The sequence below is a fragment of the Trachurus trachurus genome, assembly GCF_905171665.1.
Source record: "Trachurus trachurus genome assembly, chromosome: 8".
In the NCBI taxonomy this organism is placed as follows: domain Eukaryota; kingdom Metazoa; phylum Chordata; class Actinopteri; order Carangiformes; family Carangidae; genus Trachurus; species Trachurus trachurus.
In genome coordinates, this window is record NC_139905.1 from 9,561,562 (window position 1) to 9,705,740 (window position 144,179).

General features: G+C 41.0%; 7 protein-coding genes across 7 annotated transcripts in view; 3 read left to right on the forward strand and 4 right to left on the reverse strand.

The window, feature by feature from the left end:
- Positions 1-5,436: 5,436 nt before the first annotated feature.
- nog1 (noggin 1) lies at positions 5,437-6,105 on the reverse strand (the record flags this gene model as incomplete). The annotated part of the gene is made up of 1 exon (XM_083977029.1): positions 5,437-6,105. The coding sequence occupies one exon, from the start codon at positions 6,103-6,105 to the stop codon at positions 5,437-5,439; it is 669 nt and encodes a 222-aa protein (XP_083833155.1).
- Positions 6,106-38,713: 32,608 nt separating this feature from the next.
- On the reverse strand, positions 38,714-43,364 carry pctp (phosphatidylcholine transfer protein). Its single transcript, XM_083976710.1, has 6 exons — positions 43,205-43,364; positions 41,976-42,093; positions 41,019-41,098; positions 40,757-40,928; positions 40,244-40,311; positions 38,714-39,483 (listed from the first exon to the last, which is right to left on the reverse strand). The coding sequence occupies exons 1-6, from the start codon at positions 43,331-43,333 to the stop codon at positions 39,409-39,411; spliced, it is 642 nt and encodes a 213-aa protein (XP_083832836.1). The 5' UTR covers positions 43,334-43,364; the 3' UTR covers positions 38,714-39,408.
- An 828-nt stretch (positions 43,365-44,192) lies between these two features.
- tmem100a (transmembrane protein 100a) lies at positions 44,193-48,214 on the forward strand. Its single transcript, XM_083976708.1, has 2 exons — positions 44,193-44,436; positions 46,927-48,214. The coding sequence occupies exon 2, from the start codon at positions 47,016-47,018 to the stop codon at positions 47,418-47,420; it is 405 nt and encodes a 134-aa protein (XP_083832834.1). The 5' UTR covers positions 44,193-44,436; positions 46,927-47,015; the 3' UTR covers positions 47,421-48,214.
- A 16,947-nt stretch (positions 48,215-65,161) lies between these two features.
- LOC310990059 (small integral membrane protein 36-like) lies at positions 65,162-65,464 on the forward strand (the record flags this gene model as incomplete). Its single annotated transcript, XM_083977285.1, has 1 exon — positions 65,162-65,464. The coding sequence occupies one exon, from the start codon at positions 65,162-65,164 to the stop codon at positions 65,462-65,464; it is 303 nt and encodes a 100-aa protein (XP_083833411.1).
- An 8,389-nt stretch (positions 65,465-73,853) lies between these two features.
- Positions 73,854-82,559, forward strand: mmd (monocyte to macrophage differentiation-associated). Its single transcript, XM_083977926.1, has 7 exons — positions 73,854-74,304; positions 75,195-75,276; positions 75,382-75,542; positions 76,562-76,636; positions 76,750-76,851; positions 78,474-78,543; positions 80,629-82,559. The coding sequence occupies exons 1-7, from the start codon at positions 74,279-74,281 to the stop codon at positions 80,830-80,832; spliced, it is 720 nt and encodes a 239-aa protein (XP_083834052.1). The 5' UTR covers positions 73,854-74,278; the 3' UTR covers positions 80,833-82,559.
- Positions 82,560-83,491: 932 nt separating this feature from the next.
- Positions 83,492-98,959, reverse strand: hlfa (HLF transcription factor, PAR bZIP family member a). Its single transcript, XM_083977330.1, has 4 exons — positions 98,616-98,959; positions 97,337-97,699; positions 89,268-89,482; positions 83,492-87,880 (listed from the first exon to the last, which is right to left on the reverse strand). The coding sequence occupies exons 1-4, from the start codon at positions 98,728-98,730 to the stop codon at positions 87,665-87,667; spliced, it is 909 nt and encodes a 302-aa protein (XP_083833456.1). The 5' UTR covers positions 98,731-98,959; the 3' UTR covers positions 83,492-87,664.
- A 38,801-nt stretch (positions 98,960-137,760) lies between these two features.
- Positions 137,761-144,179, reverse strand: part of foxk2b (forkhead box K2b) — an 18,615-nt gene continuing 12,196 nt past the window's right edge. The window contains exons 7-9 of the mRNA XM_083976722.1: positions 143,039-143,284; positions 141,682-141,882; positions 137,761-139,612 (exon numbers count right to left, since the gene is read on the reverse strand). Of these exons, the coding sequence (XP_083832848.1) occupies positions 139,398-139,612; positions 141,682-141,882; positions 143,039-143,284 (662 nt within the window). The 3' untranslated portion in view covers positions 137,761-139,397. The remainder of the gene's footprint in view (positions 139,613-141,681; positions 141,883-143,038; positions 143,285-144,179) is intronic.

Genomic DNA, 144,179 nt, shown 5'->3' on the forward strand with positions numbered 1-144,179 from the left:
AAAAATGCTGGAAAAATCAACATCAACCTTGCCACGCATCTCAGTTTGAACATCGTGACCAGGACGGGGAGCAGCAGCAGCAGAGAGGATATTTCAAAAGCCTCCAATTATCTGATGTGTGGGAGAGCACAATGAACTGGGCCGCATGCCAAACAGCATCCTTTACCAAACAAATAAAACTTATGACAGGACGTGTCTGCCTTTCAGAGGACTGCACACCAACAAACTGCTCCTCAACGATGCTGATATTTAGTGCTCACTGATTAACTGAATTTATACTTTTATACAAAAAGAAAAGATGCTTTTCTATGGTGAAAATACAAGATAAGCCGAATATCATTTGAAATATGAATGTTTTTCCCAAAAAGATAAAAAAAAAAAAATACTGAGACACTGAGATCAAAACTGCTCACCTTAAATCACAGTTCCTGAAAGAATTAAACCGACACCAGTGAGATTAGGTTTAAAGTCAGGCCATGAACTGTGAGACAAGTGATGAGCTTTTTTGTTTCAGATTTAGAAATGTAAGGATATCTAATAAAAGTAGTGCTCAATCGATGTGTAGTATACTGCGTAGGCGAATGTGAAGGTAAAAAGTGTTTTGCACTGTTTGGAAAATTCAAACTCAAAGGTGGGAGTAAAAGCCTGCAATCATACAGAGAGAGGTGAAATGTCACGGTGTGGGAAAACGTCCAAGGGCCCAAATAAGAAATAACTAACGGCAAATTAACTCACTGCTTCAAACTATTCAAAGCTCCGAGTCATGTGTCCTGTTATGCGTTTGACCTCTCACTCTCTAGTCTAAAGGCCTCTGGTCATTCTCAGGCATAATAAGCCTCTATATGGGAACAAACCAAAAATGGAGGAATAAAAAATGAGAGCCTAACCTAGCAACAGGTTCATATCTGAGCCGTGTGAACAACAGAAACAGCTGTTCCCTGCTCCACTGGGGAGGGAACACCTGGCTTCATTCAGGGACGTTTCCCCGAGGCCTCTGTCGCAGCCACAGCTGGACATCTGGACAGTGGATGAATGAAACCTCTTTATATTTAATCATAGTGACAGATGTACGCAGACACGTCCCTCAGGTCATTAAAGCAGTGCCTGTCCACACCGACAAGCTGTGAAACACTAATGAACTGTAAGTTAAAAATAGGTCAGACAGGTTCAATTCTCAGATTTAGACCTAAATGAAAAGTCACAAAATGTGTTCATATTTGGCTGAATTTCTGTCATATTTTTGATTAATCTTGTTAAAGTGTACTATTTTTTAAAACAACAGTATTACCTAACAGTATGTACCTGTGTATACATTGGGCAGCTGTTTTTATTGTAGATCTCCAACATGAAATACACAAATTAAATATTAAAGTTCACTTTTGATCATAGAAACTCAAGGTCAACTCAGAGTTTTCACCTGCATCTCATTCAGAGGGATCTGTTTCTGTACCAAAGTCAAATGATGTCAACTTGACAACTGAGGTATCACCAAGACAACTAAGCAAACACCATCTGTAGAGGAAGACCATGAAATGCAGATGAAAGCTCTGGAATAAGCTTGAAACGCCGACCTTAAAATACTCTTCGGGACAAAGTAAACCATTTATAGTATGCCATCATAAGTTTTCGTTTTTCCTATCAGTTGTTGATTTGAATAATGAATCGTTTTACTTCCAATATAAAGACTCTATTAAAGGATGTAAAACAGAAGAAAAAAATTAAGAAATAGTTTTATAGCTTGAGGTCATAGCAGGCAAAAATACACTACATAGACATTACAACTGTTGCAATTATGGGTAGATGAATGATAGCAGCAGTTCATTGTCAAACTTTCCAAATTATTAAAAAAAACAAAAACATCTAAGCCAGTTAAAGTTTAAACAACTCCTTGATTTTTTACATTTAAATTTTATTTTATATGAAATGTGTCTTATGACAGAAAGTATCTAGTGCAAGAGTCAAAACTGTCTCTAAGCTACCAAAGATCAAAAGATATTTCTCAGCTTTCATCACTGCATAAAACTTTGTGTATCATTTTATTACAGAGCTGTGATCCAAGTACAGTGGTGGATGTGTATTCATGGTTTTCAAACCTCATCATTACAGCACATCCTTTCATGTGTTCAACTGTTTAACAGCATTATTTGAAATTTGTCATTTTCGCTACATAAACATCACTAAGCAGTCTGACTTTTACAAACTCGACTGGCACGCTCAGCTTGTTATTGTATTCGTAATGAAGGTGCCACAGAGGCTACCTTTGGCCTATTAATGAGCCAGTGAAGGTTATTAAAACTAATTTTATCATCTGTAATGAAAAATGAATGACTTGTGTTTGATATTGTTGGCAAAACTAACAAGGAGAAGTTTGCTTTGATCAGGGAAATATCTGAACCCTGTAGGAGAATTTAATCAGTAACAATGTTTTGGCTTCAGAATATCTGCATAGAGAAAAAAAATAAAGTTGATTAGGTTAAAGGGGGAGGGAGTAAAGAAAAAAAGAGCAATAAAGCGAGGCCATACCCAAAGAGATCATTAAGTTAATGGATTGCTGTTGGCTAAAAGCATTACAGCTTTGGGTAAAAGATCTGTGGACGGTCGAGGCTGAGGAGCGCCACGCTGAGCGACGATGCCGGGAGCCCGGAGCCGGCTCAGAAGTGACGAAGGGCATTAGCAGCCCTGCATCCTCCAGTCTGCAGCTGGTATTAGCAGGCACCGAGCGCTCTGTCAACACGCATTACTCCACACACAAATCATCTGACTGGCGTCAACGCTTTGCCTGTGCTACAGCAGAAGAAAAAAAAAAAGCAGAGGGGAAAGAAAGATAGAAACTTTGAGAGGAATAACTCATGTTCCTCAGATGTGATAAGAACCATTAAGGGTGGTCATAAAAAAATAATGACAGAAGAAACGGAGAAGGTTTGTTCATCACAAAAACCTCAAGAAACACTCAGGCCCTGACACCTGTTCTTTAAAATAGACAAAATCAAGGTGAAAATAATAGAAAGTAGATGTCAGAATAAAAATCCAACATATCTTCCAGGGCAGCTGTTAACCGACTATACTTTAATCCTCCTGTGAGCTATAACACCCGACTATGACACACAAAACCTGAAATAGGTGGATATCCACTGAGCTTGTCAACTATGAGGCCCGACTATCGCAAGCTTTATGCAGCAGAACAAACGGTATCATGTAAAAGACGAAAGGATCACCGCCAAACACCGAGGATCCAACGCATACATACATCAAAGGCTATTTATTGTGTTTGTTTAAGCTGTATTGTGCAGATCTTCGCCCCCTTATGTCGCTATCTGGTGACAAGCACGGGGATTTGTCTGCTGCATGTGTACGTGCAGAGCTGGCTCTGAGGCTAAGGAGCATCATTATGGACTAAACACAACTAAAACAAAACACAGGCTTTCTGGTGCCCCACAGTCTACCCAACTGAGGCTCTGGAAGAACAGAGAGGGGGTGGGGGTGGAGGTAGGGGGTGGTTGTCTCAGTCAGTATGAGAGAGAAGCAGCTACGTAAAACTTAGATGATTACAGAAAGTAATTCATTGAATACTATAGTTGTAAATTCCCAGACCCACCGGTGGCTCCGTCTTTACAGACTCGTGTTATTTGGCCAACTCACAGAACTTCACTTCAGATTGCGCAGGGAAGATCTCACCGTTTCCAAAAGTATTAAAATGTCCGTTTGAATTTTGGGGAAATTCTAATAACAGTACGTCTGTGTGATTTGGTGGTGCAGGCAGCCATTAAAAATACAGCATCAGATAGTTTTAATCAAGAGCTGGAACGAGCTGATACGGGTGTTAAGTATATGAGATTTTTAAAGAAACCTGAGGGGAGGGGTTCAAAGGTTTAAGGGATTTATCAGCTTCATCATCAGATTCAGTAGAAATGGTGAATAAGTGGTGGTAAAGTGAGAAGAGGGAGCCTGACACCAAGAGATGTGAAGCAGTCACCGATGCCTGAGGGAGGCCAAAAGATGCACGTCACACTTGTACTAAGGAAATGTTATTATTGCAGACACAGATGTATAGATTTATATGAAGCTGCAACATTATCAATGATGCATTAAGCAACATTTGTGGTTTCTATTGTAGCTGGAGGAGGAGCTGTTATTAACAACTGTACATGTTGATTAGTTCAGTCAGTGGTGGAAGTAACTAAGTATACTATGTGAGTATTTCTACTTTATGCCTCTACTAAACTATTTAACAGTTTTCGTCAATTACAACTTTACACATTACTCAACAGTATGCGTGTTATTTCATAACCTCATATCACTAACAGGGATCTTAAATTGATTAAAAGCAATAAAACTTCATATTTTGATGTTGTTTGATAAAATACAGCCAACATCACTGCACAAGTTTCAGTCTTGTGTTTCTGGACTTCACTTCAAAGGGTGAAGTATGTAATTTTCTATATCTGCAGTGGACACCAGGGATCTAAGCTTTAATGAACATCCTACAGGTTGTTTTTTCCTGGCGCCAACGTGTAAAAGAAGAGATATACAGTATTTTAAAGGTGTCACAGATTCAGTGGGTCAGATACGTGGAGCATCAGCCTCTGTTTCCTCCACTGGCGTAGTAATCTAGCTCCTCTGCTCATCTCAGCTCCTGCTGGGCTGCAAATGGAGAGGAGGAGGAGGGTTTGCGAAAGAGTGAGAACTGTTTGCAGCTGCTGATTACTTCAATTACTTTCAATTCTTGGCTGCTTCCTTTATCAGATTACAATGGGCCTGATGTATGACTGACAGCTTAACAGTGATAAGATAGGACTTCTCAAGTGGGGTTAACCTGTGTGCATCTGAAATATCTACTTCCAAAGACTTCTTAGATAGAGAGCAATCCTTCCTCCAATAAATATATATATCACTTATGATAGTAAATGTGATTGTAAGAGCAAGCAGGATGCATATGATGGTGTTATGTGAGAATCACACTTTGTGCGCACTGGGGCAGGTGACTGAAAGGTGTCCAGACGCTCAGCCTGGGTGTGTGTGATGAAAAGAAGGAAGGGGAGAAAGCATTTCCATTGATTTCAGTGTCGTTTTATTGCAGAATATAAAGAATAAATAGTAAATTTCCTTAATTTACAAGATAAAACAAGTCACTGATAGACAGCTGTATCAATAACCCACGTTTAACTCTGAGGTTGATCTGCTTCATCCAAATATGGAAAACAGCAAGTCCTTACGTGGCTCTATGCGCCATATCTCCATAAATACAAAATATATAACCAATATTCTCCACAAATAAAGTAGACTCTGGTTACTAATAATACTGACTTTGTACAGGGAGTTTATATATAACTGCATGGCACCGCATATACAGAAAATACATTCCTACACTCGGTAGTGCATGTGAGAGAAAAATCACAAACATGTTGAGCTTATAATTTATTTTTGCTGCTGAGACTTTTAACTGGAGCAGGAGCATTTGCAGTCTGTGATGACCGGGTACTGCACCGGTATCCACGCGCATTTCAGTCCCCCTTTCCTCTGCACGCATCTCCATCTCAGTATCGTCAGGTGGGTCGAGTTCGCGGGTTTACACACCATCCCCTCCGGGACCGAACACGACCTTTTGCTGAGACAGCTGCCCACCCGGACGAACCGCGGCCAGAACCTGTTCCCCAGGTCGGTCCAGGTGTACACGACCGGACAGAACGAGTACGCCCACAGCCACTGCTGCAGCCGCCGCTTCAGTTTCTTACTGGGCTTGTGCTTCTTGCCGAACTGGACGTCGAAGTCCATCGCTCTAATCTCCTTCGGCAGTACGCCGCTGGGCTTTTGGATCTCAAAGTCATCGAACTCATCGTTCCCGGTGAATTTGTCCTCCACGGGCGGTAAAACGGACAAAAAGCGGCTGTCAAAGTCTCCCAGGAGACTCTTCAGCTCCGTCTCGTTAAGGTCCCTCTCCTTGGGGTCGAAGACGGGATCTGGGTCCTCTATTAATTCCACAAGCGGCAGACTGTCGCTCGGGATGGGGCGGAGAAGGTAGTAGTGCTGACAAACCCCCCTGCCCATGAGAAGTCCGAGAGACAGCACCAGGAGATACATGGCGACACACTGCTGAGACTGATCCATGTCAGACGGCTCCAGCGGTGAGTTCAGTGCGCACAGGGAGCTGCTACTTTCTCGTGCGCAATTACGCGTGAGCCGTATCCAAATCCTCGTCTTCAGAGTCCGTTCAAACTTCACAAACTCCCATGATGAAAATCCGTGACAGGAGCGAAAAACAGCAGCATCAGGGAGACCTGTTTTTAATAATGAACTGCGTGACAAAGCTCAGATGTCTCCTCGGGCTCCGTGCGCGCGGGCTTGGCATGATGCCCCTGTTGTCTCCTCTGCAGAAAAGCGCTGAGCGTAACCCGCGACCTCCGTTATATCCTCTGCACGGACCGTGATGCAATTCGTGTGCCCCTCTTTGAATGTGGGTTTGTTGTCTAGGAGGAGATCCCCAATACCTCCTTCTTCCATCGCACTGGAGAGAGAGAGGGGAGGGCGGGTGGTGGTGGGGGGGGGGGGGGGGGGATGCGGGGAGAGGAGACGCCCCCTGTCGGTTTTCCAGACTTCCTTAAATCAGTCTCACAGTAGGAATGACTGCTGAAGTCGTTCATTCTTCAGGGGTGTGGGTCATCTGATGAATCCTTCTGCTGGGAGTCTCCGCAGCCTCCAGAACACCCAAAACCTCTTCAGAGTGGTCACGAGGAAATGCACTTAAGCAAGTATCGACGAACCTAAGGCACTTAAACTCAATTTAAGTGTATATATTCATGTTGTGAAACTTTATACCTGAATACACCAGAGGCTTCATCACAACAACTCTGCAGATTAAGAATTAACTTACAAAATATTGTTCATAAAATGTATTCATTGCTGTTAAATGAGCTCTTCCAACTAGCTTCCAACAGCATTCAAATGTAGCTTAATGCAGCACTAATGATAATCAAGTTAATTACCATAGTAACTCATGTGCTTATTCACTTTCCACACTTACAGTGCATTTTGCCATTAGTCTCACCTTTAGGAAACAGGGCTCTCATTTGTGATGGATTGTTTAAACATTAGAATTGATATTTTTTACCTGACGTAAACGATCTGAATATTTTTGTTCGCCACATGTAAAACCATAATGTGGTTTCACACGTCATTTAGTCCAGAGACGCTCTTTCAGGATTTCACAGTTTCTGCTTCAGCTCAGACGGATCTGAACCCTCCTCTCTGTATCTGGGGAAAGTTCCAGTCATTTATTGTCTGATTAAAGTTTGACAGTGTTAATCAAAGGCACATGCAAGTCAGCGGATTCATGGACATATAATGTGATTTTTTTAATGTTTTGATTTATCTTGCAAATAAAAAATCTGTGCACCATCACAAAAGGCACCATCTGAATTTGGACATGGTGTGCATTCATGCTGCAGTCCATTTCCATCCGAACGAAACAGCACTGCAATATGCTTCAAATTTTCAGTCAAAATTTGACAATATTACTGTAGTTTGAGCTTCCATCCCTGTCATCAGCACTTCTCAGTCAGAGTCACGTCTATGCAGATGTCCAAATAGCAGAACCTGCAGAAATACCTTAATCATTTAGTTTATTGTCAGAATGTGTCTTTAGGCTCTTCATCAGCAGCATCGTTATCATTAACTCACATTCATCAGGCTGAATTTGTTAGGAAACGTATATAAGAAGACTCAGTTAGACAGCTGCATTACAACAACAACCTGAAAGGTCTGTCCACATTTATGCATTTATTAAAGATGAAACTGCACAGTAAACAAGCAAAATCAGCAGGGAGAGAAAATATGCAATGTGAAAGATGAAATGTCCTGTTAAGTTCACTTTTTGCAGTGTATTTACTGCTTGTGTCCAGCTCAAGTGGGACAATATTTCTGCCTGTAACGGTGCCACGGCGAGCCTCTCAATAAAGCCGGCCAAATTAGCTCCCAAATAAACAACGCTCACTAAGCAGCAGCCATGGAAAGTATCACAATTTGCAAACCTGTCTAAACTCATGCTCAGAGAATCATTCTTTGAAAAATAATTTAGTGGAAGAACTTAGCCAGCTGCTACATCAGCCATAAACCATCCGCTTTAGATAAATGCATCTCTGTTTCATTTTGAATGAGCTAATTCACACAAGCACTTGAGCACACGACTCATTTAGTTTACGGTCGAATGATGGTGAAAAGTCTGGAAAATGTCACCCTTATATTTTTCATCTGACCAGCACGTATCATAAACTATCGCTCCTTGACAGATAGGCTCAATCCAGCGCATTCACACATGAGACGGTGCAGAGTTAACGACACATGCATACAGACACATACAAGCCTAATGTATGTGTCCATTAAATCCTCTAGAACGCACTGATTTTTAAAAGGCTCAATACAGATAAAGATTGAAAGCAATTACTTATTCTGTTCCTGACAACTTAAAATGAAGTAGCTGAATTCAGCTGCAGTGCTCAATCACACACTTGAGGAAGTTTCAAAATGAAATTGGCATGTTTTTTCCCCCTTAAGAAATCATATTTCACACACTGGAATATTTCATTTCTAATGTGGCTGCATGGGTGAAGTCCAAATATGGTTCTCATTAAGTGTCATCAGGATTGCCAGGCTCATTTAACGCCGAGTTGTTTTTGTTTCTTCTAATCCCTTCCTACTGTTTTACCACAGGAACATTTTGATAGTGAAATATTCCTCCTTAAAAAGACAGGCTACTTGAGACAGACGCCTGCTTAATTGAGAGGTTTTTTTCATTCTTAAGTTAACTAAACACAATTCCCTTTGGCTAATAATCTGGCCCACATAATGACCTTTCTTTTTTCTTTTTTTTTTGGCGGGGTCTGGTTCTTGAAGACTTTAAAACCTGCGCTTAAGGATATGCGTTCAAAATGAATCTCCGTGTTTGAGCCGTGCACAGGACATTGTGGCCTTCCCTGCTGATTTCTCATTTCGTGAGGAAAAGCAGACTTCTCTCTTGGCAGACACCTTCGCTGCCGGTACCAAGAAAAGGCACGCTCAGGTAGAAACACACACCGCAGAGAGGACTCTGATAGCTTTCATCCACACAAAAGGACCTGGCGTATGTAGTGAAGTCTCTTTTGGTCCTCATTTTATTGAACTAAATCACCTGAGCGGCCATGTGAGGCCCGATGTCCCCTCTGCTGTGGCTCTGTGCAGGAGGTTATCAATGACATAAAGCAGTCACAGTGTCACTTAGAAAACACAAAGCACCTTTCACCGTGCTTTATCTCCATCAGTACGTTGCTTCTCACCTCGTGCTAATTGAGGCCGTGCTGCCAAGCTGAATACACACAGACATGAAGTGGGTGCTATTCTGTTTACTCTGGCACTTGGGAGGTGTGCAATTTGCTAGTTTGTTTAGCACTTTTTTCCATTCCTCTGCAATCCAAAAGCACACAATCACAATAATCACTCCTGCTGTGAGCTTAATTAAAATTAATTGCTGCTTCTGACCACTGACCATGAGTCGCGGGGCAGATTTGCATTCTCGCATGTCACGCCGTTCCTGTTTGAGAATATAAGGACCTATTGTCAATACTGTTAACAGTCATTTTCACTCAGTCATGTGTCAACCTGAGACAGGAGGATTTGGTCTGTTATTTCAGTTCACAAAAATCCTTTGTTAGCCACGTGATTTATTATTCAAATGAAACCTTTATTCTAAATCCATACAGAGTCGTCCTCAGGTTGTAGACAGCGCTCATAAATATCTGTGGCTTTTAACAGGGACTATTATTAGTTCATTTAACTAATTTTTCCCACAGGTTGCAGAGTGGATTCCCAAAGCTGCACCCAAATCTCAGTGTGAGTGTATGTTCCTTCCATTCCTCCATAAACTTTAACAGACAGAAACTCTGCATCCAAACAAAGTCATTAAACCAAAACTGAGAACAAAGTGCTCAGTCATCCTCAGGAAACTGAATTTGTGCTTCCACACAGAAGTGACATGAGTTTATCTTAAATATGAAAATGGAGGAAACCAGCGTGATATTTCTCTTTTGTTGGTTCAGAAAAAGCTGTTGGAGAAATATAATTAACTCCTCTAATTTTCAAAATAAAAGGCCTGAAGCGATCACATGATTCGTAAGATTCAAAACTCAAGTATTACACAATGTAAAGTAAAAGTACTGAAATTGGTCAACTGGTGGCACTGTAACAAGTATTTTTATGTTTTGGCTCGCACTCCTGAACTATGAACTATTTTTTAACTTTTTCCCCCTCAGAGCCTTTGGCTCATTGTGTGAACCCATTTTCCTCTCTGCTATAATAATTTTTCCAGTATTTTGAATTTTATTGAAAAAACATTTTTTTTGTCAAGGTCGATCTGAATTAAATTTTACACACAGTATATAAACTTCCAAGATCACAAATAATGGCAGAGATTTCTCCCATTATGTGACTGCGGGAAAAAAGCAAAAAAATCAAGTAAACAGGAAGTTACGCTTACGGCCACGGTCAGGCTGAGATTAGCTAAAGGTTTACCAGAAAGCAACATGCTACCACCTGGAAGGATAGTCCAGCAAATACATTCAAGTGAAAACTCGTGGTACGTAGGTCTGTAATGTAAACGCTGAAGTTCTACCGTTTACCTCTCAGTGATATACAACATTATCACCGTCTCCAATAACTTATGCCTTTGCCAATGGTAAGACTATATTCAGCTTGCTTTATCACTGAAGTATTGAATTATTATTATTTGCAGCATTAAGTTAAAATCAAATTAAAGATACTTAATAGCTTCACATGAATATAACCAACGCTTGTATCACCGAAGCACACATACATGGTTTCTTAGACCCTTTGTTTTTCATGGTTGTAAATAATACTTGAAAGCAGGGAGACACTCAATGTCAACTCCGCCAATCATAGTGATTATTGGCAATTTCACAGGGTGATGATAGGACGATGGATAAGATCTAGGAACCTCTGTGGCTTCTTCTTCCAAACACATTTTCTACAGCTTCTAACACAGAAAAACAAACTCAGTAATGATGATTCAGAAGTTACACCAGCACATTGCTGCGCTCATTTAGTGAACAGTCACCAACAAATGACTAAGTCAAATGTAAATCCAATACCAACACTAATAAAATCAACACAACTCGGTGTACAGGAGCTGAAATAAACTGCAAAAAGCAGCCAATCCAGGGCGTTTATACCAGGGGATTCCACAAGATAACCTTGATGGAAAACCGCTTTGAAATAATACATAAGCAGCACTCCCAAATCTTGATAGATATATTATCATTCCTGCTCAAACAGGAGATGAGGTGTTTTTCTTGAACTTTTGACAGAAAAATCTCCACATCACCACGAGGGACAATTCACACAACAATACCAGAGGCTATATTTCACCTGCAACCACATCTGTAACCATCTTTAGCTACTTTTTTCTCTCCCAAAGTGATTTAAGTGCATTGTCACTGTTAAATTATTTTCCCATAGACAAGACATTAACCCTATCAAAGGCCACTTGTGTGTATTTGCAGTAGAGACTATAATTCAACGGGAGTTTCATCAGCTTGGTCAAATCTTGATATAAAGCAACACCTTCACACATCCCCTCTTATTTAACCATGGTGGCCAAGTCAGCAGTTTTAGGTCAGCCTTTATTTTACTGGAATCAAAGTAAATACTTGGACCCTTGATGGATGATTCAGCACTCCATCAACCCGCCGTGTGATATAAATGAAGCCTGACGAGCAGCGCAGTCACACAGCAGGCGTCCCCTGCAGCCAAGCGAGGCATTTCGCGCATTTCAACGTCCTGCCGAAGCCGAGGCGTTGATCCCCACATGGCGATCTGGCTGCATTTCTACAGATCATCAGGAGCCAAGGCTGCAGCCGTGCCAGATGCTCCTGTGAATGAGCGAACAGGCCAGGAGTGAGAGCGTAGTGGTGGTGGGTGGGTGGGTGTGTGGTGGTGGGGAAGGGGAAGGGGAAGGAGGAGGGGGAGGGGATGACGGGAGGTCGCGGTGTCTCTAGCTCCCCTACAACACAGACGGCTGTTTGTGCCATGCAACACCCCCACCGACCCCACCTTGGTCTCAAACTCTCAGCTCCTAATTCACACTTCATAAATCAAGATGGCCTGTCCTCATGTGAATTCATCTCTCTCTGTGCTGGATAATAGTGGCACTATTGTTCCACCACAAGGATTCATTTCAGAGACATAAACTATCCTGGAGGCCGATGTATAGGCTTGATAGCTCTAGCAGCTCCTGGATGTCCATACAGAGACGTCGAGGACTGAAATTGCAGTCCTCCGTGTCAGGCCATGTCTGGTTGGTTATATTTTCAACTCCTCTGGCAGCTAAAATAGTTCCAAAAATAAGAACACTAATTGGCCAGTGTTTATTTCTGTATGGGAGAAATACTCTAAGTGTTTTTAGCAGGTTGTTTGTGGCACGATGGTTTAACAGTCAGGGCTCTCTGGGAGGTACGGCTCAGTCCACTGCATGGAAAAAGAGCCGACTCTCCCCTTTTTTTAATAAATAAGGTCTTTTATACGAAAATTGGTAATACAGTATAGTTGTGTGTGAGGCTGGCAAGGCAGCGTGTGACATCATGAGTGTTGACTCATGAGCAGATGAGTGATGCACACTGAGCTTTTTGCCTCCTCTCAAACTTATGTTTAGTGCCACAGAAAAGTAGTAAAGCCTCTCACCCCTTCTGTCTGTCTCCCTGTCTCTTGCTCCACAGCTAAGAGTTGTGGGGGGAGGGAGGGGAGGGGGAGGTGGAGGTGGAGGTGGAGGGGGTCTGGTAATGAAGCAAGTGTTTCTATGCGTTGTGAGGGGGCTGTCAGCTCTACACACAGCAGACCTCTGTCACCTGTTGCCACCAGCGGGAGTCCTGGGGCGACGGGCGCGGAGCCAAGCGTGGAAGCCAGTAGCAGGGCCCTGGCTCCACCTATAGACAGCTCGACAGGGTGATTTACTCTGCCTCCATGCAGAGGTGTCTACGGACACTCGCTTAAGCAGCAGCAGCGGCGGCACGCAGCCAGGCCGACGTCTGAGTTTTTCTCTTAAGACATGAAACAAGCTGCAGTTCTCACATTTGGATTATTTGACACAGTGATAAAAATCAAATGGACAGCTCAGCTAATTGGTTCTCTCTTCACTGAATTAGCAGGGGATAAGAACGTTTGCAGGCAGCCTCGCATTGGAAACACTGAAACGAGACCGTTAGGATTGAGTCTGCTAAAGGCTATGATGTTTATAACTGTACCAAACTGGATAGAAAGCCTGCTATCATATCCTCCTCCTGGTTGCATCCTATTGCCATGATCTGTCTTACGCATTTGCAAAATGGTGAGAGTGCTTAAAGGTCCAGTGTGTAATATTTGTCAATGTGTATTGGCAAAATCTGAATATTCTACCAATGAACATATTTGTATAAATGTATAATCGCTATAAAATATAATCTGTTTGGTTTTCATAGCCTTATAATTCTTCATTTATATATACACACATATAGCAAGGGTCTTGCTTAGAGAGTGTCGCCATCTTGCGCCGCCATGTTTGTACGTAATGGAAAATCCAGCAAATCAGAGAGCATGTTTCGAGAGTTTCACATTCATAAATAAACAATATAATTATTCAATAGATAAATAATAGATGTCACCGTTTTCCCCTCATTTTACACACTGGACCTTTAATAGACAGGAGTATCTTGTATACTTTATCATCTCCACACCCAGGAGGCCACACCACCATGGTTAGATGTTGATATTTGGTTAAATGTAGGTTGTTGCATCAGGTAATCAAACTCAACATCTAATGCCAACGTCAGTGTGACATAGAATACTGATATAGCTGACATCAGTGTTTTGTCGGTTTTTAAGTCGTTCAGTTGTTAAAGTTACTAAAATCCATCGTCCTCCAAAATGGCTCATTCCAACACAACCTTGACATATTGCAAATACCAATGGAATAACTGGGATATATGGTGTCAAGATACTCATCATGAGGTATAGCGACCAAAACGTGTAAAACAGTGTCTTCGATGCCTTTCAAAGATCCAACAAGAACTTAGGCGAAGCAAACTAATGTCAGTGTGGTGCTTTTTGATCATTCAACTGCATGATATAATCTACTTTGAGTGTGCGTAACAACAAATGGTGAAGCGTTTAAGTAAGCTGCAGTGCAGCTGATGGTAAGTAAGGTAGAAGAGTGTGTCTTTGCAGCGCCGGCAGTCTTCAGTGGCTTTCCAGAGGGTAAACACCATGAAGATCCTTGTCAGTTTACATGGACGTCAAGGAAAGGAAAAGAAAAAAAAAAAAACAAGGAGAAAAGATTTCAAAGATTCAAATGCCCACAAGGTCCAGCAGCTATTCTGGCACGTCAATACACAAAAAGCTTTTCAGGTGGGCTGGCTGACTGTCTATGAGGCTGGAGAAAGAAGCAGCGCAGCACAAGATGAGACAGAGAAATGAAGACTGACAGCAAGAGGAATGGGACTTGAGTTGAGCGGAGGGGGTTTGGGGGTTTGAGCCTGGCTAGCCACTACGGCAGCAGTCAGTGCTGCAGTGGAAAGGGTTAACACGAGACAGTAAAGTGAATCCAGATGTGCTGTTATTATTAATATCTCTGGCTGATGAATGGGAAGGTAAAATTACAGGCGCCAGCCAGGGAGGCCCCGTGTGTTGCCCTGCCACCCAGGCGCTTCCCAGCTCACCTCCACAGCTCCGGCAGCAGCAAATCGGGGTGAGGCCGTCGGCGGGCCTCCACGTGGCTTCAGCGTGTCAAACAACCAGGAGGCAAAGCAGGCAATTAGACAGACAGGCAGTCACTTTCACTGGCCTGCGGTCCAACAGTGGCCAGAGCAGCGGGTGACAGACACATGACTTCATACCTCACTTTCATCTCAGCCACTGCTCTGCGTCAAGTTAAAATGAAGGAATGATTCCATGCTAGCATCCAACCAAAAACAGCTTTCTGACGGACAATCACTGTGACGACATAGTGACATTTCTACTACTTTCACGCCACATTAAAATAATATTCCACACACACACCAGCAACCGGGTTAAGACAGCAGAACCAACAGTCCATTAATCTAAGAGTCTGTCCACAAAAATTAACTACGGACTGCTTAATCAGATTCATTGTTTGATAATTTTTGCTTTAAAACAAAGATTAAAACTTTTTAATGCTGCATCTTCTCATACACGCTGTTTTTTTCTGCATACACGCCAACAAGCTGAACATCTTTGGCTTTTTGTCGTTTCCTATCACAATCACCATTTTTGAACATACAAACGTGGAATCAATAAGCATGGAAAATCATTAGCTGCAGCCTCAGCTGGAACAAATTTTGAAACAGTGACTGAATTAATGAATTAGAATAAGGGAAATAATCGTGTTAATACGTAATGAATTAATGAGAAAGCAATCAGGAGGGTTTCATGGAGCAGGATAAAATCAACATGTTTGTTTAACTGAACTGTCAGGCTGCTCTGTGAGCTTGATAGGAAGGAACCTATAATCACTTTATTGGCTCTATAAGCTCCTCACACTTCCTCCAATTCACACCTCAGCCTCTAGTGTTGGTTCAACATGTGACTGTGTCGGTGCTGTGAACTCAAACAGACGTGGAGACAGACGGGATTTCACACCGTTTCTGGGAGGCAAGTTTTTTTTTCTCCTCCTTTTTCCCCCCTCTTTTTTTCCCTGTTATTTAACAGAAGCTCTGCTGGTTTAGATTAAGCGTTTCTGAAAGATTAAAAAAAAAAACTGACACATCAGAGCTCTGCAACAGATAGACGATAATATAATGATACTTTTTTTTAAACATTTAGTGTTCAGTATAGCCGCATTTTTATTTTCAGACTTGTTAACCTTCCTTGTGTTTTAGGGTGACATGTTTGTGAACTGTAAATCATGCTGAGTGCTATTCAACTGCACAGAAGAAGAAAAGAGGAAAAGTAACTCATCTTTCTTCTTTTACATGTTTTTTTTTTTAGGACTGGTCGTGTTTTATGATGATCACTTTACACTTTCATGGCTGGAGTTTATTCGTCACTGCATCTCCAGCAAGGTGGGATATTTTACTGCATTTGTGTGTTATTGCAAGTTAAACACTGAATTTCAATAGCTGAGATTCCGTCTTCAGAGATTTCCAAAAACGTACCCATTTCCCACAGGAGCATTTTTACATCCCTGCCCATTTCCAGTCCTTTTGCTTTTCATTTGGGGGCTTTTAGCTGCACCACATCGCCGCTCTCCATCCACAAAAGAGAGCGTTTCAAGTGTAATGCTCTCTGCAGTGGATGCATTTGAAAACTGTAGTGTCATTTTCCCATGTGGACAGGGAAAAAACATTTACTGGATGACCGTGACTCATGCATGAAAGTGATTTCATTGTGGCTCAGGAATTACCTTTGGCCTTCCTTTACAGCTACCGTTTATGACCTATAATCAAATCTGAATTTATAAGCATTCAATCGAATTGTAATGTGTTGAACTATATTGTAATAATCATCACAAAGAGTCAGTTTTACCCGACAGACAATCAAAGACATTTTTTTTAAAGCACCTACCAGATGATGTCAGTTCATCCATTAAGCCTCTTTCTACAGTTGCTTATTCTGTTCAGGATCAGGGGAGGTTGGTGCTTTTCCCAGCATGCACTATGGGAGAGGCTTGGAAATGTCCGATGATGGAGGTAGTGAGAACTGAAAAGGAGTGGGGGAGAAGAGACACACATGTTTTTGTTTATTCTGCATTTCAATATAGACGTTAACCTTTAAGAAGACAATAGAAAACTGGAGAATGTCATCTTCAGAGCTACAAAACATTATTATTTGTTTGAACAACGTAAATCTGTGTTAAGTTCAGTGTCAAAGCTGGAAGTAGTTGAATGTTAAAATGGGCTGGTGGAAAGAGTTTTCAGTGTATATGCAAATTTGGACTTTGTGTTTTGTCCCCTACCAGTCAACACTGGCTTCTTTAAACCCTGAGAGTGAATAATACAGCTGTAGATACTTAAATTTCAAGAAAACAAGTCGTTTTTGTTGTTTAGATGTGATGATTTATTGCAAAATAACAATGTGGATGAAACAGAATTTTATGCAAATATTGTTTTCTGACATTATGATTGATATGTGCATCTAATCCTATGGTGACAAATGGAGACAAATGCTTCAAAAAAGCTCAAGAAGAGTATCATTGACTGAAAATTACAAACATACTTTGGTTATTGGCATCTTTGTCTTTGTAAAACTAAAGCCATTTTAACTTTTATTCAAAGCTGTATCTAAGACCATGGAAGGCCTGGTTCAAATTATATTGGGTCCAATTGGTTCAGGTGAGCTGTTTGTTGATATATGTTCGATAAGCGAGCGGATCCAGACAGATTTTGTGCTGGGATTGTGTGATTTGTTATACAGTAATCATCACAGTATGATGCTGAAACTGTCCAACTTTTCAGACAGTCGGCGTCTCGACTTAAGTGACTTAAACTTGTCTGTTGCAAAACCTAATGTCAGTGTCCTGAAGATATTGTTTACAAGAGCAGCAGACGAGGCAAAGAGTCAGGAAGAGGAGAAGGTTTGTGGCCGACGGAGGATGAAGCCGGAGCTGGAGACACAGGGGAGGGTCTGCCGAGGGTGGTGGGAACTGAGAAACGAGCGTAAATCCAGTAGGGGAGATGGAGCCTGGCTGGCCACAGGGGCTGTTGTTTTAACCGTCACAGACGCACAACTGCAGGGAGGGGGGTGGTGCAGTGGTTGTAGGTGGGATTTGGAGGGGAAGGAGGGGGAGGTGGTGTCCCTCTCGGGTTGCTGTTGTCCCCAAGAAGTCCTGTGGGAGCTGCCCCAGCCAGCCTCTCTGTCGCTGTCTGCCCTTCACCACCACCGCCACCGCCCGGCATGGGGCCCCTACCATTCCTCCACATGACAGCTCAGAAGACAACCTCACGCTGGCTTTACTCACCCTCCTTTGTGCATTTTCAACACAGGGATACCAGACAAATTATGCTTAATGACCGGCGGTGGTTGCCAGAGGAATGGCTGCTTTGTTGCCAGTGCCAAGTGTGTAAATGTTAGGGTGCAACCTTATACAGTCACCCTCAGTCCCACTGAGCAGATGCCCTTTCTGTTGCTGGAATAAACAGCCCGGACCAGGTCTGGGTCTTCAGGCTACATGCTGGAGCCTCTAAGTTGATTTCCTAATCCAAATGATGGAGACACCACAACAAAAGTCTCTCAGGTTTAATCAGAGGCTGCTGGATGTTCCCAGAGCCGGGATTAGCACCTGAACTTTGAAACAGTTTGAGCAGCCTGGATGGTGGTTGGTGGCTGATGAGAAACTGTTTGCAGATCAGAAATCAAAGGATTTAAAAGGTCTAAAACACAGCAGAGCTGGTAGACCGGGTTTGCTTTCCTTGAATGCATATTCATTACAAATGCACTGGGAACAGAGTGAAATTTTTCCAAACCACAAGTTTTATTTTAAAGTCATTACTTCTACAACATCATAGATAATTGCTATTTATAGCCATTTGCTCCTTGACAAATCATATGGAAAACTGCTTTTAGTGAATATGCACAATTAGATGAAGTAGGTGATTTTCTGTAATTTTCTTATTTTCAACAAAACCCATAAAAACACCCAAAGGAACAACACCAGTATCGTGTGTGTTCAAGCCTGATATATCGTATAATCTGTGTCATTGAGGTTCTTTATTGCCCAGAATCTATTAAAAACACATCTCTGGATACCATGAACACACCAGTTTGTTTATTTAGTCTCAATCACACACTCACGAAAGCATCACATGTAGATTAATCTGCCACTGGAATAAATAGTCCTCCACAAATGCTTTTTCCTTCAGTTGGAGTAACATTAACTGAAGGAAACAACAACAAATTACTGCGCAAGAAGGTATTGTGAAATGGACCAAACTGTATTATATAATAATGTCAGCCTTCTGGTGAGAGACACGTGTTTTCAGAAGTTTGAATTTTCACAGAGAAAAGTTTGATCATATCCATTAATCAAACAAAATCAAAAACTTAATTTTATCTTACTCCTATCATTTGCTGCAGTTCTTTAATCACAAGGACTGCTTACTGTATTTTGCATTGTATGCCCTTATTCACAAGGACTGCTTACTGTATTTTGCATTGTATGCCCTTATTGCACAATTATTCATTGTGCTTTTATTGGTTTTACTTGCTGCCAAAAGAATTTCTTGCTGACAATAAAAATGATGATGAATGTTATTCTGGTTTCATTTGTAGATCAGTTTTTCCCAAACAGGTTTTAAAAAGTAAAAATGTGCAGCACAGTCTTTGCTCCAACCTCTGATTTATCTCCAGTGGAGTTGAATTACAAAGTGACTTTCAAAACAGGAAAATGTTAATTGATTTCTAATCAATGTAACTGAGCTGTGTGGGGAAGGCAAATACTACGAGGTAGAATTTCGACTAATTTCAGAAGCCTGAAAAATGAGGAGTGGCAGAGAGAGGAGACTTTTTAAAAAGCTGGAGTCAGTCTGATTGCTCCCCAGGGAGACATTTCCACCCAAGTGTCCCACAAATGACATGTTTGTATGTAACGTAATATGCTTTCTTTAAGAGGTGACGCTTTAATGGGAGACACATTCTTCCCAAGGGCCCCGCAGACAAACACTGGGAATGTGTTGGTCGTTCTCCCCCATCTTTCTTTTGTCAGGCATAAAACTACTAGAGAGAGATCATACCTGCTCAGGTGCCTAATTAAGTTTGATTTATATGCCCTGCTGATTCACAGAATTCCTGGATCGCCCGCAGGGCCAGAGAGAAGACGCATAATTTAACACGGATTCATACATGCTGCATGTGTAATGTGAAGAGGCGAATTAACTATTTTCAAAGTGGAATTTAATCCGATTTTTTAGAGGGATTCTTGTGGGCAAATTTATTGGACTATGAAATCACACATCTGTGCTGCACACAAGCAAATTAACGGGCAATTTGTACCAATGAGATCTGTTTTAGTTTAAATTAGACCATCACATAAACACAGAAACAAAGACATTTTCCACTGCTTCAGGCTGTGTGCTGTTTGTTTTCTGAAGAATTTTTCTCACGCAGAACGTGATGTAAAGATGTCCACAGAGCTGCATAACAGACAACAGCTACATCTGTGTATCCAGAAAAAAAAACATTATGATATTTTGATCACATCCATGTTAAGTTTTGGGGCCGATGTGGGTCTTTTATTGTTAAAGGCCCAGACGCAGGCAGATCAGAAGGAGCTGGTCTTTGCAAATTGTTGTTTCCCAAAACTTAATGTGTGAAAATCTGAGGAGAATAAAAAGAAAGCCTAACTGTGGAAGAGTAGTTTCTGGTAAAGGCTTTAATTACATAGATAAACAGACAAACAGTTGATCTAGTTGTTGTTTTTTTGACGTCTGTCATTAATTTAATATTGAACAGTATAGTCCTCTTTCCTACTTGTACACAAGAGGGATAAAAATGTATAATGGTAAATCAAAAATGATTCTCATGTTGAATTCCACATCTAGAACCACTTCTACACAACTACACTAATCTCACTGGCGACATCATGTTGTATTATGCTGTTCTGGTCTGAGTCCTGAATGACTACATAACAAATGATATATTTATAAATAAAAGTTAATTCTGACAAGATGTCATGGTATTATAGTGGATATTTCCTGAGCCTATACCACAGTTACAATCCTTTCAGTGCTAGATTCCTGTTTTCTTTTCTTTGCTGCTGCTGAGCAAGACACCCAATCTAAAAGTATAAATTACTAGAAAGGAACTACAAAGAAAGCTTTTTGGTGAAAAAAAAACCATGTGATTCATCTAACTCAGACTCCAGACTTCACATTCCACAGAAACAGAACTGTGGATTTTGTCCCCATCACAAATTGGATGGAAATTGCTCAGGAAATGGATCACTTCAGAGGAATGATCAAAAACTCTTTCAACATATGTACGAGCATTTAAGATTTGTTTTAAGTAACTCTGGAAACATTGAGAACGTCTTTGAATTGCTTGTTCCGCATTTGATCTTATTGCGTGTCCTCAACGTACAACAATATAAAACAAAGAATCACAGTTTAGCAGCTAGACTCTCAAATCTTGTTACCAATTAATAATCTGTCCGTCAATTAATTAAAGGAGTCACAAATGCACGAGATGCAGCAGCGTTCTCCATGCGGTCGCTGCCTCCTTGAAGCTTTTCAGATCTGCGGCAGATAAATGTTGTTTCTTTGGGGAAAATCTAGATTGATAGATGGTCTGCTGTGTTGTGACATGGCAATTTGGCATGGAATGGTGCACTGTCACCAAGGTCCAGTGATCAAAGGAGTCCCAGGGGTCAGCAGGACAGTTCACAGTCTTCACACCCATACCAGCCCTCCTTCTGAATCACTGCATATTTTTCCATCTTATCCCCTGCAGTGTGAACTCAGGAGGTCTGACTTTTGGCTGCAGACTAAACTATTTCTGATGCCCAATCTGCATTTTTGCTGAATTCCACCTCCAATTAGTGCTAAATGACAATTTCAGATGTGACCTCCTTGAGATCGTTTGTTAAATTACACAGAAGGCACCAAAATGTCATCTTTGGATTGTGTTTTGCAGGGTTTGGGTTGGTGTAGGCAGTGCTGTTTTCTTGGCAAATATCACTTCTCAGTTGAGAGTATTTTTCCCAGGAAGACCTACCTGACACCTGGTATTTACAGCTGCAATAAAAACTTTAATGAACTGGATGCTCATCAAATTGCTATTGTTTGCCATTGTAGTGGCAAAACAGATATTTGCCTATTCTAAACTATTAATGACTCCCTTAATTGTGTTAGTTTTAAGTGTCGTGGACCTGGTGGAGGTACTGAATCCAGTAGCTCTGACAGACACAAGCTCTTTAGGGATCAAAGAAATTCTCAGCCAGCATGGGTGCTGTTTGACTGTGAAAACTCAACGTTGTGGCCCTGACTAGAAGGGATTCACTGTGAGATAGAGACACAGGGGATCAGTGGCCGGCCCAGCTGAGGGCAGAGAGGGAGGACGTAAGGAGGGGGTGGTTGAAAGCAAACAGCCTACTGCCAGTGTGATATATGTTTAAACCCACTGGGTGCAGAGCAGAGACACCCAGCTTAAGATCTTTAACTCGTCTCAGCAACTAGAATGGTCGATCCCTGCCGACTCCGTGACTCAAGCTGGTGCTTTATTAAAGAAAAACAGAAGCTGTGCTTAAATGCCCATATGAAGACAAAGACCGGCGTAGTCTCTGCTGAAAAATCGCTTTAGTTATATCAAATAATCACTTTCAGGTCTAAAATATAAGCATGTGCAACCTGTAACTGTACTCTTTGGGCTCATTTTGACACGCTGTGAATCAATAACAGAAATATTACCAGGTACCTGCCATATTCTGGCACATTCCTCACCAACCTTTGAAAGGGTTAAATTACGCAACCCTCAACATCTGCTTAGGGTTTTTATTGCTAAAATGTACCAGTAATACATCTAAGGTAAAAGCTATTTTAGGGGAAAAAAAAAAAAAAAAGAGACAGTGTTGAACAAGTTAAAGGGTTAAAAGGCCATATTACTTTAATGGAAGTTTCTAGTAGATGTTGAATTTGTGGACCAACACGATGAATCATTCAGGACAGCAGTGGGTGATAATGTTTAGCTAAAATCCTCTGTCTTGGTGTATGTACGTTTATATTTCAATATCAGTAAAAGCCATAATGTAAAATCAAATGTCTTTTGTCTGATCCAGTGAATTTAATACCTGACAAATCAAGAAATATTATCGTATTAATCACATCACAATTACTACATGCAATTCAAAGGAACAATGGTTGGGTTGCATGTGGCTAAAATGTATAATGTAAGAGGAAAATAACCGCATTCTCCAAAATGTGAAAATAGTTCAAGTTTTGTATTTGTAAGGAATGTATTAGACTGTTTGTACTGCTGCACTCGATATCATCAGCCTTTATGTTGTTTGTGTTCACAAAGTAGCAGTGACATTAATCACAACATAAATTTTCTTTGTACTAAATCTAGAAAACTTTGCCTTAAAGAAATGTTTGTTGATTTAAAACCAGCCCACTCTAGTTTAATATGTTACCATATCATCACTTGATATATCCCACTGTGAAATAGTAATCTGTGGTCTCTAAATCACAGAAAATAATTTGTTTATGTGGATGATTTATGCATACAGATGGATTCAGTTGACCAGCCTCACTAGCCCACAATGATTTGCAACATTGGCCACAATGGCCCTATACACCCTGTATTATTCAAAGTTATATGAAGGTATTTAGCATGGAAACTCACTGGGGTCTTGTTCAGTACATTAATAATTTGTGGGTTTACATAATAAGTCATGTATGATATTGTGTATATGGGGTGCAGTGACATTTCATCTAACTTTGAGGAAATGCTAAATAAAATACTTTTCACAAGACAAAATATGCAATAGAGTGGAGGTTTCATTAAACGTATAAGTCATGGGCTGGCATGACAAATCATATGTATAGTGATACTTAATCTGATTAATAGGTTTGTATGGTTACATAAGAGAAACTGAGAAACTGCCGTGATGTCCAAAATATAATAAAGGCCCAATTTGCCTTCAAGGAGGAAAAACATTTTGAACTTTACTCCTCCAGAAATTTATTTCACAATAGGCTGATGCAGTTTTAATGTCCTCTAGTCAATCAGTGGAAAGTGATGCAGAAACTGGAGAGTTTAAATTGACTGGAACGATGATGCGTCTTTATGATAAATATGACATGCGTCCACCACCATCAGCTTCATCTGTTTCTTGCATTTAGCCCGACACGGCTCTGCTCTGTCCAGCTGCTCGGACCGATTCTTAACAGTGCCGTGAAAATCCATCATACCGTCTATGAACATTTATTGCTCCAATTCAGCTTCCCAGACACTGAAGTATGAAAATAGTGGCTGAGAGACAGGGGCCTGGTACCTGACCCTGAAACTGACTCACTGTTACAATTTTCTTTTTTTTCTCTTCCTTCTTTAAATGACGGTTTGACGCCAACTGAAGTCTGCGAGTAAAGACAGAAAAGTAGGTGGGTGGGGTGGAGGGGGGGCTGCTATTTGCCATGCTGCAACAATTAATTAGGAGTCACTCAAATTACCTGAGTGGTTCAGAGACAGTCAACCGAGAAGCTCCCACAAAGAAAAAGTACAGACCACCCAGGTCCCTCAGAGAGCTGCTGCTGTTTGTGTAAATCACTATGAAAATAAAAGCAAATAAAATTTGTATTGTTTCAACTAAAGCAACATACACACGCAGATTAAAAAAAAGGGGTTTCAGATCATTTCAACAATCATACAAGTAATTTCTGAGCACCGTTACGGACAAAATGTTTGAACAAAGTCGTATGTTTGAGGCCTTGTACAAACTACCTTTCCTTTCCTTGTGGAGCCCTTTAAAATAACAATGGCAGTGGCATCCAATCCTCCCGCGTCTGCAGCCATGTAGGCCGGGTTATGACACGGCTTGACAGGCAGTAGTTCGACATCCTGTGCTTCGACGTGGCTGATTTATTTAATATTGTAACCCATTTCACAGAAATCTCTACAGCAACAAACAGCCTGAGCTGGTGAGAACAGACGAGGAGATGTTGATGGTGAAAGCTGAGGAGTCTGTGGTCAGGTTGTTTTTATTGTCTTTCTGAATCTGCCTGGTGGGGAGCCTGACTTTGTCCAGACTGATACGGTTTCTGCGGTGTTTCCCGTACCCTGACGAGGTAGACTACAACAACTATCAACCAGTGTGGGACTTGGAGAGTCGATATTGTATTGCCGTACTGTATATATAATCTAAATATTTGTGGTTCGGTTCTTAAACAGAAAGTAACTTACAACCCTAACTGTTGTTCCAGGAGTTATTTTATGATAATGTATCCTTTTCCTGTGTCGTGCCATTCACCCGCCTCTAGTCCAGCACTTTCCTACATTTCCCAGAGTGAAGTGGGACACATACACAAAACAGAGGTTGTTATTTACCGTGCTTTGTTTATGTGAGGACTGCGGTAGAGGTTTTATTCATCTTCAGAAAGACACTGAAGAGATGTTTTTTTTTCCTTTCTGTGCTGTAGCCAGATGTTTGGAAGGAAAGAATTGGATTTCACAAGATGCTGATGAAAACATCTCCAAAGATGTGGATCTGAAACGAAATAAATAACTCCATAATAATTTGAAAATTTCCATTTATACCTTTCGACCACTAGGCCTACATTAGTGTACATCGATCTGACAGCTGTAGTTACAAGTGGGTTTGACCATTTAAACTTATCGGTGCAGAGCAAAATAGGATGAATAAACTACCTTTCTGAACTTCTGGCAATATATGTTTAACATTGTGGTATAACAACTAACTAAAGCGCAGGATCTACATACTTCTATTACCACAGATTTTAACATACAAGATGTGCTATTTGGCTGCTTTAGAAAGAGAAACTCCCCGACTTCTGACTCATCTTAGACAAAGATAACGAACTCAACGCCATCAGGATATCATCACTGACATCTAAACATAATGGAAAATCATCTAAATTGGTATTGTAATCCAACGCATGACAATTAAGCTAAGGTAATTTCCCTATGAAAGGGGTGTGTTGGGATGTCTGTCTATTAAAAGGACAGTGGCATTAGCTGAGAAGCTGAAGTGTGGTAGTAGATGAAGCACTGGGGAGCTGAGAGTGAATGATGTCCTGCCGGTCATTCAAACACTCTGAGATTGGCATCTCCAAAGGCTTTAGGAGCAGCAGAAACACACTAAGGTCAGACTAAACAAAGCCCTGTCCACCCCAACCCCTCTGGGGACTACAAAGGCCAAAGCTGCTTCTCTCAATCCGCTCTGAATCCAGACCAGTGCTCAGAGCAGGCGGCAGGTAAACCACTTAAAGGGTTCAGATGATACGGTAACGCGAATAATCAGTGTCGTATATTCTTCGAGCCAATGATGAACACCCCATCACTTCAAAGATGTACTTATCTGTCAGGACAACGCTCAATTACAAAACACTATATACACACACAGGCCATTATAGTAATGGAGGCAGAAAAAGGATGGTGGGTTAGAATAACAAAAGGAAATGGACCAGATAGAAAAACACCAAATTAATTTTTGTCAGGCCAGAAGATCAACACGAGAGGTGATCATCTTGCCGATTCTTCTTTCCTGACTCTGTTTTTAGAAAACAGACATTACTCAATTAAGTCCTTTTAGGATCACTGACGGGCCACGGAAGGATTTGGAGAAGAAACATGGTCTCACTTACAGTTTGAACGATGTCCTCAATTATGGTTGAAATTATTAGGTCATTAGTCAACAGAGACTTAGATCTTCCATCATTTTGTCAATTATTCTACATGGTAATTGTTCTATGACTCTTTAAACCCACTTTAAACTGTTATTGAAGTAAGGGTGTTGTAAGTTGAAGATTTTACACTAATTTCTACCATTTAACAATAAACTGGACAGAAAATGATCAACATCATGGAAATAAGCTTTTGTTCTAGAGTCTAGATCATCCATATAACCTGTCAGTGTCTATAGATTAGAGTAACCAAAAGCCCAGTTAATTAAGACCCGACTTTTATTTAGGCACAGCTTTTGTTCAGACATTTGAAAATTTTGCCTCTTTTTGTTAATTGAAAAAGGGTCTGTGGAAAAAAAAAAGTTAGGTGAAAGGTGTCAAAAAAAGAAACTACAACTTTTTCTACCAGTACCAAAACTCTTATCTTATTGGCGTTGGTATCAAAAATGTGCTTGATGGAGTGCATCTCATACAAGAAGTAATTTAATATTTCTAAAGTATGAAAAACATAATTATTGTCTAGAAAAGGAGCCAGAGAGGTATCAGTTAATCACAATTAAATAGAGGGAAGAAATATGCCAGTGGAGATAAAGGGGCTGGTTTTGATCTATGGTACAGGATGCAAGAGTGAACACAGAAGAGGACTCAACTACAGTCGCCATCTAAAGTCTAGATAAATTTTCTTTAAACAAGCTCAGATTTTAGATCAACTGACCCCGGACTACTGGTATTCAAGGGTCAAGCCTTTTCCTCTCACAATATTTGTACAGTTCAGCCTGCTAGTGATTGTGTATACTGTAGATCTAAATTTTGAGGAGCATGTGTGCCACTGATGGTTCAGATCAGCAGAGCTAAAACAAACTACAACATGTGGAATCATCCCATGTAAAGAACTGTGGCACCAGACTCATCCAGACGAGCCTGAATGGCAAGCTCTGTGAGAATCCAGCCTGCCGCTTGAATTCCTTCCAGTATTTGTGAGACGGCTTAATAACTGTAGAATTAAACTAATTACAAACACAAAGTTAATGGCGGCAGAGCTGATACGTGCCAAGCTCAGGAAACCCTGAGAGTCTGGACCTTGGCCTATCTCCCGATTCCAAAAACATGCTAACAAAATAACTAGATTAAATTGAGGTAGATTGAATAATTTATGTACACAAGTCTCATTTTATTAACTCTGTTTTGTTTGTGGATGCAGTAGGTTACGGTACACTGCTGAGCCAACGTGAAATCAGCAAGAAAAAAAAGCGGAGATATGGTTCTGGTCTTTAACTGACACTAAAACCAAACACAAGTCTGCAGTGCAGCTGATTAAGATGCATTTTTCCAGGAAAAAGAGAAAGAGGAAGAATTTCTGTTGCCATGGCTGCAGCCATTAAACACTTTCGATTCCTCCTGGTATGTGTGGATTCAAGGGCAAAGCCGTAATGAGCAGTGGCATTAATGATACTGCAAGATGTGCTCCTGCCACAGCCCGGATTACTGCAGTTAACTGGGTTTGTAATGGGGTAGTTTTTCAGGCACGTGTTTGAAAAGAGCCGGCGAGGAGCAGGATTCAATCATATCTGAGTGCATTACTGGACGGCAGAGGAGAGGATGTGCAGTCATTACTGCTCGTTACTGCCGTCGTTATAGCGAGATCAGGTCAGGCAAGATGGAAGAGAGCTTCACCTTTCATTCCTGACGATTTTAAAAACACAAATATGAAGCCTCAGGTTGAGAGTTACACATTTCCCTAGTGCTTTAATGCATGAAGCATCTCATTATGTGCAGACTAATTAAACAGGGATTTCAACAACACTCTTTGCAGTAACAATTATATCCATTACCAGTGATTTGATAGTGTGGAGTGAGCAACAGCGGAATGATAATAACAGTAATACTGTCACAGCCATTGTGCATCCTCCCCCAACTCCCACTTTGTTTGTGAAACGCAACGGCATGAGGGTGACTGGCCTTTGATTCTGGGAATCAGTAAATCAGTCTGCAGCCTACAATGAGACATCTCATTTGAGGCATTTGTGTACTTTGGGTTTATTGGTCCCAAAATGCCCCCTATCCATCTCTGACCAACACAGCATTTTTTTTTACTAGGGAATACACTGTTAGGAAGTTTATAGAAGAGCACTTAAGTTCACAGACGGGTTTACTGCTGGCTCCGTGCGCTTGGTGTGAAATAACAAACATTTCTCTTAAAAACTCTTTCACTGCTCAATAGAAAGTGCGTGGTTAATGGAATCCAAATAGCAGTGGAGACACAAAGATTCATATCTACACATAACTTTTTCTTCTTTGCCATCAACACATACTTCAGTGCAGTGTCATTCTTGGTTAATGTGATAATTATGGTGTGAAATGCAGCATGCAACAAAACAATGTGCTCCCCAAGGCTGAATAATATATTTAAAGAAAAACTGGAACAAAAAATTCTAGCAGGATTATATAAAAACGGTAAGAGCTCATAAATATACAGATTGTAAAAAGATGTCACTCCGCTGATCAGATGTTTGCCATTTGCACTGATCCTGCTGAGTTCTGGACTCTGATCTGATTTTTTTTTCTTCTTTTCAGCAATTTAAATGGGTCTGGTCTTGTACTTATTGACGGCTGTTTCCCAGGATCGAAGCCAACCGAGCTGATCGTAGCATTTTAGGCAGGATTAAGAAATGGGGACACCATTTCCATGTGCCAAAGAAATGGCAGGAAGCATGGCCGATCAGGTCGTTTTGAGTCGACCTAGAGGCAGGACAGCCCTTCAATATATTTCATGACAAACGCCAAGTTAACTGCTCCTATAGCAACAGCTACTGCAGCTGTTGACAGACGGGGCAGATACACAAGGCACTACTGACTGATCGGGGCAAAATTAACTGTTCCAGGAGAAAACTGCTAATATGCCTATAAACGTCTGACTAAAGTGAAAACAAAATGACACTGATCGTCAGGCTACTTTTTAATGCCACCTCTGGCTTCTCCAGTGGCTGTGTTTGACACTGTGGCAGAGCGCCAGGAAGATTTAAGAGCTGACAGCTCCATGTGATTGGCTCATTTGACCCAGAATAATTTGAAGTTGCTATAAATCACTATAAATATTTTCCTATAGTCGCCTGCCAACTAAATCATTCAAAAGCAGTTTCTGAAAATCCCAACCAGACTGACATAATACTACTCACAACACTACACCAGTCCACCAGGCAGAGGTCAAAAGCTTGTTTCATTTTTCAAAGACAAGAACTTCACCTTGGTTTCCTGCAGCTCTAGCATTTCTCTGCTCTTTCTTGACTGGCATTACTATGATTTAGTCTAATCCAAATAATCCCTGAAGGTGAAGCACCGCTCCAAGAAAAGCACTTGGATGGTGCCAGAGCAGAATCATGCTGTTTATCATTCCTCGGTAAACATGTCTCTGCATTACAAGCATTTTTAACCAACACCCTTATTTTCTAGGTGCTTTACACCTTCTGCCATTTAAATAAGACATTTAGCTTATCAGCACATACTTTGGTTTTATGTGGATGGTTACGGTTAATGACATAATTTGAGGTGTGGGATCCTGAGAGTTATATTTAGACAGAGGGATGAATCTGCTCTGTAGCCAGTCAAAAAAATCTAATTTAATTAGGAACCAATGGCACAAACAGATCATGGAGAAGATGTGCTGACATTTTCAAGAGAATTATAATACATTGTAGGACATGTCATGCTGCTGCGAGTTCCGCTTCTGAGGAGGAAACTGAGCGTACTGCACTTTGGCTTATCACGAAAGAGAAGAACTGTCCTCCAATGACAAAGAGCGGAAAACTGACGAAGCTGAGAGAGAAAACAGATTCTTCTTCTCAGTATCCAGAAAGAAACGCTTCACCTACTTTATGTTCAGCCGTTCATGCTGCTTTGTTTCAAGCCGCTTGGCTGACTCTGGGTCTGGCCTGCTGATTGCAGTGATAGACATGGAGGAATCTGGCGCAGGCTGCCAGAAACCACAGAAGAAAAAGGAGAGGACCCTCAGTCTGCCGTCGGTCTGTGCCGGTAGGGTGAGGTAAACACAAGTCGTCCCTCCTTGGTATGCAAGGCTTATGTTGGCCCAGAGAGGAGCTGTGACTGAGAGGAGGTGCCAGTCTGTGGTCTGCTCAGCAGAAAACACAATTATTTTTAATGAATGCAAGAAAAAAAAACACAGAAGAAAACAAATAGCTGGCATTAGCCGTGCAGTCTGCAGCACACGAGCGTTACTGTTATGCAATCAAACCCAAACCAGCACAGACAAGCAGAAGAGTTCAGCCTTTTAAATTTAGACATGCATTTACTGTAAGGTTACTGTAAAGAGGAGGAGGTCTAAACTGCGCCGTAGCTGCCTCTCACCACTAACAGAAGCCGGTGTACCACTCGCTTGGCTCGTGATAATATGCACGATTAAAAGCCTCTTATGAAAAGTACGGACTGACCCAACTTCAGTAGCACGTCCACACTAAGCCAGACTAATGTGAATCTTTGTCTCTCAACTTTCCACATAAAACCACTGTTTTTCACACCTGAGGCATGAGCTTCCTGAACATTATGTCCAGAGTAAATCAAATCTGAAAACTTGTCTTTAACAGGGATGAGGAAAACAGAGGAGCTGGAAAACAATGACCCGAAGCTGCTCAGGGGCTGCGTAAAGAAACCCTATTTTGCAGGTAACTTTCACTGAGATTTTACATAAATGTTAATTGATCTGATTTCCAGACAGTTTTCGGATCAGAAAAAAAGGATTTGATTGGATCGCTGTTAAAACGTTTATGACCTGAGATTGTTCAGATGTCAGACACCAGGAGCTAAACATATTTGAATGTGAAGAACTACTGGTTCAGAGAGGAAACTGGGTGACAATCACCAGCATATTCAATCTGCTTCTGTTCATACAGATCACATGTTGCCTGTCATGCACAGTTTGTTGTTGCTGAGCTTTAGCCACTTTCCTGTTGGAGCTCATAAAAAAAACAACCTCAGAAAAGGTAGTTCAGATAATTGTCATTTGAATTTGTTCAAGGGTGTCACCATGATTCAAAATGTAAAGTACAAATTCTGGTAATTTCTGTAACAGGAGACAGGAAAAGCCATTTATTAACCATGTTTAAAATACTGGCATTTTAGAAAGCCTGTTTTTCCATCCTCAATTTCGGCAGAGACAAATTTAAAACAAGTTTGAAATCCAATTCACCAAAATCGTTTCTGATATGTAAAAGACATCAGGATGGATAAATTAGAAGCTGGATGTAATGTAGTTATTGGCTAAACATTTCTCCTCTCAAACAAAGTGGAAGAGTAGAAATAAAGTAAAATGCACAGATGTGTTTAAGTGCAAGTTTTTTGTTTTTTTAAGCGGGACTTTGTTGTAGGTTCCTAAATGCACACATAGATCATATCTAAATTACACAGCCTGAAGACAACTCCCTCTTTTTTTTTTTTAGGAAACCAGTCATCTGAATAAGCACTTAAGCTTTGTACAGTTTGATGAATTATCATTTGCCGAGGTTGAATTACCTCAAAATGTCCAGTGTTTGATTTACTCCATTGAAGACTGGCAGGAGAAATACAGCTGTGCTAAAGTTACTGGTGTTGACTGCAATGAAAACTATATTGTGTAACTTATGTAGCCTGAAGGTGAAAGTTAGGGAGGCATCAGAACATTATCAGCTGGTACCTATCCAAGGTTTTCAATTGGTTAAAATTACTTCATTACGCTCATGTATCTACAGACAGGCCGTACTGTATGTTGTACTTGGTTTTTTCAAGAGGCTGCAGTGAAGCAAGGGAGGTTCAAAGTTCTGTGTAAGAAAAAGAAAAAACAGAGCCAAAGTGGTGACACTACATCTCGTAACTGTGATAACGACTGAAATCAAAATGTTGAGGAAGAGTTCATTCAGTCAAAAGGTCAAAAGACAGTCACGACTACTGAAAATGTACTATTTCATATAGTGAACCCCTGAACGTGTCCATGACTGTCCAAAGGAATTCAGAATTCAATACGCAGCAGCGCTACTGATTTTCTTTGGACAATGAGCCAGAGGTTTTAGAAAGTGGAGACCTTCTGCTGAATTAGGGAAAGTATCATCAGATGTTTCACTGGATAGTTTAGTCATCTTTTTCTTGACATCACCAGAAAAGAACCAGAATATTTAAATTAGCACGATGCAAAACAGCGTGGCTGCCAGCCTGCCACCACGTCAGAGTTGCACGTTGGCATTGGGTGGATTATTCATACCAAATGCCACAATAATGTCACAGCCCTGATAGATATCATCATGTCAGGTCAGTGTGCTAGTAACGGAAGGCTTGTTAGCTCATCTGAGTCTGAAACCTCCTCCTTTCACATCTTTCCAATGTCAGAACCGCAGGGGCTGCGTCCAAAAATGTCTGTTTCTAGTTCAATCGAAGCCGACAGTCGATCTAGCACGCTCACTTTACGTGATTGGCCAGGTGCGAGGGACTGAGAGAGAAGGCAGGGTTTGAACTTCAAGTTCTTTTCTTCATTCCCGGTACAACTACCTCCACTGGTTTCATGAGAACAACAGGCTCAGATTTGACTTCATCCTGCCTTTGAGTGTAGCCATTCTGAACAGCAACAAACATTAATAACCTTCAATTTGTGGTTTCATGAACTAGTTAGTTCAAAATAAACCGCTACAATGCAAAGGATCAACAATATATTAAAAGAAAAAGTCATTTCAAATGCACCCCATCACAAAAAATGTTAAACTGTTGCTCTTACAGCATGACACTTCTTTAGATGCAGGAATGTCAGACATCACAGAAAATAAGGAGGATTTTCTTTCATTCTGTTACAGAGAAGGAAAAAAAGAAATTCAAGCATTGAAATTGCAGTTTTCCCTCTTTATAAAACAGGCTCACGTTGAGCTTTCATGTGAATCTGCATGCATAATGGGGCAGAGAGCCTTCCACCGCAGTATAGCTGGTTTGCACAGCGGAGTGTAGAAAAAGAAGAAAACACATAAAAGCCTATTCAGGATCAAGGATTCCCCCGAGTACACCAATATCTCTAATAGTAATCTATTAAAAATCACAAAAAAAACGACTTTGAAAAATAGGCTTCCAAGTGGAGCCATTATTTTGTTACCTCTGGCAGACAGCGAGGCACCTGGGAAATCTGAGCTGACGTTAAGGGGGAGCAGCAGTCCAGCAGAAAAACTATATCACTTTCTTAAGCTAATTAGCCCTGTATATTACCAATCAAAAGAACCTCACTCTGAAACACAATGGCCGGCCAAGAAATATATTTGTCTTCCATTTGTGAAAGACTGGCAGTGGAAAGACTCCAGGACTGAATATTATTCACCCAAGACATTCCAGGGGATAAAATGTTGCATTAAAGTGGGATCTAAGCGTCTGATTTTTGTCACTGCTGCCACTGTTATTCCCAAACAAACGCATGAGAACTTTGCTGAAACCACATCTCACCATTTCAAATCCAATCAGTCAGACAGTTAACATCAAAAACTGAAATGAACTTATAACATCACCACTGGAGTTCAACTTTCTTTTCTTTTTTTATTGTGATATTAATGACTAACTCACTGCTGTTTGCCTAGAAATCTAGATTGTGCCTGTTGACCTCACTTTACTATACTACCAAAAGGAGACAAATAATGCCTGACAGTATTTTTCCTTCTAAATGTTCTGTTTTTCATGAGTTTAATTTATTGTGTCGGAGCTAAACCTTCCAACAGAGTTCAATAGGACACATGCTGATAAAGTGTGGGCAATATAATTATCAGTTTCAGCCATCTCACTTTATTGTTTGTATTATTCACTTTACTTTGTATATTTCTGACAGCAGATGTCACAATATCCCCATGTACGTACAAAGGGGCGTAGAATTAGGTGGTTGAGGTTTTCATAATAAGACAGCATCTTTTGTATAACCTGCAATACTTCAGTGTCTGTTATTTTTCAAGTAAATTGGTCCTAAATGTCCTTAGCTCAACTTCTGATCTCCCTCTTGATTCAGAATCCAACTGTACTGTGTAAAATTTGATTTTTTTTCCCCATTTGGTTTACATTTACATTTATAGCCTATATTGTGATTGTTTTTTCAGGCATTAAGCTTGTTCATGTTACAGTGCATATTTGAGCCATGGACCAGGAGTTGAGGTTGTCCAAGATGCACAAGTAATATGTACCTTTCACCACCAGAGGGAGTAAAAACATCACAGATCAGCGAGCTGACAGGCAGTGACACTTCATGCAAATGCATTTCTGCACATAGCAGCCTTGTACTGAAAATTTGTGGTCCTTCCATAGTAAACAGCACATTTATGGGCATAATGGCGCCTGGAAAAAACATTCTTTTCATAGCCTACTGTGGGAAATATTTTAACATGTGTGTTTTATCACTCTGGACTCTTAAATTTAATAGCATCAGTAAATCATAGGATCACCGTTATCATCATTTGATTAATGTTACAATCATTTATTGTGCCATGGTGAAAATGGACTGAAGCATAACAAGGTATGAACCAGAGCAACACGGGAATGTCTTTATTGTCTATATCTATCACTGAGAGAAATGAGATACAATAATTATCCACTAAGTATGAAATAGAAACAATGGCGTCTAGGGACGACAGGATACAAATAAATTGCTGGTTGTGTCCAAAGTAGGTGGAGTGAGCAAGAATAAAAGAGTTGCTGCACAGAAGGGACAATTTAGTTCACTAATGGGGCTGAAATTGGTTTTGCTGCTGTGTCTTTTTTTGTAATAAAACCCACATCACATTAAACTTATAAGTCTGCTTGTCTACAAAACATATTGAGGAGGATCTGAAATGATCTGTCCCCAAAAAAGATTTCTCTGTTACGCTGACTGACCAAATGTCTCCTTTCAAACTAGACATGCATAATATTAGACATTTTATGACAGCTATTCTCCCTAGTTTGCTCATAAGCTGTATTATATAAAACACTACTTAAATTTGCTACAAACGATTATATCTGAAACTGATGTTTGTCATAAACACTTGGGATGTTAATTACCATAATAATATATGACCCACTCTCCACAGTCGTTATTATTTTGGACTAAAATATACCAGTGTTGCTTAACATTATTTCTCAATTAATGTTAGTTATGTGTGGTTATGGGTTAAACACACCAAAATACAAGATTATGATTCTGTTTTACCTGATCTGCAACCTATTAATTGCTTTTATAGTGCCTGATGAAGCAGGAGCAAAGATCCAGTCTCATGATGATGTTAGATAGACAATAGGGAGGGAGTAAGTCAGTAAAGACCACCAAAGCTATCACTGCACCACCAGCAAAGTGACCTCATAGGAAACTACAACCATCTTCTTCCATCAGGAAACATCTGGGCCAGCACTAGTTTCACGACTCATCAGCAAAGAAAAAAAAAAACACAGGGCACTGGGGTGGGAGGGCGTGAGGGTGTGTCATGGCTAGGGAGGGGATGGAGGTCTCTGGCCTGGTTTCATTTATGCCTCTGTGGTAGAAGAGTAATCAGGAGCATTATAGAGACAAAAAGGAAATGACCCTGTAATTCATTGTTTCCACTGAGAACTCCACAGAGACAGCGAGAGGTGAACAAATGTATATCAGGTCTATAATTCAACATGTTCTACAGTGTAGTATGTCCAAATGAAAGATAAAGACACCAGCCACTCATAATACAGAGAAACAGCTCTAAACCACTTTAAAACTTCTTTACATCACGTCAAATTAAAATGCCAGTGATAAAAGTCAGTTTCCAACCTGCAGCAGCCTTGTCCGCAAAACATCACACTCCAGCCTTCTCAGGATGTGACAGTCTATTCCCATACTTTGCTTTTGTGTACAGAAACACCGTCTAAGGATCACCTGTTGAAGACAGAAGACACTTTAATGACCCACTTCAATATTTCCAGCTGCAGCTTTGAAATTCTTCTTCAGTATCACACACCAGGGAGAAGATCTCACTGACCCTCTCCGGGAATAAATCACAAATCACTTGTTCACTATTCTTTGGTTTGGCAATGTCTGCCTCAAGAGAGGCCAACTTTTATCTTGTAAATGTCTTATATAATTTTGTTGTCATGCAAAACATTTTGTAAAAACACACTATAATGGGATCAAGCCAGAGGCGTATTTTCTCATCACAGTGACAGGAACAAGCGCAAAACATCTTTAGATTGCACAACGTTTGATGTACCTATCAATCAAGGCATGTTGATTAGATGAATTCTTATGAGTCTCAGTTTGGCTGAAATCTTCATATCATTCAACAAATAATCATTGTATTTCATCCAATTTGTGAAATAGCCTAAGTCCAGAGCTCCAGACTAACTTTTTTTACTGGGTGCACAGTGGCCCTTAACCTAAAATGTATAGAGCACAAACATTAAGTTTAGGGGCACAAATCAACTTGTGAAACAAATATTCACATTTACTTTACTACAAGATGAAAAACTTGCACTGTCTGAAATTATAGGGGCATTTAGGGGCAGTCTCGAGCCCTGAAGTCCTAAAGTATTCTGAAGCTTTTACAATTGTTGTTAGACGTGTTACATAGGATAAAGGCTAAAAAAAAAATGAATACAAGAATATGAATTACAACTTCTTCACTCTTAAAGGTTGTTAGTATAAGCAAAGACGGTTTATTTATTGAATATCTTTGGTATAAGTTAGCAAAAATGTGGGTTGTCTAGCTCAGTTTCATCTGATAAAACCATACAGTCTATGGATTAAACTAGTTAAAAGTTGTATGGTTACACAAATGTCCTCAGATAAAACTCCTGCTGCTTTTTAAAGGTTTTTCATGTCAACTTTGGTCACACTCAGAAACAAACATCACTAGATTAACCAGCTAGCTAGCTTAGCAAAGGGCTGTCATAGCAAGGCAGCGAGCTTGCTCAAGTCTAGCAACAGCCCAGTTCAACACACGTTACTATGGAGATTTGTCCAGGTAACGAGTGAACCACTGACATTAGTTAAAATCTCAAGCAGATAATCATTACAGAAGATAACAGATTATAGTCACTTGTAGCTCCAAAGTGTGAGTGTCTAATAATAGGCCTACTCTGTTTTCCCTCCAAATCTGTTAAATTATAACAAGAGTATTTTAAAGCAAAGAAATACAAGTGACTCTGTAGGCCTAGTTAACATCAAAACCTGCTTCAGTACACCACTGGTTGAATAAACAATCCACTCACCAGCAAAACATAAAGAGAGGTCGTAAAAAACAACAACTTACAAAACACGGCCAGAGGTTTTTAGATAATTCCCTAGTCCCAAAAGTTGTTGAATATTTGGTTCTTACCGACAACAGCAGCAGCACCTTACTCCTCCTCCTGGTTTGGCAAAAGCTCCGCGTTGGACAGGAGCCATTTTTTTAATTTACCCGCCGGCAACAACAGCACCTGACCGATGATGCAGGTTTGATTGATTGGCCAATCAGAGGCCTCAGCAGTCCACATGTTTGTAGTCTTTGGTTTTTTCTAATGTTGCAACTAACTACATCTTTTTTTCTTTCTTTTTTTTTTAAAACAATATCCAAAAAATATATATATATTTTTTTTTTACTTTCTTCATTGTAGATTCAAACTGAAGACAAATGAAATTGAGCAAAAGTAGAGTAGGCCTAAGTTTTAGTTTTTAGATTTTTCAATGTAGCCACCTTTTGCTTTGATGACAGCTTTTTGCACACTTTTGATTCTCTCATCAGCTTCATGAAGTCATCACCTGGACTGATCTTCCAACAATCTTGAAGGAGAGGTGCTGAGCACTTGTTGGATGTTTTGCTTTTACTCTGTGGTCCAACCCTTATTTTTACAGTCTATGGGTCCAACTTAACCCCAAACCATCTCAGTTGGGTTTAGGTCAAGTGACACACTTTTGTGTTTAAAATATGATTCCATGTGTTCCTTCATAGGTTTGACACCTTATGTATGAATCTACAATGTAAAGAGTAATTAAAAAAAACAACTTTTGACTGGTAATATACTGTATGTAAAATAGCCTATATTAGTAATGATAAAAAAGGCACTCAGAACAAAAAACTTGTAGATCGTGATCACCACCTTTCCTTGTACATATACAGGTACAAGTATGGAGCCAATACATTTTATTTTATTTTTAACTAGTTAAAGAAGGAAAAAACATTAGAAGTAAGAAAACTTCCAAATAAAATGTTCAAACAAAGTCGTTTGAAGAGATGTGGCCCATGACTAGAGAAACAGGTCTGTACTGAAAAAAAGTCAGGTCTTTTCATTTCAATTTAAAGTTTATTCATTTCTTTAACATAGCAATATTACACAGTAATAGTCATTTCATCATCAGATTAGAGGTATGGCCTAAATACAGTACTACCTTAGATACTGTATCCTTGACCATATGCATTCATAATATTATCTTTGCATAAGTAGTGAACCCAAAGAAAAGAGGCTTAATTCCTCTACAAGTACAGATTTGTCGTTTTCACCTCAATATTGTACATGAGCGAATTCAAGTGAATTGAATTGGACATTAAGATGATTCCAGTGTCAACAAATTAAAATTATACTGCATGTATCACATTTAACTTACACAGTAAAGAAAATTCAAACAAGGATAAGTGACGACCAATACGAGAAGCTCCAACTAATCATTGTCTCACCATAGCACCCAAGGTAATGATACATTTCATGTTTTTGTACAAACAGTTGCTTTAAAATATACTATAGTGTGAAAGCTCCGAAGTCCTGGAGGGGGCTGAAGCTTACAGAGATTGCACAGAAAAGACAATACAATATTGGATATTACAGCACAATGGAACATAACTGATTAGGTTCAATTGATTATCCAGCCTATCTAGCAGGTTGGCTGTTCATGCAGATCATGCCTGAGGAAACAGCATGCTAGCATCCAACACCATGCCCCATTCACCTCAAGTCAAATTTGAACATAAAAACATTAAAATATCTCCCAAAAACAAAAAAAAAACAAAAATAAAATGGATCAAAGCCCTTGTGTGCGAGGCTCCTGTCCCGTCAGCTGCGTTCATTTCTTCTGGCAGTAGGATTGGTACTTGCCGCAGGCCTTCTGCATGTCTGTCAAGAAACCTGGAACCCCACTCTGTTTCACAAAAAAAAAAACAGACAGAGAGGATCTGTCAGTGAGCGTCACAAACACATGTGCCAACGGGTCCCACCCAGGAGGGGCAACGAAGTGAGGAGCTGCTGACATCACCCAGCCGCACATCTGCTAACAATAACGCCGGAGAACCATAAAGCAGGCGGAGGGATGGAGCTCTACGAGGCCTGTGAGTGAACCCTTTTATGTAGGGCAACAACAAACATGTGTACATTTCAAAGATCATGATGTGTTGGTGGGAAATGGTCCCGTCACGATTCCCATGCTGGTGAAAGTTCGAGTATCCATAATTTCTATAAGTCTAAACATTATATATGGGGAAATAAATACCACACAATAACTCTCGGACATAGTGGAATAAACACATTCTATTTAAAGGCTTTTCTTCCTTTAATCTAACCTCAAACTCTGCGCATCAATGGTACAGCTAAAGGCAGACAAAAAAGTACAAGCACAATGAGTCACATTCTAAACAAAAACATTTAAAAAGATTAAAATCAATCAATTCTGAAACTCTGATGTTTGACAGGAAGCCTTGATTCAACCCACACAGGTTGAGTCACACTTGATTTATCCCTGTGAGGGGGAAATTCTCCACATGTGACCCATCTGTAACTGTTCAGTGAAGCCTTTGCCCCAAAGCTACTTAATGGGTTAATCAGATTTAAGGAGGTTACACGTTGCATTTTTTTTTTCTGTGTTTATGTGTTTATGTACTGTACTGCAGTCAAATGGGACTCACCTTAGCTGCCCAGTTCACCAGCCAGACAGGAATCATACCACCGGGGTTGTCAAAGTAATTCAGGAAAACTGAAATAAAGCACATTAACACTGTCATGATAATGGAGCTGCAACAGTATCAAGCAGATTTCATCAAATCAAACTGATTATTTTAACTATTTTGGCATATATTTGCCCAAAAAATGGTGTAATGTGAAATATAAAAACTGATATTGCAATATTAATCTTCTCCATACTGCCTGGACCTGTGACTCCATTATATCTCTTCATGTACATTTTTTAAAGTTAAATACCTGGAGCCTTTTTGGGTGGAGTTTGTATGTTCACTGTGTGCATGCATAGGTTTTTGACATCATTTAAGTGGCTTACACATCCAATGAAAAGTCAACTTCTTAATTTAATTTCATAATGTTTCATTATGCGAATTAACCAGATAATAATTTCATCGCTCCTTTCTGTGCAAACATAAAAAAGGATGACAGTAGCATCATTACATACGCTCATCTTGTGTTACCTCTAGTTCCACAGGCACCGTCGCTCTCCAGGGCAACGCTCTGCTTGTAGTCTTTGACCCGCAGCACGCCGCTCTTTTCTGAACATGCTGTCTCTGGAGAGCTTTTGGCCAGGATCACCCAGATCTTCCTGCCGTCCACATCCAGGTCTTTCCTCTCCCTGACGTACACATACTGAGGTTCGTGTGGTCAGGGAAGATACTCTGTGACAATGTGTCCCATAACTACATTTGATCAGGGCGTAAACAGAAACCAGAAGGATACGTCCCTGTTCGACAGAGGGAACGGGTATTTCACTTCCCAGTAGATTGCCGACTGTCCTTCGAAGTCTTTCTCATAGAGCTCTGAATAAAGACAAGACAAAAACATTTAGTAAAACGCTTTCAGATGATACAAAACTTGTATTTCTGTGATCTGAGAGGATATTTTTAATGAGAAAATCCATGTTCATGTTTAAATAATGCAAGAAAGACAGACAACACTAAAGAACTGTAGGTCTAGGAAATCTAAGGGTGTTTACAAGACCTTTTGCCCAGCTTGATAGTTTATGTGTTGTCATGTGTTGTCTTTTGTTAAGCATTTATTTGTTATGCCTGTCCATTACTGTATTATTTTCTTATTTATTTTTACATGTCCGAAATAAACTGAAAACTGAACTAAACTAGTGCTATTTCAAAGTTTGTTACTTTGTCCATCAGATTGTATTGACTGACTGATGTGCAAAATAAGTCATTTCCCTTTGTTGATCAAGTTCTGTAAAAAAAAACACTTTCATGGGGAAAAGCTATAGCTAGGCTATAAGGGGAATAACTCCACCACAAACAGCAAGTCTATCCAAAAAGAACATCCTAAGACAGGGTAGTTACTTCTACAAAATCATTCGAAGTTTGCTGACAGTATATATTTGAATCCAGTTGTTTCTAACAGAATATGTAACTACGTGGCTATGTGACTATACGGACCAGAGCAACAATACAACAAGTTACCTTGTCACTGTAGTGGTGCATGAAGACAAGAGTCAAAATGAAATATGTTACTTACAGAACTGAAACATTAGGCTACGACAACAAGAGGCTACATATTCGCTGCCGTAAACAATCAATTAAACATCTATTGAAACTAATCTGAATGCAATGACTAGTCTATTTCTTAGGCTGAGGATGAATGAGGGTGATTTGACTTGGACCGTGAACCTCGTCTTGCTATTTCTTTCTTTTTTACCTTTCACATATCCATCCCAATGTTTACGATAGGTCAAGTCCATGTAGACATCTGCACACAGCTCTGGGGTGCAGGTGGTGAGCACACCAAAGACTTTGTACTCATAAAGTCCAGTTTCCTGTAAACAGCACATGAAAGTTCGGTGTTCGAACTGCAGGCTGCAAGCCACACCCCACAGTATGCAACTAATCCCAAACCACATAACTCTGATTACAGCCACTCCGCGTCACGCCCTGTCTCAGACCGAGTGAGGAAGTGTTGTTGGATTTGATTCAGAAGGTCAGATACAGTTAACACCCTTAACTGCCATAACTGCTCTTGTCACAAGTTTTGACGACTCTGTGGCTGAATTTGTGTCGGTTTAATGAGGAAGCAATCCCATACCAAACTCCATTCAGAAAACCATCTATTTAAAGTTGCTTTGGTTTCTCTTTGCAGTGGCCATGCAAAGTTAATTCTGGTATCTTAAAATTATTACTCTGTTGATAATAGAATTGTGTATTATGTTGTATTAAGTTATGTGAATCTAAGGTTCTCATAAAGATTTTTTTTTCTTTACATAACAGGAATATGGAGGTGATAATTCTGTGTCATGACTAAACTTAATGGTAAAGGACAGGATTCCTATGTATTGCATTGGTTTTTTTTTTTAGATTTATGTATTGTATGAATTGAAACCAAATCGCATTTGATTTATGTAAAGTTTATAGGCCTACTTTGATTTTAATAACAGTGGCTTCAATCACTGAATTTGAATAACTTCTATTCAAATTCAGTTTCAAATTGTTGAGGACTGCTGCTGAGATTTACCAGAATAATGCCGAGCTGCAACGTGGATTGCATAATTATATAACCATATTGAATAAAGCTGCAGCAGCCGTGCATATCTGCCCCATTGGTGAGGCAGTAATTAATCAGCAGGTTTCTGAATGGATTTTGGTGTGACAGGAGTCAATAAGGAAAAACACACCAGCTCCTGCTCAGTTTCCGGATGTTTCCCATTTTTGCCACTAGGACACCGCCACCAATGCTTTATGCAAAAAATAAATTATCCCACAGACAAAAAATAAATAAATGACAATATCACGTCATTTTGGGAAAAGAGGGAGTGAGAAGCAGTGATGCTAGTGACGCTACAGGCCGATAGGAAGGAACTCACTCATTCATTCGGTTAGCAGCTACTTCCTGCTGTAAAGAAAACAGCACTTTTGACTAATGCTCGTCGGTACCTTGTCATAGAGGCGGTAGATTTTGACGCCCATGGTCTCGGTGAACAGCTCCCATCCTCCGTCCAGCTGCGGCTCGTCCAGCTCCCTCCACGCGCCCTGGAACTCCTCATCCGTGAACTGCAGCGACATGACGGCTCGCGGCTCCTCTCTGTCACTAACCTGTCACCCAGCAACCAGCCCAACACCGGCTTCCGGCTGTCACCTTCAAAATAAAAGAGGAAATGATGGCGCAAGAAAAAAAAAATCCAATTAAGAAATTAGATTAATTAATCTTAATTAATCCTGAAACATAAAGTTGCTATTGCATTGACAAAAGTCAATGAAGTTAAATACAAAGGAATACAGAATTACACCTACTTTATTGTGAACACAGACTCTGATGTTTAAGCTTACACATGATACATTTTATCTGTGGAAAATTATAAATTACATGCTTAATGTTCTCATGTAGGCTACACCATAGAATAGTAAGTTTTGAGTCACATGCACACTGAATGTGACTGAAACATACTGTAACTGTTTGATTTCTGAATATACTTTAGGTTGGACATAGCCTACAAACAGTTTATCAAGTGCTATAGGCTACTGTATATATGTTCTTATAACCAAATCTAAATTCCGCAATCAAAAACAAACAAGCAACAACAAAAAAAAACCTAAAATTCAAAAAACAGACCAAATAAATTGTTGCATCAATTTGCTACACCTTCACTTTTCTGCTCATTATCTTTGTTACTATTCTGCCTTAATTTCTTATTACAGAATTTAAAATAATAGGCTAATAATAACAACAACGGAAATACACAAATACGGACTTCAAAATAAATGCATCCAGTAAAACTGAATGTCCTTACGAATGATTCGCAGCAACACGCGTTTTAATTTGAAATGCGAGACGGAAACAGGTTATTTCTCTAACTATTGTGAGCTTCACAGTCATCGATACTTGAAATTGTTGCTCTCAATGGGAATGGCAGTGAGGCTCATAACCTGGGGGACACCACAGTCGGACGTGTCTCATGAATGGGAGTCAGGTTCCCCTGCCGGAGGAGACGCTGTTGGCTGCGGGCTTCTTGAGCTCTCAGAGGAAAAACAACATTCACTTTTCATTAGATCGATGTGATTGAATATTTTATGAGCGGGTTTATTCAGAGACAAGTTTCACCGCAGCGCAGGAGTCTGTAGGCTACACCAGTGTGGACACTGGACACGACATGGAAAACAGCTGAGAGGTATAAACTTCACTTTTTCTGCTTTCTATTCAAAGCTTTGTCGAACATGTCATGAAGAGTCACCGCACTGAAAATAGCAAGGAGAAGTTTGAGTTTGTTTAATGTTAAAACAGACTGCTCATCTTTTACCAGCTGTATACTGAGGTAATCCCGTAGTTTACACGGCGGTGCTGCAGATTCATTTGCTGAGAATTTAGAGGACTTATTCTTAAAATAACAGCTTTAGGCAGAGCTTTAGTTACAGTAAACAAACCTCTAACTTCAGTATTTAACACTAACACTTGTTTTGTCTAAACAAACAGCTGAACAGACTTGATCCTCCTCTGGTGATGGTTTTATTGCTGTTTTTCTTCCCCTAACTACTCCCTTTAATTTATCCTTGACCACAAACTCCACTTAAATCTTCAGTCTGTGCGATGAGATGTTGATTAATCTGCCACCATTTTAATAATTTATATATTGAATGTATTTTTTTTTATATTCTGTGCTTCTTGCATTGACATCACTTTGTATATTTTGATGAGCATTATTCATTATAGTCTGACATGTCATAGAAAGAATTATTGGCAGATGACAGTAAATTGATATGACAGTATGAGAGGAATCACAAACACACCTTGAGGTGATGGGAAGAAACATAATCAGTACAGAGTAAACTTGTTTTTCTAATCAGATGAAGAATCAATTATCTGATTACAGGTTTTTATAATGAGACGCTTCTGTTTCCAGTTTCTAACAGAACTGATACAAACCAAGTGGGAATCAACGCAAGTTAGAGCACTGATTCCCAATTCCTATAGTGAAGTCAGGCTACATGTAGACCCTTATGACCCGCTACCAATGATGTTTCCTTCTCATGCTGGTTTGTTCTGCATGAAGAGTTGTTAAAATGCCAAAGTCTCCAGTGTTTCTCCAAAGGGATTTAAACATAAATGATTCTTCTTCTTTTTTTCCGTCTAAGTAAACATCTTGAGACATGTCGGAGTTATCTGATGACCACCAACAGGGCTTTAGCCAAGATGTGGAAACACTTATTGAGTCAACACAGTGATTCCCCCACACTTAGAAAACAGGCAACAGATGCCAAAGTGAAACTTTCTAAGTTTCTTTTAATTGCTTTATTTGCTTTACGCAACATGTGTGTTTTTTTTTTTAGATAGGGTGGGGACTTCTCTTTTCTACCTGCTACTACTCTCACCCCTGTCACCACACATTGTTTGCATTTAAAAAACAAATGCAGACTCTTCAATGCCTTTTTATCCTTGATAGGCTATAATCTTTTATTGCTCCAAACATAATCAAATGTCAACCTGTTTGTGGTTCACTCTGTGTGGGTAAGACACACACATGGAGAAGGGGAGAGGAAATGACAGGAAATGAAAGTAGAGAGACTCACACAGCTGAAACGAAAGAATAAAAGTAGTGCACCTATATTAGGTAAAGCAACTTTTTTCTTTTAATTTCTTGAAAGGAAACAAAAATGTATATATTTTCAAAAGTTTTCTAGACACAGATGTCAACACACCCCCAAAATATATATTTTTTTGTGATTATGATACAGTATGCTTTCTTTGTTGTATCTTTGGTTATCCTCTGGTCTCTGAAAAGATCCTAGTGTTTTCTATTTCTCTAAGAGACTGAATATGCGTATCTCCCATCTTGAAAAGGTTGTTGGACGACAGGAAACAATCGGTGACTGACAAAGGGAAAGTCAGATATGTTGTATTTTAAAATGATAATATATTAGAATATTGTCAGTGAACCAAATTAACAAAAAAGAAAGGTTTCTATACACAATTGACAATTCAGCTGGAGACATTAACATTATTCTTAATTTTATAGTTTTGAAAGTTGTAGATTTCATTATATTGAGTCCAAATATACCCAGATTAGTCAACAAAATACCAAATACCAATTAGAGAAATGTAAAAGCCACAACAGCATCAGTAGGAGCCATGACACCTTTGTGGGGCCTGACCGCCACAGTTCCCATAGTGAAGAAAGATTAAATAAGCAGTGTTTGAAAAACCCTGACAATGATGGAAAGTATAACTCAACCTGTAGCTACTTCCCACTTATTGTCACTCAGCATCTGAATCACATCTTTCCAGCAGCAGACGTGAGGGGGGGTGAAGAATGAGTGCTTGTGAAATTGCTGGTGATTTTGAAGCTCCTCGCATTTCACGGAGCAGTTTGTAATGTCATATCCTGCGCTCTCCAGGGAATGTCTCAGCTCGTGCTGGGCTGAGTGGTCCTGCGTCATTCAGACAAGTCCTCTGACTGGGTCAGGAGGCGGCTGGGACTGCGCCGAGGGGTTACATGGGTTTATTAAAGCAGCATGTGGTGGTGGTCAGAAAGTGGAGGTGAATTGTGAAATGTTGGGTTGGGTTCCAACAAAAAGCATCTGCGTGGTCTTTTGTTTTCCCTTCTGCAAATGCTGTGTCCAGTGTTGAGCAACAAGTCTGACTGATGCTTTCTGTCTCCACACAGACTGGGAGATCCTAGCAAGGAAAAGGGGTAAAAGGGCAAGGCTGCCGAACCATCTGTGGTTGGTTAACTGAAGGCTGCCGGTCCCTGCGATGCCAGAAAACACTCCTAAGGACGCCATGAGAACACCTGCCACCCCGGAGAAGGCCAATAACAATGAGCGCCCTGTCTCCACCGCGACGACGGTCAACATCCCCCTGGTCAATGAGGTCCAGCTGACCGCAGCCACCGGCGGGGCGGAGCTGTCCTGCTATCGCTGCACCGTCCCGTTCGGCGTGGTGGTGCTCATCGCAGGCATCGTGGTCACTGCGGTGGCTTACAGCTTCAACTCCCACGGATCCACCATCTCCTACTTCGGCCTGGTGCTCCTCTCGGCCGGGCTGGTGCTCCTAGCGTCCAGCGTCGTCTGCTGGAAGGTGAGAATGGAGAGGAAGAAGGAGAGGAGACGGGAGAGCCAAACGGCCCTGGTCGTGAACCACAGGAGTATTTTTACCTGAACTGACTCAATGTGAACATCACAAACTCTTGACTTCTAGGCCTGATCTTCAAATGATTCAGAGCTGGAGAACCAGCTGTATACAGATGTTGTCCTGTATTTCTAATGTGTGCGAGCACGAACCTCAGACACTCAAGGCCCAGAACTTAAAGCTTTGAAGACATTATAAGGGATCTATTTGTCAAACAGACGCAGGAGCATCTGGCGAACTGGGAACGCAGCCAGAAGGAATGTATCACAATTAAGATGAATTACCACGGCGCAAAGCGATGTAGAGGAAGTCCCCCATTAATCTGCTGTTGGATGTGGCGGCTTTGATTGTAATGGGAGGGATTGTGGTTTTAAGAGCCCAGGAAAGGAGAGGGAAACTGGAAAAATCCAGGACAATGATTCATGCCTCATTTTCTACACTACCACTTGCACATATCTGTTATTGTTCATCTCACAGGGAGCGATTATGAATTGCCTATTACGATGGAAGTATGGTACTCTTAAAGATCTGCCGATATATTCTGTCCAGCACATACGATTAGATGGCAGGTGATGTTATACATACAGAGGGAATATTTAACCTTAAATATGTATTCACTTCAAGCACTTTGATCCTTCATAATCATCATAATCTGTATTAACAAATTCAAATAAGTGATACATCCAAATGTTGAGTACTATTGCTTATTACGGTGAATATGGAACATTTAAATAGTTAAAGTCTTGGCAATGATCTTCTTGTCTACTGTGTACCTCCATATTGTAAAAAATATATGTTTTGTTTCGATGTAATCATTTGCATGTATCAACAGGACGTCATGAGGTTTAATAAACTCATAAATGCACAAACATTGAATGGGGTTAGCACAGCCGAGCATTGCCCATTATTTTGTAATGGAATTTTTAATTGTACATTTTCTGCTTTAATGCAATATGAAATTGGTGAAAATGTAATGTACAAAAAATTGTGCGCTACATTGATCAAGCTATCGACTATCATGCAATTTTTTTTTTTTTTTTTTTTTTGTGTTTTTACATCTACTTCTTTATTGATCAGTGTTCTTTGTTTGCTTCCCACCTTCCAGCTTCAAACAGAAAAGGTGAGATTCCCTCTTTTCCCAGATAGTCAACTGATAGATAGCATCTCTAAAAAGACACACAGTTCAACATTATTCTCCCTTATGCAGGAGGAGGAGGCAGTAGACTGGTGGAGTAAGTTCTTTGCCTCTGTTGGAGAGCAGGAGAAGTGTGGACCCTACTGACTATCATGCAATTGCGGCCAGTTTTCTCGCTAACAGGCTAGATGCTAACGTTAGTAGCATATCAAGGATAAAATGGCATTTATCATTAAAAAAAACTGATTAAAAACAGTAGGCTAAGTAAAACAAACATAATACATGAAAGACAGCCTACGTGAAGAAAAAAAAATTGCACGTCTTGTGCCTCAATTCCCTCATTTGTGACGCAGGTGATGTGGCCATTTATGTGACAGAAATAATTATTATGAATCGCCTACATGGGACATAATTATGCAGCCATTTAATATTCAGTCATTGTCCAGAATGGCTCAGCTGCTGTCTGCACTTGATCAAGGCTTGGACTTCCCTATTGACGGGCTCCAGCTTTAGCTTGGGTTATAAGATACAGGCAGCAGGCTCATATGGTATAAACCCTGTCAACCTCGCTGTAATGACAAGACTGCTGGAGGATGCATACGGTCTTTACACTCAGTCGCTGTCTGTCAAAGAAATAGTTCCAGGACTTCACCACCCAACACCTGGTTTCTACATACAATGTGTTGATTGATGAGCTTTTGCAACATTGATAAGCAGATTTCACTGTTTCTCCCTGGACTAAAACAATAGGCCTCTTTTAATCTATATAGCTATTTTCATTACCACACTATCACTGTGGCATTTAATTATTGAATATCAGACAATGTGGGACAGAAAACAAACAACACTGAGAAGGCCTGAGTTTATTAACAAGCTGATGCCACCTGCCACAGTGAATTTGTCCGGCTTTCAGTGTTTATAGGAAACGTGACGTCAGTGTTTGTGTTTCTGAGAGATGGTTTATGGGCTGGATAAGTGATGAGTTATTATATTAACATTCAGCTCTCAGCCTCTCGGCGCTGAATTGAAGGAAATGTGACGTACATGGGTGTGCCTGAGTCTTCACACACAAATATACAGACTCCTGCTTCATGTTGATTATTTCAAATAATCAAACCGAATGAGGCAAGAATGTCTCGCTTTGACCTGTTATATCATTGATAGTGCAGTTTTGCCCAGACAAAGGGAACAATTATCGATGCTCTTTCTGAATGAGGAGGTTAATTGATAGATTTATATTCTATTTCCAGTAGTCCAATCCACTGCCTGACTCTTAATCATTTTTTATAACATTTCACATTTCAGGATATAAATTCTCTGTGGTAAAAGGAAGTTGAACTCTCCTGTTTGACCCTGTTAAGGTTAAAATTAGCCTGGACGTGGAAGTATATTTATAGGCAGCATTTGCGTTGCTATGCGTCCCTGTGACACCAGACACTACAACTAAATGGTTTCCTTGCGTCAGAGGAGAACCTACAACACACTTTGTCACTTTTGCGAGATCGGCTATAGGTTGGTACCGTATGGACGCGCAGCCCGGATCGGTAACACGTTTATGGGACACATGTGACAGGGTGAGGCGCCTCCTCCCTGTTTGTCAGGTTAGAGGAGGGCAGTCTGAAGCTGGAAAAATGGGTGACTTGATATGAAGTTTGACAGGTGCTCTCCACCAGTGTCTTCAGCCTCTTTACACACTGCTGACACCTTTTTGTGCCCCACATGGTTGTCATTTCACTCAGCGCCACACTGCCACGTTAGTGTATTGATAAATAGCAAAGAACTCAAGTCATCCAAGTGGAATTAACTACAACACAACAATGATGAGGACATACTCAAGAAATGCATATAAAATGTCAGGGTGATGAGCTAAAGCAGAAATATTCACAGTATGAACTTGTGATTGTTGGAAAAGGAAAGATAGAAAGGGTTGGTAAAGGAAATGAATAAGGACAGAGAGAAGAAGCACTCAACATAACACAAAAGAAAGATAAATGAAAGAAGGATAAAGGAAGAAAGGCGGGACAGAAGAAAATAAAGAAACCAAAGGGGAAGTGGAAAGAAGGAAGGAAGGAAACAATGAAATCTGGAACGATAAGAGACAAGGAAAGAAAAAGGAAAGGAAGGAAGGAGGGACAAAAGTGGCTGTATATAGGAAGAGAACAAAGGCACTGAAGGTAAGAATGAGTTCGAGAGAAAAGAAAGACATCAAGGCTGATAGAAAGGTGAGAAGAAGGGGAAAAAAAGATAAGGAAAGGTCCAGAGGAAATAAGCTAACAAGAAAAGAACGAAAAATCAAAGACAGAAAGGAAAGAGGACAACCAGAGGGGAAAACAGAGAGTAAAAAACAGAGAAGGGCAGGAAGGACATGATGAGTGAAAGGAATCAAGGTAGACAGATAAAAGAACACAGATAGATGACAAAAAAAAAAATTAAGACAAAAGTCGAAGCAAGGAAATAAAAAAGGATGGAAGAATAAGAAGGCAATGACAGAACGAATGAAAGTCTCATGGTAGAGCTTATCTTATAAGTTTGTTGAATATTGTGGATTTAACCGTCAAGTTTCCCCCTGAGAAGCAGAAACACAGTCCGTTCAGCTCTGGCACAGCTTCCCTCAAACAAAGGAAAAAGTCAAACACAGAACAAACTCAAGTCTGAAATTCCAGACTTCAACACAACCGATTGCACATTGTTCAAATCCAACACAATTAAACATAATGAGCTCAGCAGCGTTACAGGGATCCCGGTCAGTTCAGTCCAGCTCTGTAACAGAACAGCTGTGCCCACGTAGCACGAACAGGCTGAAGCCGACCTGACCTGACAGCTCTCAGATCAGCTGACCGGACTGAACTGGACTTGTGGTTATTTTGTCCGTCGACGACGACGTGGAGCCAGATGTTTTACTTGACCCGGTTCAGCTCATCTGAATGTCAACATTTTTCTACAGTCATCTGTTGCTGGACAAGAAACAAAAGGACTGAAAGAGCTGATAAGATCTGTTAGGAAAAGTGTTTTTTGGAAAGTGAGTAGACGAAGATGACAGATTGAAACCAAACACAGGAGAATTGAGATGATTATTTCCAATAGACTTCTCTGTTGCTTATTAGGATGGAGTTTTTTTTGGTGCATAATCAAATCCTAGTTTTTGGTCTCTGTTGGGTTTACAATTAATAACATTAGCCTATCAAATCTCACGGTATATCTATCATAACGCCATGTCAGTATGTTGATTTTACAAGAAAAACATATAAACACGTATGTTTGAATGTTTAAATTGAACATTATAAACATATTGCTATATATGTATATGCATATACTTGGAAGAAATACAGTACAGATATTTAATATGTGTGTGTATATGTTTTTAATATGTATACAACCATTTACAATGGTTATTTCATATCATTTATAAACTTGAAAGAATATGTCTATATGTGATGATAATAAATGATGTTATACACAACATATAGCCTACAGTATGGCAACATCCTGATTGTTGTATATGTCATATGTTACATTTCTGTATTGGCTTAGACTCCACTTTGACATTGGTGCTCTGAGCTGGTGCTAGTTTGCTAATTCACACCAAAATCAAAGTGGATGTAAGGCCGATTGCGATGAGTTGTCCAATAAATGTCTTTGTGTCAGTGCCACACTGAAATACTGAAATATACATTTTTATACTGTTGAGTCGAAACACTATGCCCATCTTGAAACTTTAGAGGAAGTGATCAAACCAACATTCGATAGAACAGGCGGTAGACATGTGTTGGGCAGAATCCTGGATCTTTTCGTTCTTTTGGGTCGCACTGTGTCTTTCTGACAAACCTCTCCCACTCCAAGTTTATCAAAAAGTGCAAAAGGACACGGTTTATGGCTTAAAATCAAAGTGCAAAAAACCTCTCCGCTTAACACAATAAGAGCCGGCAGCATTCTGCAGTGTGACGGTGGCTCTGCACGACAGTCTCTATCTTTGATTCTTTCATGTGCTGCCAGAGGTTCTTGGAGTGTCTGAAGCGTTGGCTGCCCACACTCCCACAGGGGCTGGCGGCTCGGATCGCCCTCATTCTCCCACGTAATAAAGAGACGGCTCTTCCTGACCAGTTCCTCCCATTTTTACAGTAAATCACATTTTCTCTCAAAGCTTTTGCATCAGCTTGTGAAATCCAAAACACAAGGGGCTTGCTAACTGTAACATATCCTTCATTTTCTGACTTACTTTAAGTAATGGTTCTTTCTCTCAATTCATGTTAGTTGAAATGCTACGTGTTTCACAACTACAACTTTTAGGGCCTATGTATGGAGTTTTTCTGTCTATTAGTGACTTAAAAAGTCAGAAAAATATTAATTAATGCAGGTTTTAAGATGAAAAAAGTGGAACTATAACACTGGTAGATTCATTTTTGTTGCTGGAACTGAACTTGGGTGTGCATCTTTTCACTAACCTTTACTGTAATTTGGGCATGTTTTGGAAAGTTTATTTAACTTGTCAGTAAGTAGAAACAAAACGGTTGAGATGCTCGTCTACAGCTTCAACAGAGTTCATGGTTTAGTTTGGATCTGTCTTTTCAGTATAAGACAACATATTTACATTAGAGCAACAAAGCAGGCCTAATGTTAGATACAGTAAGGTGATATGTCGAGTTTACACATGGCGAACACAAACTGCTGAGACTGTACATCCATTTTCCAATAAACCACTTAAATATAGCTGCTTTTTTATTCCCTGCTAATTTCTCTTCCCTTTCCTATTGTTTCTACAGTGCTCTGTCACTTCCTTATTGGACCCACGGCCGTAAAACTGTCACAAATTGTGGAAGTGTATGAACCCACCTACTGTAGAAGGGACATGAAGGTTTTTTACCACTTAAAAGTATTACACACATCATTAAGTGATCTCATTCATTTTTATTTACAACAAGGGTTTGTAAGAACTCAAAACTGATGTGTTTGTTCATGTTAACAGCAGCTGTAGCGCGCATACTTTAATCCGATTATTGCTGCATCTCATCTGAATCCTCTCTGTAAACTTGAAAGTGGAGAAGAAGGAGGTCTCTTCATTAGAACAAAAGGGAAGTTAACACCCTGTTGTCAGTCCCATCACGTATCAAAGATGATTAGGTCCATATGTGTGAGGGAAAAGAAAAACTCATGTGCGCCTGTGTGAATCTGAACCGAGCTGCTGTTTTTACAGGCAGTTTGTTTGGCTTTTCCCCAGTATCGCCTCTTGTGACGCACATGCTTCGCAGAAGATGGGGAAACTTCATGCCGGTGGCCGGTGGCCGGTGTGTCAGCGTCTTACTCAGCCTCCCAACTGAAGAGGAGTCATAGGATGCTGTAGAAACATTTGTAAACATCAGGTAAAAACCCAGTGCTGCTGTGACACTGAGCTCTTTTTAAACGATTCCCAGGAAAAGCTGCTCCTAATCTGCAGCCGCCTCCTCATGGACTCGGAGTCATGAAGAAACAGAGCTACACAGATCTTTTTTCATTTTTATTAATCACCAATTTCCTGAATTAAAATCTCCCACAAGCCCATTACGTAAATGTCTGATGAGAGCGGCTGAAATCAGTGTCATTAGTCACATATGATGTGGTTTGGACACAGGAAGATACAGGATCAATAAAATAAAGGCAGGGGACAGAATCATTATAATAAAGCCAATAAATGAGCACACATTATGTGAAACCAGACATTTTTTGCTGAAACAACAAACACATAACATTACGAGCACCGCCACAGCAGGACCTCGGGTTATTTTTTAAAGCTGGAACCGTATTGTCTGACTGGATTTCATTTTAACTTTGCTCAATTTGGCGTTTAATATCTACAGAGGCCCCGAACACAAGAGGCATCCATGAGTGAAAGCACAGATCTTAAGGGAAACAGGCTCCGAATCCAGATGTTTGCAGTCTGTGTGCCATCACAGTTGTTCTGTATGGGCTTGTCCTTAGGGGCCGTCCTACATATCTGTTGACTGATTTTATACAACACATCACTGTTCAAACTTTTCCCATTAAAAACTGTAGTTACTGAGAAGGATATTAAGACATTTGCAAGATCTATCTATTGTTTTCTATTGTTTGTCTTCACCCACATCACACATTTGCCTGCTGTGTATATTTTATGAAGCTTATGAATCAAATCCAACTTCTTGATTTCATTATGAACTTGTTGGGTTCTTTGTATTCATGAATCTTTTTGGCCTGTGGCTTTTATAACATTATCATCAGCACAACTGAACATAGATTTGAATATGATCAGTTTTCCTTTATTAATACTTTTTTTTATTTTTATTTATTTAATCAAAATGTGTCACAAGAAAAGTTCAGGATCATTTTTCTCAGAGAATATTTGCAATTTCTTGGGATGTGCGTCAGATGCACTGGCATCCTCAGAGAGTACGAATCATACCGAATCTTAAACGTGTGTGTCATGTCTGTGTGTTTGGGTTTGACTGAGTTACAGAGTATGATATCATGCCTTCAACAGCAGGATTCAAGAGCAATGGAAATTTCAAGATATGACATTTAATACTCTCCATGAACCACAAGCTCAAACTTCTGACCTGGATCTCCCATATACAGTAGAAGGAACATGTTTTGTGAGAGTCTAGATTTAGGACCATATAAGAAAGACGACGTGAAAAGGCGATAAATTATAAATAGTTCAACTTTGTTTTTCTGTAACTCTGGATAAAAAGAAAGAGAATCTGTTGTCTGCTGGGTTTAAAACGAGACAGATAAAGGGATTTTGAAAAACAGACTAAATGGAAATACTTCAAAAACAATTAGATTATTTTAATGACTTTCCGTAAACTCCTTACAGATAAAAAACATCTTCATTTATCAGCCTCATTCCTGTGATTAAAAAACAGACTCGTTCATTCTTTCCTGTGGCTTATTTGTTGTTTCAGGGACAAACCTGGCAACATAAACCATTTTTCCCCTCTGTCAGTAAATTAAGTAAATAATTTGAATGGATCAGGGAGGAAACGAGAAGGTGTGTCTGACAGCCCCACAGAGGTCATTTAACAAACACAATGATGTCATGGGAAGTAGCTTCTTCACAGCGTTTGGTTTCCTTTTCGTCCGAACAGCTGAGCTACTTGGTGGAGTGGAGCTGAAACTCTCCTGCCCAAGTCTCGTAAATGTCCAAACTCTCTCCCACGCTGTTGCCACGTCTTTGCATGCAGTTTATGAACCGTTAACCTGCAACAATGCTCTCTACACAATGTGCTATTGTTGCCCTCAGCGAGAGGAAGGTCCACTCAGAGGCGGAGGTTTCGGATCATCTTATTTACTCCTGATCAAAATATGATGTGCAAACAGTCCCACATCTGTTTCCAACAAGTTTCGGTTTCAGCATCAAGCTCTGGCTGTCTAATTAAATTTAGGCCTCTCCCTGCACACAAATCATTGGATTCGATTTTTTTTAACCTCGGATTATAGGTTTTTCATGGCCACGAGGACAAATTACACTGCCAAAATACAAACTCAATGAGAGTTGTATGTTCCCCGATCATTTCAAGTGCGCCGTGACCTTTAGCATCTTAAGACTTTAGCCGTGCTGAGAGGACGACAATCTTTGGTCCAGACTGAAATATCACAACAACTATCAGATGCACGGCCATGAATCTTTGTACAGGCATTCCTGCTGCTCAGAGGATGTTCTCATCTGACCTCAGTGACCCTCTGACATTTCCTCTAGTACAACCATGAGGTTTGAACAAATGTTTTGGTGAATACAAGATAGACTGATTACCGACTGATAACCTTTCAATGTTCATTAACAATACAAAAGAATTACGATTGTCCAAAAACTGTTGCTTTATGAGAAAATAGCTCCAAAACTACATTAGATCACATCGATACAAACAAAATACAGCTGTTATTTTGTGTTAAGAGCCTATATCCCTCCCCCAGAAAGTCTCCGTTGTTGTCTCTGTTTCAGTAACAGAGTCCATTTTCTCAAAAAACTGCGAGCTTTCAGCCTTATAATTGAAGTCTGATACGACCTTGTTACACCCTTCTGGTGTTGGAGTGGTGATATAAAAGATTGAAATCTGATGCTATGCTGTAGCCGTCCTGGCCTGGACTTATTCTTATCCTTATTTCTTTTTCATCTGTAAAGCAAACTGAACTCGATATGTGCATGAAAACCTATCTTTACTCTCCTTTAGTGCAGGTCAAAAATAAAAACCCATGACTTCTTGCAGGATTTCACGCGGTAAAGTGATGAGAAAACATCGTATCTGAACCACTGAAGCGTACAGTTCAAATTTATGGGACATTTTCAGCAGCAGAGCAACCAAACTGCTGTGAAAATCCTGCTTTGTTCTGCTTTCTGCGCGTTGGAGCCGTGGCCCCATAAACCAGCAGGCCACCTTCCCCTGGATCCCCGTCAACAAGGCAACCAGACCCGTCCACTGCCGACCCCTCCACCTCCCTTTTCACTCTCCTAAGTGAGTGTAAACAACGTCACTGTGGGCCCAGGAGGAGGGTAGGAGGGTGGGTAGGTGGGTGGAGGGGGTGGTGGTGCTTGTTTTGAGGAGATCTTGGGGTGCTGCTTCGGTTTTTATCAGCTGTGGACACATTCCTCTGAGTGCTGCCTGGGGAGAGAGCGCACAAGCCGTTGTGATGACGTACAGGAGACAATAGCGAGGACTTGGGTTTTACAACTCCCTGCTGATTTAAACTGGGTGTGAATGTGGGCTGCAGCTCAAAGCATTGAGGCGTTCAAACCGAGACAAAGCTGCGAGAAAACAGACACAGAGAACAACTTAGGCCGTTAATCAGTCAGATATGTTGTTTTCTAATCACCAGAGCAGAAGAATGAATTCATGGATGGATTTAATTATGTTTAGTTTAGATGTTTGAAGAGGACAAATTGGAATTTTTAATGACTGAACTATTGACCACGTGGCTCTGAAACAGCTGTTTAAAATGATACAAAAAAGACCAAATAACACCCACTGCACTTCAAGTACGTACCCTATTGTTCCTGCTAAAACACCCTTTTTCTATTCAGTCAAAAATCAAAGACCAATAAACCACAAAATTAAAAGAAATCCTTTAATAAACAAGTGGAGAAACGTAACGAACACCCCGCATGGAACAGTTAAGCAGTTAACATCCCATCACGCTCTGTGGTAGGTACAAAAACACCGAGCAGGCCCAGCTGATTCTGATTTGTTTCAAGATGGCAAGAGGAGAAAAAAACAAAGTGACTTAAAGTGGAACAGTGACAAAACTGACATCTGCATTTACTGTAGATCTACGGGAACAGGACTGAGTGTGACGTTCATGCATTAGTGCAATATGTAAAGAGAGTGGTTCTTCCTCAGGAGACCAAGAATTTCAATGCAGGACAAAGATCAGACAGGATCAGCAACAACAGTCCATCCACAGCTGGTATGAAATTTGAAGATGCACAGTTTGGATCTGCGTGTCCTCTTTAATAAATCCTCTTTATTCTGTGATGAAACTTTTCTCTCCTGTTGGGAATGATCTCCTTCCATGGATGACCACGCCCCTAAAGGTCACAAGAGGTCACTGATGTTGTACCGATGTTGGTATTGTTGCATTGAAGCCGTTACTAGCTGTTGTTTTCCCCAACAATAAAAAAAATTGGGAAACAAAGAAATGATTTCATATTTTGTGCCTCATTAAATAACCAGGCTCTCTATCACAGATGTCATCAGATAATATTCATGACGTCCTGTTCAGCCCTCCTCAGGCAGATCTGGGACTGAATGACAACACATGTGGGTCCTTGACGAGAGGAAACCATGAACTCTGGGAGGAGCAGGTTCCCACACCCAGAAGAAGAGACGCAGATCGCTCTAACACAAACAGTCCAGCACTCAGGAAAAGGAAAGGGCTCTCTTTGGGCCTTTATCAGATCTGCAAGATCCTCGGCCCGTCCGTCACCCGCTGCTGTCCGAGAGGCTTGGGACCCCACCCACCCGAGAGGCTTGGGACCCCACCCACCCTCCCTCCCTCCCTCTTCTTCTCCATGTGGTGAGATGATATGAGGCCACTCGGTGCATCATCATCATCAGACTCCAGGAGCTTGGATGTAGAAGGAAAACTGCAAAGCGATGCTGAAATTTAACCCGTGATATGTAGTTTTTTGTGTATTCCTGCTTATGCCATTTGCTTTGTGGTACATATGCTCTGAGTTTTCCCAGTTTTAAATCAGAGGAGAAAACGTAGCATGTCATTAAGATAATAATCAACAGAAAGACACTGTTGAAAAAAATAGAAATAAAGGCCAATTTCATAGTAATGTCGAGAAATATAGCCAAGAACGATTGATTGCTTTTCCCCAAAAATTCAAAGCATGAAAAGCATTTGTAATCTTGCCTTTATGAAAAACACGGCGTTACTATGAAATTGAACGTTATTTCTAGGCTATTTCTTGACATTATAATGCAATTACTTGTTATTTCTTCGCTATTTCTTGACATTATCACGTAATCGGTGACCTGTAAATTAAAGGGTTACCGAATGATCCTTTTGGAAAAAATTTCTAGTCCAAATTCTTAATATTTAAATATTACAATGTGAAGAACTTATATGTTTGACAATAACTGAGCACTTGCGCAATGGGGCCTGCAGGCTGTTATTATAGTCTTGGGGTGTTATCCATAACTCACAGTTTTAAAAGGAGCTAAGTTTTGTTATTGCTATTATTTATTAGTTTTGTTGAGAGCTTTTGCCATTGTTGTTGTCTTCTGTGCAGCTGCGATCTGACTTGTGACTCAGTAGGCTATCGGAAAGTGACGTGAATCCAATAAGGCTGGGCCTAGCTAGTTAGCATGCTAATTTCAGTAGAAGAAACGAAGTGAAAAACAAATGAAATAAAGTTTGATACTGATCTTACAACATTTCATCTAGACTGATAAGTAAACATCTGGTAATGTTGATGTTAGCCATGTAGCAATAACACAACTTGAAAATCTCTCTTTTAAAGGCTCAACTCTAATGTTAAAAAGCAGGTTTTGTATTTGTTATTGCCATTTCAAATATTTTACATAATCAAGAATAAATTTCCATCTTTGATGCATTGTGTGTTTTATTCACTAGGACATAGCTGCTGACACACAAAATGAGTGGTTGAGTATTAAGGCATAAATGTGAGGGAGACAAAATATGGTCAGATTTTTATACTCAATATTATGAAATCTTAGAATAATTTCAGTTTCCTTTGTTGAGTCTGTTTCGTGTCAGATTTTATTATAATTATTTACTCTTAGAAAAATCTTGGCCTCAGGTTGTGAACTAGTCTTCTGTTTGGGAAAAATGAAAAATGAACTAAAGAGACAGACAAGAGCCCTCAGCTGTTGGATCCACACAGTGTTTGGGGTGGAGGGGTGGAGGTGGAGGTTGTGGGGGAGTGGGGGTGGGGGTGGGGAGCAGCGCAGCAGGAGCTTCCCTCAGCTGTCTCCTGGTTATGTATCAGCACCTCCTTGCTGACCTCATGGAACATCTCTGCAGTAACTCAAACAGTCTGAAGACACAAAGGAGACGGGGGATCACGTTAACCCCCATCATCCCCCCGCCCCTACCCGGCTTCACCCCCTTACACCTCCCTCCCTCCCTCCCTCCCTCCCTCTCCCTCACTGCCCTCTGCCCCACAGGCCACTTCAGGCTGAACTGAGTTTTTCCTGCAGGAGACACGACGACTCGATCCCCATCTGAACTGAACATGAATGGGGTAACGTAACCAGAGCTGCTGTGTTGTGTAACTGCAACTGAGAAGCTGCGTTGAATTTCTTCACTTTTATTTATCTTTGCTTTTCCGTCTGTTAGAGTGACACAACGTTTTCTTTTCTTTTTTCCATTACAGAGGAAACCCGAGTTCACACAATTAGTAACACAATCAACATTAAAGTTAATTAAATTAAACCAGTGATAGAGTTACTCACCGGAGTTTCATATATCTGGGAGCTGTGACTGACACGGAGCCCGACAACAGAGGAAATGGTTTAAAATATCATACGGTAAAGATGCCTCAATGTACAGTATATTAGAAACAAAACTAAAGAAATATGAGTTAAAATAAAGTTTGAGGTGATAAGGTGACATAGTTCACACATAGTGCTTTTACCCTAATGGAGGCTCTGCAAAGAAACATGTGCAACAAGTCGTTAAAATACAGAACACATGGAAACCTGTTGCCTCCATCACGCTACATTCAGACCCCAGCCAGAGTTCACAATGTTTCATCCATTAAGCTTTTGATAACCTGTTGTCCTTGCAAGGAAGATGTGCAAATGAAAACATAATTTAGTTTGTTTTACTTTGTTTAATTAGTTTGTGATTCACTTTTTATATAGGAGATAGATATTCCAGTAAACCCATAGTCTTAATGGTATTTTATTCCTCATCTTCTGAGCGTGTTTCTTGCTCCATGTTCGTTTCTGGGACAGTCGATTGACGGAGGTGACGTGAGGTCAGGTCGTTGTGAAGAGACGAGGATCACCACAGGGCTTCATGCCCGAGAGACAGAGTAGGAACATTACGCAGAGACAAAAAACTCTTAGAGTCCTCAGGATCTACAGCCAAACACTCCTCCTGCCTGCTGGATTTGTCAACACCTCTCCTCCCTGCTGTCTGTCTCCAGGTCCTGGTGAGGCGGCGAGCCGGACTCCCTGGCACCAGAGGGAGTCTGGCGCTGCAGAGGGAAGATCTGTATCTCTTCAAGATGAGCAGGAGAGACTCCACCCGAGAAGCCTGGTATACACACAGACAAACCCATCACATCCTCTGAGCTAATCACTGCCCGACACCAGCACAACACAAACATTTCCCCGGACACAGACACCAGTCTTCCTCTGACTGTTTTTAGCCCTCAGTCCTTTCTGAAAACTGACAGACTGACACAAAACATGGCTTCTCTTGGTCTCAAATGTCACTGGTTGTTGATATCACATCATATTTTACCGCAAATACACCCCATGCCTTGTTTTTGTGTCAAATAAAGCTGTCTAAACTAAAGCACACAACTGGAATGTAAAATCTATGACAACATGCAAACCAGTGCACACATACAGTATATGTGCACAAATAAAAATAAAGTTGCACAATTTTTTTGTTAATTTGGAGTCATAGTTGATTAAATTTTAAATTAAAAGATTCAAATACCAACAGGTCATGATGTTTACATCATTTACAACTGTCTTGTCTTATAATTATTGTGTTTTATTTGCACCAAACAAAAATCACCCCTGTAAATCATGAACTCAACACGAGGAAGGAGCAAAGTCAAAAGTCAGTTGGTTTTAATAAGCTTTATTTCCCATGCTTAAAACCAAAACAAATATAAACTATTAATAAAATAAAATACTGGAACCAGCCTATGAAATATGACATTATATTTAATTTACATAAACAGGACCTTTGCCTTCATTTCAAATGTTTTTACTTTACTGCAAAATGATCCTAAAATGAGAGAAAAATTTATCACCCTGTCTATCGAAGTCCTCCAGTAAAATACTGCCCCTGGCAGCCAACACAATATGATAATGCTTTCTGAATTTGCACGTGTTCTCCTTAGTTGCAGTGTGTGTTGAGCTCTCAGGGCCACCGTACAGCAGTGATAAATCTACAAACTGGATTTTGTCATGTAAATCCCATCTGTTCTGGCTTTTAATCCCCAAGTAACAATGTTTGATAAATTAAACATGTATCATGTTGCATGTGTGAGGATAAAATATAAAAGACTGCACCTTCTTTATTTCCCCGCGGTGTGATACATCAAGTTCAGCCTTTTTAATAGAAGTAATCTAGGCCATAAATTGTATTTATGAGACAGAGTTATGTCCCCCGGAGCTTTCAATTTCTTTCATATGAATGACAGAAAGTGTGTGACCTTTAATCCAGATTTATATAATATAATATAATGTAAATCTATTTGAAATATCCTGATTGTTACATGACAACCGGTCAATAATCATGAGCCTGTTATGACACTGTGTTATGAAAACACTCAGAGTGGAAATGATTCAGTGGCCGCTGCTTCCAGTGTGCTGCAGAGTGCACTCTGGCTCCTCCAGATGCTGATTTCTGGAGCAGGACCAGGATCAGTGACGCACAGAGGTCATCGTTTTTCACAGTGGGATTATTCGTCAGCCTGACAAAGGGCCCCCCCACCCATCTATCCACCCTCTTCTCACCCCCACCACCATCAGTTCTCATCCTGAGGCCGGGGGAGCTGTGTGGAGGTCAGGCAAGATCGGGGTCAAGCCATTTGCCTCTGACATCAGTTTCCTGAACATATAGAGGGATTACAGGCCTGGACATCAAGAGAGGAGTGAGGTCACTCATTGCTCTGCAGATAATAGTGTGTATACTGTAGCTACATATGCTGCCCACCCTCGCTGGATGTAACACACCAGCAGGCAGGAAACATCACAAGTGCCAGAATTTGTTCTGCAGGCGAAGCTGGAGCAGATTAGTCCTTGATTTAATGCCCTGCATGTTTATGTTATGAAAACTCTTTCTTTTAGAGAAGAAACCCACTGTGCTGCCTGTTGCTCATGTTCTCCTGCTGACGTTTTAGCATCTAAGTTTTGGTAAATGAATAAAGTTGCCTAATATTTAAGACTATAGAGATTTGAGTTGCAAAAGAAAACCCACAATAGCAGATATGTACCAATATTGCTTTTACTAATTTGGCAAATGGCTCTAGTGCCGTAGGCTATACTAAAACGTCCATATAAGTGATATCCATTATCCCAAACTGATTCTATGTGGACAAGTACAAAAAGCTCATTTTAAATTCAAGTCGACATATTTAATAATGTCTATTAAATACTGGTGCATCTCTAAAGAAGCATGTCGCCTTGAATTTGAGTGTCTTACGCTGTAAAGCAAAGCAAAAAGTAATCGAATCGTTCAGACTCAGATTTTTTCAAAGGTTATCAAATGTGTTTGGCTTTATGTAAAATAAAAGACAGAGGATGCAGTTTTAGCCTTTTGGGAATAACTTCACATGTTTGCAAACAAGAGAAAAATTTAAGATGAAAATCAGATTGAAAAGCAGACGTTACAGACGCACAAAGAGACTTAGATACATCTTTATACCAAACAACATCTTAAGACATATAGTTTTCATTACTCCTTCACAGTGGTAGTGATACATGGTGATGTGCTTCTCTTTTGTGCAGACTGTTACAGACACAGATGTTGAGTGACACTGCCAAAAAAAGAAGAAGAGCTTAACACTTTTTCTCTGTTTCACATGTATCCACTATACTATGTACTTTTTGTTTTCAAATTTTGCATCTGGAGCCAAGTCTCCACTTCCTTAGTGTAGGACAACACCGTCCATCTGCACACCCCAACATCTGCACCCTCTAACATCTGTACATTCCAACCTCCAGTGTATCCATACTGTCCGTTTTTTTTTTTTTTTTTAACCCACATATTTGCCTTTAGAGTCTGTTCAGAATCAGTATGGATCTGGAATGCGGCCTTTATTTTGCATCATTCACAAGGCGCTTTTTAAAATAAAGCAGAAGGAAATGCAGAGAAAATTGTGTCTGCAATCAAATTGCCTTTATTTTTCACTTCAGGATGTAAGGATGAGTTATGAACGCTTCATTTAGCCTACTTTGTGTAAACGTCCGTCCCTCTTTCCTGAAGTGTTTGTCTGGGTTAAAGTTCAGCTCTGTTTCTTCTGACTTCACTACTTCTGCTATTGTTGCTAATTGCTGCCCCCTGCTGGCCTCACTCAGTCTCACCATAATCTCAGGCACATACTACTTGTGGAAATGCATGTAACTTTTTTTCATAGCCACCTGTACACAAACTGATACCAGCCTGCTGCACCTGTACACACAGTTTGTATTGTCCTCCATCAACAGAGATCATAAACCTAAAGGATTTGTCATCCATTATGATAATCCTGGCTCTGATTCTCTACAAGGAGTCTGATATATGGAGGACAAAGACTGCTGTAATCTGTCTGAACTACATGTTTATAAAATCACACTCTTTGGAGGGAAAATGTCATCCATCTTGTTGTGGGGTTGATTAAGTCTTCTGTTAGCATGTTAGCATTTTCAGTCGCACTCTCTGGCCTCTATTTAGCCAGATGGCTTCCTCTGTCAATCCCCACTCACAATCAAGATTAAGATTACACCACGCGCACACACACACACACGGACATGCACTCAAATACGTCAAACGCACAGTAATTAATGTTCACTTGCTAGCAGATGACATAACACAGAATCTGTCACAGTTGCTGAGTTACAGCTGAAGCTTAAGTTATTAAAGTGATCCATTGATCGCAGAAATTCAAGGTTGGAGGAGTGGCGCGGATTAAAGTATTTTTACCACAAAGCCACGTATCCACGGCGCTCATCTGAAACAGAGAAGTGGGAGACAGAAGTGAGGCAGAGAGGATGGAGGGAGGGAGGGAGAGAGAGAGGGAGAGAGGGAGGAAGGGAGGGGGGGATGACAGTACTGTAGAGAGACAGATTGAAGAGGATAGAGAGGGAGAAAACCCTGCTGCCACCCGACTTGTTTAGTGTTTCTCCGTCGGCCGTCGATACCTATTACCTTCCTTTCCACTGAGGTGCTTGTTCTCCGAGGCCTCAGGGCCGCCCAGCATGAAGCAGGCACCATGGGCTTTTTGGAAAACTACCAGGAGATAGACCCTGTCACTTTGAACCTCTGCATCCTCATCGCCAGCTACGTTATCTTGCTCCTAGTCTTCCTGATATCGTGTATCATGTACGACTGCCGGGGCAAAGATCCAACTAAGGAGTACGCCCCGGACCCACAGCCAACCCAGTCTCCCATCAGGCTGGTGGTGATGCAGAGCTCTCCAGCTCCGGTGGGACGGTGGGACACGACCAACATGATCACAACCTACCACGAGCCGACACTCGCAGACTTCAGGGAGAAGAAGAGCACGATGGTCTGAGAGAGACTCAGAGGACTCACCTTTGTACATACCTGACTCTTTTATTTTTGTACATATGTTTCTTTTTACATTTTATTGTATGTTGCTGCTTGGACAATGCTAGGATTTGACCTGCACAGGACCAGACTTGGACGGTAAGAAGTGGAGTGGGGTAGGGTGGTGAGGCGGGGGGGGTTGACATGTGTTGATGTCGTTAAGTGCTATGTGTATGCGCGTGAAATCCGTGTTTATCTCAAGGATCTCAAGCCAAAGCCTGCAGTCTGCTCTGGAAAGGAAATGTCACAACTGATAAAGCACAAGGAATAAAGAGGGCGTCTCTGTTGTGTTGAGTTGACAGAGTGGGAGAGAGGTTTAGGATTAAGGTTAGAGCTGGGAAAACATAAAGAGAAGTGTAGTAGAGAGGAAACTAAGTTGGTGTCTTAACATCCTTTAGAAAGTGCCCTGTTGTCCGTGTTGTCTTTGGACTTTGTTCCTCTTTATAATGTAGATAAAACTTTTTATCTCCATGTCATTGAGACCTAAGATACAATTGATATTTATTGCTGTTTATTTGCTTTTTATTTATGGGAAACTTCTTGGTGAAGTCTAAAGAGACATTTGGTTCTTATATAAGTTGAAAACCAAGCTGAGAGCTGCAAATGTCAACACTGGAGAAGAGTTAACGGAGAGGAAGAGGCGCGTAGGCCTAGGCCCTAGGGTGATGGGTGACAGTAGCCTACTCCGATCAAGGTCCTGACCCGCCATGTCTCGATTCTTATTTTGAGACGTCTGTCTTTAATCACCCCACCCACACAACAGGAAGGTGTTAACCCTTGGATCAACACAGTGCTCCACTTGCCTGCTCCAGTAGGCCTACGAGCCAAGGCTTCTTCATGTTGGAGATGCTGAGGATGGAGAAGTCACTTGAACAAAGGCTTTTGCTTGGTTTCTCTTTGTCTCTCGTCTTATCACTGGACTGCAGACATGGTTTATCAAGTCTATGGAAACATGCAAACAAAGCCTTATGTTAAGCACAGTGAAGCACAAGATTGCAGTGTTTGATAAGTAAACAGAGCACGACTGATATGGCTGCTATTGTGTTGATGGTGAATAAACTGACCATTCATTCCTGAAGCTGTTTTGCCTTGCATGCATTCAATGTTTATCCTTTCAAGGGACTACAAACAGCTAACGTAACGTTTTTTTTGCTCCTTCTTGCTTCGTCCAAACCAATTCATTGAGTAGCCTACATGGTGTGTGCAGCAGCATCGTGTTGTGGCGAGTTGGACTGATTTGTGTCTTGCACTTGTTCCAGGGTGGTCAGTCAATGGCACTAAGCTAACCTCAAATTCTGCCAAATCTAGAGTCCTTCCCGGTTGAGGCCTATTCAAGAAACTCATGGAACCTGTCACCTGGAAATAAAAGCCCACCCCCAAGTTGAAGCTTAATCAGACTGTGTAATCACACAACTGTCTTGATGATGTAAACCAGGGGTGTCAAACTCATTTTAGTTCAGGGGCCACGAACAGCACAATTTGATCTCAAGTGGGCCGGACCAGTAAAATAATAGCATGATAGCCTATAACCCAAAAGAACTTTGATTTTTTTTTTTTTTTAACTTTTTAATACATTATTAATATGTTTACAGTTAATGAACTATCCTTTTACAAACATATTATGAACAACCTGAAATTTCTTGATAAAAATATGTGCAATTTCAAATTTTCAGACTTGACAAATTCATCCCAAGGGCCGGATTGGACCCTCTGCCTGGCCGGTTTTGGCCCGTGGGCCGCATGTTTGACACCCCTGATGTAAACGCTCACATGTTGTAAGCGTGACCAATCTCTACCATTCATTCAATGGGGGCTTAAGATGTTTTATTATTATTTAAGACAAATTGGTTGGAATAAACATTACCAAAACCTCATGTTTCATTTGTAAGATGTCTTGTAATGTAGGCTACAGGTAATGACAATAATAGATTTGGACAGCATCACAGCATCCTTCAGCACACCACTTATAACAGCTCAAAAAAGCCATGCCATTACACTGATTAAATGATTTTAGTTGATGAGCATTTCCTTGAGACTGAGGTCTCAAAAAAATAAAAAATAAAAGTTCCTGTAGTCTGGTTTTCTGATCAGCTGAGTGAGAAACAATCCCACTGGCTGAGTTTCACTTAAGTTGGTAAACTGGAAGATGTTGAGAGCATTGCATATTATAGGCCTACCCTATAGTAACTAAGCATTTCTGTGCTGCAGAGATTTGCCCAAACCATGTTGTTTTATCTGGTTAGCCAGTTGGCAAGGCTAATTCAGCATGGCTAACAAGGCTACATTTGCACAATAGCAATGCAAGTGGCAACTACATTGATGTTTTTCTTAACACAGCTAGTGAGGCTAATTTCACATGCTAGCAATGGAAGTACTGTAGCTATAGCCTGCTTGTTCATCAAATAAGCAAGAAAAAAAGAAAATCAGTGGGCATGCTCACCATGCAACTATATGGCCAGTTTGCTTTTAGCTTTGTGTTAGCTTGTTAATTTTTTGTTCAGATTACAAGTGAGATAAGTAATACTACTAACTTTGAGGAAATAAATCTGGAGCAACTGAAACAGTTCTTTGTTGGTTAATAAAGAAACCTGATTATTCAACACACTGTGATTACAGTTGCAGTTTGTGCTGCCAACACTGAGCAAAAATAGACCTCGTAGCTCTGAGAAGTCTCACAGTCAGCTCGGCGAGGACAGAAACCAGGATGGAGGTCTGAGTAATCCTGTTTCTGAGAAATGTGCAGTAAATGGATCTCATTCATAAAATAGGCCAACTGTGAAGTTCGTTAAGATTAGAGAGATGGTCAATAACTACAGTAGGCTACATTATGTAGCCTAATAGACTTTTAAAATGTCTTAAAAAAGGTTCCTTGGTTGTATGTTTTCTAATTTTATTTATTTATTCTTTCCAAAGACTTTAACTGGTTATTTAGCCTACCGTAGTTGGAAGGACTTGATCTCAAAAATGAGCCATATTACTTTTGATGGCATCTAAAAACTAAAATAACAACCTCTGTTTCATTGACAGATGTTTTTGTGTAGCCATGAGACTTGCAAGCTAACAAACTGGCTTGGCTAAAATTTGTGTGTGGTACCAGACCAGGCTGGAAACACATTGCAACACTTCAGTTTCAAGTACAAAATTAAACAATTAAACACTGTCTTGTTTAAAGTGTGGTCTGCATATGCAGAGAAATTACAGAAAGAAAAACTGTGCTGCCAACAATACTGTAATACAAATACAGCCGCTATGGAGTGCATTTAACAATATCCAATAGTCATAGGTGCCGGGCTCCTTTTATTCATGCTTTCTCTACATATATTTGCTCCTATATTTATTATATTTAGAAATGTAATATTTTAGTACAATGTATACACTGCAGTGTCAGGCCCCTGTCTCTACTGGACTCTACTGAGCATGCCCGCTGGGGTTAGGGCTCTCCATGCAAGGGACCACAAAGAGAAAAGAAACATAACATATAAGCAGCCTAATATATGATGACCAAAAGTAAATAACATGTAATATTTGTGTTCAATCCTAGTGAATGTGAATGTCTGGTGTGTGCACACGACAGAAAATAAATAGTTCTGGCTCTAAAAGTGGAGTTGTGTCTGTGACACTAAAGGTGTGAGGTGAGAACAGGAAGGCAGCCATGCTTCGATGAACACAGTAATCCTCAGCCAGAGGCATCAGTGTGCTTTCCACTGTAGTGCACGCTAGGCTCAGCTCATTAGCTGCAAGATTAATTAACCTGGGTGAGGCAAAAACACTGCAGCAGCAAAGCGTCTGACACACAAACTGAACACACTGTTTAGTTTTCTTTCACATGGGTATTTCTATAAAACTTGGACTTGTGCAGGAATAGATAGCCTATAAATAACAATCTGACGTAAATCTAATTGTTGCATATAAATGTAGAAATGTAATTCTTTAAAAGTTATATCAGAATCTGGATATTGTACAACAATTTATTAATTATTTCTTATGTTGATGCCTTGAAAATGCATTTTCTCAGTTTATGCAGCACCTTCACCATTGCAGTCACTTTCAAAAGGACTATCTACTATTTAAAGGACTGAGCTATTTTTATGCTGAGGATTACCATCCCATTACATTTTTAAAGTCAGTGTTCACTTTGCTGTTTGCTGGGATTTTTCCATCGTATTCATTTATCTTTCTTTCCTCTCTGCAGGTAAACTATGGGCGATACATTCTAGCATGAAACAGTAAACCAATTACAAAGCTGTTTAACCCTGTGTCACGTGTGCACAGAAAGCCTCTTTTATTCTAAACGTATTCCCATCTATAGTAGATTCAGCAGGCCCATGACCTCAGTCATCCACAGAACATGGATTTCTGTCATTTCTAGTACTTACCTGTGGATGAATGCATTTGATTTTGTGTTTTACTGTGTGTGTATCTTGAATTGGAGCATCTGAGAGGCCAGGTCAGCAGGTTTCTAATACACATGGGATTTAAACCTGAGTTTTCAAGTGGATCAGATAATGTATTATTCAGAAACGGCTGCTATTTGTGTGTGTGTGTGTGTGTGTGTGTGTGTGTTTTTTTTTTTTTTTAAATCAGCAGGTCAGTGGGCAACATGGCATGACTGTTACAGTAAATTCCTAATGTCAGAAGCACGCTGTCTGAAGCTGGGGATAGTTGATTATTATATGATTTCAGTTCAAGTTTGATCACCTTATAAATACAAAAATAATGTGCCAGCAAACTCAGAGCAGGTTAAATTAAAAGGTGCTTTATTGGAGGTGTAAAAACTGGATTCAGTGAACGGGAATAGGGCAAATGGTTCAAATGGTTCAAACGGTTCAAACGGTTCAAACGGTTCAAACGGTTCAAATGGTTCAAATGGTTCAAATGGTTCAAATGCAGGTCACGGGGAGGTGACAGGTACAGATGGCAGACCATGGGAAAGGAAAAGGTTGAAAGTTGGCAGATGACCAACACAGACGTCTGGGAGAGGCAAAGTGGCTGATGGGCTATTTATGTTAGGACTTGATGGGACAGGTGTAGCTTGACGAAGGGATGGGAGACAGGTATGCACAGAGGGGACAGGTCAGGTTAGTCAGGCAACGGTTAGAAACTGTTGAGAATTAAAAGGGTTGTGGTTACAGGAGGTTCAGCTCCAAGTTTCATTTACATCAGTGGGACAATTCAAGTTGGTTGTACGAAGGTGGAGTCGGTCTTAGTTTGTTTGCTTTTCCAGACTTGGACATTCTGTTGTTTTCAGAAGTATATGAGACTTGGATATCGATGTGCACTGTATTTACAATCTGGAAACTTGCAGTTTGGCAACTCCCTAATGAATCAGGTATGAAGGATGGAAAAGTCCCAGAGGGCGTGGGAGAATTTCTCCACATTCTTTTTGACATTTGTTGAACAGTTACAAACCTGAAAGTTTCCATTCATGTGAGGGTTATACCGTCCTCAGCCTCACAGATGTTTTCATCTCCTCTTGTAGATCAAACCGGTGCTCAGGTTTAAGGGTGGGTGGAGCAAGGCACGATATTAGGTGATGTCATGAAAGCATGGAAGCACTACCATTGAGCAAAACTGCACCCAGTACTCTGAAAACTGCAAAGAGCACTGCTCCAGTTTGTAGTCAGGTGATGGTGTAAAGGGATGATGACACATTGTAACTTTGTCCTCCAAATAAACAAGAGCAAATCAGGAGACAAGGATCAAGGATCAAGTGATGTTGCATGAGTCAATCTTGGTTCAGTTGCAGAGTGTGTGCAAATAGAAAGTTTAACTTCCTGCTCCTAATATACTGTATGTTTGAGGCCTGAGGGTCCAGACAACTAGAAGTTTTAGCTGCGTTGAGGGTAATGTAGGCACCAGGTTTCGAAAAGGAATAAAAAACAATATGTATTGTTGTGCTGCAGCAATTAAGATCACTTATTTGACAATATCATAAGAGTGAGGTGCTAAATCAGTTGGCATACACCTGAAAGCCTCCAAAAACCAGATCTAACAGATAATTACAATAGTGGCATTTTAAGTTAAAAGCAGAAGATTTGCATTGATGTTATTAAAAGGTAAAGGTGCTTTTAGGTTCTGCTTCATACGAAAAAAAGCCCCATCTCTAACAAGTCTTGCTGCTTAAGACAGATCTTTGCTGTGAGCATACAGTATACCCGGTTACATAAAGTGACACTGTGCATGTAAAGTGATACAGCTGAGTGTGTGAGATGAGAGTGCAGGTCAAACACCCGAGAAGCAGACTCGGCGTCCATCCATCCATCCACCGCATCAAACTGGGAAGGTGATCAGTGCAAGTCGCAGACGCAGACACAGATTGTTTACAGCCAGGACGGGAAGCCATCCTGAGCCGCTGTGACACACTGGCGACCTGGCGCTCTCAGGTGTGTCTCACATTAGAGGTGTTAGTGAAGCAGCGTGGGAGGTGGAGGCAGGCGCGGGTTAGGAAAGCAGAGAGAGGCCAGAAACAAGGAGACGCTGTCTGCTGACATATGGCCTCTGGCGTTCACCCGTTGTCTGTGATAATGTCCTTTTTAAAAGCCCAACAAAGAGCTCTTTCTCTTCCTCTGGATCAGTCCCATTCTCTGCTCCTACTGGTACAGTATGTTAACCACAAAGACCCAGATACCTCTGTTTGATATAGTTCACCCTCCCTCTTTGAATTCCACAAATACATGCTTGACCTTTGTTTTTAATCCACCATTTGTAACGCAATTAAAAAAAGGCTTAAAATAATCTTCATGTGCTCAGGATGGAAGTAAAAAATAAATAAAAAAGAAGAAAAACACACATTTGTGAGAGAGAGAAAATGAACTCAGGGTTCAGCTCATTTCTGTGTGGTGTGCAGCAGCAGCAGCCGTCATGGCATCAACACAGTGGTACAGCTTGAACTTCATTAAGCACAAGGATTGCACATTGGTCTTACGTAAACACTGTTATACCTAAGAGTCACTGATCAAGTTACAGTTGTATTATGTAACTGAGCTCTTAGTGCGTGACATGGAGTGCGTGCAATTTGTTGTCTGGGTCTGGGTCACTTTGTCTCCTGCAAGATCAGACTCGGTTTTTTCTTTTGTTTGTTTTTTTTTTGCTAGAAGTGCGACTGTAACATCAGAAATACACACTTCCTCCACATGGTAACTGCGGCAGGAAGCTGCCTGTGGTGCGTCTGTGTCCTCAGCACAAGTTGTTCAATAGCAAAAAAATTAGAAATATGCTGTAACATCAGTTTCATTTTGTGGTAAGTGTGAGCCGTTGACATCAGGAACTTACATAACATGTCACAAGACCGTGTTTTGTTTGAAAGAACATGAACAGAATCACAAAAAGATTTTATTTCTAAACAATTTTACAACCACTAGGACCCCCCCCCCTTTTTTTATTTTTACTAGGCCTATTGCTCTTACTTATGAACAAAACGATTTTTCATCTCTCTATGTTAGAGAACCTCTGATTATTCATGAACCAAAAAAAACCTAATTTAAAATATACACGTGAATGTCACTTTTATATGAATCTAATATATGTCTAATGTATCTAATATATAGTTATTGGTCGTTTATAGATCAATTTAGTTTACCAGGTTGCGGAGAATACATTTTTGTCCTGTTTTTCCTCTTTATTTACAAAGGCGTTTAAAAGAGGCCATCAATTCTGCTGTTGAAATGTCCTGAAGTCTTAAATACTAAGATAAAATTAATCAATTCATTTATGTTTTACAGCTTCAATCCAGCAATGGTAAATACAAAGAATTGTAAAGAATCAGACCATTTATTTTTTATAAATAGCTTACAACTGTCTTACAAAGCAGTATAACTTTTTACTGACATTTGACAGACAGCAGATGTGCAGACAGAAATTTGTGTCTGTGTATTTTGTTATTCAATTTAGCATTTATCATTATACTGAACCAGTATTTATTATTTTTTATTGAGTTATAATATACAGAACCAACAATTTATACATTGATGCAGAACAGCACATCAAAAAACACAAATAGTCAAAAGCATTGTATAATAATAGATCATTACAAAAAATACAGAAAAGATAAATAAATAAGTCAAAGATGGGTACAAAAGGGATAAAGAATAAAATAAAAATACACAGGGAAAATAAAACAGCGAACAAAGAGGGTCAGTCAGAGGCTTCAGGGATGAACTTTTATCACATTTCCCATTATTTTCTTTTATTCAGAACTTGACTGTGACGTTTCTCTCACATGACACCGCCCACTAACCATCTGATTGGCCGCCCTGCCGGTGATCTCGGCGCTGATTGGCCGATGCTTCTGTCAGTCAACAATCTCCCCACTAGTGATGGCACCAACTGAAAAAAAAGAAAAATCATATTCTAGAGTTGAGCGACTCAGTCAGTGAGCGGCTCGGCTTGGCTCGGCTCGGCTGTCTTGCTTCGGTGTCCGGGGGGTGGGTTGTTTCGGTTTTTGGTCCAGGTTGCCGCTGGTGCTCATGGATGTTTGTAGCTCAGATAAACGGGAGTGAGTTGTGTGTGTTTTTTGCAGCAGGATGGTTTTAAGAAAAAGGCTAAAATGGTGCCTTTGTAGTAGGTGGGAGTGTTAAAGCTGCCGGTGCCTTGTAGTTAGCTGCTGTGATGAAAGTTAGCTGCTGCTAGTTAGCTGACTAGCTCATGTTAGGCCTTCCGTTTCCTGCGGGCTGTCAGGACTCTTTATTGTTTTATTTCTCCCCCTTTGTTGCTCTTTTGTTCGCTGGAGTTTGCTGATTTTTTTCCTCCCTCTGCTCCCTGTGGTTCCTAAAGCAGTGAAATGAAGAGAGTGAACAGCTTCCAGAGGTGGGTGCTGGAAAAACCAGGTGGTCTGACAGAAAAAAAACTGGTTTCTTTTTTAGATATTACTGATGTTATTAATGCCAATCACTAGTTTTTAGTTGCCTCTTTCTAACATAAAATATTTACAAACAGGACAGTTAACGCTAAAACAGGATGAAAGGTTGAATTTATACCAGATAATGGAAAAAAGGTAATAATAACAAGGTTTAAACTGTTGATTCATATACAAGCCAGTGACAGGACATTTATTTCACCAGCTTCAGCTTCTCAGATGTGAGGATTGTTCTTTTCCTTCTAGTTTTATTATTATTGAATGTTTTTGAATTTTGTACAAGTACTGGTGATTTTTCCACAATTTATAGACTACACCACAGACAACAGATGAGCTGATAATGTTATTTTCAGCTGTAAATGTTAGATTAACCACTAACCTAAGTGTATGAACCTGTGTTACATGTTTACATAACTGTCTGTGAACACAAACCTGTACAAGACTAATGAGCTCAGGCAGACCTCATGTGATACCACATATTTTAAGGCTGTGGGAGGTTTATGAGGATGTCACTTGAAGAAATGTGCAGCATATTTGTCAATGCACATGTTAGGGAGAGGATTCTTCTCTAACTAACTTGAACTTGGAGATAAATATCAAGTTAAGCATCTTATCTATTTTATTTATTTACCCAGAGTCTGGTTATGTTGCATGAATCACAGTGTCTGGTTTATTAGATTTATTTATCAATATGAGAGGCTACTTTACATCCATGAATCAATGTTTACACCAGTCGGCTCTTGATACGAAGTGACTCAGGACAAAGGTCTCACTGGAGAGAGACTTTACAAACATGGTTGTTCATGTTTTCTTTTGTCTTTGTTTATTTTGTGTGTTTCAGGTTTATGAACAGACGGGCCTCTGCAAACTGCCGCTACCAGCCCACCTGCTATGAGCATGCTGCAAACTGCTACACTCATGCAGTAAGTGGCCTGTATTTAACTTTTTTTCTTTTCTAATATCAAATTCAGAGCCGGTCAACCTGATTGATGCTGATAATTGTGTGATTTTAATTGTCCTCCGTGTAGTTCCTCATCATGCCGGCCTTCGTGGGCATGGCGTTGCTGCACCGTCTGTCAGACAACAGCTGGGAGAGGATCACGGCCTGGGTGTACGGCATGGGCCTCTGCGCCCTTTTCCTGGTCTCCACTGTGTTTCATATCATCACCTGGAAGAAGAGCCACATGAGGTGAGTGGATGCAAAGTGATGACAGACACATGGGCACAAAACCAAGACAAGACACAGGTCTGGGATGTAAACAATCGCCTGTTGCTGTTGTGATATTTAGAGCAAGAGCGGTCGTACACGCTGCAGCTGGTGTCTCCTTTCAGGTGATTTAATATCACTGTCCGCACTAGGAACAACACAACGCTGTGACATCAACTGTTGACGAGGACACATCCATCACTTTGGATTCCTCAGCTTCTCCTGTTGCTTTGTTTGGTTGAAACCTGTTTGGTTTCAGGTTTCCAGCTCATAACTCTTAAACTCTCTCTCTTAAACCAGAAAGTCCTGATGTCCATTATAAAACACTGTGTTTGCTTCTTTCGGCCTGTTTCTGCTCTTTCCTTCACTGTTTTATTGATTACCTCAGTTTCTATTTTGATACACCACTTTGAGAAATTTGAACATCTATATTTTCTATAAAAGTGTCTTTTTAATTTATAAAAGAAGCCAAAATTGTATTGTTAAATGTTACAGAAAATACAGTCTAAGATTGGCATAAAAAAGGATAGATGTGATTAAAGAAATGAGCAAAGTAGTGAATGAATTTGAACAAACTTTTAATCAGCAGACGTCAATTTTTGATACAATATCGAGTCAAAATTCCAACCCCAGTGCTTTTCAAATCTGATCCAGACCAAATAAACATTTAAGAGTGAGGATGTTTAACCAGTCTATTTTGAGGCTGCAAATTCATGAAGATTTTGCAGCATACTAGCGTTTAATTTCAGTCAGTGGTTATTCATGGCTCACACAGGTGCCAGGTCACCTGCTCAACTGTCAGATGCTGTCTGAATTAATCACTTTAGAAAACACAGAACATTCGCCTTCATGTTGTGTTACTACTACGAACCAAAAACAACACGTTGGAGCAGCTAATGCCGTTTTATCCCCCTGTGTGAAAATGCAAATTTAAATTTTTTTTCTGCGGTTTATTAATAACAAAGCTCTCACCTGTTCACCTGCTTGTGCTTTGGTTTCAGGTCTGTTGAACAATGTTTCCACATGTGCGACAGAGTGGTCATATATTTCTTCATTGCTGCCTCCTACACACCCTGGTGAGTGTCACACAGAGCTCAGTATAGACTCACAGGAGTGTGTGTGTGTAAATGTGTGTGTGTCCTCTCTCACATGGAGACTTAACATGTGTCACTGTTGTGTCTCTGCTCAGGTTAAACCTGCGTGAACTGGGCCCTCTAGCAGCACACATGCGCTGGTTTGTGTGGCTCATGGCTGCTGCTGGAACCATCTACGTCTTCAACTATCATGAGAAGTGAGTCCTGCCTCTGTTTGTACCATGAGTTGGGAACTTTAGTTTTTAATAATTAAAGGGATACTTCACCCAAAATCAATAATTAACCAATCACCGTCATGCCAAGGAAGGGTTCTGAGAACTTTCGGAGTCATCAAAACGCTTTTGGAGTTCCAAATTGGATAGAGTTCACTTTTGAATTGTCCAAAACACACACTATGAAACATCCAGATACCTCCATACTGCTCGTCTGTACTGACCCAAGTGTCCTGAAGCCGCCACATGAAAAAGTTGTTCGGAAAAAAATAATTTGATCTCTGTTTTTAGCCTTGTTGTAGTAGTAGCTCCCAGTGGCTCTGTTGATGTTGTGAGCACTATCCACCACCATTATATGAAAATCTGTTGCCGCCGGACCTACCCTGGAACTCCTAAAGCGTTTTGATAGAAGATTGTAGACAATTGGTGAATTATCGATCTTGGGTGAAGTATCCCTTTAATTCAGCTGATATTTACATTTTTAAATGACTCTCATGGAGAATCAGCCCTCTTCTTAGTCTTAAAGTTATGGTTTGTAATCATGTTCAGAAACACTTAACTGGGTGAAATAATCAGACCTCTGTGGCAGCTGCAGGACTGACAAATTGACCAATCCATGCTCTTCACTCCGAAAAGCAAAAAACCAATCAGATGCCTTCATGTCTAGTTCTGCCTACGCCCAATCAAGCTGCCGTGTCTCCCCCTCTCTCGTCTCTATAGAACCGTTTTTCCAGAATCTCCAACCCTAGCTTTAAAGGCACAGTGTGTACCGTAACTTCTGCTAAATAAAAAGGCAGAATCTGGTCATGTTGTGAAGAAGCATTGGATCATGGGAGTTGTAGTCTTCACCACCCACCACTGCTGCTGTCAGTTTCTTATAGTCAGGATTCCCTCAGCGTTAGTGGTTCATGAATCATCGGCAGACGTCTCGACCTGTCCAAAACAAATAGAGCAGGGAGTTAAAGCCAATTAAATCCTTCAGACTAAAACAGCCGCATGTTAAAAAATGTGTTTCTCTAACAAAGGACGTCTCAGTGGAGCTGGGAGCAGAGCTGCTGCTGCTGCTGCTGCTGCTGCTGCTGCTGATGTTTGCTCTGCTTGATTCTCTGATAAATCAAAATCTAGACGTCCAGTGACTGAGTTAAATCAGTTAAAATGTAAAGTTAAAAATGACCAAAATACAAAAGGATAATTGTAAAAATGTGGCTTAAAGGTTTGAAAAAATACTGGAAACATTTGAGCTTATCGAAGTAAATAAGTAAAAAAGCACATGACGTAGGACTGGTCATCAACATCACTCTGTTAAATCATGTAGAAGTATGGAGACTGACAGGTTTGACCAGTTTTATCTGAGCTTAATTTCATTGTTTGTGCTCAGTCACCTGCAGGACGTCGTATCATTTTCTCTACTGGAAATCTAAAAGCCGCAGAGAGTCGGAGCTTTTTTTAAATGAAAGACTTTCTCTTATTACTGGGTGTCTAATCAACTTTTACCAAATCTTTATAAAGAAGCTTTGCAGAAGTTGCACCCAAATGTTAATGTCTGACGTGTATGTGTGTGTGTGAAAGGAGCTGCAGCTACTAAGCAACCGTTTCTGTCTCTGCAGGTATAAACTCGTCGAGCTGGCCTTCTATTTGACGATGGGTTTTTTCCCGGCCTCAGTCGTGACGTCAATGGTAACTTATTTACAGACACATTCACTTTGTTTACATGTCACATGTCACTTCCTCCACCCAGCAGCTCCACAGGCTGCTGCAGCAGGGTGGAGGTGTGTGTGTGTGTGTGTGTACTGTATGTATGTATGTGTGTATGTATGTGTGTGTGTGTGTGTGTGTGTGTGAGACTTCCTGGTCACGCTGACACTAAAGAGCAGTGGTCCTCAGACCTCGTGGAGCCGCGCTGGTGAAAGGACAGAGTTTATTTTAGGGTGTGATGATAGGGAGGAGTTGTTGGTTACTGTTTGTAAACACTCTGTTAACACTCTGTAAAAGTCGAGAGAAAAATGAAAACCAATTTAAAAAAAAACTATACAAAAAAAAAAGAAAGTCGTCCACACAACCCTGCAGTAAGAAAAAAATAAACAAATAAAAAACCGGCATAAGTGATGATCAAGTGGATTTACTCATATTGCACTGTTTCTTCTTTCCCATTGTATTTAAATGGTATAATATTTAATTGTGCCGGGTATCACTACTGATTTACTTAACTGATTTGATTCTGATTCACAAGGTCCTGATTCGATTCAATATTTATTCATTTAGAGATATTTCAGTTTTAATATCAATTTGCTTCGATATGAAAGAGATTTTCACAAAACTAATGTTGCAAATTGTACAAAGTTGGAACTCTCTAACCTGGTGTTTTATTAAAAAGATTCAACACATTAAATTGACTGAAAAAACAGTTACATTAATGCGCATTTATTTAACATGATGACCCACTCCAGAAGTACACAGCGCAACAGTGCAGTAGCCTCATTAAAAGATCGATCTAACGATTTTATGAATCGATATTGAATCTTTTAAATGAAGATTGAACCCATGTCAGAGTGTCAGTACAATCACACACAGTGTTGGTCAGTAATCACACACTAGCTTGTAGCTTGTAGCTCTACCACAGAGGTTGTTGTGGTGACTTAAACAATTGTAACTGGGCCTGTTTCAGAAAGCAGCAGTTATCAAAGTCAAGAGTTGAAACCTGACCTCTGGGTTGACTGAAGAGTTTTCGGTTTCAGAACAGGTAATAAGACTCTTATCAGAGTTATAAGAGTTAGTTCAATAAAGTCTGAGTTAATTTGACCCTGAATTTAGGTTGCGCACAAGGAGATAAAAAGCCCTCATCAATGGAACAAAGATAACATGATTCACCATGGCAACAAGTGAAAGAAGCCTCGCCCAAATACTGTTAAATAAGACACAGTTTAGATAGTCGTAGAGTATCTTTGCCTCACCCCTCCTACTTCTCACCAGAGGAGTTAGACATGTTTATAAATGCTGCTATTTTGTGGCCTCTGATGAATTTGTGGGAACACGACAAATTATATAGGCTAGGCTGTTGTATATTTGTATATTCAACATTTCAGTGTTTGACTTCACCGATATCTATATATAAACATAGAGAGGAAGACAGAAAAAAGTACCGATTGCTCTGAACTGCACTTTGTCCACGATGTGTCATGTGAGCGATGTGAGGGCTGAGAATATTGTTCAGATAAACTGACGGTGCAGAAATATGGGAACCTTCAAACAAATGCTCAAAGAGGAGTGATAAAAATGAATAAAACATCCAATAATAATCCTCCTGGTGGAGTACACACGCTTCAATATCACACCCTGTCTGCCAGTGCTTTCAGTCTGCAGGCTTCAGATAAAGAGGAGGAGAAACCCAGGGTTAGTTGAAGGGAAAACCTGCCAGTGAGCAGGTTAGGTTTACCGAGTATGTTGCCAGTTGAGCTGAACTGGCTTTTGTAAAACCGAAAACCCAGATTTTCCTGTAACTCTGAGTTTTCACTAAACCTGCTTTCTGAAACACGGCCCTGGACGCAAATTTAGAAATCAATAGGACAAGAAAATACATTGACTTTAATGTAAAAGTACTCGGACAATAACTTTTTCATATCAATTTAGTAAATATCAAGAGACAAATGACCAATTAAGATGGAGGACTAGGAATAAATTACATTACATGTTCATCATATTCAGACCACTGAATATAAAAAGAGCACATGTTTAATTTGTGTATTTTCTCTTTGCTTCCTGCAGAGCAACACCGAGGGGCTCCAGGAGCTGGCCTGTGGAGGACTCATCTACTGCCTCGGCGTGTTCTTCTTCAAGAGCGACGGCGTCATCCCCTTCGCCCACGCCATCTGGCACGTGTTCGTGGCGCTGGCTGCCGCCGTGCACTACTACGCCATCTGGAAATACCTCTACAAGGCTCCCAGCCCCGACACCCTCCTCAACACGTGACCACGGCGTGCGGGCGGCCGCCACCCCCGGTCTCTCACCCCCAGCTCTCCTTCCCCTTCCCCTTCCCCTTCCCTTTCCCCCCCTCTGCCCTGAGCCAGAGGCGCTTTGCACACCGACTCCCTCAACTGCCCGCTGAAGCTGCAGCGACAGCCGAAAAAGTTTACGAAAAACAAAAAAAAATATTGACCATGAATTGTTTACTGTTTTCTAATGTGGAAGAGAACAGGTTTTTTCAGCGTCTCAAATGACGAACAAAAGCTTCTTTAAAAATATGTTTTGTACAACTAACAAAAATTAAAAAAAATTAAAAAAAAAGAAAAGAAACTTGACAGCGAGGGAGGAAATTTTGAACTTTTTACTCTTGGTGTTAAAACGGGCACATTCATGAACATTTGAGAAATTTGATAGTAGTCTTTTGTATCAACTTGAAGCAAGTCACATTCCACATTTGGGGTCGTTTTGTGTACGGAAACCTGGAGATTCAAAAACATTTCAGCAGGAGATTTGAACACTGAGGATACGAGGTGCTAAAAAATCAACTCTTTCCATGCGATACTTGGGTTGCAGTACCATTTTTCCAAAATTATATTTGTTTTTATGCTTTTGCTATTGAGAAATATCAACATGTTTCTCTATAAAAAAAACAACAACAACATTTTTTCCATTTTAGCAAAGACGCCAAAGGTCTCATGTATTTAAAGACACAACTGTGCAGGAGCTTTGCCAAAGTTATATGGTTTCAAACTGGCAAAATAATCATTTAACTCACTATCACTAACTGGTATTTGACGCAACATCAGCGCCAACTTTCTCTACCAGGAAGTGTTTTTGTTTCTCGGTCAGGAATAAAAAAATTAAGTTTTTTCTTTTTCTTTTCTTCTTTAATTTCCAGCTCATCTGATCCAGGTTCACTCTTCTTCTGACTTGTGTCCTAAACACAGTCCTCAGTTTTCAAATAACCACACTTAACATCCTGTTGGTGTCCGGCGCCCCCTGCTGGTGCTGGCGGGCGGCTGGTGTTTGAGGGCATTTATAACATTTCAGGCAGTTGCAGGTTGACGCAGGTTGAGGTGTGGATTTTTATTATTAATGAGCCAAACGAGAGAAAACTCAGTTCAGGCAGTGTGATGATGGTGGTGGTGGTGGTGGTGAAACAGTATTGTTCCACTGTATTTGTAATGTGAACAGTGTGCAGTAGAGTGTGTGTGTGTGTGTGTGTGTGTGTGTGTGTGTGTGTGTATGCATGCATGACCTTTGTACTGTATAGTGCAGTATTACACTTCCACTGATTCTCTTGTTTTTGATTTGCACCACTAGGACGAACAGTGCTTCCTGTTTGTATTCGATCGGTGGAGAAATCTCATGTCCTTTGTTTTGTTTTTTTGATTTATGTTTTTTTTTTTGTAAAATCGCTCAATGGCTCCTGACTCATAAAATTACCTTTTCTGTTGCTTTTCCTCTTAGCGATGTGCGGAGCTGAATGATTGCATATTTTTTAAATTGTGGCTCTTGTTGACATTTTGATTTCCTTAACCACTCTTGTTTTGTAATGTTTGTATATTCTGTTGTTTGTTCTGTTGATTACATGAATCCTGGCCTTTGCAGGGGAAAAAAACTGCTTCCTGTCTATTCCATTGGCTGTTAATGGTGCTGCATAAACATGAATGCTCCTCCACTATACTGAGTATCACCTTTATAATGTGACAATAAAAACAATAATGCCCCAATGTCGGACCGATGAACTTCATTCATGTCAAACATTCAGTCAGAGGGGAGAGAAACAGTAAAAACACATGTTGATGAACAACAAAACCCTCAAATATAGCAAATTTCTCATCGTTGCAGGTTAAACATTTCTGATGACCTACATAATTACACATTTTTTGCAATGAATTGAAACACTTACGAAGTTGAATTAGCTCAGCGCTGCAGTAAACTCTTGGGAAATGTAAATAAGAGTTGAAAATAACTACAGTCTTACAGTGTTGTGTGCAGCAAACCTATAGAAATGAAAGAACCACAAGTTGAATTAACTAAAGTATCATTTTTCTCTCATGGATCAACTAATGCAAAGGCATCATTTCAGTTTGCCTGCAAAGTTTGGAGGCACAATAAAGCCTCACATTGGTTCTTATCGTCCAAGAAAAAGGCTCAAATCAGCCAATTCAATCAGTTGGTCCATTGTTGCACCAGTGGTCTTCAAGACTGATGATTTGTTTGAAATTATACTACTAATCAAAAGATATTTATATTAAATGGTGCCAGGAGAGGGTCAGAGGATGGTGTTTGGGTTCTTAAAACTTTGATTTTTTGGAGTAGATGCTTAAATAAAGTGATGTTTTAGTGACCAAACTCAAAAGTCAACCCTGGGAAATAAGCTGCTGCCTGCTCTGCCCCCTGACCCCTGACTGGCATCATATCTCCATGTCCAACTTTATATAATATTCAATATGAATGAATACAATACATAAATATAAACGTTTTCATCAAAACAAACCACTAATTAAGCATTTTTCTACATACATGTCTTTGCATACTTGTTTAAAAAGTTACTTAAAATAAGGACAGGAGGATAACAAAGAATAAAACTAGATTTAAACGCTCTCTAATACTTATCATTTTGGTTTATACACACACAAACACACAGACGACTTCAATCTACAGAGAAATTAGACCAGGTCAGAAAAGAACTGGGATTTTTTATTAGACACTACAAATTACAGAGAGACAGAGAGGCTGAGGGCTGAATAGCACAAATAAATGTTATGCATCCATTCCATGACAGACAAGACCGAATACTCCTTTATGTTGTAATATTATACACTCTGAAACAGTCCGTTGGTGTTGCCATGAATACAATGGTTACAAGTCTGTTGCAATGTCCAAAATAAGAAATGAAAGGAGTTGTCAGTGTATATAATATATAGATTTTTGATGCACTAAGAAGCCCTTCAGTGCAGATCTGAACCTATCCGAATGGTGCTGTGATGAGATCTTTACATTGCTGAGAGACTGGGGAACAGTCAGTGTATTCAAGGCACTGGAATAGACTCAGAATTATGGTTAACGTTTCCGGGTGAGGTAGTGAAATCACTCGACAGTGAGGTAATTTTGGGATACACATGGATTAATTATTGGCTTTTTCCTATATTTATATATATACGGTATATATAGATGATTTCATAAAAAGACGCTCCACAGATTTGCTGAACGGCGTCATTCCAGTCTTCACTTTTCTCTACAAGCCTTGTTCACAATCGAGTGCATCTGTGCAAAAAAAGGTGCAGAAGGGAAACACCCTCTAAAGCGCAAAGAACATTAAGACCATAGCTCGATTAGAGAAGGATCATTTTACATCGCACCACACACCTTTGGATCGGAGAGACACCGCTCAGCCAAGTCTGGACTGGGATCAGACTGATGTAACTTTAAGTGTTTTGTTAGGTCCATAGTGACTTCTCTGATTGTTATGTTTTTGAAATCCTGTTTTCAGAGGTCACAAAAGTAAAATTTTACAATCAATTTCAATTTTCATGTAGAAAAACGTTATTATTATTACACTGAACACAAGCTTTTCAATTTGAATAAAAAGCCAAAGGATAATTTGAATCATACATTATAAAAACACAAATGGAACATTAATTTTCTTTCTGCAACAATAAAACATTTCTCGAATCGAACGGAAAATGAATTTTCTGTTGTGTTAAGGTATCCGTTTTTCTTGCAGACAAAGAAGAAAATAATTTCGTAACTACTAAATCAATACATTTCAAAAATAAAATTCAAAACTACAGCCAGGAGCTTGTTAGCATACGTAGCTCCATGCACAGACTGCAGGTGGAAAATGCTACGTCCGGCCGTGTCCAAGGGAAACAAAATATTATAGCAATTTTAATCAATCATCAAATAATGCATATATATATAAACTGTTTAAAACAAAAAAATTTAGTGTAAAAACAAATGACACGTCTTTGTGCAGAATTTGGAGGTGGACTTTGTTGCTTGCCAATTGGCTGAAGTTTCATATTTAAAGCACAAATTGAAATTTTTCTATTGAAATAATTTTACATTTGCATTCCTGAACTTCCACAGTATTGATCATATATATCAGCATTAGCCTTCAAAAACACAAATCAGTCTCATCTCACTCCTGACTGAAAGCCAAAGAAAACAAAACTTTGCTGCACACAGCGCTAGCTACACTACAACACAGCTAACGTTTGTTTTTTTTTGTTTTATTCTTTTGGGAGGGGGAGAGGGGGGGGGCAGGAGGGACTCCACTGTAAGCTTTCACCTTTAAGAAAAAAATTAAAGAGCTTCCCAGTGTCCATCACTCAGGTTGAGGGACACGCTACAACTGTATTGGCCGAGGGAACCAATCACACACACAGAGCAGCAACAGCACCCAGCTATAGATTTCCCTTCCTTCATAGTAACTTCATCCCATCAAAGCAGATCAGAAAGAAACAAGACTCAAAAGCTGCGCTGCCACAAAAAAAAAAGAAAAAAAAAGCCTCCATACTGAATTGAATATTGGCTTTTGAACATAAAGAAAAGCCGACTGCCGGACGCTTGGGGGTCAGTGGGCGGGGCCAGGGGTTCGACACAAAACACGATGGAGGAACTGTGTGTTTATGGATTTTCGGAAAGGGCCTGACTTTACATTCTCTCTTCTGGACTGCATTTTGTCTCGGTGCATCTGATTCCCATGAGTTTAATGGGAGTAGCCTTTATCTATAAGGGAGCCTAAAGGTGGCACCATCATGAGGAGTGTTGTTATAGCAATAATAATAATAATATTAATAATAATGATGATAATAATAATGCCCAGGAGGTTTAGGTGCTGCTGAATATCCACAAATCTCTGTAAAACTACCACAGCCTAGCTAATATAGAATATTAAAATACCACTATATGCATTTGTCTTTGAGTTATATACTTGTATTTTTAATAATATTTTGGATCTGTTGTGCCTTTAAAATACATAGTTCAGTAATGTATAGGAAAAATACTGTACAAAAAGAACAACTTATAGAATAGGTTTATATATAAACATATCTCTTGTAACCAATATATCATCTCTGTTGTGAATCGTTTGGTTTGCAGTAAACAAATTGATTGGGTTAACCACAGTATTGGACAACACCATCCAACCTTGTCAACATCTTTTACATTCATACAGCCATCTTTAAAAAGAAGGCAAACATAGAGCTACAAAGAGAAAGAGAAAGAGAAGAGATAGAGAGAGACTACAGACATCTGTTGATTTCTAAAATAAAGACACTCATCGATCATGCTAAGTTAAACAGAAGCAAAAAAGAAAAAAAAGAGAAAAGAATTATCAACAACTTTGCAAATAAAAAGAAAACATTTGTAAATAGCTTTTCATTCTGTGAAAGAAATCATGCTTAAATCTGAAATAAGGAGGAGGCTAAACGACAACAATGTCAAGAGAAGTATTAATACTAACAATTATATCAACAGAATATATATATATAGATATATATATATATATTAAAAAAAATAAAACAAAAAAACAACAATCTTCCATCTGAGAAATAAAAAGGTAGATAAATATGAGGCGGAGGAAAAGTTTTGAGCAAGTGGAAACATTGCACCGGATCAGATTGTGAGACACGCATTAGTGCAGAGGTTAACTAAAGTCACCTCGGTTAACGGAGGTGAGCTAAGATGTGAGGGGGAAACAGGGAGAGATCTGCCAGTGGTGGTTATAGTGGTGTGGTGACAGTGGGAGGGGGCATGGGGGGGCAGGGAGGGGTGAGGAACATGTAGGTAGTCATGTCGGTTTAATTCTGGAGAGGGATTATTGCTCATTGTCTGGGTGATGACGAAAAACCATGATGGTGTTTTTTTTTTCTTTTTTTCTTTCGTGTCTTTCTAAAACCGGTAAATCTACACCACGACTGCACAGGAGGAAAATAAATGTAAGTGCTATCTGAACGTTAAAATACCCAGGATGCTGTTAGAGAAGCTGGAGGGGAGGAGGAGGAGGAGGAAGAAGGGGGAGGGGGGTTTCAAAGAAATGAAATAAAACATAAACGTCAATAAAAAGGATCAAAAACATGATGATCTTCGCTGATACAACAGAAAGCGGAGCTTAAAAACACCAGATTTCTTTTTTTGGGGGGGGTAGAAGCAGGTTCTGACACGTCACATGGTTATAAGACAGAAGAAGAAGAAGAAGAAGTAGAAGAAAAAGACGCCAGGAATCAAGAAACAACAGTTTTTAGTCCTGATGTCACGTATAAAATTGGTATGAAAGTGAACAACAAACAGCATGGCATCGTTTCTCAAAAGTGGAAGGTGGTCGGAGGGTATGGGGAGTCGAGGGGGAGGGGGACTCAGCTGGTGGGTTGGCTCATAACTCCTCACAATACATTAAAGTGGGAGGTTTTGCATGTGTAAATATATATATATTCATCTATGTATATGTATATATATTCAGTCGAACAATGTGTACAGAAAAATAAAAGGAGGAACAGACAAAAAAAATCGAAGCTTATGATAGAAGTCAAAATGACAGTTATAATACCAGAATCATACAGGTGTTTGTTGGAGGAGGGTGAGGGGTGGGGGGGCGAAGGGGAGGAGGAGGTGATGGGGATGGTGGAGGAAGAGGAAGAGGAGGAAGAGGAGGAGGAGGGGGCAGTGCCACCAAAAGAGACACATTGTCCTTTAAACTCGAGGAAAAAGTGGGCGTGGGTGGTAAAGTGTCGAGGGGTAAAGGAGGAGGGCAGAGAGGGAGGGGGAGGGGTCAGGGCAAGTTTCGGGGGGGGGGGGGGGGGCAGGGCAGGTGTCGGGGTGGGGGGGCTCACAGGGGCCCGTGTCGGGACTCGTATTTAGCCACAATGTTCTTGCAGCGGCCCAGCTCCTTCCTCAAGTCCGCCACCTCCATGCGGAGCGCGGCGTTCTCCTTCTCCAGGAAGCCGGCCCGGATGGCGATCTGGTTCTCCTTCAGCCGTCGCGCGTCCCGCGACCTCTTGGCCGCCACGTTGTTCTTTCTGCGCCGGGCCCAGTACCTATCGTCCTGTGGAGCAGAGACAGACAGACGAGTCAGAACTACAGAACTGAACCCTCTGCTGAAAAAAAAAAACTAACAAAAAAAAAAGAGCTTTGTTTCCGTTTTTTTTCCGGAAACGACTAAAAAAAAACTTTCTTATCTACCAGATTTGTATTTGTTTATTTTTTGGCCTATTTAATATTGATCAGTTTTACAATAAATAAAGATGTATATTACCTTTATCATTGCAATGTAGAAATCCATTTATTATAACATTATATTGAGCCCTAATGTTAAATATTCTTCTAAAAACCTGGAGCTTCGTTTCCGGTTTTTTTCCGGAAACGACAAAAAATACCGGAGGTGACCGGTTTGTGCCGTAGCAGGTCGCCGTGTGGGCTTCTGCCGTTTGATGCTGTGACTCATCTCAACTGACTACAACACTGTTGCTCCATATTTAGCTGCAACTGTGTTAAATAACCATTTTTGACTCAGGTTATTGAGCTACTTCATAATCTGACGTTATTTTAGGGTTGAACTCGGACTGAACTTTTCTTTCGTAACATAAGACATTACGATTTTTAAAAATATGAATCACACTCTTAACACCTTCACTTTTACCATTTTAGTATAGAAGTGTTAAAAATATGGTTTTAACGTTATGATGTTTAGTCTGTTTCATAAGAAGCTGTTCTTCTATCTTTGAAACTCGTCAACAGGAAGCCTTTACTTCAAACCTTCAGAGGGTTTTTACCAATGAAATTAACATTTTCACATTGAAATGTCACAGCTCCAGATATCTCATACTAATAGATACTGAAAGTTAGTCAGCTTCATAATCTTCATTAATCAACCTTAAAAAAATTGAATTTATATTTGTTTTGCTGCCCTTCTTATAATTGTAGTTTTTGTGTGTGTCAGGTGTACTTTTGTTATATCTCTGTTTTGTTTTTCTTAAAATGAAGTGGAAAATTCAATAAAAAAGTTGATCACAAAAAAAATCAATCAACCTTCAATCATGTGATATAAAACACATTTTCATGTACAACTCATTGATTCTGAAAACTAACAGTTAAATATTTCTGTTTATTTTTTAACTTTCTAAAACCCTTTCTAACCCTTTCTGCAAAGTAGAAAACCAATTATTATAACATTATATTGAGCTGTAATGTTAAATTTTCTACTTAACACACTGAAATATTCACATTTATTCTTTTTTAAATCCCTCCTTTAGTCTGAGGTCTGTCTCCCCTCAGGGTCTAACCTGCCTTTCACCCTCCCTCCCTCCCTCCCTCCCTCCCTGTATTGTGTGTATTACATAACAACAGATCCCAGCACTGGGTCTAATCTCAGTTCGCCACCACAAAAACCCTACTTCCCCCCCGATCAACCCCGAGTGAGAGCAGCGCGTCACCTTCAGGTCCTCGGGAATGAAGATCTTCCGGGCCTTTTTGATCATGGGCTGCGGCTTCAGCTCCTCTGCGGAGAACTTGCGTTTCCTTGGGTCGAACATTTCCTGGCCGGGGACGCTGGACAGAGCCAGGTCTGCCGGGTCGGGGTTGTAGGAGACGGGCACCTGAATGGACTCTGGGTCGATGGGGCTGGGGCTGTCCCGGGATGCAGGCAGTGCTACAAAGGAAAAAAGAAAAAAAATATAAGAAAGGGCATTATTAGAGAGACAGACACACAGAGGGACAATGAGAATCAGCAGGAAACCAAACTCTAGTGGCAGAAATGGCACCATTAGCGTTGCAGGTGGCAGCTCCATTTGGGATAATTGGTTATGTAACATCATGAGTGAGTCCTCATCAGCAAAATCTTTTAAAGCTGGACAGAGGACACAGGAGGAGCCGCGGTGGGTAGCGCTGTGCTGCTAAGAGCCTCTCCTATAGGGGCGGTGGAGGAGGCGGCGAGCTCCGAGGGGGAGCTGCATGCCGCCTTTCATCCCCCCCTGAGCTCACATGTTTGTGTGTTCGTGGGCTGATCCTTGTAGAAAATGTCAGACTCTGACTTAAGAGTCGTTGCAGATGTGAAGTGAAGCCTTTTCTGGAAAAAACAACGTCTTTCTCTGCTTGTTCCAGATGCGGCCAGCAGGTGGTGCTATCACACCAGCCTTTTAAACCACACACAGGTAAACACACACAGGCACATCATTTCACAAGCTGTCCTATCTCCAGGCTCAGCAGGTATCAGCAGCTCCTGTCAGCTGATGTGGAGCTGCTGGATGCTTCCACGGCGCTCTGCTCTGCTCTGCTCTGCTCTGCTCTGCTCTGCTCTGCCTGCAGCCTGTTGTTGTTGTGTAAGGCCTCTCTAATTGATTTGCAGTCATGGGCCGACCTGTGCGGGGTGACTCAGGTTATTAGCGGCTTGGATGGAACAATTACAGCTTGATTCATTACATGAATTACACGAACCACACCTGCATTCCCCACTTCACACAAAACCATGGACGGGCAGCGGCAGCAACAAGGACTGGGAATACGCCTGGAGGCAGAACGTGTGGTTCCACCAGTTGCTGATGATCTGCTCTCAGTTTGAACATCATGACCCAGATTTTTTGTTTGCGAGCCTGCAGTGACAGCCAATCAATGCTGGCGCTGACCTTCGGTCAGAGTGTACACTGCTCTCTCTCTCTCTCTCTGCGGTGGAGGTTTGTGTTGAGAAGGGGGCCGTCGGACTGGGCTCTCTGAATGTTTTCTCTGTGGAAATCAGAAACAAACAGGAAGTCTGTGTTGAGCCTGCACTGTCTGTAACGTCAAGAGGCGCTGCCCTGCCCCAGAGGAAGTGATGGGCTCCTTCATCGAAGACATGAAATAAACCTCGAGCAGGGTGCCGCAGGTTTTGTCTGCTGAGCTCGAGGAAAACAACATTTTCTCTGCAGACAGACACAGTTATGTTTGTTTGATGAACTGTGCAGAAACTGTTAAAGCGTTTCATTATCACCTCATAAAGCTCAACAGAAATGTGGAAGAAAAATCCCCCACTGAACGCAACGGCAACAACTTCCTCACTTATGTTTGAAATACAGTGTGCAGCAGATGTTGAAGTTGCAGTCCACTACACACAGGGTGCAGCGGGTGGGGTTTCAAACCCCTCCATCAGATTAACACAAAAACAATGACTTTAATCTGAATTAAATGTGTGATTTTACCAAAAACATTTGCCTAAGGGTTTGAAGCAAGAGAGAGAACTGAATGATCGACCGATTATTGTCTTGATTAAATGATTAATTGTTGAGTCTATAAAATGTAAAAAAGAAAGAAAAAACAAACAAAAAACTGTGCGTTATAATTTCCAGGAGACCAAATATCTCACTCTGGCTAAAAAGCAAAAAATATAAAGACTAAATGTTCATCTTCAGACCTTTAAAACTCTCTCATATTCATTTTTTCCTTTAACTCTTATGACAAATCTAGCTACTTTTTGTACAAACCTTCTGTTATTTAACCTGAGTGCTCATTTTACGTAACAGTGAACACAGTAGTCAGATGACATCACGGTTATAAATAAATCAAGATGATTTTGATCATGTACAAGTCCTAATGACTCATGTTTTTCAATCACTTGTTTTGTTTTCTGACATTATAGGCAGAGATGAGAAGGTTTTTTCTTATTATGAATTCAGCCTTTTTAAAAAACCAACAGCCGAAACCAGCCGACACTTGACTGAATGTAAACATATCGTCATGAATATGCTAATTTAACGTGTTGTGTCATCTGGAGACATTTACATTCTCCGCCGACACAACCAGCCCACAGGTTCAGTGTTGTTTGACGATCAGCTGATCTATTATTTGTTCCAGCACTGAAGTAAATACGACATGAAGAGTAAACAAGATTCTGTTGACAAGACGTGACGCAATCAACGTCAGCCATCCATTCATCGGACATAAATTGATTAATTGGTTAATTGCTTGGTGACGTCATGGAATTACTGATTTATATAAATGACATAAAAAGCTGAAAATTTGAGAATCTGTAATTTATGGCTCATTTTGTTTGACCATTTTTACCCCTTCTTTTTCCTCAGGCTTTTCATCAGCAACAATTTATCACTGTATTCATTTGAACTAGATATTAACGTCTTAAATGTCTGAATATGTCGTTTTTTCTTTCCCTCTCATATATGAAAGAAAACTGAACATTAGGGCATTTGGAGTTTTTCAACAGGCTCTTGTTTGGACATTTTCAACCTTTTTTTCTTCTTCCAGAATTCATAATTGATCATGTAAATAATCATTAGAAGTTGACATGTCTCCAGCTGGTTCCAGCCTCTGACATCTGAGGATTTGATCATATTAAACTGCATATTTTTTGGAGGATGTGAACGGTCGATTTGCAAAAACAAGATGTCATCTTCAGATCTAAGAAACCGCCTCCACTTTTTTTTTTGAACTCAAAGATAAACATCAGCTCTGAGAATCACATGATTGGAGATAATCCGTCACATAAGCTAAGACACATATAGCTGCCCGACAGAACCACCCTAGCATTCATAACCTGGACGCTGCCTACCAGACAGAAAGCTTCTTACTTACTCACTAAAACTAGATGCAGTCTGAGACAATCTGTCAGGCCTGAGCAGCACTAGAAACTAGAAATAGCCCACCGTGCCCTAATCACCTTTACGGGTCATTTTGATCTCCTAATTAGCATGATCACAGGCTAAAAGTAGACACACAAGCCTGCTCGCTGACCCGTAATGTGCTCAACTGATGTACAAAGTTGAATGTGGATTCGCAAAATAGCCCCCCCCCCCTCCCTTCTCCTCCTCCTCCCTTTACACACACACCGACACACACCTCCTCCTGAACAGGAAATCTAAAATTAACAAGCCAGGAAAGGTAGAGTCCAGCGCTGACCTAGAAAGAAGCTGGAATACTCTGGTTTCTTGGTTAAATACCTGTGGAACTTGTTGTAATCTTTAATCATTTTTACCTATTTACACACACACACACACACACACACACAAACAACACACACACAAATTGGCTGAAGGTTGCTTGCTGTCACGCTACGGGGATCACATCAAAGTTGCTGTGTGACTGATAACGTTACGGTTGGTGATAAGAAGGAGCTGTTGGTCGTATCTTGTGAACAGTGAACAGAGCAGCTGAACTCTGACCTGGGCGTATTGATCTGGGCCAACGACACGACACACCTCCACTCACAAACTGCAAATGGAGGCCAAAGGGGCAGAAAGATAAATACAAATGGGATACAAAAGACAAAACTCAAGGATTCTCATGAAAAGAAGAACCGTTCATTCATCTGACTGAGATGTATTGCGTGAACGTCTCATCAGTCTGTTGCCATAGAGCTCCAATTATTGTCCAGAGACTATATTAGAAACACATTACTGTTGCACCGGGTGACATGTTGCTTCATTACCATTAACACATACATCACCTTCCTGCACCAAACCCTCGCTTACACTAAATGTGTACGAGAAAACAAACATTTATATTCTGTTTCCACTCAAACTCCATTTATACGATGTATTTTTTTTTTTGTTTTTTTTAATGAAATCAAAAAAGGGCCTTTTAATTCATCCTGTGCAGGAAGCAAACCTGTTGTCTCACCCATTTATCAACCAAGTCCACTGCAGGCTGCATGACGGGACACTGGCTGGAGGAAACTGGTTGCAACAATGGAGGAAGATAAAATAAAAAAAGGGATGTGCACTGATAACTCGCTGCTATGATCCCTACATGTTGATACGATGATGGACTTCACATTCAGCTCCTTTAAAATGTTGATTTATGCGATACCTTCCCTTCATTAACAGACTGGAATGCACAATACACAATACTGCAATACATCTGACTTCTCCTTGTTGGCCCCTGCCCACAGTGAACGGGGGTCCCGACCCCTCAACGTCTGCAGGACACTAAAGCTGACAACAGAGTGAAACGCCTGCTCTTTCAATTGTTAGTTGGTTGGTAGTGATAACAATGTTATCTGTTGCCTGCTGTAGTGAATGCAAGCAGAGCAGGGGGGATTGTGGTTGTTGTTGTTGTTGTGGGTGTCGGTGTTGGTGGTGGTGGAGTGGCTGGTTAGACGAGACGGAACGAGACTTGGCGAGCTGGAACAATATTGCGCGCATGCACGTGACAAAAGCACACCCGAGTCCATGTGATCTCTGCAGGGAACAGCCTGTGCCTTGGCTCCGAGTCCAGGCTGTGTCAGAGCCGAGCCCGCCGAGGGGAGGGAGAGGAAGGCTGGACGGGAAGCACAGAGTGTTAAAGGGAAAGAGAGAGAGAGAGAAAGAGAGAAAGAGGAGGGGAGGGTGAGAGTGAGAGTGAGAGAGAGGGAGGGGAGGAGAGGGGAGGGGAGGGGAGGGGAGAGGAGAGGAGGCAGGTTCATGCCGTGACAAGCTCCTGTTTGCAGCTCAGAGCTGCACACGGCGCCTGCATGTGTCCGTCACATGGCCCGGCACGCTGCAGGAAACCCCAGCCGCGTTCACGTGAAATGTGAAGACGCACATAGAAGCAGCAGACCCAAACAGCACAGAGACACACACACACACACACACACACACACTCATACACACACACACACACAGATGTTAGGCCCATGTGCACTCGCTCTGGAATAAACAGTACGGTACAAACGGCTGTACCTTTGACTGACTCTCCCGTGCTCGGTGTTGGAGCTGTAACTGAACCTCCACAGCTCTCTGCGCTTGTAGGAACATCATCATCATCATCATCATCATCATCATGTCGTAATTATTAAGCAGCCGTGAAGCCGCAAATTGCAACATTGCAGCAGGAGGAGCAAACGTCAAAATGAGGGGGGATTTACCATCAATTTAACCACGTATCCAACACAAACAAAACGATTCATTTCTCATTTTTAAAACCACATATCTTTGAATTATTGCCGTCTCTTCAGATTTGTGCAGGGACCTTGTGATGGGACATTTTTTCACAACTGATCAGCAGCAACAATAATTAGTTAGACGCAGCTCTAAGTCTGACTGAACTGTTTCTCAGTGCAGGGTGGAGTCGGGCAGGCGAAGAGGCCACAAGGGGTTCAGAGGAAACTTAAACCTGTGAACCATTACACTGATAGAAACACTCTCAGTCCGCTCACAGGTAAACATCACAGAGTACTGGAGCAAACTGGTGCTGATCTGACAATGTATTATCACATTAGTTACATGATGATACGAGTGTTTTTTTTTCTACATTTATGTTTGTTTTCTTTTCATGTGAACCTCAGCTGGAGGCTCCGTCTCTGTTTTTTGATTGTCACCTTTCAATCTAAAATAACAAAAAAATTGAACTTTTTACAACTCTGTCCAACATGTTGCTTTGAACCTGCTCTATGAAAACAAACCAACATGACTAATCTACAAATTACAGGGTAGGTTAAGGTTACGTTACAGGTTCAGACTTTCTGGACAGACAGGATTGGGACAGGGCTGGGTATCGTTTACAAAGTTTCCATATCAATATCGATACCTGGACTTTAATAATAATAACTTCTCTTGATCAGAATGACAGTTTTCACAATGCTTCACATGTTGGTTTCATGTTTATTTTATTTTTAAGCTCAGTCACGTGTGTTTGTTCAATAAACAGCCCATCAGCTGCATTAATAGGCTACATCATGGTCCATGCATGCTGGATGCTGATTGGCTGACTGACGCTGATGAGATCGACTTTTGATACCATATATTCTATTGTTCAGGCCCTTTTATAACAAACAAACACTGGATGTGATATAACGTATGTAGCAGGGTCTTTACAATACCTCATCAACGTTTCTTCCTTCCTAATCTTAAAGCTAGAAGACACAACATGCTGAGAGGATGTGCGTGCATGTGCGTGTATGTGTGTGTGGTTGTTCTCCAGATGTGGAGATCACAACCACATGTTTTTCCACATAAATAGACCTAACGTAACACCACCATTACAACTACAACTACTCACTATGGGGCTTGGTCATTTGTTGGAGGAGAAGTCATGGATGACTTCACCCAACGACAGGCAAACAGGAGCCGCTCACACGTCTTATAATTAAGCTGATAAACGATGAGTGGAGTGGTGATCAATCCCCATTCGACCTCAATCATCATCCACACTGTCACATCTTCAATCACTTAACTGCACTGAGGTCTTTTATCTCTGTATCACACACACACACACACACACACACACACTCTATTAGCTGTAATCAGGAACCCACCTGTTCAGCGTTTACAGGTAAAACACACAAACACAGCGTTTTACACAACCACACACACACACAGCCCACATATGTTTATCAGCCACATATCTCCACATCTTCTGCCTGGCGGCTTTGTGTGTCGAGTTTGGAGGTGAAACACAAAGACTGTGTGCTGTCTTGATGTTAACAGCGGGGGTCGGCCGCCCTAAAACGATTTAAATCGCTAAAATCGGTGTCTGGTGGTGAATTGACAAACCTACATTAAATAGTGTTTGGCAGCAGCTTAACAAACTCTTGTTACACAGCTTTAATGCTTCAATCCAAATGCCGACTGCCTGTTTAACATCAGCTCGTTGCAATTACGACATCTGACATGAAGAACAGCTTCATTCGATCACTGAAATCACTGAAGCTTCATTTCCTGAGATGTTTTAAATGTTCTGATGATGATCCCAGGTGGATGCTAATGTTCCGTCTTTAAATTATTCAGAAACTAATCTCATTCAGTCTGCAGCACTGCAGGACAAAAAAAATGAAGTCTAGCACAATCTGGTAATTTATGAATCACATTTCTTCTGACTAATGCAAGCAACTTTTAATCAGCAGTCTCCAAACCCCACAGGGAGGGAAAAACTGTTGGTAATAAAAAATTAATTGGGAAGCAGACTGGTACAGAGTGTATAATGAAACCTACAACCTACATCCTTATAACCATAGTGCAAATACACTGCAATAAACAGGAGCCGTGACCGACAACGTCTGTTCTGTCAGTCACAGCTTCATGAATGAAGACTGTGCGCGAGCGACATCCTTGGACTTGAGCCTGCTTGGCTTGTACTGTAGGACTCCAAAGTCCAGAACAGGGCTGTAAATCGGAGCCGGAGTATGTGTGTGTGTGTGTGTTAGTGTTAGTTAGTGTGTATTTAACCTTTAAGCCAAATGCTCCAACCAGCAGCAGCAGGGAGCTGAAAGAGAAAGAGCTCTGAAACACATGCTGTGTGATGCCTTCAGGGACTCAAAAACCACAGGGTCTTTGTTTCCTCACAGCATCTCTGGGTTGACACTTACACTAATGGTGGGTGGTGGTGCATTTGTGTTTGTGCGTGCGTGCGTGTGCATGTGTGTGCGTGTGAGCAGCAGGTGAGCAAACAGGAGGAGGAGGAGGAGGCGTGAACAACAAGTGTGTGATCCCACGTGTGCCCCCCTCCCCTCCCTCCCCTCCCTCCCTCCCCTCCTCGGGTGCAGGTGTGATTTCAGGTGCACATCAGGCTCCGCTGCATGTGCATCATTGTGCTTCTTCCTCACCTGCTGTGCTGCTGGGGCTGCGGAGGCAGGTCTGAGGCGCCATGCCCGTGTGAACCGAGGTGGTCGCGCGGCTGCTGAGGTCGACCACGGAGGGAGTGGGCGGGGCCTGTGGTGGCGGAGGAGCCTGTTGTTGTGGCGACTGCTGCTGCTGCGCCGCCTGCTGAGCCTGCTCGCTCTGGGCGGCAGGGATACCGTTCTCCGACAGGAACTCCTCCAGATCCATGTACTCCAGCTGGAAGTTGTCCCCATCGTAGGGCAGCGTCTTGTCCCACAGGGTCGGACCCAGGAAGGCCGACTGTGGGTGGCTGGCTGTGCTGCTCTCATCTTCGAGCTTCTTCTCTTTCTCTTTGTCTTTCCCAAATCCTGCAAAACAAACAGTTGCATACACACACACACAGTCATTGCAGTGTCTCAGATCACGGGTCAGTGCATGGGTATAAATAGAAAGTATGCCTGGAGTGAGTGACATCTTAAAGGGTCAGTTTAATCAATTAATTCTGTTAATAAAAAATATTAATGTTTAATTTATCAGTGCTGTAAGCAAAAACAAATCCTGAATTGTAGGAAAAGATAAATATTGATATTTTAACATACATACACAAAAAAACAAAGTTATTATCATGGCTAATAGTGGGAGAAATAAGTTGTTATTAGGGCAAAATTGCAATTTAAGATTAAAAATAAAGCCTCTATTGATGTCCAGGTGATGAAATGACACTTAATGCAATATAAACAGAGGGTGGACAACATTGACAACAGCTGAGGAGCAGAGAAGACGCCCTCTATCGACAGCTTGTGGTATGGCTAAGATAAATCCCATTGAAGACGAGAGAGGGTGTAAAGGTTATAAATGGACCTTCGGTGCTAAAAGCAGCAGTCACAACAGAAACAGTATTTTTAGATAATTTAGTCACAAATAGGGGCTACAAAAAAAAAGCTTGTTTGCTTGAGCTGAAGTTCACGTCAACCTGCTGTCAGTCAACTAACATCCAACAGAGACAATCATCATTCTGATTTAATCATCTCTGCCGCTCTCTCTCCTATTAAGGTTACATTGTTTCTTTTTGATCAAAGATAGTAGAATATTAAAGAGATTTAGTGAACCTGTGTCCTTCACTGTGCTGTCTGTGAAAACACTGACTGGATCATGCCTGCAGAATGAAAATAACAACCTGCGGAGAGAGGCACCACCACAGATAGAGAAGGAGAGATTGAGAGAGAAGCTGTACGCGCAACTCAAGTTTTTCTTTCTTTTAATAACAAACATTTTCAAACGCACCTTCTTCGTGGTGGAAAGGCAGCTTCAGCGGGTTCTCCAGCAGGGATTTGAGTACGCAGTGAGTCGGCGGCAGGAAAGTTGGGTTTATTGGAAGAGGTCTGGCCATTTTCTCCATATGTCTTGAAGGGCAATTGGGAGAACAACGCTCACAGAGACTTTTTCTTAAAAAATATTATATATATGATCCCCCCCCTTCTTGAGAAAAAAGAAACGCGACCGAGCTTCTCGAGCCGGCGGTAGCCCGTGCAGGGGCTCCTCGTAGACGGGAGAGAAGGAAACAGCGACGCCGGGGCTCAGAGCAGCAGCGGCAGCGGCAGGACGGTGAGCGGCTGGCTGGATGTCTGTCGCTGCGGCTGGCTGGCAGATAGCTGGAGGAGGAGGAGGAGGAGGAGGAGGAGGGCGGAGGGAGGGAGGGAGCGCGGCTTTGGCGGAGCCTCTCTACACTCCTCCATCCATGTGCGGAGACGGACGTCGGTGACGTCAAAGCCCCGGGTGGGCGGGGACCAGTCCTCGCGACGCGTTCAATCAGCGTGGGAGAAAACAAACCTCTTGGTTCTGGAAAGGCGCTCGAAACGTGCTGCCTTCAGGTACCGTCGGAAAAATGTTATTTGGTATTTCAGCGCATTAGCTACTGTAGTATGAGCGTAGGCTATTAGTCATGCGATTTAGTTTGTTTCGCATGTTTTCGCATCACAACTGAAACAATAAATTGGTTGATTAAAGGGCCAATAAGCAGAAAATGATAATTTTAGTAATTGATCTTTTTAGTTGAACAGAAGAAGACTTCACAATGACTCTGGAAGTTGTGATGGGTTATATATTCTGATTTATTTGGAGAAATAGCTATACACACAGCAACAACAACAAAACAAAGCTAGATGATGAATGAAAGATGTTCATTAAAAAAAAACACACACAAAAGAAAAGAATCATTTTGCACAGAGATTATATTTTTGTGTTTTGAATTTAAACATTAATACAATAGCCTCAAATTCCTCAAACTGTGCTGAGAGGAGAAAAGTTTATTCAGTCAATCAAGACTTATTAACATTGCAGTCATTTACTCTCCCAAATATAATCAATTAAACTTTGGTCAAAAGGATCCAGAACAGGTAGCTACAACAGGTGTCATGACAGCATGACAAAGTTAAGGAGGGAGATGTAAAATGAACACAGACCAAAAAAAAAAAAAAAATGATATAAACACAGAAACGGGTGCATAAAAGCAGAAGGTCAGGCTGTGTGCAAAATCCAAAACACAGCAGTGGGAGCTGTGCTAAACCACACAGACAGTCTGAATGAATGAAACCCAAAACCATCAGCACACTGCCTTTTCCTACACAGAAGTTATGAACTACATGATTTATAACAGGTTTTATGTTTCGACTGACTCTGAGTGATTCACGCTTGTTTCTCATCAAGACCCATCAGTCATCTGAAGCTTTACCCGGTTACCAATCGCTGTCATGTCACAAATGCTCCCATGTCATTTTCTTGTTACTGCAACACCGCAGGTATTTTTAGAGCAGGTATGTCAACATTGAAAATCTGTGACTGACAGGCCTGTTACGCTACATTTACATGTCACCTGTAAAAGTCAGTTCCACGTCGTTTATAGTTATTTTTTCAACCCCGAGCAAAAACATTCTCCAAAAATTATACTGTAAGTGTCTCATAAAATCTGCCCATAAACCCTGAAAGATCTTCATCTTTCTCAGCTTGGGTAATGTATATATACTACTTATATGACCAGAACAGCTCTTAGTGGAAATAAAACATATTAAAACAGTAGATTCAAGCAGTAATTTCATGTTCAAGAACATTTTATGACATTTGCTTTCCACTAAAACCGAACTGGCTGCAGCTTATGCTCTCAAAGTCAGACTGGTATTTTAATTCTGTGACTCCTTCAAGTTCTTTCCCTCAGATGAGAAGTGTTTATAGACGTATAAACTCTCCAAAACCACATTTCAAACAGAGCGGTTGTCATACAGTTTATGTCCTGACCAGTAAAAAAGAAAGAAAGAAAGAAAGAAAGAAAAAAAAAAGTGCTGCTGTATTCAACTGTAAATCTGAGCGATGAGGAAACAATCCGCTGCGGTGCCACGGTGAAGAATGACGTGAATCTAAACTTGACCTAGTTTCAGCCAATGGCTGCAATTCTATCTGTGCAGGTTGCGGCACATGGAAACTCACGCTGTCTGGAGTAGTAGTGGCTGAGTCATGGTTTGAAATCCTCGCTGGGCTCTGCCCATTTCTATTTGTTTTAATGAGTGGTTGGTCTGTGTCATCATCAGCATCTCCTCTCCTCTCCTCCACAAAAAAATGAAAAGCTGAAGACAAGTTGCATGGTGAGGAGGTGATTGATTGTGATTGTGCAGATGTGGATCACGACTAGACTGGAACAAAACCACCTCCCACCTTTTTTTTTTTCTTTCTTTTCCCCCCTTTATGAAACTGTCCCCATGCCCATGACCGTGTCACACCATATCAAAACACACATCTTATTGTTCATAACACGACACTGGGTGTTTCCCCCAATCCACACCCTTCACCTCTATGTCAGAACCAGGAGACACCAGCATCGTCTTTCATCCTGATAAAAAGCTTCTCCTCTCATCTCCCAGCCTTTTTTTTTTTTAACGGTCTTAGATATGAACAGTTATCTGAAAACTCATCTTATCTGCTATATTATATGCTATTGCATGAGATATGTAATTTACAGTAAAAGGCACGTTAGATATCTTTCATGGGTAAATTTCACTATAAATAGCCACATATAATGTAACAACTGGGCGTGTAAAGAAAGGTATTTGATTTGAGGGTAAATTATCTGTGGAAAAATATAATTCTTCATATTATAAGTATCACTTCATTTCAGCATCCTGCAAAAAGCTGAATTAGAACAAGCATAGGTAGAAAATGCACTGCATAGTGAGATGACTTCATTCTGACTTTTATTACTGTTATTCTGCCTGCGGCTTCATGCAGTAGGAAAAAAAAATATTTTGAGGTGATTGAGACAAGAGTTAAAAAGGAAGATATATACACAGATTTATTTCTAGAGGCTGGACACACACACACACACACACACACACACACACACACACACACACACACACACACACACACACACACACACACACACACACACACACACACACACACACACACACACATGCTGTGCACCAAAACAGCTCAGAGTAATTTCACATCCAGGAAGCAGAAAGGAAAGAATCCAAGAGAGAAAATGCAGAGCCGTCCAATGAACAGAAATAATTTTACATCAGATGACGAGATCCTTCTTCTTTCTCTGTCACCCCATTTATTCATATCTCTACTGTTCTAAATGTTCATCTAAAAGTCATTCCAAAGGAAAAAGTGTGCTTTTTTTTTTGAAATACTGATCAATTAATATCTAATTCTATTCACATGAAAAACTCGAATTATCTGGAAAATAAGGTTTAATCTTCTTCATGTTGAGGATCATAAATGAGAATCAACATCATTCCTGGTGCAGGTCAACAGTATAAAAATGCCATAAATATCTATAATCTATTAATAACACAGTCAGTCTTTATAGTTGACGTCATGTTCTTAAATATAATTACATGGTGAAAAACAGTGACCGTGATGTAACTACTAAAATAGATCCACTCCTGTTGCTTCAATAGTAAAACAATGCATTTAAGGCTTTGCATGAGAACTGCTGCAGGACCAAAGGTCAGAGGTCAGAGTCAGAGGTGATGCATGGCTGAGTCACACTGTCTCATGTAGTAAATGAAGCAATAATACAGTATGTGTGTGTGTTTTTTTCCCCCCAACTGTGAGAAAACTCTGTGAGAGGGAAAACTGTGACGTTTGAGCTGAACAAAACTTGTGTTGTATGAAGGAGGTCAGCTGAACGGAGCAACGTGCCCCTGAATCACTGCGGCGGAATTAGTCAAGGACACATAAAAAGGCAAATTCAAAGAAGGGCTGCCGTGCAAAAATGTGATTTTGAGCTGTGACAGGAGGCCACAAAGACCTGTGTGAGGAGACACGGGGGGGATTACACAGTGTTCCTTGGTGTCTGTGCCAGATTTCCATAAGATATTTGTTTTATTCTATTGTTTGATGTGAAAATGAGAAGCACCAGCGCAAAAACAGCAGTATTTGTTCATGTTCATGTTTTCATTTAGAGGCAGGAAGTTAACACAAACTTCCTGCAGTTATTTTTTTTCAAATACCTGCAGCATACTGTATTCTGTTTCGTATTCATGATCAGAGTCTGTAGCGATCATTTTAGGAACAGACTCTGTGTCGGTAACTTTAGCCTAAATGCACAAAAACCCCAAAGCAAAAAACAACAACAGTCTACTACTGAAGAGTGTGCGGCTGCTCATCTATTATTATTGTCTTTACACACAGGAGACTTCTTCAGAACAACCCAGACAGGAGCACGGTTTCCTGCAGAAATACTCCCAATGAAAACTGCATTGGGAAAAAAGATATCAGCTTTAAATATGTTTTGTATATGTGAGTGAAGAAATCAAAAGGTTTCGTCCTCATACGTTGGAGGTGCAGTCTTCAAGAATGTCTGATGGCGCGGCAAACTGGCCCACTGCCATAATCCCTATAGTTTTAGGAGTTTTCGTTAAAGTTTTAGGACAGTTTCTGTTACCTTTAATTGTCAGTGCCAGCTATTTTTAGAATGGCAGAGCAGAGCTGCGAGCTGCTCAGAGCTACGCTACGGAGGCTAATGGGATTTCTTGGTTTACACAATCCAACAACTCAGTCCAAAACGCTCTCGTGGACAAGTTGTGACCTGCACATTCACCACGCTATGAGATAATAACAGAACGTTACGAGATGGAGTTGTTTTCGAGGCAAATGCAGAAACTGCTTGCCGAAAAACTGCCCCCGACGGGAAAGTGCATCAGCTGTTTTGCATGAAAACCCTAACCCTTGCCTCGAAATGTTGAACTATCCCTTTAACATGTCACTGTTTACAGATGACAAAAACACTATTCCGAAATTTTTCCATTTGGCTAAACTGTGATTTTCTTTTACCCATCCGTTCTTTTCCTAAACAGAGACAAGAGAAAAACAGTCCCTCATGTCAAAGTTTGTGGTCACGCAGGGTCGATTTCTCAACCTCTTCCTCAGCGCAGTGCTCGTTGTACTCTATGTTCTCTATGTGGGACCTTCTAAATTATTGATGCAGTCATACTGTGAATCTCATTGCATGCATTGCTATCCTGTCTGGTTGCCAAATAATACTTCCTCGTACAGTTCGTCTTTATGACGCCATGATGGTAAAGGTCAAATAAAAAATCCTTTATTACAATCACTATCATTAATTAAAATGGTCGGCTCAAAGTGGCTTTAGTGGGTTTAATATCACAGTAGCCTGATTACTAGATCTTTGTGCAGAGGGGCACTGTCACGTTGAAACAGGAAAGGACCTTCCTCAAACTGTTGCAGCAAAGCAGGAGGCACATAATCATCTATTATATCAGTGCAACAGTGACATTTCTCCTCATTGTTTGGAGCTATAGGATCCACAGCAACAAAACAAACAGCTACACACACTTCAGAGCTGCACTCAAATATGTGGACAGGTGTGTCACACCTGGAATAGCACAGATAGCTCGCCTTAAAAGTTTTTTCCACCACAACACGCTTGTTGAATTGTAGCATCTTGGTAATATAAGAGCTATGTGAGAAATATAATCGGTCAAATTATGTCAGAAACAAGTTTTTTTTCTTTCTGAGAAATGGGATAACAGGGGGAGGAGTGGAAATGAATGAGCTTGATAAAATATATCAGAGTAATCCAGCAGCACTGAGGCTCTAAGCCTGCTGCCGCTGCTGCTGCCGAAATGATCCGCAATCTGCAACAAACCCAGTCCTGTTACATAACACTTAGCAAAGCAATTACATGGACTCAGGCGGTTGGTTATCCCCTCGCCTGTTACAGCAGCGTCCCGGGTCTGCAACTATACACAACCGTGCCATTGCGCAATGTTTCCATCAGGACAGGAGGGAACCTTTACTCGGGCTTAAAATAATTCAGCATAATTACCTGATATGTTTTTATTTTTATTTTTTTCAGGCTTATTTTGGACGTTTAACCAAATAGAGAATTCACCATCAGGCTGGTTATTTATTTATTTGATCATTCTTTGTAGAGGTTTGAAAGGAGACTTTTAAAAATTACATTATCTGACACATGACAAGTACTAAAATCTCAACAATGAAGCATTTATACGATGAGAGGGATTTAAAAATGAACCATAATGACTGGAATGCCCTTTTAAATCAGAGTCCATGAAAAAACATGTGTAGCAAACAGGAGCCAGATCTAATCTCTACTCACTATAGGTGCATCCTCGCAGCCAGATTCAATAAAAGCTATATTTAGGTGTCCATTAGGAACTAGGGTTGTCATTTCTAGTCCTCATTAGTCTGAAAAAATGATGTGACATATAGTTGAGGCGAAAGTTCAAAGGTCCCACAGAGTCATCAGTGAAGCAACATCTTTTATTCTTGTGCACAATAAGAAGAAAAGGTCAAAATCAGACTTGTACTGTAATTCATTCTGAACAGTGTGTTTCACTAGCAGAGTAAACGCAGATGAGTGTAAAGTTATCTTGGATATCGGGTTTGGCTGGAGCTGCTGTGAGTGTAAATGTCCTCAGATTAACCTCAGAGCGGCACAGAGCTGCTGAACTCTGATACTGCAGCGTCAGAGCCAGACTCTCATACACAGGGAGAATAACACACACACACACACACACACACACACACACACACACACACACACACACACACACACACACACACACACACACACACACACACACACACACACACACACACACACACACACACACACACACACACACACACACACATACACACACACACACACATGGTGGATGTGCTGTAGTGAATAAACCTGTTTTAAATTGAAAAGGTTAACCTTTAAATACAAGATATGTTTTCTAACATATAAAAATCCCATATACTCCATACGCAAGTTTATTACAACAACAAACATGATAAAAATAAATACTTTTTAAGGTTATTAGGTCAACGCTAACGCAATCATAATGCGTAAATGCTAATTTCTTTTAATGCACAATTAACGCATCAAATCAGTGGATGGAAATGAATCAGCTGCTAATGCGTCTCTGCTGACGGTTCCCCCGTCATGTGGCTTCGTCATGTTATTATTTGAGAATATCTTTTTATGCTAAATGTGGTGATGCCTTCAAGGGTTTCTGGACAAAAAGTTACATTTGCATAAAGCAGCATACTTGTGTTATTAAAAATCCCTTACATGTTTTATTTATTAATCCCAAAACAATTTTAAACATCATTCTTCCTGTTCTCGGAAAAGTGGTCTCTACCGTCTATAATATCAACATGTGGGCTAAGAGACATATATTTACATAACATAGTGTACAGTATGTTTACAGTATAATGATATAAACATACATATTTATATAGGCGAGACATTTTTTTTCAGAATATGAAATGGTTCCAATTTGTATGAAAGAGGAATTGAAAACTGTCCCAGTTTCCAATCGGTTCCAGATGTTGAATGTATGTACATACATTGGACTTCAATATGTGTACATGCATTCGGGTAAAGCAGGTCTCTTCTATTGTGTGCAGATTTTATGGTTTCATTTAACCCCTATTCCACACATAAGCTTTGAGAGACAGACAAGTACTTGCTTGTACGGCTGGCATTTCTTTGAAAACATGCCCTTGCATTGTGGGTCTCTGATGTGCAGTGACAGCAACTGCGCCGTGAGGAATAAGATTTAATTTCAATTTCAATGGAAAATCTTCAACAGAGCCCTGATTCAGAAAAAAAGGGAGATTACCAAGAGAAAAAAAAATCCTTATGAAACACGATCTGCCTGATGTGTTAATAATGAATCATATAGCTGTAAATTAGGCTACACCCTTATAATTTACCTTATTTTAGCTCATTTCAGGACTCCAGATCCCCCCTTTTCTCTCTCTCTGCTAAACCAAACAGAGTAATACGTGTTTATGGTATGGAGGGATAATTACTCCAGCCCACGTTCTGCTAAAACGAGGAACGATCTTGCGTTTTGCAGCTGTACTTGGGCCTTTTACTGCAGGAACAGACGTGGCCAGTTTTAGCTCCTGCGTTTCCAGCTGACTCTCCACCTACCTGCTCATCAGCTCCACTTGCCAGCAGCAGGTGAGAGATGTTGAGGCGTATGGGAGGGCTGTTCATCTCCCACATCCCACACACTGCATTAAACACTCACATCTCCTCTGCTGCTTCGCCGCCGTGCTCTCGGATGCCCACACACATTGGAGAGGGGCTGCAGGTGAACCTGAGTGGCTGACAGCTACTGTATATTTCTGGAGTCTGTAATGCGCCGTGGGTCCATTTATAGAGGGAGGAGAGAGAGGGGGGGGAGCTTCTTCATTGTTGGGACTTTATGACACATAATGAATGAATTAGCTTCCAAAATAAAATAGATATAAACTCTCATGAGATTAAAAGATGCTGGTCATCAGTGGATTGTGTTTATTTTAAAAGCACGGAGCCTGAATCAAGTGCTGCAGTGGACAAAATGATGTGAACATAATTTTCCATCCATTACAGTGATTATTCTCTTTGTGCGAGCGCTGTAATTTTTTTTGGTAGAGCCTAGTCATACTCGAATTAATGATTTGGCAGCCAGAGCAAGTAACTAACAGTGTTTTTGAAATTCAATTTCATAAAGTACTGTGGAAATGGGACTTTGCCTAATTTTGCCTTTTTAGTAATTAAGGCTGAGAGCCCAGGGAAAACAACTTGAAAGCTATAGTGACAGTTTGTTTGTCTGGGTTTCCATTATAGCCTCTCCTAAGCTTACAGAAAACTCCACGCAGGCCTCACAACAGATCTTCATACTTATAGCTTCAGAAGTGGGCCTCTTATGTTCCATATACACACAATGAGATAGTCTATATTAAATTATATTGACTTTTTTTATACACACTGGTGGCAAATAAAGGAGAAAACCTCATGCATCCTGTTTTTTTTCCACCTCTTTGAGACGTTGATGAGATTTTGTTCACATTCTGTCCGAACCTGCTAACGGTTCTGGCACAGATCAGCGAGTCCTGCTCACACATGCAGAACGAGAATGATGGAGATCTGAACACATTACTAGAGAAAACAGACTTGTATGGAGTCACATGCTGTCAGCGTGGACAGACACGTTTCTAAGCACATGCCTTCTGTCCCTCTGTCTCGTCTCTTTTTCTCAGTCTTACTTAGCTCTCTCTGTCTCTCTGTGACGCCCGGTCTTTCTTTGCCCTCTTTCTTCATCTCTGTCTTAAGTCTCTCTTCCTGTCACGCAAACAAAACAACAAACCTGTCGTGTTTGTGTTACAGGGCTGTGTGTTGTTTCCATGTTTCTGTTTTCTTGCGGTGAGTCAGACAGCAGAGGCAGAGAACAGACAGTGGACGTCCAAACGAGAAAGTCGGACCGTTTTCAGTTCAGCCCTCTCATTTTTCCATGACACAGAGCGTAAACAATCTGGACCCAGCAGAGTGCCTCATTAAACGACTGCTGTCTGCTCCCATTCCACTGTTCATTTGATTGAAGTTACTGGTGTTGAGCCGAGGCGTCCCTCAGCGAGGCGGCGGCGGCCGCTGCAATCAGGGAATGTGATTATCCGCCACAGTTAACTTCAGCTGGCTTTGATTGGCTTCTGCTGCGTTATAGCTTTGTTGAAGCCCACAGTACGACGATCGAGTCAATAAGTTGAAGTAGCAAATTACTCTAGATGGACTTGCATCACGTGATTTTCAACTTGACTTCATTATTTCATTAAATCTTCAAAGGTACTAATTAGCAATTAAACTAGACTCTCAAGTTCTGGACTTGACTTGGTCAGGAGACTTATTACTTCTTGATGTCTTGATCATGGGTACTTCATCGCCAAGATTTCAGACTTGTGCCATACAATAACAATCTTACTTCTTGTTATCAGTGCACCAGTGTAGCTTAAAACCACCTCAGCTTGACTGAACACTACTTCCTTTTTGCATCAGGTGCCTATTTTCTGCCTGGTACCCTTCAATGGAGCGTTGTTACTAAACCAACAATGCATGTCACTATTTTGACGTCACCTTTGACGCGACACACTGATGAACAATAGAGGATAATCAAAAATAATCAAAACAAAGGGAATCCAAACAAAGAAATGTTGTCCCCTCATCAATGAACCAGACCAATCAGTAGTCTGCAGTGTGTTTACGCTACTTTGTGGCACCGTACCTCATTTGAAATCTTGTGGAAGTGATACCAAGAGATGCACCAGGTACGAAATACTGAAAAGTATAGTGACAAATCAAAAAAGGTCCAAGTTGAGTCATGAAAACTGGCTACATGACAAAGTTTATTCGCCGCATTCATTCAGTGACACAAGAAAAGACAACTAGCCTGACCTCAACCCCATCCAATGCCTTTGTTGACGAACCGTATTCTAGTTTAGAGCCAGACTTAATCACCTATAACGTCACTGTTGGATCTTATTCATGTTCTTGAGGCTAAATGGGAGCGAAGCCCCTGCTGCCTGGTTCATAATGAGCTGGAACTGGCCTGAAACCAGAGGAGTATCACAGCAGAATAACGTCCACTGTTTCTGAGTGCGATGTTCCACAACCACATCTGGTTGTAATGTTCAGGTGTCCACATCTTTGTAGCCGGAACCCCCCGATGGTGAAGTAGTGAGTGCAAACTGGAAAAGGGAAGTGAAGCAAAACACTCAGTCACACCCTCTCAGGTGCTCATAAGCAACTGTTTTGCATCAGTCAAATAACTTCATGCAAAATTTTGACCGTCAGCAGGAGGGCAAGCACTGTTAATAGAAACCACTTTGTTCGAGTTAATGAAAGAATGTGGATATACTACTAATAATCCTGAAAACAGTGTGATTGATGTAAATTAATGTAAATTATTTGGGCGGATGATTTGATTTAAATTGATACAAAGGATGTAAAGGTGAACTGACCTTGAAATTAGTCGGAGCAGCTTAATTGGTGGGACTTCAGAGCGACACCCACTACTAGTGCAACAAGAGGACACTGTTTTCCAGGAAGTGACAGTTCCAGGAAGTTCAATAGTTCCCCCAGTTCACTTTGGTGTGTCAAAAATGAACTCGTTGATGTTCCCACGCCACATCAGACGTTTATATTTAACTTTAGTGGATTAAAATCTGATGGCGCAGGAGAGGAAAAGGATTGAAATCTGTTTAACCAGGATGCTCGAGTGGAAACACCCTCTCCACCTTCACCAACACACTCTTTTGCACGATACTTCCTGCAAACGGCACACAGAAATCAGACAATGTAGATATTATTTTTTTAAATTGTATATTAACTCATCAGTCTGATCTGCCCTTTGTGGTTCACCATGCAGCGTGTTTCATCTTCTCTGATGTTTCACAAACAGGCCTATTGACAAGTCACATTAGATTCTACTCAGTCTAAACGATGCAGTGAACAAGTGTGAATGAACAGTGAGTGTGTTTACACTCAGTAATCCATCTGTTGGCTGACCGCCCCCTGAATCCCATTTGGCCTGAACCGAAGGTGAAAGGAAGTTTCTGTGCTGCAGGAACTGGTTTGATATGAAACTGTTAATTTGTTTTTTCATAAATGGATGAAAATTAACATGCATTGCTGAAAATGGGTTAAGATGTGAATCGTCTCTCATGTGGTGGTGTGATGCACCGTTTGTCCGTACATTTTAATGGACGCAGCACAAAGTGTCCCTCCGGCTCTCCAGGCTCCGTCTGTTATTTCCGGTGTACCAGTGTTGGTACGGCAACAGCAGCTGCTGCCCCGGCGGTACCATCCTCCTGCCTTCGGGGCTGCCGGACTCGAGCCAGGCTGAGGCACAAACGAGTCTTCAGGAGGAGGAGAGGAGGGAGACGGATGAGCTGGACGCAGATTTGTGTGAGAGTGTTGTTGTGTGTGTGAGTGAGTAAGTGTGCGTTTTGGAGGGGTTGTCCTCCGGCTGTCTGGTGCTGTCACGGAAGCCCCTTGGAGGCTCGCCAGGAAGCCTTCAGGCCAAGTGATTCACATTGCCACTAATGTCATAGCGCTAACAGCTAACGAGCATTTAGTTGCCATGGAGCTGACTCTGCTCTGTGATACACAAAAAAGTCCTTAAGAACCAGGCTCAACTGGGTTTTGTGAACCAGATATGACACTAATAGTTGGAGAAAGAAGCTTTAAAAACAGATGTTTTTGGTAATGATATGCAATCTCTATTAACCTCCATTTATAAATTTCATCAAAGTCTCAGTGAAAAGCTGATACATAATATGCACATGGAAATACTCAAAATTTAAAGCTTCTTCTGAAGAAAAACAAAGGTGTAAAACAGGAAGTTCATCATTTTAAAAATGAAAATGTGTGAATATATTCAGCTCTGTTTTTATCTCTGTTTGTTTCTGCCCTTTCTGCTCTGCCCTTTATAATCTCCCTCCCTGCAACACTGTGAAGATTACAGGCTGTGTTAAGCCCACCACTGTCACTCTGATATATGAGAAACTTACATTTTTGATATTTGTGACCTTTTGGGGGGTATAACAAAAATGTTGGCGGTTTCGCTCATGAAGTGGCACTGAAATAAACTCAGTGATACAAACTCAGTGACATTTTTAGGATGAAAAAGTTGTGTGAGGAGGATTTATTGATTGAATTTAGTCCAAATTGACATCAACAGATTAGGTATATTATCAAAATAATTGTCATATTTTCGAAGCTTGAATGTTTTGCATTATTACCTGATAGTTTATTTACTGTTAAGTTATTTACTAAGTTATTTACACTGTTGCAGATCAACTTTCTGATGCTCAGTTCACTAAATAAACCTAAAAATAGTTTCAGGACTATTGTGTACATCCATTTACGTACGTCCCATATGTCACACTCTTCAAGTGTTTTATTTGTAAGTGTAAGTGTTGCTCCATAAGAAGATTTATTTGTGGTATTAACAACCAAAATACACCTCAGGCTTCTCTCTGGAGTCAATGAGTCAATCAGAGAAAAGGAAGCTCAGGGCCTCAATTCTGATTGGCTGACTGTTGACTCAGTGTTCAAATACAAGTAAAGCAGATTTCAGTGTTCTCAACATACAGAATCTAACACCTGCAAAGCTGAATTGCAGGTCCAGGTGGGCGGAGCTTGGGGTACGGCGGAGTCTGTGACATCACAAAGTCACAGAAGTCCAGATTGCTTGTGTTAAGGCCCATTTTTTTAAATACAGGTTGTCAGCGTTTCTCTGTGATCTGAGCACTTTAATACTTTGACAGGATTAATATGGAGCTTATTCCTGATTTATAATCAAACCACACATGGAAATCTATGTTTATGCAGTGTGGGACTACCAGGTTACTGCACACATGTAGCTTATGTCTCTCCACAGCGTGCAGCTCGTGTTCCTGCAGAACTGGTCAGCCAAAGTTAAAAACACTACAGGAATAGTACAGTGTAGTATCAGTCTGGCAAAAAATAGTCGACTGGCTTTGACCAGCTGATGGGAGGATTACTAAGTAAATCCCTGCATGTCCTGGAAATCTTAACAAGCCACCTAAATGTGTCAGAGGGCACTTTAGATCATTACCCTTATACAGGGCAAGAGCGAGAGAGAGAGAGTGATAAACAACAACAAACAATCAAACGAAAAAGAAAAATGGCAGGGCTAATGCATTTGTTCAGTTCCGCTGTGATTCATCTCCAATATAAATTCTGGACATGCATCCGCTTCGCATTCAGGCCCACGGCTCCCACTCGACCAAAATCAAGAATAAAGGATTAGTCCTTGTTCTCGTAACCCAGACTTATGTCACCTCATTGAGAAGAAAATCATGGCAGAAACATGTGACTCGCCACAGAATAAGGTTGAATGGTTGGCTGGTTAATTGGTTGAATGACATAATGTTCATTTTTAGAGAGGAGCGGCATGCTCAGTAAACGCCATCGTTGTGTCCCCATGCGGAGGACGAGTGAGACGACAGTGCCAGATAAAAAGCTGCCGCTGAGCCAGGCAACAGATTCACAGTGAAGCAGTGAGCAGTAGACAGCTGTGTGGGCTGCACGCTCTCACTCAAACTATGATAAGGTGGTACGTACGCTCTCTCTTGTTGCTGCCTGGAAATGCACCAGGAATTATATACAGCTTTGTGACAGCGTGGACACAAAATAAACCAACCTATGCAGCAGGTCTCTCCATCACAAATAGGATTGTTTTACCCACTTGTGTTTGAGATTAGTGAATCAAATCATGAATAATTCTCCCTAATCCAGATTCTCTATGTGTGTGTGTGTGTTTATATTTCAAAGAATTAGCCTCTCAACACAGGACTTGCGATGATGTGACAACAAAAACAACAAAAACAATGTAAAACCTTGGAGAAGTGAGGAATAAGCAGTTTCTCTCTAGTTTCTAGGCAACATCGTCTCCGCCGACTCCGTTGAGTTCAAAGGAGAGAAGAGTTCGTGCCGTCACTCTTACATACTCTGGTTAACTCGACCTAGTTTCACATACGCATACGTGCACTAGTCGCCTCTGAGCCAATCACACCTTAATTAGATGATGGCTTACTTACGCGCTTACTTCGGCCTGTTTTGACCATTTTCTTTTGCATCCTCTGCTGCTTCACCAGGATGAATTTATAACCCGCGGCTCTGAGCAGTCAGTTTAACCCTCGGTGCTCTTCAACCTCCACCTGCACTTTCATAACAGGGCTATTTTTTGTCATGCTTAGATCAGTCTGACCAAAACAATAACCACAGCAGGGAGTGGGAGGATGTTCCTCAACAGCAAACGGAGGATTATGAGTCTAGAATAAAATAAAACATGCCCCATGAGGAGCTGCAGATGGATTTTCTCATTATTCTGTGTCTGTTTTAAAAAAAAAAGTACAAGATATTGTTTTTAGTAGAGTTGATGCAATTGAACATAACTGTTGTGGTTGGGGAGTAGAAAAGACATGTAGTGAATGCTTTCTGCTAGTTCAGGGACATTCATAATCATTTTTCTATTTCTATTTCTGTTTTTTTTTTTTTTTTTTTTTTTTTTAATCTCTCTTTCATTCAGACCTGTGTGAAGGCCGGGCCAGATGATGCATCTGTCAGACAGTCTACACCACATCACACACACCTTTGTGTACTGAATGTGCAAAAGCTTAAGGTGGTGAAAACATCATCATGGATACACACCTCTGTAATGTCAGCCTTAGGAAGAATAAACATGGCTTTGTGTTTGAGCAGGTACTGTTAATAAACCAAATCTGACATCTCACATTTCACTTTCCCATGGAGTAGTTTGAACTACTTTTTAACTTCAGTCACCAAACCTGACTTCTCTCTTGTGTAGCTTTGCTGTGGTTCTGCCTGTTCCCAGTATAAATTAATTGGTAGTTAGCACGGCTATGCTTCCCCTGCACTTAATTGCCTCTTAAAAACCTGGAGTTTGCAAGCGATTATGTGGGAAAACAAAAAAGTGTACAGGATAGGATGTTCTTGAAATGAAGCATCAAGGCATCGGGCTAATTTTGCAGCTGCCACCCACAGCGGAGGATCAGACAAAGAAAATGCAAAAAGCTTGTTTCAGTGAGAGGTGGGACATATGGGGAAAGGAAACGATGAGAGAAATTAATGTGACTTGACAGCAGCAACGACACAGGCACAAAAGGAGGCCTAAAAAAAAAATCCAGATTACTAATATATGCATCTCGACAAAACACCAATAATTACCGGACAATTTGGTTGCATTACATAAATCAAACACCAAATTCTACTTGAGAAACAGAAACAGCTGGTGAATTAAGCTACAGTCATGTCTTCAGCCTTCAGACTGATGAAACAGAGCGGCACAGTTGCAGCCTTGAAGATAACAAGCACTTTTAAAATGTGTCACCTTTAATGAACAAGAGATCGTCTCAAAGCCCGAACGCGCTGAAAAAACTGAGGCTGCTGCTTCTGTCTCTTCGATTTTTGTCAAACTCTTGGAGCTTATTGGCTGTAATATTTGCATTAAACCTTTATTACATTCAACGGGACACGAACTGAACTCCTCATGTTTATCCTCCTGACTCCTGAGGCATTATAAGCATGTCAGTGAGCATGCATAAAGGCAGCAGCGCTCAGGGGTCGCGCGGGGTAACACTGATGTCCTGACTTGAGCTTGTTTTTTTGTGGGCGGAGCTAAGGATGCCGCTCAGGACAGGGCACACGGCAGATGGCGGCTGCAGGTTCAGTACCAGCAAATGTTTTGGCCCCATGACTCATCTGTGTGAGCAGCACCGTCAGTCCGCAGCTAACCAGTATCCTGCAGAAAAGACGAGACGACAGTGGGAGAGCAGCAGAGCAGAGCAAGGCGGACGTGACAACATACATCATTGATCATTTCACTGACCTCCACCTGAAGGTCGGACAATGTGTTTTGCCAAACGCTAAAAGATGGAAATACACTCTATTTAGTTGTATTCATCTTCATTTTGAATTCAAATCCAGTGAAAGAGCAGCTGAATAGTCATAGAGACATGTGTTTGTATTAGATTCCACATGGTTTATCCATAATAACTGCAGTTGTCATCAACACAAGAAGCCATTCATCTCATCATCCCCTTGTCCTGTAATTGGTTGTGTTGACCTTGTGTTACTGCTATGGTCGTCAAAGCAAACAGTGATTTGTATTGAACTGAAAAGATGTGCGCTCTAGTCTGTTGCTATCAGTATGTGCACACAGTAATAGTTCCTATTCATAAACATCCATACACACCAGTTTATTGCCATGTTTCCAATCCCCCCACCACCATATGAATTGTTCCACTGAGGCACATTAATTGGTGAATGTCTCCTTCCCTCAGTCCAAAGACGAGGAGTTTATTTTAATTGGCAACTCTAAATTAGGTGTGAATGGCTGTTTGTGTGTACAAAGCTCCACAGAAAAGCTAATTTAGTCATCAAAATCCCCTTAAGTGTTTGTTTGCAAGAAACCAACAACAGCAAAAACAAAAAAGCTGGAGCACACGGTCAGGTTAAAGCTTTTAATATGGTGCTCTAATATTTCTTTAATGAGCATTTCTCTGTTAGAGTGGAAGGTCTTGGTGTGTTTTCACCTCTGTGAACCTTATTTGAAGCAGACAGTGTCCTTCATCTCCGGCTCTGCGGGACATTGTTGGATGATTCTCTGTTGTTCCCTGTGGAGGAAGAGGCTGATGACAGTGCCAGCTACAATGCCATCACCACCACTGAGCCGGGCAACAAGAGACGCACTAAAAACAAGCAGGCAGCTGTGTGGGCTGCGTGCTCCCACTGAAACCACGCTAAGGTGGTGCACTCTCCTCGTTGTTGTTCACTGGCATGGGCTCAATGTTTAAATACACCAGGAGTCTTAGGCAGCAGGTTTCTCTTTCACAAACAGGAGTGTTTCATCCATTTGTGGTTGAGTTTCGTGATTTGAATCATGCATTATTCAACTTTGTTCCCATTAAAGCTCTCTAAAGATCAAAAACCTGCTGATGGTTTTGCACTGTGATGTTCAGGAGCTGAGTAACAGACTGTGGCGGCTTAACTATGGCTGAATATGATAAAAAAAAATTCCAGTGATAACTTTTGGGAAATTTGGAAAAGTTATTGGCAGAACCAAATGGACCCATTGGCTGCTCAACAAACCAAAAACTAAGCAAATCATGAAAAAAGCAACATTGATTTTTTCTCTCTCTTTTGAACGGATGTTGATAACAAAAAGTTTGAACAGACTGATGCTGGTCGATGGTTTAAGGCCTTGGGACCCAATGAGGATAAAGCTACAGCGCTGTCTTTTGCAGCAAGTCCTCAAAATAGATCAGTATTTTCCAAAATATATCTGTTCTGAGAATGACTAAAGGCAATTTAATGATCTTCCATCTCATTGATTATGATTAAGTCTAGTATGTGCTACTGAGGGAGGCTGCTCACTCGCATGCCTGCAAGACATGTGGCAAACAAAGATTGACTATTTTCAAGTGAGACTGTAGAGAAAAAGTGAATTCATGAGCAGTAAGACCAGACCCTGGTAGCTACTGTTGTTGTCTGTGAAGCCTCCATACAAAACAACTAAATAACGCTCGACTGTTGGTTCAGTTGGACTAATTTTCAGGTGATGGATGAGAAAAATCTGAATAAAAAAAGGAACCAGAAACACATAACTTGTAAAAAAAAAAAAGATTTGTATGAACAGAAAAATCAGTCTGCATAATCAGTTTACACTGAGGAACATTTCCCAGCTGTGACAAAGAAAGTTGTATCCTACAGGGGTTTAAACTCACACATCAGCATTGTTAGAGTTCAGTTTTCCTCTGCAGATCTCACCTCTTACAGAGTGCTGCTGGAGTGAGTCTTGAAACCTGTGAATTAGTTTGAATTTTAGCACCTTTGGTTCGGTCTAAGGTTGTTTTGAATGGGATTTTGTACAGTGTCGACACAAGCTCGCTCCCAGTCTTAATGCTATCAACAGTGCTTCTCATAGTTGCTTTGGCATTTACCTGTTGGCTAATGATCTTGGGCTGCAACAGAAGTTTACCTTAGCCAAGTGGGTTAATGTTAGCAGCGGACAACTGTGCACACAAACACCATTTTATCCACTCCTTGCACTTTTGTTTCTTTTGTTTTGTGTTTTTCAGTTTTGGAGAGGTGACAAACTGCACACAACAGACAACACCTTACACGCCTGGTCTGGTCTGGTCTGGTCTGGTTTTAGTAGTTCATGACCAAACCTTAGATTGTCCTTAAGGTGTTCCTGTTACACTGGATTCAGGCATTAATTATCTCATTATGGATTTCTGTTGAGGACAGTGTGTTATAGGTCAAATGATCAAGGATGACATCAGAAACATGTGGGGATTTAATTCTTGTTATACTTCCTACTCAGAATTTGTGCAATGCAGGAACAACTCAATCAATTAATCATCCCCGGCACATCTGAGAAACTAATTGTCACAGATCAGTTTTTAATTGACATGCCTGACATGTTTGTATTCTCATCCCCACCTTCATACCTTTCATAATCAGTCACTGAAAAGAGACAATGTTCCTGATACGAAGAGGAAACAATCAGATTTTCTGTGGTTCATAAACACATCTTTGCAACCTTCCTGTAAGATGCAGGTGCACAGGATAAATAGAAGCAGCTACAGTTTTTAATATCAGATTTAATAACCCAAGATGAGTTACAAAGATGAATGTGGTAACTACAAACAGCGAGACAGGTCAATCAGACAACCTGTTTGATGGGTTTTTATCACACTGAGATGAAAACATGACAGATTTCAAAACAGGGGAACATCTATAATCTCCATCCTTTAATGAGGATAGGAAAAGGTTATCAGAACCACAGTAGGAGACGAGAAGATGATTTATTCCTGTTCATATGCCGTCTTTATTCAGGCCAGCGTATCAATTTGAAAACCAAGGCTTTGTATTGGGAGGCATCCGGCTTTTTTCCTCAGTGGCATTAATGCGGTGACGTGGACTGAATACAGATTATTTTAACACAGAGTAATGGAAAATATTCCACTCCATATTATGCTCCATATACCTGCACACAGATTTTTTATTAACACTGCGTTCTCTGCAGTTATAATGCCACTTATTTAGTCAGTGAGAGTGAGAAAGTGAAAAGGGGAATAAATTGCATCAGGAGGGAAAGAAAAGAAAGCGAAGGGAATATGTGAGAATGACTTTTCTGAAAAAAACAAAAAAAACAAGGCCGACTTTATTCTGCAACAACCTCCACGCTGGGATGTTAAAAGGAAATGACAGCAGTGTATTGGTATAGCTGCTAAAGTTTCCACTTACAATCAGTCCGAGTTCATAAAAACAACAGTAGGTATATGAAACTGTTCCTGGTCTCCCTCTCCCCTTCCTCCCCCCATTTCTCTCCTCTCAACCCAAGTGGTCGAGGCAGACGGCCACCCACCCCGACTCTGGTTCTGTTGGAGGTTTTCTCCAGCAAAAGGGAGTTTTTCCTCTCCGCTGTCACATACTGCTTGTTCATTGTGGGAACTATTGGGTTTCTCTTTATATTATTGCAAGGTCTTGGCTTTTTGCTGTAAAATGCCTTGAGATAATGTATATTTTGACTTGGTGCCAAGCAAATAAATACACTTTCATTGTGTACTCGTAGAGCTGAAACCTGTAATAACAGGAGGTTTTTGGCCACATGTGTGAAACAGAAATTAATTATGATGTTGTGGTGAAGTAGTTAACAAAACAGTTGGTTATTTATAGAAAAGAGAATTTGCAGAACAACATCATGTTTTGAGCATTTGATTGACAAAAATGCAACATTCAGTTTTTGCACCATGTTTGGTCTCCACTTGCTGCTTAGTAACAAAATATAATTGGTGTCTGTCTGATATGAAATGTTGAGCAAGTGGGTTTCAGTGTGAACCAACACAATGAAGCTGTGAATCAGTAAGTAACAACCTGAAACTCTTTACAAAACGATCTGTTGCAGAATATACAGCAGAATATACACAAGATGCAAACAGAACAAGTTAAATATCTGCCAAATTTCACCCTTTGAGTCATTACAAACTTAAAATAATGCATCTCCAATGTTGCAGCCACAGTTTTTTAGTTTCTCATCCAGTAGCACTGATGATATTCTCAATGCGCATGATGTTATCATCCTGATTGTAAATGTGGTTCCTGTAGACACATCGTTTATTCCATATCTGTCAGTCTGTGTTGCCTTTCCTGAAATTCCTTTCCACAGTTTTTCCCTTTTAAAAGCTCTTTTGGAAAATATTTTTCCTGATCCCGATTTGTGAGTCTCAGTCTAAGGACGGAAGATGTCATCTGATGTAAAGATTGATAAGCCCCTTGATTTCGTATTATTGCTTTGAGCAAATAAAATACGACTTGTCTCAGCCTGACAGTTATTTGTGCCATCAGTGACTAAAAACCACAACCCTTCCCCTTTTCTCCCACACTCAAAATATTCACACAGACTCCAACTATGAGAATGACAGTTGATAGATTCTCAGAGCAAATGTGTGACTCCACAGATGGCGAGCCCACTGATTTTTACACAAGGCTTAACACTGCCACAAATAATTTTATAGTGTGTACTTTTATTTGTGTGTGTGTGTGTATGTGTGTGCCATGTCTGTGTTTTCAGATGGAGCCGATCCAGAATAACATGCCACAAAGTGCATCAATCACAGATCATCCAAAGTCCTCTGAGTTACGTAACAGCCCTGCATTCCAGGTAGGATCCCAGCCTGGGCTAAAGCCCCTGTGGACTGAATACAGATTCATTTAGCAGAAAAAAATAGAAAGTATTTCATTCCAAGTGGGCACAAATATGCCGTATATATACCTTCACGCACACAGACCAAACTCCTGCCAGATTTTATCAATGCACCGGAGGCTGTGCAGGAGCTGTGGCGAGGATAAGATGAACTCGCTGTGAGTTCATCTCATCTTAGATCGCTGTGCGTGTCTGCAGAAGCCTTGTTTCATTTCATGCTCTTAAATGTTAAAACATTTCATGACCCCTTGTTGCTATGACCTCCTCGCTCCGCAGCTCGCCGCTTATGCTGCCATTTATTCATCTGCCTCCTCCTGACTGCTCATTAAGGACCCGTTCCTTTACTCTGTGGCATGAGATCTAGAAGCCGACGTGGGCGCAGAGGTCATTCTGATTGAGGCTTCTGCTCACAGCAAGTGTGACAGCGCAAAAAACTGATGGGGAGAAGTTACACTTTGCTCTGCGACGCCAAATATTACTTTTAATCAACCGGTCAGGGTGTGTTGTTGTTGCCGCCCTCTCCCTTTCGCTCTGCACACCACTGGCTGGCTGCATGTCACCCAGATCACAGTCAAGAACCCTCACTGCACAATCATTCCAGTTGCTGAATAATACAAAGCAAACACTGACCTAGTTTCAAAGTAGGGAACAAGCTCGAGTCAAGACCTGGAGTGGAATCTGGCTCAGAAGTGGACTGAGGGAGGAGCGGAGGCGGGGCGGAGCGCTGACGGAGGAGCTCAGGCATTGGTTTGTGCTGCGGGTCTCGGAGGAAAGAGGCAGTGCCTGAGCTGCCAAGATGCGAGCTGCAAGCATGGTCTGCCATGTGAGCTCCTGAGTCCGCTCCAGACGGCCCGGCTGTCCCTGACCGTGGCTTGCGGCCTTCTTTAAATGTGATTAAACAGGCAGGCACAAGAATACTGCAGCAAGCCCCTATCCTGGAGGCCTCCCTGCACAAGGAATGCAGTTCACAGAAACAGGGCCTCACACATGTGTCACACCATCAATCTAGTGTACACTTTCTGACCCTGTACCCACCCGACCGCATTCCTGCTATTTTCTACCTTTTGTTTATATCGTTTCATCTTCCTTCACACAGAGCTGCAGGTCCGATGTGATGTTACACTTGTTGCCGGGGGTATTTTCTTGACAAAACTGACACACTGGAAAGAAAACAAATATGCACATAAATAAATCTATATAGACAAAGAAAATATTTCCTCCCCTTTTACTATCATATTTGTCATATTGCTTTAAAGGGACAACGAGGAGTTTTGGAAAAGCGAAGCGTTTTCACACTACATTTATGAGCCTCCGCGCGCACCGTACATTTCTTTGACCGGCGCAAGACGGACTCATGTTTTCATTCATCAATAATTAAAGTCAGAGGTTCAAAGAGGTTCACATACCACCGTAGTTCCGACCATAAACGGCGGTTCGGCGGCGTTATTCTCATAACTCGCCACGAAGGAAATGCTGGTCGGCTCGACCAGCATTTCCGCCACCACTAATAATAACAAAATAACGATAGAGACAGAACGATATATTTATCGAAAATGGGCCCATTAACAAGTGTGGGTAGCGGAGATTAATCCACATTAACGTGAGACTTTTTTATAACCGAATAGAAACTCCTCGTTGTCCCTTTAAGTTATTGCTTGAGTGACATACAAAAATGTTCATGTAGTATTTTAGGGGTTAATCACAGGCTGGTTTGCTTTGTAATGAGTATTATTAATGAGCACCTCAACATCTAATGACCTTTAATCATCTGGGCCTCTCTATTAAAATCAGACCATGAATTTTGCCTTCAAGCAGGATACATTTATCCACTAGAAATTGAGTTATTTTCTCCTGGACCGCAGCAGGTTGTACTTCAAACATGCACCAGGCAAGAATTTATCATAAAAATCTGACAGAGGCTGAAACAGAAATGAGAAATGCTGCAGATTCATCCGTTTTGCAAAAAAAAAACAAAAAACAAAAAAAAAACCCGACTCCACCCGAGCAGGAGGACAAGACAAGACAAGACAAATTTAATTCAAACTGTTTACTAAACAGAAATCATCTCTTATCCGTTTGTCTAACATGAACTCTTTCCTGAGGTCGCTGCACTTCTTTTTCCTCTCTAGTAAAGTTCATTATCTTTCCGTGACATTTGGAGCTGGAACGTGCAAGAAAAGTTGCCCAACCACAGACTGTAGACAAACATGGATGTCCTAATATAAAGTACAGCGCCACTACCCAACAGTGCTTTGACCTGCACAAACTGACATGTCTGGCCTCCTGATGCCGGTTGCCAACAAGTGTCTTTAAGTTGAAAGATTCATTCTTTTGCATCCATTTTTGGTCTCCACCACCTCCTGAGGGAAATACCAGTGTCCTCTTAAGCTGCTAAATGCTCCATTGTGTTCACCAGCAGCTTTAAAGTGTTTTTCCTCTGATGTGAGAACAGCGAGAGTGAAGCAAAACAGAAAAAGGTTTGATCTCATCAGCTACACAATGACCCGAGCAAACTCTGTGAAGCCGTGGGGGAGCGGCTTCTTAACAGAGGATTGAGGTGGAAAAAAGAAAATAGCAACCAACTCACATCAGTCTGGGTTGCTTCACAATAATCGCAATGGATTGTTGTTTAATCTTCTTTTCATTCTTCACTCTGAGATGTTGGCTGTTTTGTGGTCCGTGTCAATGTTGTGTGTTCGGTTGACATGGAAACTGCTGTAGCCCCTACTCTGAGCTAATACTTCAACATTTGTTCTGTTGCTCAAACTAATACACAAGAATTAAGAGTTATTATTTTTGTCAATGGACTCAATCAGTTGAGATTTGATCTGTGATTTTACATAAACAATCCTTTGATGGGATGAAGTTGCATCCAAAACTTAGGAGGCTATCATTATCTTTGTTGCACGATATCGGTTACTTTTACTTAACTCTTCTTTGTTTGAGTATAGGCAATGCTCCAGATTGCACACACCATGCAATCTGTCATACAAACATACTAAATAAATTATGAATTTATTTATGGTCCCATTAACTACTGAGCCAAACCAGCACTAGCATAATCTTACAAGCTCACTAGCTCTGCAAACACAGGCCCTGTATCAAACCCTCTCGATATTGTAAATATTTAACTCAAACACATGGAATGATAAAGCTCTACCTCTTGGTCTTACGCCAATTTTTTTGCAGCTTTTGTCGCCATTTTTCCATAAACAGATTAAAAAGGACTGAAACTTTCAGTCATAAAAAAAACACATCTATTAAAGGAGAATTCCGGCCATTGACCCCTAAATCGTTTTCCTGATGGTCACCCAGTGTTGGGGGGGAAAATTGATGCAGACAAACCAGTGTTACACCATGGCTACCTGGCGCTTGGGATAGCAACAACGCTAACCCATCTTTCAACCACAACAAACACTCAAAAAACAACCTCGAATCCTTACGAGACACCACTGAACTCATATAGTGTACAGTAAAAACAGTATAAACTTTGTGTTTTTGCATGTAATCACTCACCTCAGATAGCCTAACTCTGAAACATCCTGGAAAGACATTACAGTACTATCCAATCGCAGAGCGCCTGCTCTCCCTGCCACAGAAACGAACACCTTTTCCTTGTTGTGATGATTTGGCCGGAATTCTCCTTTAACCTACTCCCAGATCTCACCTTATTTACAGTTTCCACTTACGCAATAGAAATGTGCAAATGAGACAATAATCTGATGGTAAATAATGGTGGTGCTTGTAGGGAAGCATATTTTTCCTCAAGATCCTCTAGTGGCCGTTAGAGATACTGCACCTTTTGGCTGGTGGGTTGAAATCAAGACATGAATGGACATAAATGTCATGGATATGGGTAGTTTCATATGAAGCTGCGAGACAAAAGCTTCTTTCCTCAGCATCGACGCCCTCACAGTGAAATATGTGTCAGTCGGCATTTCCTCTCGACTCCTGTTCCTCTGATATTGAGGTCGTGTCACGCAACGGAGCTCGGAGGCCACGGGAAGCAGCAGAGGTGGATGTGAACTGTGTATATGTGAGAGGGAAATGTAGGACACATTGTCAGCGCTCTACATCCAGCAGCAGGACGTATGTATGTGCATGTGTATGTGTATGTGGTGTCGCTAAAAATAGACGAGTGTACACAGGGGCCAGGCCTAAACTAGGGTTAAGTTCATGATGCTATGGGAGGATGGCTGGGCGTCCAGTGTCTCTCTGCCTGCTGCTCTGTTGGGATAGCAACACCTTGAGCATGTTCTGTACTTATTGAATAAGACGGTTGCCATGGAGACTAATGGACAAAGCATGATAACTACAACTGCTTTTAAAAAAAATTGGTTCATGTATTAAAGACAACCGGGACATGTCGGCAATTTGGACCAAATTCGGTCTGTAACCTTTAAAACAATTTAGATTTCACTTTAGATTACACATCAGCATATAAAGACATAATAAATACAGCAGTTTATCATAACACTGTCACTTTTATTCATCACAACTACCTATATGTTGCTGTTTAATATGAGTACCTGCTACACTGTTCTTTTTCATTTAGTAGCCTACTTTTCATATTGAAGTCCCATTCTTATTTTAGTTGTGTATATTATGTAACCTGCACATACGTATACTTTAGTATTAATTGCACTCTTGTTTCTTTCAGTACTTATTTATTCCTGTCCCTTTTCTTTAACTTAAGCTGCCAATTCTTTTAAAGTATGAATATAAGTATACATTTCTCCACTTAGGAATGAATGAAATCTTATCTTCTCATCTTATTACATAAAAAACAAAACAAAATGAAAAACATCAATGTGTCTTAGGGTCAATAAATGCTTTTAAACATTTAAAATCAAAATTAAATCCTAATTTGGTATCTTGTTAAATCAAAGTATTAATATCAACTTTTTTTCCCATTTCTAATACAACTGTTTGCTAAAACAATGTTGGATCAAACTCAGAGGTGCCACAGGTGGTGAATATTACAGTATCACTCTTATGCCCCTAGTGGCGGTGAAGGGAAACAGCTTAACTGGTGGAGTAAAAATGACAACAATGTTTTATATTTAGAAGATGAGGATTAAGATGTGAGCTCATGATTTGTTCTTCACATCTTCACTTTGACTGGGGGGAAAAAGGATGTTTTTATGATGCATTAAAAGGTTTGACTCGCCCAGCTGCTGAGTGTTTTCTACCTTGACACGTAGAAGAAACACTGAACCGATCTAATTTATTAGAGAGGTCTGACTTCCGTCCGCATGGATTAGCTGAAATTCTACACTGCTCTCTTGAATTGATTGAAGGATTATTGAGAGAAGACTTGACCTCTGCCCTCGGCCCCTCAGCTGAAGGTGCAGCTGTCCACACATTGAGGATAATCAGTAGCACAGATTTGGACATCTACTAACTGGCTTCTTTAAGTAACTGAACTCGGTATTAAATCTACAACACAGAAATGGAAACACAATCTGTGATTTGTGGCTTTCAATTAAATCTCTCCTAGGGTCTCATTCTCTCCCTTCTTTTATGTTTCATATAAGTTTTACTTACCTCGACATCTCGTTATAGATAGATTCCTCACTCTCAGTTCATCCCTGCTTTCAGCAACTCTTTCTTCTCCACTTTCAGTGTGAACATTACCCATGACTTCCTGCAAATGTGTGTTAATCAGCTCCAGGGTGTTTGTGTTCTGATTTAATTAAAAAAACAGTATATATTTCTTTACCTTTGTGTATTTATGTATATAGGTATGTGCAAATGTGACATGACATGATTGAAGGGAGACAAGTTCACATTGTGCTTCTAATGTAGATACTGTACAAATGAACATATGTATTATGTTATTTAAAAAAACCCAATAAAAAGGTGAGAAAGAAAAAATAAATCTCGAGTAGTCCTTTGGTGGATGTGTTTCCTCCATACAGACAGATAGCTACAGGTGTATTATAGCCCAATAAACTGAACATACACAGGTACATTTAGCTCATGTGTGTGACTGCACCACTGATAAGGTCACATTAAACAGATTTAAGACTCCTACAAATGTATTTTCTCCTATATTTAAGTTACTTTATAGAAACCTGTCAAAAAAAGCTACATTAAACTAAAGAGAATAAAACATGAACACAATATTCCAGGAACATGATTACAGATCATGCATTTTATTTTCATATTGGATGTTTTGGTAAATGATTCCTCCAAGATAAAGTGGTTTACCTAATCCCACAGTCTCACAGCAGTCTGTAAAATATTCAAGAATTTAATGATTCATGAAGATCGACACACATTTCAATCAACTTGTCGTCACTTCACCGAGACGTGACGCATTGACTTTATTTTTATTCACACTGAACCAAAACTGCAATCTTTCCTGAACCTTCATCCAAATGTTTTCACTGCCTTTGGACTCTGAATGTGAACGCTGTCTCTAATGTGACAGTTTGTGTTGCCTACACACACCAACCCCCCTGCAACCTTGTCGTTTTTAATGAATGCAGTGTGTCTGCGTCATCCATTCAGTAAATACATTTCCAACTGAAATCCATTCGATTCAATGCACTGAGAGTTCAATGAATTTAAGACTAAGGCTCGTGTTTTTCTATTTTCTTTACTTGCAGTTCAAATCCAATGAAAACATCCAAACCAACAATGAGCATTTACCAGAACAATACCACACAGCCGGATGCTCATAGGTGGTCATTAAATGTTGTATTCATTCATTTAATCTTTTTAATTTTAAGCTTTATTCAGATTAATTGAAATTATTTTAGAAAAAGAAGTATGATGATCGAGGGACAGGACAATGTGTGATGATGTTAGATTTAAATGAACCTCGTTATGTTTTCCAATTCAGCATCAGACTGCAGAGCGGATGATGACACTGGAATGACTGTACACAGACATATACGCACAACCACAGGGTTCACAGGTGCATTTTCCTTGTTGACAACATGTGCAGTATCACATGTTATGAAAGGCTCTGCCATCAGAGATAGGTAGTCCTGGAGACATGATGCAACGTATTCAATGGCCTGAGAATTGATCTCTGCAGCAACAGGAAGTCCTACGTATGGCGGGGTTATGGCATTCAGCTCATTAGAAAAACAAAACAACTGTAATGCATTCAGTTGTCTGCATGTTGGCTGTGTGGAAGCCTGTGAATGCTTCACCGGCAGAAGCTGAGGCGAAAAAAAAAAAAAAAACCTGCTGCAGTGTGAAAGCAGCTTCGTCGTTTCCTTGGGAACTGAGAGGAGGCCTTCAATCTCTGAGCTGAGTGCTGGGAGAGAGTGACACTGACCAATTAAGAGGCGAGAGGGCCGGCGGCGCTGAGCCTCTCATACGGCCTCGCTAAATTATCTTCAAGAGCTTTTTCAGTCACCTCAGTGAAGAACGTAATTAAAAAGCAACCAGGCAAAACTTCGGGGCGTTATTAAAGCCTTTCCCTCTGCTCTAGTTTAAGTGCAACCAACTTTTTTCATCACCTTGGATTTCTCTTAAAATGTTAACCATAGCAGCATGTTTTACATTAATGGAGTGGCACTCAAAGTCTATTAGTCTATTAGCTGTTTTTATCCAAATACCCCATAGAAAGCTCAATAAAGTGAAGGTTTCAGATGCAGATTCCTCTTTGCACACTTCAGTTATCTCACTTCGCATTGCTGAATATGAAGACATCTGTATTTTACAAGTTCCTCTGCGCTGGTGTGGTTTCTGTTGCCCATTTAAATGTGGTGGAAAAATTCTCTTCTCACCTCTGAAAGAAAAAAACCCAAGAAAAAAAAAAAAGCAAGTGAGTGGCTTTTGAGGATGTAACAGCTCATGATATGAAAGTATTGGATGCTAGTGTCCTTAAATTTTGAGCCAAGGTTAGGTTAGGAGCCAGAAAAAAAGCTTTTGGTCTAGTTCTTGTGAAGAACTAGTGAACATGAATGTGTCACTAGATTTCAAGGTAGCCGTTTTAACATTTCTTGCACAAAAACCAAGCTGAGCTGACACATTTTTTGTGTGAGAGAGGAAAAAAGCGCACTAAAGAGCGAATAAAAAAGGGCTTTAAGAGTAATTGAATATATTACACAACAGGAGGATTTGTAATATGTGAGGGGTCTTTAACACTTCGACCTCATCATATTGCTTTCATTTCACAGGGGCAGTCAACTCCTGAACTGCGAAGGAACATCCCACTAATTACTCTGGACACTGAAAACAATTCAAAATAGATTAAGGATGAGAACAGTCTCTAAGCTTCTCATTTTGGATTAATGAAAATTAGATATTAGCTATCAGCTTTTGTACCAGAAGTACCAGAAATGTTCATCAAATGAGGCTATGTGAAGCCCTATGAGACAAACTGTTTGTAAAAACAGGCTATACAAATAAAATTGCCCTGCCTTGCCTTCATCTTCAGGAGGCATGAATGTGCTCATGTCAAAGGTAAAAAACAACAACAACAACAACCTTTCACAAGTAGTTCACCTGCAGTTTGAGATATTGATTGAAAGTCATGTTTGGATTCCTGATAAACAAACTGAGCTCTGATGTGTCCAGACTGCGTCTCTAAGTTAGGTCTTTTAATGAAAGTACAAACGCCTTCATCTCGAGCATTAAAGCAGAAGTAAGTGATATATTTGTGTTAATATAAGTCTTAAATAGTTATATCTTCCGACAGCAATCACTTACATAGAGTGTTTGGTCTGAAACACGGGTCTCTCAGTCCCTCTGCTCTGCTCTGAGCCGAGGAGAAAACATTTATCGTATCCTACAGTTTTTATCCAATGAGGAGAGAGAACGGCATGCAGGGCTGTGTGTGCAGCCAAGGGATGCCGTGAATGTGGTGACATAGGGACGAGGACTGTTATGGTGCGTTCAAGGAAACTCGTATTTTTCCAACCGTGAAGTCGTACCAGTTCGATCTGGTACGAGTTCACGGGTCAGAAGTTACGAGTGGCCGTTATAGTGACTTTCACCGGTAAAACAGGTCGGAAAAACACGAGTGGGTTGCCTGGAACGCTACAAAGTCGTAAGTTGTGACTTGAAGCTGTAATTTACGATTTCAAAAGCCTGCCTGGAACGCAGCATTAGCGAAAACGACCGGACCACTTACTTCTGCTTTAAGATGAGGTTTGATGAAACATTATTTACATTGCTCACTTAGGTGAATACTTGATGTTATACAGAGAAGAAGCTAGTATGTTCAGCTTTGTGGCTTCCTGGATTCTTGTGAATGTGCCAAGCAGACATGAGGTCTTGTGTTCTGCTCTGTTGAATCTTACTAAATAAATGCCTGCCTCCCTTAATCAGCCTTCACCAGAAAAACTTCCTCTTTGAATCTGACTTGTGTTCAACACATTTTATTATCAGGGGTAATTACTGTAATGACTTCACAGTTAAAGGCATAAAGCTGAAGGACTCAACAGGCCTCGCAGTCAATGAAGAAACCCAGACATCTGACCACAAAGCAGAGAAAAAGCTGAGTAAACGATAAAGATTATTTACTGATATGAAGGGTCATCGAGTCTCATATACAAACACATTCTCTGTGACCAATCAATATCTGTGCTGCCTCTGGAATAAACCAATCAGGAGGCAGCACCAGTGAAAATCAGCTGTCTGGCCAAATAGGCTGCACTCTTGGATATGCAATAATCATGATATTGATAGAACAAACATGCAACACAAGATCTATAGCACTGGCTGTATTATAAGAAACATCTGTTGTCACAGTAAATACCCAATCTCCCTTACATAGTTGTATTTTAATATGGTTTATATTGTCTAGAAACATAACCCATCAGACGCATCAATAATGAAAGTCTCTTCTGTTTGTTGGTAAACAGCAACTTATCTTTAACCTGTCAATGGGCCAAAAGGAAATCTGGTAGAAACTTTGGTCATGAGATGAGGAAAAGGGAACCGGTTTTGGCACCAATGCAGATTTTTTCCCAACATTTATAACGTCCGTTTGGCCCTGTCCTCACTTAACATGATATGTCATGATGGCTAAATTTGATTCGACAAGTTCAAGAAGCTCCGTCTCTCCAACTGGGTCGTGCCATTTCAAAAGCTCCTATAAATGAGACAGAAAGAAATGTATCCTGCCTTTGCTGGATTTAGAAGGATCCAACAGGTGAATCCCTCAAAATCCAAGCTTATTCAGGGTCCATTGTGTGATGGTAATGGAAATTATACGGTAGCAAAAACACAGACAAAGGTTTGGACTTTTACACTCAGTTAAGCTCCTGGTACAACTCTTCAAACCGAGGTCCTTAACGTGTCACGTTTACGACTGTGTTGTCAAGGTTGCTTTGCTACACGAGTCACGCTCTGTGGTGCATTTGCTATCATTAAAGCTGCTCTAATCAATATCATTGAACTAACCCTCCGTCACATGACTGTGTACAGTGGCGGAGCTGCATGGGAGCTTTCAGCAGCCAACAGCGATGCTGGTGGAGACCAAACCGGAGGTAAAAGCAGAGGGACGATTGGACTTAGATGGATGAATAAGGGGCTGTGTCCACCAGACGCGTTTTCAGCGCTGACAGCGCTCTCAGCGCTGCTTTCCCAGCGCTTAGCGCTCTCTCTCTCCCTCGCCAGAATGCCGCTGTTGCTAGGTTACAAAACGAGTCCTCTGACACTTCCGTGTTCCTGCCTTGTTTAATGTAAACACTACAACGAGTGTCAGAAATACACAACAGCATTAGCGGCAGCTTTTGACATGGACCCTGAGGTCGGCCTTCCTTCAATAGAGAGCCGAAGCGGAAGCAGGAAGTAACGGCCCCATGGGTCCTCAATTCGAAAAAAGGCTCCATAGATATGAACGAGACTCCAAGATTTATTTCGTGATCCGTTTGAATTGTGCCATGACAAAAAAATATGTCCTCTACCTAACATCACGTTTCATGCCGAGAAATCAGCAGTTTGTTGTAAACCTATTGTAAAATAAAATTCCGAAGAATCCGTAACCAGAAAGACTACAAGTCGCGTAGGTGACGTCACACACCAAATGCCGCCCTTTCCCGTGTCAGTTGGTGACGTATTTTTTGTGGGACACAGATCTGTAGTCCGCAGAGCGTCGTCACACAAAATACATTCTTCTGTTGCCGTTTTACGATAAACTGCTGATTTCTCGGCATGAAACGTGATGTTTTAAACAGGTAGAGGACATATTTTTTTGTCATTGCACAATTCAAACGGATCACGAAATAAATCTTGGTGTCTCGTTCATATCTATGGAGCCTTTTTTCGAATTGAGGACCCATGTGGCCGTTACTTCCTGCTTCCGCTTCGGCACTCTATACAAGTGTGGGTCATGATATAAACCGAGCCACGTCTCCGGTTGTGTTGCTGTCGGTAATGTAAGTGATTCTGATTGGTCAGTGCGGGGAAAAGTGACATTGACGAGCGCAGCGCTGTTCTAAAAGTTGAACAGATTTCAACTCGAAGCGCTCTGAGCGCCGCGACAAAAAGAAGCAAGCGCCGAGGGCGTTTTACCGCAGAGGGCGCTGAGCGCTGTGAGCGCCCAACTCAATAGGGTTTGAATGGAAAGTAGACGCCCAGAGTGCTGAAAACGCGTCTGGTGGACACGGCCCCTAATAAAGTTGTTTCATGTCTGATGTTCAAATGTGCAACGCTCTGCTCATATGGCATCAACTTTATAGGATTTGTGTGTCTTTTATTTCGACATTCCTCGGCGAGAGCGTCTAAAAAACACTTTGTTGATGCCAGTGTGGAAAGTACCTCATAATCTACATAAATACTTTCCATGGAAACCATCAAGAGTCATTTGAAAGATGACAAAATCAAATAAAAATTCTTCACATGAGAGCTTGTAAATGACAAACTCGGAGGAATGTGCAGCCTAGTTAGAGGTCAGTTAGTTTCTGCTCCCCTGATCAGCCAAGACCAGTTCTCTACCTCGTGTCTAAACATTTGCATGTTTGCACAAGAATATTAATAGAAGGTAGAAGAGTTAAGTTTGAAATGTTTACGAGCCAACAAGACTGTGTGACAAACTTTATTTTTCACCGTGGCTGAAACACACAGTCAGCCAGACGTGTTTGTGAACCTCTAAAAATGCAGTACGGGGTGGACAAACTCGCTGCACTCTCTCTTGAGCAGTGAGCACCCCCCTCCACCCCCCCTTCTGATGTCAGTCCAAGAGGATCTCATGTGATGTTTTCAGACCACTCAATGACCCAGAGGCTACGGCTTGATCCCGGCCCTCCGACACCCAGAGCGAGCAGCAGCCAGCCACATGTCCAAACCCATCCACGAGGGCAGCAGAGATAAAAACACGGGATAGAAGAGAGGAGGTCAGAGTCAAGACACGGAGCAGAAGCGGCTCGTAATTCGGCTTTTCAAGGGTTTTTAGCGTCCCATTACCATGTTAACATCAGTGGCGCGGCCTGTGTGTGTGTGTTGAGGCCTCTCAATGAGATGCCTGAGTGGCTCTCAGCGTCCATTTGCTGCTTCTGCTGCCAGAAAGGCTTTTTCAGAGCGCTTGGGGGGGGGGGGTTTGTGGGAGTCCTGTTAGTGTTTGGGGACTCAGGGATCCAGTTGTGGAGCAGCTGTTACCCTAGGTTACAGTCTCCACTGAGGGTCACAGGCGGCTCAGCTCATCCCTATACGCTCCTCTGGCTGGCAACGAACGCCCACACAGCCTCCCAGAGTGGAGCATCTTTCCTCTACGCTCAAAACCACCCACATCTCTCTCTCTCTCTCTCCTTGTCTCACTTCCACTTTTTTTTTCTCTCTCCCTCCCTCCCTCTCTCCCACTCTGTCTCCATCACACTCTCATCCCTCTGTCCTCGTTCCCCTCACTCTACGCTACTTGTGGAAATGGCTGCTGCTCGGCCACCGCCGGATGTCAGCGCCGATGAGGGGTTGAAAAAGAAAATTAGATTCAACATCTCAACATCTCCTCTGCCGTGCACCTCTCAGTCTGAACACCGGTGGTGTGACCGGCACTTCTGTGACTGACTTTGTTCAAAAATGTTGTGCGACCACCAAGTGTGTGGACGATGTGCAGATTCGCATGTTTTGCTCTGCACTGCCATCATGTGGTCGCAGGGAGCACTACAGCCATGCGCCGGCTATTTAAAGTGAATATAAGGAAGGTTTTTTTTTTCCGCTTTTAATCCTCCGATGATCCGACACAGCTGACCATAAAGACTCTGGAGGGACGACAGCTTTGCAGTCATCATGCTCTGTAACTCAAACCTCACATTTTTATTGGACAGTTCATGAAAGCTGTTGTTAAGAGGGAAGAATGTCTTTGTCGTGGAAAATCATCCAGACCACAAAGCAAAGTGTTTCCACTCCCAAAAAAAAAAAAAAAAGCCTTTAGTTCTTCCCAGCATTGTGAGTTTTTCACCCTTTTAGTGGTGAAGCGTGACAACAGCAAACCACCAGGAGCAAAGACACAATCAGTGCAGGAAGGTGATTCACACTAAATGTGGCTCAAGTGTCTCTTTCATTGCGCCAGGAACTTATTTCCAGGAAAACAAGCGATGAGTGTTTTTTTTTTTCACAAAAGCCGCAGGGAGAAGAGATTGTAGTTCATCCCTTTAAATGGTAAATCAATTCACAACGAAAGACAAACAAGCTGGCAAGAAAAAAACAAGTGATCTGCTGCCATACCTTTGCACCGCCACTGTTTACATGCAACACAATAAGGAGCACTTTTAACAGTGTAGAAACGTTATACTTGGTACTATTTTAGTAATAATAACAAAGGTGAAATGTGCTTTTTGGTGAGATATGCCTCTTTAAATATAAATAATATCTTAAGGCATTTTAAACAGTCCTAAGAACACAATGAGAGAACAGGGCTGTGTAAAATACCAGAAAAGCAAAAATAGAAATGAACACAACAGAGGAGAATGCAGTGTGGGACACACACACACACACAGCTCATGAAGGAACTAATTTAAATAGAAAAAGCTTATTGTGAAGCAATAAAGACAAACTTTATCGTCCACCTGGGGCTCGTGGTTTGTGCAAAAACATAACGCACAGAAGATGAATAATGAAATAAACGGCTAAAAGAACATCAGTAAAAAAAAAAAAAAGAAGAGAAAGGAGGCCAACATGAAATACTACACACAGTAACAGGTCTATTCTCCAGCTGCAGCTTTCACTGGGTATGAACTTGTTTCTGTGGAGGACTGAAAGGCTCGTTGTTTTTTTCCAGGCTTATGTCAAAACATGGATTGCAATAATTACCAAATAATTAGAGACAGATTTAGTCTCTTAAAAATAGCAGAATCACAAGAGGAAATCCACGTGGAGAGGGCACATTTTGTACGATCAGGACTTGCACTTTCATTAATTCACTCACTCGCTCTCTTTCTCATCCATTCATTCAGCCACTCTGGAGGAGAGGTTTGTCTTTTTATGGCCTCTCACGTTGTCCTCTGATCCCCGCTGTTGTTCATATGGTGAAGATTCGCCGCAGCTCCTCGTGGAAGCAGCAGCTTTAACATGCAGAGACAGAGATATTATCAGAGGATTAGAGTCCTGGAATAGTTTTCCTCAGGGAAGACAAACGGCAAGCAACCTCATGACCTGAGAGACCAGTTAATAAAAGACATCAGGCCCCAGTTTTAGATGAGCTCTTATGATTGGATCTTTGTTTGAGAGAACGAAAGAGGGGGTAATTCTGAGAAGCGTTTTAATGAACACAAATCACGCAGAGGGGAGGGTTTTTGCTGATTTTGGCAGATGGTTTTCTCCTTATCATCTCGCTATAAGCTCCTCCAGCTTCTGCAGTATCAACATTCAATACATCTAGTTGCAACAAGCCCCTGGTTTCTATGGAGAGTCCACCTACACAGCCGGCTGGAGGCGACATAAATGTGTTCATAGTGCCAATTTCCCCCCCACACCCCCGGTGTTTTAAATGCCGCTGCTGCTTCCTTCCCACTGCTCGTCACCTTGTGTCTGTCAGTGCGCTGTGTGTGTCTATGTTGGAGCGTTTGGTGTGTGCTGCTGAATATTTAAAGCACAGATAGATCCCACAGATTGTGTGTTTGTCTGCATTCAGAGCAGCTCTGCAGTCTGGAGCAACGAGGTTAGAGACTCATCATTAATTCGACAAACTAGCGCCTTGCTTTTTTCATTTTTCTTAGAAAGTCTGGGTCATATCTGCAGGTGGAGAATGAACCTGCTGCTAAATCATCACATCTTTACACATTTTTGAAAAACTACCTTCAATTTTTTACTGGAAAAAGTGAGTTGCTGACTTCTCAACTACTCAACTTCCATATTGGTCATTTGTTGCTATGCAGAAAGAAAGAAAAAACCCTGGCTGGCACATACTTATAGACCACATACTTGGAGTGAATGTGAAAATCTTCTGCCTGTTGGTCACTACTACCAGATAATAACAGGCAGCCACATCTGCCCACATCTGGAAAAAAATATGTGGGCCAATAAGGAACTGGCCACATGTTGGTCCACAGAGGTTTCATTTTGCTAGAACCCCTGTAGGATCCAGTTGTATCCAGGGCTTTGTTGTCTTGGTAACAGATATAAATGCATAGCTAAGGGTTGAAAAGGTGGCTAAAGGGATAGTTCAACATTTTGGCAAATTGGCCCATTGCCATAATCCCTATAGTTTTAGCAGTAGGTTCGTTACCTTTAATTGTCGGTGCAGGGTGTTTTTAGAACGGCGGAGCAGAGCCGTGAGCTGCTCAGAGCTACGCTACGGAGGCTCATGGGATTTCTTGGTTTCCCTCATTAAACTCATCAAATACACAATCCAACTCCAAAACGCTCTGGTGGACAAGTTGTGACCTGCACATTCACCACGCTATGAGATAATAGCAGAACGTTACGAGACGGAGTTGTTTTAGAGGTAAATGCAGAGACTGTTTGCTGAAAAACTGCCCCCGAAGGTAACGCGCATCAGCGGTTTTGCATGAATTTACCTCTAAAACAACTCTGTCTTGTAACGTTCTGTTATTATCTCATAGCGTGGTGAATGTGCAGGTCACAACTTGTCCACCAGAGCGTTTTGGAGTTGTTGGATTGTGTATTTGATTAGTTTGATGCTCCACCGTTCTAAAAATAACTTGCACCGACAATTAAAGGTAACAAACCTACTGCTATGACTATAGGGCTTATGGCAATGGGCCAATTTGCCAAAATGTTGAACTATCCCTTTAGGTTTGGCCCATTAGTCATCTCCAGAGGTTTGACGACCTGACAAATAACTTCATTGAAGACACTGAAAGCTTTTTCTTCTTGTTTAATATTAAATCCAAATTTGTAGTCGCAAGACGGAAGTGGAGCTGCTCGGCACAGATGGACTTCAACGTCTAAAACTAATGCAGCCATAACAAATGGTCTGAGAGCTGCTGCATGAATCACCACTGAACATCTTCTGCTATTAAAAAAAAAAAACGTATTTATTTCTTTGACACAACACACACTAACACTGAAACTAATCTTGTGTTAGAATATGTAGAAAAATGTAAAACCATCACACCATCTTGTGAAATCTTTATCTTGTGATGCAGATAAGCAACTAAAAATACAACACACATATGGCCACAGTTCAGCTGTTCACCTGAGAATGTAAACAGCCAGAGGTGCACAGGAGGTGTTAACAACCTGTTTGTCTGTCTGTCAGCAAAGTATCCTGTTAGTTTGTATTGTGCAGCATCTCTTCACCGCTGTCAATGTGCTACTGTCAAAGGCTCAAACTTCAGCCACCTTTCACTTCTTTTTCACTGAACCATATGATGTTGAAGTAAAACAGGGAATTAAATCTTCATTTTCACACTAAATCCTGGATGCATTCAGCATCCGTCAAGGTTAATAACGCTGCTGCTGAGTGTCATGATAACAGTCTGAAGGTCTGTACCTCAGCACATCTGCTCGCTGCTTTGTTAACTGAATATTCGAGCGGCTTTCTGTGTTTGGCAAAGTGAGGAAACACCTCCGACACAGCAGCTTTATTTAGCTCCTCCGACACAAAGCAGGAATGCAAGGGAGCTCTGCAGGGTGCAAACTGGATAATTGTTTCAGTGTCGCCGGGCGTTTGTTTATCCAAAAACACATCAGAACAACAGCACAGCTTTCATAAGCCTCTAATGGCTTTATAATCTAATGAAGAGGGAATCAGCGCAGCGGCTCAGCAGCTTGCAAACCGTGGGAGGGAAATACAGGGGGAGTGTATTTGTGCCAGTTTTAAATTGAAATTGACAAAAAAAAAAACCAACACAGAGTCCAGTCTGTATCATACACCTGCTGCTGTCAAATATGGAAGAGAGATAGTGCGGCTAATTTAACACTGACGCTGTCCAATGAAAAATAATGTGTCACCGCACACTGCCAAGAAAGGGAACAAGTGTTGTGATTTCATCTTGTTTTGAAGTAATCCAATGCCTTTTCAATTGGTTTATGTAGTTTAATATGGAAGTAGGAGAGGTGGTGAAGAGTTTCTTTCAAAACACCAAAACTGGAAGTGCACATTTCCTCTTCAGACACTGACGATATGGAAAAACACAATAAAATGACATTTGTGTGGTATTTGTGTGACGTGATCTCTCTCCATTATAAACAAATTAAATTAATTACACATTGAAGTGTTTTTATTGAGCGTGTGCACTCTTGCCTTAATGCAGCCATCTTGTGTGAAAGGACAAAGTTAATCTGCTGCTTTTTTTTTTTTTTTACCCCCCACACACCCTGAGCAACCTGAACATCTTTCCTCTGCTGCCCCCCAGTGGAACAAAGTGAAAGCAACACACACGCACACAGGTACAGAAAAAAAAGGGCTTTAAATTAATTTATTAAAAAAAAGCATTTCTCCACTGAAGCAGAACAAACATCGTTTTTTTTTTCTTTTTTCTCTCCTTTTACTATTGTTTGGAACGTGTACAATCAGAAAACAGACTCACCAGGTCGCCAGAGCAGAGTAAAATAATCAAGCAAAAAAGAGAAGGAGGTGAGGAGGAGGGTGTGTGTGTTTGCATGTGTGTGTGTGTGTGTGGGGAATGGGTGGCGGGAGGAGGGGGTCGGTCTGCCAACACCACAACATCAACACAGCTGGGAGGAACAAGGAGGAGGAAGAGGAGGAGGATCGGAGAGATACTGAAAAAAAATAAGAAAGAAAAAAAACAAAAAACGAGGGAGGAGGAGGGAAATGAAAACACAAACATTTAATCAAGTGCAGGTTCTGGTTTTGGACAAAGCGGGTCTTTTTTTTCTTTTTTTTTAACCTCTGTTCAATTTACAGTTAACAACTTCTCAGTCGGATACATGCAAGGTCAACATCTGGAACTACACATGGAGATTTCATATGCTTATATCGGTTATCTGTGCAAGTATTAAAATATGTAGGTATAACGAAGCAATTTCTTATGGATATGTCAGAACGAGGGGTGGGGGTAGTTTGGAAGGAGAGGGGGGGGGGGGGGGGGGGGGGAGTAAAATATTACGAAAACTATTACACTGTTTCACTGAACAGAAAAACAGAAGTCCACTTAAAAAAAAAAGAAAAAAAGTGAGATTTCTAAACTTATTCACCGAAATGTCACCGACCTCACCCTTCTGTACTCTTCCTTTAATTAAATTATTACTTATCTAGGTAAGTGAAAATACATTTAAAAAAAAAAAAAAATCCTATGCTCCACATTTTGAACAACAAAATACTGCGTATATCTACGTACAGCTGCGATATAAAGGAAGGTCAGTATTGTGAGAGGCTAGCTGCCAGAGTTTTCAGGAATATTGGCTCCGAGTTGATCCCTTTCTGGATGCGTTGACCGTTATTTTTCTTTCTTTAACCGTTTGGACGCTCATTTCTTTCTTTCTTTTCTTTTTTCTTCTTATTTTTGGCTCGTCACTCGTGCCAACGACGGATCCTGGTTTCGGGAGGAGGAGGAGTGAGGGAGTGAGGGGGGTAGGGGAGGATGTCGTCGTCGTGTCGTCTTGCTGGCTGCCGGAGTCTCCTATCTGCTCTGAGGTAGATGCGACAGAAAGGTGGCGTCCAGCACTGAGCTGAGTCTCCCCGCTGGACCCGCATGAGGTCAAAAGTCAGCTCTTTTTAAGGGTTAATTGTTGTTAAGGCTTCCTGTGGTCTTGGTTTTTTTTTTTTTTTAGTCACTCTCCTGTTTCAGTGGCTCACAGGTTCTTCTTCTTTGTCCCGTTTTTATTTTGTTCTCAACCCACGTTCCAGTCTTTAAAGGGGTGGACTTTATTATTTTTTCTCTCTTCTTTCGATGCTCTTGAACAGAAAACCCAAACTGAAAATGAAAAGAATCCTCTCCGTTTGGCACCTCTGGAGTCAGTGGTAGAAAGAGGAGAAACAAAACAAACGACGGAGCGGAGGGGGAGGGAGGAGGGGGCGAAGACAGGAGGGAGGAGAAAGTAGTGGTGGTGGTGGAGTTGGGGGTGGGGAGGGGGGTTGTGTGGTGGTGTTATGTGGTTGTACAGACTAGTTGTGGCCGCCTTGGTTGTTAGCTGCCGGCGAGTCCGAGTCTGCTGTGACCGGGGTCGCTTCCTCTTCTGATTTGAAGCGCTTGGCGTCCGGCTGTTCGCTCGCCGCCATCGCCATCACTGCCTGGTCCCCGTTCTGGCGCTTGGTGGGGAGGGAGGCCGAGGCCGAGGCGTGGGCCGCCAGCAGGTGGAGGGGGCTCGCCACAGCTGTAGCTGAGAAGAAGAAGGAAGGAGGAGAAGGAGGAGGAAGAAGAGGAAGGGGGCGAGTTAGCGGAGGAAATATTTCACTGTCAGACGGCGGTTAACCAACATCTGGAAGCAGCTGGCCTGTGGGAAGTGTGGTTTGGCTCCGAGAGAGCGAGATAATAAAGACTTTAATTCAGAAGAGGAAGAGAGTGTGTGTTTATTGTTCAACATAAACATAACTGTCAGATCTGTGGTGTGGTTACTTATCCCCTGTAACGACACCAGTCATTAGAAACCACAACAACCTCCAGCTCAACCAGTCTGGTCCATTCATCAATTACTTCTTAATTAATCTGCCAACAGCGGCGCGACGCGTTAATGTGATGAATCCATCACGCATGCGTCTTCCTCGGCAGACATCTCATCTCTGTGGTGCATGTTTCATCAGCTGACTAAGGATGATGGACAAAAAAAACTCTACCAGTTCAGCCCGGCTGGAGGCGGAGAAAAGTTCGTCCACATGCGTTCTCAGTGGATTCAAACATAAGCTGATCAGGTTTAAACATCAGGTAAAAGTGTTTAGCTTCCCATCTGCAACAGCTTTGAGACATTGTTCATTCTAACTTTAGTGTCTCTATGATGCATCTTCATTTTACCGGATGCCTACTACGTAAACGCACTCTTTAAAACTATTTTTTTTTTCCTGAGAAACTTCCAGTTTGTGTTGATCTTTTATAACAAGACAGTGTTTCCTTTCCACGGTTATTTTAAGATGTGGCAGTGATAATTAAAGAGCGGCGGGCTGCCACAGCTAAATGTATATAGCAGAAACTCTGCAAGAAATTTAAGACCTCTGCTTTCAGACTGTTGTTCAAAAAGACATGACTTTAGACTTTACAAATTTATAAAAATCATTTTGTGATGTTTCATGGACCCAACGGCGAGAAAATAACCAGCTGAACAAACAAAAATGATTGTTTGCTGCAGAGAAGTTGTAATGAAAATCAAATGTTGACTGGAATGAATATCTCCAACACCTTAAAGGAGAATTCTGGTCATTTTCTAAGTAACGCTCTACAGCTCTAGGTCCCCGAGTGCAACCATAGGAAAAAATCTAAGAAAATGATGTGCAGACCCGACCTAGCTCTCCTCCTGCTAGCTGTGCTACACTGCAGTTAAACAGCGAAGTAATGGGGGCAGTTCTTCTAACTGTGACTTTGGCCTCTATATAATGCTCAAAATATCACTACACATGCTTTTGGATGGGAAAAAAAGCATCAATATGAAAATAACTGCTTTTTTTCCTCATCCAAAATCATTTTCTCCCCTGCTAAATCCATGTTTTCCTTGCGTTTTTGTCTTTGATGATATGGAAACAGTCCCGAGCTCGACAGTCGACTAGTACGGTCTACCCAGGAAGCTAGAGTAAACAGAGCTACATGATAAAAACTTACTGTTAACACTGATCTCTCATATTAACAGAGTTATGCACACTCTGTGTTGTGTGGTAAGGAGCTGGTGAATGTTGCAAAGCATTTGTAGTGATATTTTGAGCATTATATAGAGGCCAAAGTCGCAGTTAGAAGAACCGCCCCCATTACGTTGCTGTTTAACTGCAGTGTAGTGCAGCTAGCAGGAGGAGAGCTAGGTCCGGTCTGCACATAGTTTTCTCTGATTTTTTTCCTATGGTCGCACTCGGTGACCTAGAGCTGTAGAGCGTTACTTAGAAAATGACCAGAATTCTCCTTTAATGTATTTTGAATTTACAACCGCCCCACACGCACTGTGTTTCTTCCTCTTCAGGTCCTCCAGTGTTGATGTTAAACACTCAGTCTGGGTTTAATCTGCTCACTGGAGCTTCCAACATCTCTGCTCTGTGTTTTGATTTCTTCCCCCTCATTGAAGATTTACAGACTCTCTCTGAAAAGCCCTGAAGCACAACATGAACTTCAGTTTCTCCTAATAATAAAAAAAAGCAACATCCTGATTCATCTGAAAGCTCTGGTATATTTTATTGATCCACTTCTTTCTCCGATGGAGCGTTTATTTATTTACACTAAAAAACATCCCATACTGTTCCTTCCTGTGGGTCTCACCTGAGCTGACGGGTCCCTGGATGGCAGTGGTGATGCTGTGGGTGCCGTTCTGCGTGATGGCCTTGATGGGCAGCTGGTGCTGACCTAAGGGGGCCTGCTGCACTATGGTAACAGTCTGCAGGGGCGTGGCCGACTGGGTGCTCTGGATGATCCGACTGGAGCCGCCTATAGAGGTGATGGTGGGCACCGTCTCCACTTTGACTGAGAGGAAAAAACAGAAACGAGGGATTCAGTGATTAAGTGACAAAACTATGGTGTTGAGGCCATAGATGTATTCACGTAGATGCCGCATTCGGGCTTGTCAGGCACGTCAACACGGCCGCCATCTTGGGACGGGGTTTCTGACAGTATATACGTCTGACAAGCAGTTAGAACCAGTCAAAACCTTGTAGAACAAATTTCAATGTACTGTATGTATTAGGGCTGGGACGATATGCTTTTCTCCCGATTCAATTCTTCTATGATTTTATGGATGCCGATTAGATTTAAATTGCGATTCTACGATATTGCCGATTTTCTCGATTTTTAGTCTGCATTATTAACACCTTTTCAAAACCTGGACTCTCTGTATGTAGAAAAGGCAAACAAATACACATTGCACAATATAAAAAAAAAATCGTTTTTTGAAAATAAAAATCGATTTAAAAATCGTCAAAAAAAATATTGCAATACTTATGTGAATCGATTTTTTCTCCCACCCCTAGTATGTATACATGTGGGTGTGTGTCTGAGTCTGTAAGTGCATGTTTAATATATACAAAAAAATAAAAATTATAAAAAAAATGTTGTTGTTGTATCATAAATATATGTCTGACATTTATAATAAACCAAACGGCTTGAAAATTGGTTGAACATTCAGTGAGTTATGGCGATTTTAATGGTTGATATTGACCTCTGCCTCTGTTGACTAATACAGTAAGTAGACACGGCTTCCCCCGGCCCAAGATGGCGGCTGTGTTGACGTATCGTTTCAATGGACAGCAGCGTCAGAAGCGGCATCTATGTGTATACTATATACATACTATACTATACTATTTTATTAATGTTTAATGTATTTAACTTGTGCAATTTCTTAATCTAAATTTTGTAGCTATGTTTATTTATTCATGATAACTATTCACTGTATTATTCACTGTATATGTATTATTGCACTTATTGTATTCAGTATCTTTTATCCTTCTTTAGCCTGACCAGGGACAAAGACTGCAAATTAGCTGAAGCTAGACGTCTTGTATGCATCGCATTTTTCATTCTTTGTGACAATGTTGTATGTATCGTCCCTGCAAAATAAACATTAAAATAAAATAAATAAAAATATCTATGGTCGAGGCGACGACATCGGGTTCCCTCGTCTCACCTTTGATCTCCGTGTGCTCTCCGTTCTCCAGCGGCTCGCTCTTGATGATGGTGGCTGGCTGGGCGATGACGGCGGAGCTGAGCGAACTCGCCGGGATCTGCTGCAGGACGTGGACAGTCTGGACAGCGGGCTGGGAGGCGCTGGTGCTCACCGGGGAGGCCATGGTGTAGGTCACCGGCTTGATGGTGGTGTGAGGTAACTGGCGCTGGACTGCTATGAGTACCGGCTGGTTGTTGACAGGCGAGCCTGGAGCGGGGCGGCAACACGGGGACAGTTAGACGGAAGGACGGAGGAACTAACTTCTGATAGTTAACAAAGCCGTGTGAAGGAGATGAGAAGTAAACAAGGTGTGGTAGGCGTTCAGGGAAAAGATACAGACAAACATTTTAAGGGATAGTTCAACATTGCCATAATCCCTATAGTCGTAGCAGTAGGTTCATTACCTTTAATTATCGGTGCATGTTGTTCTGAGATCCATGAGGCAGAGACGTGAGCTGCTCAGTGAACACGATGGAGGTGAACGGTACAGGTCCCCTGTCCCTCAAAACTCATCAAATACACAATCCAACAACTCCAAAACGCTCTGGTGGACAAGTTGTGACCTGCACATTCACCACATTATGAAATAATCATGTAACATTATTATTATGGCAATAGGGGAATTTGCCGAAATGTAATCATTACGACACACTGAGCAAATACTCAGAACTATCTGGCTGCATTTGCCTCTAAAACAACTCTGTCTCTCAATGTTACATGATTATTTCATAGCGTGGTGAATGTGCAGGTCACAGCTTGTCCACCAGAGCGTTTTGGAGTTGTTGGATTGTGTATTTGATGAGTTTGATGAGGGACCATTCACCTCCATTGTCTTCACTGAGCAGCTCACGTCTCTGCCCCGCTGATCTCAAAACAACATGCACCGATAATTAAAGGTAATAAACCTACTCCTATGACTACAGGGATTATGGAAATAATAATAATTTGCCAAAGTGTTGAACTGTCCCTTTAAGTGCTGGCAGCATCCAATTAAGTTTTTCACATGTGACGCTGCCGTCGGTTCAAGGTCTGTAACTGTTTTAACTGGAGATGATAAAGAAGTCAAACAACAGTAAAGTGAGAGACAATAAATTTAACAACC

Coding starts and splice junctions, on each gene's coding strand:
- pctp (XM_083976710.1), bottom strand. CDS start 43,333: ATGTCGCTGCAGTTCACGGATGAGGAGTTCCAGGGCGCGTGGAGGGAG. Junction 42,094..43,204: donor TCTACCGCCTCTATGACAAG/GTACCGACGAGC, acceptor TGCTGTTTACAG/GAAACTGGACTTTATGAGTA. Junction 39,484..40,243: donor TGGTGAACTGGGCAGCTAAG/GTGAGTCCCATT, acceptor TTTGTGAAACAG/AGTGGGGTTCCAGGTTTCTT.
- hlfa (XM_083977330.1), bottom strand. CDS start 98,730: ATGGAGAAAATGGCCAGACCTCTTCCAATAAACCCAACTTTCCTGCCG. Junction 89,483..97,336: donor CAGCCCCAGCAGCACAGCAG/GTGAGGAAGAAG, acceptor TTTCCTTTGTAG/CACTGCCTGCATCCCGGGAC. Junction 87,881..89,267: donor TCATTCCCGAGGACCTGAAG/GTGACGCGCTGC, acceptor TCTGCTCCACAG/GACGATAGGTACTGGGCCCG.
- tmem100a (XM_083976708.1), top strand. CDS start 47,016: ATGCCAGAAAACACTCCTAAGGACGCCATGAGAACACCTGCCACCCCG.
- mmd (XM_083977926.1), top strand. CDS start 74,279: ATGAAGAGAGTGAACAGCTTCCAGAG. Junction 75,277..75,381: donor CAAACTGCTACACTCATGCA/GTAAGTGGCCTG, acceptor TCCTCCGTGTAG/TTCCTCATCATGCCGGCCTT. Junction 76,852..78,473: donor GTCTTCAACTATCATGAGAA/GTGAGTCCTGCC, acceptor CTGTCTCTGCAG/GTATAAACTCGTCGAGCTGG.